The sequence below is a fragment of the Stenella coeruleoalba genome, assembly GCF_951394435.1.
Source record: "Stenella coeruleoalba genome assembly, chromosome: 14".
NCBI classification, from domain to species: domain Eukaryota; kingdom Metazoa; phylum Chordata; class Mammalia; order Artiodactyla; family Delphinidae; genus Stenella; species Stenella coeruleoalba.
Window position 1 is genome coordinate 39,458,410 of NC_137160.1, and position 144,179 is coordinate 39,602,588.

The 144,179-nt window shown below is 38.0% G+C and overlaps 3 protein-coding genes across 6 annotated transcripts; 2 read left to right on the plus strand and 1 right to left on the minus strand.

Moving 5' to 3' along the window:
* The first annotated feature begins 9,930 nt into the window (after window positions 1–9,930).
* On the plus strand, window positions 9,931–10,305 carry LOC307197435 (large ribosomal subunit protein eL37). The gene has a single exon (XM_079943315.1). It carries the CDS (start codon window positions 9,968–9,970, stop codon window positions 10,259–10,261), a length of 294 nt encoding a protein of 97 aa, XP_079799441.1. The 5' UTR covers window positions 9,931–9,967; the 3' UTR covers window positions 10,262–10,305.
* Window positions 10,306–18,743: 8,438 nt separating this feature from the next.
* On the plus strand, window positions 18,744–91,764 carry RPRD1A (regulation of nuclear pre-mRNA domain containing 1A). Of its 2 annotated transcripts, none has more exons than XM_079941722.1 (7): window positions 18,744–18,962; window positions 50,200–50,329; window positions 53,131–53,237; window positions 53,317–53,414; window positions 56,312–56,438; window positions 56,548–56,723; window positions 87,943–91,764. In XM_079941722.1, exons 1-7 carry the CDS (start codon window positions 18,812–18,814, stop codon window positions 88,090–88,092), a joined length of 939 nt encoding a protein of 312 aa, XP_079797848.1. In that variant the 5' UTR covers window positions 18,744–18,811; the 3' UTR covers window positions 88,093–91,764. The 2 variants fall into 2 exon arrangements, with proteins under 2 accessions (XP_079797848.1, XP_079797849.1); XM_079941723.1 differs by lacking the exon at window positions 87,943–91,764 and adding an exon at window positions 58,051–59,410.
* Window positions 91,765–111,871: 20,107 nt separating this feature from the next.
* Window positions 111,872–119,583, minus strand: RMP24 (ribonuclease MRP subunit p24). Of its 3 annotated transcripts, none has more exons than XM_079942992.1 (5): window positions 119,167–119,583; window positions 119,060–119,100; window positions 116,581–116,780; window positions 114,799–114,998; window positions 111,872–112,448 (listed from the first exon to the last, which is right to left on the minus strand). In XM_079942992.1, the coding sequence occupies exons 1-5, from the start codon at window positions 119,241–119,243 to the stop codon at window positions 112,298–112,300; spliced, it is 669 nt and encodes a 222-aa protein (XP_079799118.1). In that variant the 5' UTR covers window positions 119,244–119,583; the 3' UTR covers window positions 111,872–112,297. The 3 variants fall into 3 exon arrangements, with proteins under 3 accessions (XP_079799118.1, XP_079799117.1, XP_079799119.1); XM_079942991.1 differs by having other exon boundaries at window positions 111,872–112,451; window positions 119,167–119,506; XM_079942993.1 differs by having other exon boundaries at window positions 111,872–112,451; window positions 119,060–119,082; window positions 119,167–119,502.
* Window positions 119,584–144,179: the final 24,596 nt, after the last annotated feature.

Consider the following 144,179-nt stretch of genomic DNA (forward strand, 5'->3'; position numbering starts at 1 on the left):
GTATTTCTGCAGTCTCTGTTGTTACTTCTCCTTTTTCGTTTCTAATTATATGATTTGAGTCTTCTCCCTTTTTTTCTTGATGAGTCTGGCTAATGGTTTATTAATTATGTTGATCTTCTCAAAGAACCAGCTTTTAGTTTTATTAATCTTTGCTGTCGTTTCCTTCATTTCTTTTTCATTTATTTCTGATCTGATCTTTATGATTTCTTTCCTTCTCCTAACGTTGGGGTGTTTTTGTTCTTCTTTCTCTAATTGCTTTAGGTGCAAGGTTAGGTTGTTTATTCAAGATGTTTCCTGTTTCTTAAGGTAGGATTGTATTGCTATAAACTTCCCTCTTAGAACTACTTTTGCTGCATCCCATAGGTTTTGGGTCGTTGTGTCTCCATTGTCATTTGTTTCTAAGTATTTTTTGATTTCCTTTTTGATTTCTTCAGTGATCACTTCGTTATTAAGTAGTGTATTATTTAGCCTCCATGTGTTTGTATTTTTTACAGATCTTTTCCTGTAATTGATATCTAGTCTCAAAGCATTGTGGTTGGAAAAGATACTTGATACGATTTCAATTTTCTTAAATTTACCAAGGCTTGATTTGTGACCCAAGATATGATCTATCCTGGAGAATGTTCCATGAGCACTTGAGAAAAATGTGTATTCTGTTGTTTTTGGATGGAACGTCCTATAAATATCAATTAAGTCCATCTTGTTTAATGTATCATTTAAAGTTTGTGTTTCCTTATTTTTTTTCATTTTGGATGATCTGTCCATTGGTGAAAGTGGGGTGTTAAAGTGGGGTGTTAATTAGGGTGTTACCCTAATTAAAACTTACATTTACACAAAAACTTGTATAAAAGTTCTATACATAATTGCCAGAAACTGGAAACTACCCAAATATCCTCAACAGTTGGATACATCATACTCTGGTGTATTTGCTCAATACAATACTATTCAGTATTAAAAGGAATGGACAACTGATATATATAGCAACTTCCATCAATATCAAAGGCATTGTGCTTAGTGGAAAAAGAGATACAAAATGTTACATATTAGATGTTTCCATTTATACGACATTCTGGAGGAGATAATATGAGAGGGAGGGACTTCCCTGGTGGCGCAATGGTTAAGAATCGGCCTGCCAATGTAGGGGACATGGGTTCAAGCCCTGGTCTGGGAAGACCCCACATGCCATGGAGCAACTAAGCCCGTGCACCACAACTACTGAGCCTGTGCTCTAGAGCCCACACGCCACAAGTACTGAGCCTGTGTGCCACAACTACTGAAGCCCATGTGCCTAGAGCCCGTGCTCCACAACAAGAGAAGCCACCTCAATGAGAAGCCCATGCACCGCAACAAGGAGTAGCCCCCGCTCGCTGCAACTAGAGAAACCCCGCACGCAGCAACGAAGACCAAACACAGCCAAAAAAAAAAAAAAAAAAAAGAGGGAGAACAGGCCAGTAGTCCCAGGGTTCGTGTTGTGGGGAGGGTGTGACCATAAAGTGTTAACACACGGAGTTTTTTTTGAGGAGATGGAACCAGTCTGTATCCTGATTCTGATGATGATTACACAAGTCTATACGTGTAATAAAAGTTATAGAACTCTACTGAAAATTTAAAAAGTAATTTTCCTGTAAAACTTTTGTTGATTTAGTTATACAGTGAATAATATCAAGTTATTTATTTATACAAGATTGTGGATGTGTGCTTATAGATTTTGGAAGTATATATAGTAAAGTGGGAGAGTTTAGTATTCTTTTTTTTTTTTTTTTTTTTTTTGGCCACGCAGGGAACTCCCATTTCGTATTCTTTATAAATTTTCTCTACTTTAATTTTATTTTCTTTACCATGCCTTATTTTTGGGGTAAAATATACATCTCATAAATGGTACTGTTCAACCATTTTTAAGTGGACAGTTCACTGACATTAAATACATTTATATTGTTGTGAAAGCATCATCACCACCCATCTCCAAAACCTTTTCAGCATCCTATTCTGGGGAAATCTGTACCCATTAAAGAATAATTCCCTATTCTCCCTACCCCCAGCCCTTGGAAACCATGGTCCTACTTTCTGTTTCCATGTATTTAACTATTCTAGGTACACCATATAAATGGAATCATACAATATCTGTCCTTTTGAGTCTGGCTTATTTTACTTGTTTTAATGTTTTAAGGTTCATCCATGTTGTAGCATGTGTCAGAATGTCCTTCCTTTTTAAGGCTGAATAATGTCCACTATATCTATGTACCATACTTTATTTATCCATTCATCCAGTGATGTAGGATTGCTTCCACGTTTTGGCTATTGTGAACAATGCTGCTATGAACATAGGTGCACAAACATTGATATCTGTTTGAGTCTCTGCTTCCATTCTTTGGGGTATATGCCCAGAAGTGGAATTGCTGAATCATAATTATATGTTTAATATTTTGAGGACCTGCCATACCATTTTCCACAGCAAACCATACAATTTTAAACTTCCAATGCCATGTTTCTTTGTGTGGTTTTTTTTTATTTTTATTTTTTAGAGGAAAGGTAAATCTAAGGGTCCTTTTTTTAAAACTTTTATATTGGAGTATAGTTGATTTACAATATTGCGTTAGTTTCAGGTGTACAGCAAAGGGATTCCGTTACATAAACATATATCTATTCTTTTTTCAGATTCTTTTCCCGTTTAGGTTATTACAGAATATTGAGTAGAGTTCCCTGTGCTATACAATAGAACTGCCATGTTTTTATTTTAAGCCAAGAATAAGTATATTTGCATTGGGGCAAGAATTATATAATTAAATTATTTTTAAGTTTAAGTGTAAAATTCTATGATTCTTTTACAACTAATTTAATGGTAAGATTTGTGAACTGACTTACAAAATTAACCATCATTTGTAAAGTTGTTTCTGGGAGAAAATGCCTTCATAGATTCCTTGTGTTGGCTTAGAAAGTTTTTTTATACTTGGGGATGCCAAGTATAAATATCTAGACTGTATTTAAATCAGTGCAGTAAACCTGATTTAATGGAACCAGTCTGCCGCCTTGTGGAATTTTAATGCAACTTCCAATTTTACAAATTGAGAGGATGGCTGTAATTTAGAAGCGATGCCACTTGTGTTCAACCATTAGGTTTTTTCCAGCGTCAATTTAAAGAACCAGTTTTATTTAACATATCTATGCAAGATCTATATGAGGATAACTTAAAAGTGTTGCTAATGGACACAAGTATTTGAATAAATGTAAAGGTATTTTATGTTCTTGTCTAGGAGGAATACACAAAACACATGCATTGAGTGGTCATGGAAAAAGATTCAAATCGCTTTTCACCATATAAAAGATTGCATATTGCAAAACTTCTCACTCTTAAGAAAAAATGCAATTTAAAAATAAAATTGTTTACAACGTGTATGAACCTTGAAAACATTATGCTAAAGTGAAATAAGCCAGCCACTAAAGGACAAATATTATATTTGTCCTTTTTTATTGTATGGAGTTACCATTACAAAATAAGCTCTTAGGCTTCCCTGGTGGCACAGTGGTTAAGAATCCGTCTGCCAATGCAGGGGACACGGGTTCGAGCCCTGGTCTGGGAAGATCCCACGTGCCGCGGAGCAACTAAGCCCGTGCGCCACAACTACTGAGCCTGAGCTCTATAGCCCAGGAGCCACAACTACTGAAGCCCGCGCACCTAGAGCCCGTGCTCCGCAACAAGAGAAGCTACCGCAATGAAAAGCCTGCGCACCGCAACGAAGAGTAGCCCCTGCTCGCCGCAACTAGAGAAAACCCGCACAGAGCAACGAAGACGGAACGCAGCCAAAAATAAATAAATAAATAAAAATTTAAAAAATAAATAAATAAGCTCTTTACTTCCACTTTATCTTAGCTGAAAGCATTTAGCAAATGGGAAGGAGTTATGAAGTAAGAATAATAGCATTTATTAAAGTCTGTTGTAGGCCTGAACATAATTCTCTCAATCCTCATAACAACCCTGCAATATAGACCTGATTAGTTACATATTGCAGATGAGGAAAATGAAGCTCAGTAAAATTCATTGGTGTGTCAAAAGTCTCAGCACCACTTCATGCCACAGAAAGGGCTTAAAGTCCTGTCAGTTTCCAAAGCTGAAACACTGGGGAGTTCCCATTGGGCACCCCACCTTAAAAGGGATTTCCCGATCTGTTGTCTGATGTCCTTTTTCTCCATATCCTTTGAAACACATGGTTCCACATTAGAGATGTGGCTCATATCCCAAGCTCTGCGGGGCTGGCTCTTTGTGGATTATTTTCCCCAGTTCACAAGAAAGTATATGGTGCTGAACAGGGAGGCGTGATGTAGCAGGGCGGCTGCCTGCCAAACAGGCTGAGCTTGCTGGGCTGCACCATAAAATGCCAGGCTTTGAACAAAGGGGAACCATCCTAGTATTCCAGGACTTGGCTAGAACATACTCTAATAGTTTTAGAGAAACATTGCCAAATGGGCATGTTCATAGATGTCAGGCCAACATAGTTATGGATTGGAAAACCATACAGTCAACAAATACTTACTGAGTTCCTACTATGACTGTTCTATGTAATATTTTTTTTTCTATGTAATATTTTGTTAAGTATCAGAACAGACAAAAATCCCTGCCCTAATAGAGCTTTCATTCTAGTAAGAATAGGCTGACAATAAGATAAATAGGTAAATTATGGCATGCATTGGAAAGTGATATTTTAAAAAAAGGATTACAGAATCAGATGTTTCTCCTGAAAAGAAAAGGCTAAAGGAAAATGTTGCTAAATCTTGCTAGTCAATATAACAAAATTGCTAGTCAATTCTCATCCTCATGTTGGTCAATTAGCAGCATTTGACATAGTTGATCATTCCCTTCTTCAAATGCATTCTGGGTTCCAGGATTCCACACTGCTGCTTTCCTCCTATCTTAGTGGCTAATATCCTTTGGCTGTTTTTAGGTTATTTCTTCTCATTTCCCCAACCTCTAAACATAGTAGTGCCCTGAGACCTTCTCTGTCAGTCTGCACTCCCTTGCTTGGTGATCTCATCCAGTCCCATGATTTAAATACTGTATATTGCCAAACTCCAAAATTATAACTACAGCCCAGACCCCTCCTCTGAATTGAAAGCTATTCAATTGCTTACCCAATGTCCCCACTTGTAATTACAAATTTAATATGAATTTCTGTTCTTTCCTCCTAAGAAACCTGCCCTCCCCACTGTCTTCCCACAGTTAATGGCAACTGTCAGCCTTCCAGTTTCAGCTTGGGCTGCAAACCCTAATGTCTTCCTTGACTTTCCTCTTTCACCCCTGTCTTCTTACCAGTAAATTTGGCCTGTTGTACTTGCCAAATATATCCAGAATGTGCCAGCTTCTCACCTTCGATATTTCCAGCCTAGTTCAAATTATCATCATCTCTTACTGCATTATCACAAGTACGGTTTTCCTCTGCTTTTCAAAAAGTTCGAGTTTTGCCACTTCACTTCTTGGAAAAACCTACATTAGTGCCTACTTTCTCTAACTGATAAAAGTCCAAAGAGGATTTTCGCTTTCATAAAAAAAAAAAAAAACGAAAATAGTGTTCAAGTTTGTTTTGCAGTTAGCTGGTTATAGAGGCTGCACCCGAAGCTCGGAGAATGACACCGCCAAGCTCCTTCCCCTGGAAATACACTCAGCATCTCAGCATCAAGCCGCCAGAGCTTTGCACTGTGTCTGTGATCATCTGCACTTTATCTCGATTTATTTTGTTCATCTGTTAGCAAGATGTGTCCTAAGGCAATTGCTTTTTCGCCTTCCGCCATTTCGGCTTAGAAAAAGTTTCATAGGATCGCTCTGCTTTCGGAGAGCAGGGCAAACCTGTACCTGGTCTCCCTCCTAACACCTTCGTCCCCGCTCCCTCAATCTTTTCTTAGAATGGCAGCTAGAGTGTTGGCTTTTTTAATTAAAATGTAAATAAGATCATGTCCTTTTTCTGTTCAACGCTTCTCAACAACTTTCCATCTCAGAGTAAAAGCCAAGCCCAAGTCCTCGCAGTGGTCCGTAAGGCTCTATATGATCATTCTTCCCTCCCTGGCCCTGTCTTACTCTCTGTCTCCTATTTCTCTCCTCTCTGATCACCCCACTCCAGCCACATGAGTCCTCCTTGCTGTTTCTTGAGCCACAACAGACACACTCCTGTCTTAGGACCTTTGCATTTGCTCTTCCCTCTGCTTGGTTCACCCTGAAATAACCGCTTGACTCAGGCTTCCCCTACTTCAGATTCTAAAGTGTCATCTCGGTGAGGCTTTCCCTGGCTAACGAATTTAAAACTTCCAAGTCACATCACCTCCCCCCCTCCCGCCCTTTACTTTTCCAGATGGCGCTTAATCTAACACCATATAACATTTACATACATGATTCATTCTTCACCTCTCTGGAAGTTCTATGAGGGGCAGGGATTTTTGTCCACTTTATTCATTGCTGTATCCCTAGGGCCTGGCTCATATTAGGTGTTCAGTATGTCAACGTCCACCAGCCAGACCACCAGTCACACACCCACTGGTGAACAGTTGGGTTGTTGGCTTGTTGCAATGAGGGAGAACGCACACCAGAGGGAACCATGGAGTGACTCAGCAGATGTTAGCACTGACTTAGAGCAGTAAGGCTTGTGTATATTAGGTGATTTGCGGGGAGGTTTCAAGGAAGTGGGACTTTGCTCTGGATTGGATGCTGTCAGGAAACAGTAATAATTCCCTGGTTGGGTATCTTAATGAATTTTCTGGATAGAGGGAAGAGTGCAAGGCTGAAAACTGTCGGTAAAGCAGCAGCAGTTATATTAGCGGGGAGAGGGGGATGTTCAGTATTTTTGTGGTTTACACAGTGACCTCGTTTTTTATCTCTACTTAGATAAGATTTATGAAGTGGTTTTGTTTTTGCTTTGTTTTATCCTACTTTATCAAGGTCATAGAGTGGTCTTGATTGATGTAGGTGTTCTGTGAAATTGTTTATGTCCAGTAGGGAAAATACATGTCTATCTGTGAATGCCAGGCTAGAGGCTAATGCCACTTAGACCTGCCTAATAGGACCAGGCTAGTTCCCAAGGTCAGTGGTTGCTTTTCTCTTGTTCAAGTATATATTTTTTAATGATTTAATGAATGAATATAATGGTGGTCTTCATATACCTGAAGGGCTGTCCCATGAAATAGGCTCATTTTATAAGAATTCAGAGGGTAGAGTTGGGACAATGGGGAAAGTCACAGAGTGAGCAAGCTTCCACTCACTGTAAAAGCTTTAACAAAATGAGCCCCTCAACAGGAAGATGAATTCCAATGATTCGACTTCTCAGTGGTGACTGGAGAGTTAATGGATTGGGATATTATAGACGTGACTAAGGCACTGAATGGAAGGCTGGACTAATAGCCTCAGATTTTTGTGCAGTTCTGTGAAGATCTCCCCAAACCTGCTTGGCCTTCCAGCATTCTTCTTATGGAGTTCCCAGTAAGAATCAGACACTGGCTCCGCTAAGATGAAGAAAAACTGTCTAGGGCCTTTTAGGATTTCACAGTCTAGAAGTGGAGACAGACATGGAAGCAAACATCTGCAGTGTAGTTCTTAAGGGCAGTTCTGAAAAATAGTTCTCCCTGGAGGCAATTTCACCCCCCATGGGACATCTGGGAATGTCTGGAGACATTTCTGATTGTCACCAAGGTGGGGGGGTGGAGCGGTACTACTTACATCTAGTTGGTAGAGGCCATGCATGTTGCCAAGCATCCTACAGAGCACAGGTCAGCCCCACATCAAAGGATCTGTCATTCATCTCAGAATGTCAACAGTGCCAGTGTTGAGAAACCCTGTTCCAGAGGGAGGGGGAAAAAGTGAAAGATACATAGAGGGAGGAATGGGTCATGCTAGCTCTAGGGAACATCAGGAAAGGTTTTACAGAGGAGGTCATAACTGAGCTGGGTTTTGAAGGTGGGATAGGAATTCCCTGGTTTAAAAAAAAGTGCCTAATTATTTTAGAGAAACAATCTGAAATATTTATTGATAAATGATATGACGTCTGGGAATTCCCTGGCAGTCCAGTGGTTAGGACTCCACGCTTTCACTGCTGAGGGCCTGGGTTCAATCCCTGGTTGGGGAACTAAGATCCTGCAAGCAGCTTGGCAAAAAAAAAAAAAAAAAAAAAGCGTAATTCACTGCAAATAATTTAGTGTGGGTGTAGGGGTGGTGTGAGAAAGAGTCGAAGTTTGGCCAGGAGTTGAAAATTGTTGAAACTGTGGATGGATACGTGGAGGTTCATAATATTCTTCATTTTTTTATGTTCTTGAAATTTTCCGTAACAAAAATTCCAATCAAGTTTTTTCTTTTTATATTATGGTAAAATATACATAGCATAAGATTTACCATTTGAACCATTTTTTTAAGTGTACAATTCAGTGGCATTAAATACATTCACGGTGTTGAACAACCATCACCACTATCTATTTCCAGAACTTTCTCACCATCCCAAACAGAAATTCTGTACGCATTAAACAATAACTCCCCACTCCCTACTCCCCACAACTCCGGTAACCTCTGTTCTACTTTGTGTCTCTATGGATTTGCCTATTCTAGGTACTTCATATAGTTGAAATCATATATTTGTCCTTTTGTGTCAGGCTTATTTCACTAAGCGTGTTTTCAAAGTTTACCCATGTTGTAACATGTATCAGAATTTTATGGCTGAACAATATCACATTGTTTGCATATAGTACATTTTGTTTGTCCATTCATCTGTTGATTCAAACCAATTTTAAAAGGAAATTCTTTATTTGGGGGAGGTGGGGGCAGGTGGTTGCAGGAAGGATAGTGTTTGCATGTTTAAATGGATAGAAAGCAGTGGAGGGACTTACCTGGTGGTCCAGTAGTAAAGAATCCACCTCCAAATGCAGGGGACGCAGGTTCGATCCCTGGTCAGGGAACTACGATCCCACATGCCGCAGGGCAACTAAGCCCACGCGCCACAACTACTGAGCTCATGCGCTGCAAACTACAGAGCCCACGTGCCCTGGAGCCCACTCACTACAACTAGAGAAAGAAAACCTACATGCCACAGCTAGAGAGAAGACTGAGTGCTGCAGTGAAAGATCCCACATGCCTCAACGACGATCCCTCATGCTGCACCTAAGACCCGACACAGCCAAAAATAAATAAATAAATAAGTAAAGAAAATAAATAAATTTTTTTTAAAAAGCAGTGGAAAGTGGAATTGTATAGGATTGGGGAAATAGAGAAGTTTGTCACTGCTGGGGGCTCAAGAGCACAGAGGGGAACTGTGGCTGATGGGGCTGCTGAGAATGCTAGAACTGAGTTAATATGAGTCTTGTATGCCATACTAAGGCTATGATATTTTACTTATAGGCAAGGGAGAATCAGTGGAGGTCCCTCCCCTGCCCCAATCAAAATATATTTATTATTTTTTCTCATTATACAACTAATACATGCTTGTAGTCAAAAATTCAAACCATACTGAAATATAAGCAGTGGAAAGAAGAAATCACTATTTTCTTATCCATACAGCTAACCACTATTAAAAGTTTGATGTATATTCCATATCAGAACTCACCAGCTGGGCTTCCCTGGTGGCGCAGTGGTTGAGAGTCCGCCTGCCGATGTAGGGGACACGGGTTCGTGCCCCGGTCCGGGAGGATCCCACATGCCGCGGAGCGGCTGGGCTCATGCGCCATGGCCGCTGAGCCTGCGCGTCCGGAGCCTGTGCTCCGCAACGGGAGAGGCCACAACAGTGAGAGGCCCGCGTACCGCAAAAAAAAAAAAAAAAAAAAAAACTCACCAGCTGAAGACCACAAGAACCACCTGAAGTTAAAGTTAGATTTATTTAGCTTGCTGCAGCAAGGAAGAGCACACGCCAGAGAAACTGTGGGGATGGATCATTAAGAAGGAATTGGGGGAGCGCGATATAGCGGAAGTGCCTTCGAATTTGCTCTCTTTGGTCTCGACGGCAGAAGCGAGATGACGAAGGGAACGTCCTCGTTTGGAAAGCGTCGGAATAAGACGCACACGTTGTGCCGCCGCTGTGGCTCTAAGGCCTACCACCTTCAGAAGTCGACCTGTGGTAAATGTGGCTATCCTGCCAAGAGGAAGAGGAAGTATAACTGGAGTGCTAAAGCTAAAAGACGAAATACCACCGGGACTGGTCGAATGAGGCACCTAAAAATTGTATACCGCAGATTCAGGCATGGATTCCGTGAAGGAACAACACCCAAACCCAAGAGGGCAGCTGTTGCAGCATCCAGTTCATCTTAAGGATTTCAATCATTAGTCACGCAATAAATGTTCTGGCTTTGGAAAAAAAAAAAAAAAAAAAAAAAAAAAGAAGGAATTGGGGGAATTCCCTGGCAGTTTTACTGCCATGGGGCCCGGGTTCAATCCCTGGTTTGGGAACTAAGATCCTGCAAGCCTCGTGGCATGGCCAAAAAAAAATTAAAAAAGGAATTAGGAAGGGTTTATTACAAGATTTGATCTTGTGCTGATTTTAAGGAGGTTTTAGGGAAAGCAGGATCCTGTTCTGGGTTGGGCACTGCAGGAAGCAGGGGCAGTTGGGTGACTGAGTAGATCTTTGGAAATTTTTAACTGAAATGCCAAAGGATTAAGATTGAGCTAGAGATACCACTGGGAAAGGAGTTGTAATTATTTATGTATTTACAATATAAGAAAAAGGTAGTAGCCATTTTCATGGTTTCAGGGTGGCCTTGACTCTGTGTTGTTCCACAACAGTCTCAGAATAGCCTTTTCTGATTATTGTTTATATCTTGTGAGGCCTAGCTGATGTTTTGTTAGGAACATTATAGCTTAGTGTGAAAATTAATGAAGGGAAAAGTCACCAAAATGGAGTCGGGAGGTCAAAAGGGGGAGCTCTCACACACTTACCACTAGACCTCAATACAGATCCCAAAAGGAAGAGACAAACCCCATCACTCCAGCAGAAGTGACACTACTACCACCAGCAGGAGGAAAAAAAATAATTTCTTCTTGCCTGGCAACAGCCCAGCCAATGAAAAATCCACTATACTTCAAACTCCCAGTTTCCTCCAATGGACCTCTTGTTTCTAACAGCCCCTCCCAACTCCTCCTCCTCTATAAAAGAGTTTTCTCTCTTGTTTTACTGGGCTTGCCTGTGGTTTGCCATAGTCGCATGTCCTGAATTGTATTTCTTTGCTGTTCCCACATAAACTCATTTTGCCACTAAAAATAACTGGATGTTTTATAGTTTTAGGTTAACACTAGCTATCAGCTTCCAGGATTATCTTTTTACTTTCTCAGTTCCCTGTTTTAATCAAGGGTGGATGAAGTCAGCCTGCAGGATATTTTATTCTGTGAAATTCAGATCCACTGTCAAGATTCCATTCATCAAAATGTTGTTTAGAGGACACTATCTGTTGTTGAATTAAAGTCAGTACTTCATATTTTGTTAGAAGATGAGCTGTTGAATCATCTGAGGTGACAATGGCTGCATGGCAGCATCTACATATAGGGGAAAATCAGCCAAAGTACCTGACCTAATTTCTTGTTTCCTGAAACATTTTGGTAGTACTAAAGATTCCAGAGGGCTTCCCTGGTGGCACAGTGGTTGGAAGTCCGCCTGCCGATGCAGGGGACGCGGGTTCGTGCCCCGGTCTGGGAGGATCCCACATGCTGCGGAGCGGCTGGGCCCGTGAGCCATGGCCGCTGAGCCTGCGTGTCCGGAGCCTGTGCTCTGCAACGGGAGAGGCCACAACAGTGAGAGGCCCGCGTACTGCAAAAAAAAAAAAAAAAGATTCCAGAGAAGTCTGTAGGAATCTAAGTACATTTTTCTTTTAAGATAACATATATTCCACCTTGAGGGGTCAATATTATATCTAGAGCAACTCTATTTTGATCACTGCCTATCCAAGCTTATGAAATTTTGAAAGAGGGGTTCTATGACTGGTGGTATTCATTTACCTTTCCTGTTACTTCCCTTCCCTAACACATAGCATCCCCCCTCTTACTTTTTGGTGGAGACAAAAACATCCCTTCCTAGGTGTGAAATGATAGGGATTTTAGACTTTTGAATGTCTTGACTGTTGTGGTGTAAGCCATATAAAAAGTTGTTAATGGGGCATTGCCTGGTGGTCCAGTGGTTAGGACTCCACCCTTCCACTGCAGGGGGCATGGGTTCAGTCCCTCCTTGGGGAATTTACATCCTGCAAGCCACAAGGCGCAGCCAAAAAAAGTTGTTAGTAATTGAATCTAATTAACCAGGGAATCAACTGATTTTTTACAAGGGAAATATACTAGAGGGAACTGGGTAGCACTCAAAGGAAAATGGATACAAACCCAACAGTTAGTTTTATTATATGTTTTAGCTAAATCACAAGAAAATCACATTAGGTATTAGACTCATACCAAGGACTAACTGAAGATAAAAAGAGCAATATTAAGAATGGGGCCTTACAAGTATTGTGGTCAAGAGGTACCCAGAGTCTTAAACCAAAAGAGAAGAAGAAAAATAACTAGAAAAATAAAGAACAAGAGCATATATATTAAAGCATGATAATCTGTGATTCTTGGTATTTGGGTCTAGTTCTGTGGGTCTTGAGTAGGAGTTGTTTACTTTATGCAGTTTTTAACTTGATCTGAAGGGCTTGGGTGGATGTTTCTCCTATCTGGAGTTTTCTACTTCTGCGGATTCCTAAGACTCCTCAGATGAAGGTTTTTTCCTGTAACAGTCTTCCAGTGTGGTGGTTCCAAAACATGTCTGTGAGTTGTTGACGCTCCTTCCATCAAGAGGTGGAGTCTATGTCCCTACACCCATGAACTGGGGTGGGCTTTGACTACCTTGTCTAATAAAATAAGATAGAAGCAACGTTGTATGACTTCCAGTTGCCCCTGGGGCACTCACTCTAGGAGGCTTCTGCAGTTCTCTAAGGGATCTGCTTATCCTGGGGCTGCCATGCAAAGAGATCATGTGAAGATGAGAGGGAGGAAGGAGGGGAGGAGAGAGACAGATGAGGAAAAGAAGAAGAAGGAGGAGGAGGAGGAGGAGGAGAAAAAGAAGAAGGAGAAGAAGAATGGGAGGGGGAGGAGGGGGAGAGATGAGAGGGGAAGGAAAGAAAGGGGAGGGGAGGGGAGGACAGGGAAGGGAAGGGGAGAAGAGATGGGTCTGAAGGTCCTAGCTCTTTCAACTCCCAGTTGTTTGAGTCTTCCCAGCCCAGGGACCAAACATGAGTGAAGAAGCCTTTGAGATGACACTAGCCACAATCTGGCTGTAACCGCATATGAGACTTTAAATGCTAACTGCCTAGATGAGCTCAGTTAATTCCCCAGATTTTAAAAAGATTTTATTTATTTATTTTTGGCTGCATTGGGTCTTCACTGTTGTGCGCAGGCTTCCTCTAGTTGCAGCGAGCAGTGGCTACTCTTCATTGTGGTGCGCGGGCTTCTCATTGCAGTGGCTTCTCTTGTTGCAGAGCGCAGGCTCTAGGTGCGCAGGCTTCAGTAGTTGTGGTGTGCAGGCTCAGTAGTTATGGCACATGGGCTTCATTGCTCTGTGGCATGTGGGATCTTCCTGGACCAGGGCTCGAACCCATGTCCCATGCACTGGCAGGCGGATTCTTAACCACTGTTTCGCCAGGGAAGCCCAATTCCCCAGAGTTTTGAGCAAAATAAAATGGTTGTTATTGTTTGAAGTTGCTCTTTTTGGGTGGTTAGTTATGCTCCAAGAGACAACCAGAACACAATGAATTGATGATGGCTTGTGTCCCTCTAATTGAGAGACTTGAATCCAGGGATCAGTACCTTGGAATTTTATTGTCATGTAACTTGATAACAGCACTTGCTAAGGTCCTTTCTATTGAAATTGTTCTCTGATCTTCTTCATAATCTAAAAGCTCCTGGTCTAAGATTATGTAGAAGCTGATTAGGTGACTGGTGAGGACAATGGCCATGCATACCTTTTGGTAGCAAGACTAAACAGCTTTCCCTAATTTATTATATTTAGTACCATTATCAGAGTAGAGGAGAGTAGTATACTCTATTGAGGATTAATTCATAATTATCCTGAGAGCATCGAAAAAACTCCATAGTCTTTAATTTAGTTCATAAAATGTATTACACACACTATCAGTGGACAAGAACATTTAAACCTGAAATCTGTAAGTAAAATCTTTTGTAGACTGTTATAGTACAGTCTTTGTATATGAACATTAGTATGCTTTTTTTAAACCTGAGAAATACATTATTGAAACATATGTAGGGACTTCCCTGGTGGCCCAGTAGGTAAGGCTCCATTCTCCCAATGCAGGGGGCCCAGGTTCAATCCCTGGTCAGGGAACTAGATCCTGTATGCATGCCGTAACCAAGCATTCTCATGCCACAACTAAGAAGCCCGCATGTCGCAACAAAGATCCTGTGAGCGGCAACAAAGACCCAGTGCAGCCAAAATAAATAAATATTTTAAAAAAGAAACATATGTATATTAATAACTTACTTATACATAGCACAGGGAATTATAGTTATCATCTTCTAATAACTTATAAAGGAGTATAATCTGCAAAACTGCTGAGTCACTATGCTGTACATCTGAAACTAATATAATACTGTAAATCACTTATACTTAAAATTTAAAAAATTTTAAAGTAAAAAAATAACTTACACAAAGTTTAACTTAGAAAGACTGAAATTTTTTAGCTTGTAAATTTTCTTTTATCCTAAGTTTGGTAAACATAAGAGCTCTCATAGCAGTTTTGGGTCCATTACAAAGTGGAGAATGTGAAATAAACTTAATTATTTCTATTAGGTTTCCTTTTTTTTTTTTGTACTGAAATAAGATGCATAGAATTAACATCTTAATTACATAGAATTAACCATTTGAAAATGTACAATTTAATGGTATTTAGTACATCTGCAATGTGTTGCAGCCACCACTTCTGTCTTGTTCCAAAACATTTTTATCACCCCAAAAGAAAATCCACATTAAACACTCACTCCCATCCCCCACCTCCCATGCACCCTAGCAACCACTTTCTGTCTCTGGATTTACCTATTCTGGATATTTACATATAAATGGAATCATAAATATGTGATCTTTTGTGTCTGGCTTCTTTCACTTAGCATAATGTTTTTGAGGTTCATCTATCTTCTACCATGCATTACTATTTCATTCATTTTTATGGCTGCATAACATGCTACACTGTTTTTATTATTGTAGCTTTGTAGGAAGTTTTGAAATCAGAAACTGTGAACTCTCCAACTTTGCTTTCCTTTTTCAAGATTGTTTTGGTCATTCAGTGTCCCTTGCAATTCCATATGAATTTTAGGATCAGCTTTTCTATTTCTGCGCAAAAGACCATTGGGATTTTAATGAATTGCACTGAACCTGAAAATTGCTTTGGGTAGTATTTCCATATTAACAATATGTCTTCCTATCTATAAATAAGATTTGTCTTTCTACTTATTTACGTCTTTAATTTATTTCAACAGTATTTTATAGTTTTCAGTGTATACCTGAAAATCCTCTTGGTTAAATGCATTCCTAGGTATTTTATTATTTTTGATGTTACTATAAATGGGACTGTTTTCCTAAATTAATTGTCAAATTTTTCATTGCTGGTGTATAGAAATACAACTGATTTTTTTGTGTTCATCTGGTATCCTGTAATTTTGCTGAATTAATTTATTAGTTCTAATTATTTTTTATGGATTCCTTATATATACAATTTTCTATATATAAGATCATATCTTCTGCAATAGGATATACATTTACCTCCTCCTTTCCAATTCCGATACCTTGTATTTCTTTTTCCTTGCCTAATTTCTATGGCTAGAACTTCCAGTATAATGTTGAAAAGAAGGGGCAAAAATAGGTATCCTTGTCTTTCCTGATCCTAGGGGGAAAGCTTTCAGTCTTTCACCATTAAATATAGTGTTAGCTGTGGGTTTTTCCATACATATTCTTTATTATGTTGAGAATAAAAATATTCCTACTTTGATGAGCATTTTTTTTTCTTATCATATAGGGATGCTGGATTTTGTCATATGCTTTTTTTTCCCCACTAATTGAAATGATCATGTGTTTCTTCTTCATTCTATTTATATGGTGTATCATATTGATTGATTTTTGTATTTGAACCACCCTTGCATTCTTGGGATAAATCCCACTTGGTCTTCATGTATAATCTTTCAATATGATGCTGGATTTGGTTTGCTAGTATTTTGTTAAGGATTTTATATTCCTTGTATACCACATATTCATAAGTGATATTTGTCTACAGTGTCTTCTTGTGATAGTCTTCCTTTTTTAAGTTGAAGGGGCATATCTTCTTGTTACTTGGTGGCCATTCCAAGAAAGCCAAAGATAGTTTATGGAAAAAAATGCATTGTTCTAAATTTGAGGCCTGTATTTGGGAAGACAAATTGAGAAATATGGTCAGAGGACCCAAGATATGAAAATAAGTCATAATTATCTAAGGGCATAAACAGTTACAATCACTATTTTGAAAACACAGCAATAATTAACAATGTCAATAAATACAGATCTAACTGCATGTTGTGGAAAGCCATGGTACACTTGTTAGGGGAACCACTGACTAAAACCGCCCACCTTAGCCAGGCCTGATAGTAAACACTTGCATGAGTTATCTTACAGCAGGAGGTCCTACTAAGGAACGCAGAACTAACAAGCTACCACCAGCTGGAAGAATTTGGGAAAGGTCAAAAGGAGAGAGGAGACGTCAGTCCATATGTCCTAACAGCCTCCCAGAATCCTTCTTGCTGGAATCCATCTTGGCAGAGTGATGCACAAACCATTAGGAAGGACCCTGAGTCAGAATGATTGGCCAGAGACAACCTGGAAACTAACTCCATTACCATAAAGCCTGAGACTGTGAGCCACGTGGCAGAGCAGTTCTCCTGGGTTCCCTTACCCTGCTGCTCTCCACCCGGGCACCCGTTCCCAATAAAGTGGACATATGAATTATATATATTCTCTCCGCAGCTAGATTTTGCTCTCAGTGACATATATGTAGATATGTATAATTATAAATAACATAGACTAGTGGTGTAAGTACTAAATAAGTCATTCAAGTCAGTTAATGACATAGAAAGGAAATTCTCACATGTATTGGACTGGTTGGGAAAGAAAAGAAGGTAGAATTCAAGGTGGTCTTTAAAGTTAAGGTAGACTTGGGGCTTCCCTGGTGGCGCAGTGGTTAAGAATCTGCTTGCCAATGCAGGGGACATGGGTTCGAACCCTGGTCCAGGAGGATTCCACATGCCGCAGAGTGGCTGGGCCCGTGTGCCACAACTACGGAGCCTGCACACCACAACTGCTGAAGCCTGTGTGCCACAACTACTGAAGCCCGTGTGCCACAGCTGCTGGGGCCCACGCACCTGGAGCCCATGCTCTGAAACAGAGAGAGGCCACCACAGTGAGAAGCCCATGCACCACAACAGAGAGTAGCCTCCACTTGCTGCAACTAGAGAAAGCCCACACACAGCAACAGAGACCCAGTGCAGCCAAAAATAAAATAAATTAATTTAAAAAATAAAGTTAATGTAGAATAGATAGAGAAGGAGGGAGTGGGAAGAGTTGGAATCTCAGGTGAAGACAATTTGGGAGAAGATATGAAGCCATTTTGGTGGCTTCAAGGCTCAGGGAATAGTGTTGAAGATACTCTTAGGTCTTGGGAGACAGGTTAAAGTTGGATTAAGTTAAGGCTTAGAACTAGACTAAGCAGATAGGATAAAGAAAAGGATGTAAAATGAGGGAAAGAGAAGAATGTAGAGATAGGAATTAATATTGGAGTGAGAGGAAGAGGAAGGAGAGTTACCTCACCTCTTGAGGTATCTCTGAACCTCAAGCTGTAGTGACATTAAAAATGGGAAAGAGAAGCTATACTTATAATCAAACAAACAAATAAATAGGCAAAGTTCTTGAACAGTGTTTCCCAAAAGATGGCTTAGGAATTCCTGTGGTTTCTTATATACCTTTCTTGAAATTTCTTGTATTAATATTTAGAATATGACAGCATCTGTCTTCTGTTTCTTTTGTGAATTATCATAGTTAAGACAAGTGCTATGTCCAAATGTGCTGAATTAATTATGAGATTTCTGAAATTAATTTTTAACTATGTAATATATGAATATGTTCTTGTAAAAAATGAAAACAATTCAGACACAGCTTAAGGGCACCAATTCTTATCCTCTCTTATTTGCATACTTATGAATTCTTATAAAATATATACTTTTATAAAACAAACATTATACTGTACTTATTTTTTGTAACTTAAAAACAATCCACCATTGGATTTATGAATCTTTTAAGCTGCTGCATGTATTCTGTAAGATGAAGTATCACAATTGATTTAGCCATTTACATGAAGAAAGTCCCAACTCTTCACTGTTACTGAGCTGGACCACACAACTAGCATTTGGCGCCTTGTGCAAACACGCTGGTGTTTAAGAGATTTTTAATTAACCCTTGGTAAATACAGTTTCTCCCAGGAGGAGGGTTCTAAGCCTGGCAAACACCGCCCCGCCTCCGGCCCAGACCCAGGCGGCACGCCCCCCGACCGCCTCTCCAGGGCGCGTCTCTTCCCCGCCCCTTCCGCTCGGCCTCGGCAGAGCCTGTTCGGTGGGCGGGGCGGGGGTAGGCCGTGACGTCACTGCCGGCTGGTCGCCATCTTGCTGGTTTGCGGCCGATCTTGGAAGTGGCGGCAGCGGTGGTGAGGGCGTGGGGAAGGGTGGGGTGAGGGGGCGAGGCCGCGGCGGGGGCGGCGAAACTCTCCTCCCCCTCAGCCTCACCGCGTGGGACGGCGTGAGCACGGTATCGGAGTGATGTCCGCTTTCTCTGAGGCGGCGCTGGAGAAGAAGCTGTCGGAGTTGAGCAACTCGCAGCAGAGCGTGCAGACCCTGTCCCTGTGGCTAATCCACCACCGCAAGCACTCGCGGCCCATCGTCACAGTGTGGGAGCGGGAGCTGCGGAAAGGTGAGTCGGCCGCGCCTCTCGGCCTCTCCCCGCCGCTCCCTGCCGCTCCCCGCCACCCGGCCAGTTCCCTGGCATCCCCGGGACCACCCCCCTCCTTAGGAGCCCCATTCCCCTAGCGACCCCAACTCCCGACTGCCCCGCACGCCGCCTCCCCAGGGCCCCGGGCTTCCTGGCGTCGGTGGTCTGCGGGCCAGGAGGAGCGGCGTGTACTGCGTTTCCTGCAAAGTCTACGTTTAGTAGGTGTTGTTGAAGAAGGTATTGTATAAAGGATTAACATTTCTATTGGTTTAACGTGGAAACAGTAGCCAGGGGCTCAGCACTCCGCACCTAATTACAGTCAGAAATTTAGGCAGTCAGGTTTTTTCATTGGGTACATTATAATGGAGGATAGAGGAGGGGAAAGATTGGTATGGGGAGATACTTCCATTATTTCTATAACACATCAACTCAAACTTGTGAAATTAAGGGGAAACATAGTTTTAGAGCTGGGGAGTGTAAAATAAGATGCGTGATGCAATGGAAAGAACTCTGAATTTGTAGATTTCAGAGGAGATGGATTAGGGAGATTTCTTAATTTCTGGATTGCAAGTGCCTCACCTGAAAATGAGGGAATTAGATTAAGTTGATCTAAGGTCCTTTCTTGCTCTATGATTACATGCCTCTGGGGCAGCGTCTTTATTTTGCAAAGCATTCTATAGTGCTCCTGTAAATGAAGTTAACTTTTTTTCAGCTGTAGTCTGCTGTCACTAAAATATCTAGAAGAATCATTTCACTACTGCAGAGCAGATTTATCCGTAAGAACTGATTGTATGATGGTACGACTGAAAATTAAAATATTTCATTTGCTTAGTCTGAATTTGTACCTTAATTCTTATTTCATTCTGTAAAGAGAATGGGCACTCTTAATTGTTGTTTCAGACATCCTAATGTACCTGATACGATGGTTATTATTAATTGTTTTAACAAGCCATTGTTAATCAAGTAGATGCTTGTGTACTGATCCATATGAAAGCCACATGATGATTAATATCAGAGCCAAAATGTGGCATTGGCTATATAGAGTGGAGACATTCTGTATGTTTTCTTGTGTATTTGCTTGTGGTTAATCCCTTAGAACAGTGGTCTCCAACCTTTTTGACACCAGAGACTGGTTTCATGGAAGACAATTTTTCCACGGACCTGGGGGGGAGCAGGATGGTTTGGGGATGATTCAAGAGCATTACATTTATTGTGCACTTTATTTCTATTATTATTACGTTGTAATACATAATGAAATAATTGTACAACTCACTATAATGCAGAATCAGTGGGAGCCCTGAGCTTGTTTTCCTGCAACTAGATGGTCCCATGTGGGGGTGATGGGAGACAGTGATACCCTAAGTGTGTTGCTTATGTCCAGTCTACTCCGTAAGATGCAGCTTAATTGTCACTTGCCACTCACTGATAGGGTTTTGATATGAGTCTGCAAGCAGTTGATTTATTATGGTCTCTGTGCAGTCAAACCTCTCTGCTAATGATAATCTGCATTTGCAGCCGCTCCCCAGCGCTAGCATCACCGCCTCAGCTCCACCTCAGATCACCAGGCATTAGATTCTCATAAGGAGCATGCAACCTAGATCCCTGGCATGCGCAGTTCACAGTAGGGTTCGTGCTCCTATGAGAATTTAATGCTGCTGCTGATCTGACACGAGGTGGAGCTCAGGTGGTAATGCGAGTGACGGGGAGCAGCTGTAAACACAGATGAAGCTTCGCTCACTTGCCCACTGCTCACCTTCTGCTGTGCAGCCCAGTTCCTAACATGCCATGGACCAGTACCGGTCTGTGGCCCAGCAGTTGGGGACCCCTGCCTTAGAATAAGTTGATGTAGAGCCCTGTTTTTCACTTCATATGTAAGTGTATGTGTATTGGCTGTCATGGAGGAATTCACCTGTGAGTGGCCGAAAAGGTTTGAGAAACACAGATATAAATGTCTGGCAAATAGCTGTGAACTTTGAGAAGGCAGGAATTGTCTTTGCTTTTCTACCTTACTAGATATGAAAATCAACAACAGGTTTATATTTGGGGGTGGGGTGGGGAGGGAAGAAAGAGCATAAGGATTGGTACCCAAATTGTTCTTAAGAACTACCACAAATCAGTAGAAAAATGGCCATACTGTTAAAAGGCATTTTACGTAAGCGGAAACCTGAAAGGCCTATAAATGATACTCAATCTTACTAATCAAGAAAAAATAAATCAATGAAGTACCACTTTAGACCCTTTGGTTTGCAAAATTAAAATTATGATAGGAAATGCCCTGCCAGTCCAGTGGTTAGGACCCGGCGTTTTCACTGCCTGGGACCCCAGTTCGATTTCTGGTTGGAGAAGTAAGCTCCCGTGGGGTACAGCCAAAAAAAAAGAAAAGAAAAACAGGTGTGACAGTACCTAGGATTGGTGAGGATGACAGGAAACAAGAACTCTCTCACACTGCTGACTGTAGTGTAAAAAAGGAGATGTGTTTCCATTTGTTTCCAACTCTAAAGAAGTTGAAGGTATATGTCCTTTGGCCTACCAGTTCCATGAATATATCCTGGAAACTCAAGAAATTATGTTTATTGTAGCCTCTTAATAACAAAATTAGATAAACACTTTAAACATCTCATTAGTTAGAGTATGGACAAATATATTTTGTCTTTCATACAGTATAATATAATACTGTCCAACAGTTTTTGTGAATGAACTAGAGCTGCATGAAACAACATGACATGAATATTGGGCTAAGAAAGCAAGGTGCAGACCAATATGGTATATAGTGAAAGTTTGAAAACATGCAGAACAATACTCTATATTGTTTACAGGTATCTGTAGCTAGAACATGCATAGAAATGATTAACACCATAGTCCTAGATAGTGGCTACCATAAGGAAGAGAGGGAATGAAAATGGATCTGTGTTAGCTTATAGTACATATATATGAAACATTTTTTGAAACAAATGGAAAATGATAAGATGTTCTATTAGCTGAGTTTGGGGATGTTTTCATATGTTAAAATGTTTCATAAATAGAGTTAAAGGCATATAAATAGATGCTTTAGGAGGAGAATAGTGTTGGGTGATGATGGTGATGATAGAAATGGTAGTAATAGTGGAGGTGATGATCATGCTGCTGCTGCTGCTGCTGCTGCAGCTGCAGTTCTCAGTGTGCTCTGGGCTTTTCTGCCAAGGGTTTCCTTTCCTTGACACACGATTGTGCCTTTGTAGGGTGTAGCCATTATGTCCTCCCCATTCTCTGCAGTTTTGCTCATCAACTTTAGGATCCTCTCTTTCCTTTAGCATAATGATAGTGACAGTAATTTACTGAGTACAAGGCATTGTTTTAGACATCTTACTGTGATATCTTGACTCCTCACATTATCTCTGCAAAGTAAGTATTTTTGAAAGGAATTGATCAAATTTGAAATGTCAAGAAATTAAGGAAAATTAGTTGAACATTTTGTATTAAGCTAGGCATTCTTTAGTTTCTTGAAGTGTTTAAAGAAGACAAAAATGTGACATCGGTAGGAAAAATTACTGCTCAAAATATGAGAATGAGTAGGTATAATGATACGTCAGATATAGTAATCATGCAGTTGTAAAGATTTCCCCTTTGTCCACTTTTCTTATTTTTGTCTCCTTTAAAGAAAGATAATTTATTTTTGGAGGAATATACCCCGTGGCCCTTATGAAGACCAAAGTAGCTATAATTTCCCTGATAAATGCAATAGAGTGTAACCAAAAACATAAGTGACCATTTTGTTGTTTTGTAACAGCTCTATTGAGTTATAATTAAGATACCATACAATTTACCCATTTGGTTTTTAGTATATCATATATTGTAAAACCATCACCACAATAAATTTTAGAACATTTTCATAACCCATGCCTTTTAGCTGTCATTCCCGCTTCCCCACCTCTAGGCAACCACTAATTTACTTTGTTTCTATAGATTTACCTTAAATGGAATCATATGATATATAGTCTTTTGTGACTAGGCTTCCTTTGCTTAGGATAATATCCTCTAGGCTCATTCTTGTTGTAGCATGTATTTAGTACTTCATCCCTTTTTATGGCCAAATAATAATCCATTGTATGCATTTATCCATTCATCAGTTGATAGACATTTGGGTTGATTCCACTTTTTGGCTATTATGAACAATACTGCTATGAATATTTGTGTACAAGTTTTTGTGTGGATGTGTTTTAATTTTTCTTGGATATATACCTAGGAATAGAATTGCTAGGTCATATATGAACTCTACATTTAATGTTTTGGGGAGTTGCCAGACTGTTTTCCACAGTGACTGCATCATTATACATTCCTGCCTGCAGTGTATGAGGGTCCAATTTCTCCACATCTTTAACAACACTTATTATTATCTGTCTTTTTGATTATAGACACCCTGTTGGGTGTAAAGTGTCTTGTGGTTTTGATTTGTGTTTCCCTGATGACTAATGCTGTTGAGCATATTTTCATTTGCTTATTGGCCATTTGTATGTCATCTTTGGAGAACTGTCTATTCAGATCCTTGCCCATTTTAAAATTGCATTGTCTTTTTTTTTTAATTTTAGAATTTCATTTTTTTTATACAGCAGGTTCTTATTAGTTGTCTTTTATTATTAAGTGTTCTTTATTTTATTTTTTAAATTTATTTTTTAAAATTTATTTTTACATCTTTATTGAAGTATAATTGCTTTACAATGGTGTTAGTTTCTGCTTTATAACAAAGTGAATCAGCTATACATATACATATATCTTTATGTATTTTACATACAAGTCTGTTATCAGATCCATGACTTGCAAATATTTTCTCCCATTCATTGGGTTGTCTTTTCACTTTCTTAATACTGTCTTTTGAAGGTGATTGTTTTAAACTCTGAACTTCTCAGTAGTGGGCTAAATTATAAATTAGCCCACTAATTAAATTATATGTTGCATTAATTGCTGTAGAAATATCATCCATGAATGTACCAGAATTTACGAAACAACACTGACAGGCTCTTTCCTACATGCAAACACTAGGCTCTTTCCTACATGCAAGTACAAGAACAACAAGTCTCTGCAAGAGTTGTAGAAAGAGAATAGATAGGAGGAAGTTCTTTGTAGTTGATTAGAGTTGCTGCTTTCAGTAGTCTAGTTGATTGAGTCGTTTACACTTGCCTCTTGTATGTTATTCATATTTGAGTCTTAACAAAATCATAATTGTCTCAGCCCTTTAGAGTATGTTAATTCACCCTGTATTTATTATCTTATATATGTCTAGCATTGGATATATTCCAGTCATAAAACAACGTGTTTTTTTGGTTTTGTTTTGGCCATGCCGCGTGGCTTGCGGGATCTTAGTTCCCTGACCAGGGATTGAACCCGGGCCACAGCAGTGAAAGTGCCAGGTCCTAACCACTGGACCGGCAGGGATATATTTATATGTCAAATATATTTCAATTAAAAAAATAAATAAAAAGAAAGAACGTTGGTCCCTGCCCTCATAGAATTTGTAGTCTCATGGGGAGGGCAAACAACGAACAAGAAAATTGTAAATATAAGTTTTGTATTAAGTGCATTTAAGGGAGGAGAACCTTAAGTAGTTAGATGGTGAGGGAAATGATCTCTGTAAGGTGACCTTCAATTAAAGACCTCTCTGAACCAGCTATGCCATAAATGGGGAGGAGGTATTCAGCTACTGGGATATGTGAAGATGCTGAGGCAAGAAATAGCTTGGAATGCAAAGAGCCAAACCTGGGAATGTTCAGCCCTTGAGTGCTCTTTACTGTTTTTCCCCCACTGGCAACAATTAAAATATTAAAATGCCTAAAGTTTAGATTTTCCTTCTATTTGTAATCACTTGTTAAAATCAGTACTTTGTTATCAATAAACTGTATTAGACATCTTTCAGGGAACTAATTATCACTTTATATTGTATTATAGACTGGGGGATTATGTGTTGGTTATGAAGTAGATAGTGGGTTCCTATAGGTGGTTGTTTTCCAAGTTTTAGCCTGCATAATCTCAACATATTGCCTTTGATAAAGGTTCTTAAATATGTCGAATTAACATTTATATTCATGAATATGGCTTTAGGTTTGTAAGTGGTGCTAAAATAAGTATATTCTTAGATACTCTATTTGGTTTTAGAAAAATACAAAAGGTTAAAGAACATTTTTCATCCTCTTTAAAAACATGTAGCCATATAAATCCTTAAAACGAAGAGATTCTGTTTTTGAATTGACAATTCAATGGCTTTTATATTGTCTAATACTGTTATTTTGGAAATACTATACTTTTTTGTAGTTAGCATTAAACAAGTAAGTTAGACAGTGTTTATATTTTGTTAATTACACTAAGAATTTGTTTTTCTCAAATCTGTATGACTTTTATGCACCTCAGTGTAGTCATCATCCAGCTGTAACAGTTATATTCTTTGTTAACAACTTTAAAAAAGTTAATTTCTTAAAATACCATCAAATATCCAGCTAGTATTTGTTTCCTTGATTGTCTCACATTTTTTAAATTTTAGCCAGTTATTTGAATCAGGATGCAAGTAAAGTTTCTTCATTGCATTTGATTATTATATTTAAGTTCCTTTACATCTATGGATTCCCTCTTTTATTTTAAATTTATTGTTTGAAAAAATCACATTGGTTGTTACATAGATATTCTCAGGGTCTAGACCAGGGATTATCGACTGTATGATTAAAGGATCCCTTTATTTTTGTAAAAATTATTAAAGGCCCCTGATCTTTCATTTATGTGGTTTATATTTACTGGGAGTTATATTAGAAAGTGAAACCTTGAAAAATATTTATTTAATAATTATTATTTTAAAACTGTGGTACTAAATTGATTTTATGTTAACATAAAATGACATTTTTAATGAAAAATAACTTAAAAATATTAGAGAAAGGAGTGATTGTTTTACATTTTTGCAAATCTTTGTCTGTCTTAATTAAAGACAGCTGAATTCTCATGTCAGCTTTTCCATTCAGTCTTCTTGTGATGTATATCACATAACTGCAGGAATATAACACTGTACACAGGTGAGAGGATGAGAGCGAAAAAGACAAATAATGTCTTAGTATTATTGTGAAAATAGTTTTGAGTTCATGGACTCCATGAAAGGGTTTTGAGGACCCGCCAACAATTCACAAACCAGATACTAAGAGCTAGGCCATTTCCTATTATTGGTAGTTAGATCAAGAGGCTAGCACCCATTGCTTTGCCTTAAGCAGACATATTCCCTCCAAAATGTTAATTCCTACTCAGTGTGAACTTAAACCAAATTTATGAAATTTCCCTTTGGGTTATAATATAATTTTCTTTAGGTTCTCTTTCCTATAACATACACCTTTTTTAAAAATCGATGATTTGATGTTGTTTTTACGGCTCCAAAATTTAAGGAAATTATCCTTAAATTTCTAATAAAAATAAAGGTGTGCGCCTGCATTAAACAAACATAATTATAGTTCATAATTTTACAAGTGTATTTTTGAATAAAATGAAATTTTCATTTGATATGTAAAAGTTTCTCCTGTTGGTTTCCTTTAATCATCAAATACCTATTGAGCTCCTGCTCTGTTGCTAGACCAAGGATGATTCAGTGGATAAGGGAGACATAGCTTACATATCAGTCAGGGCAACAGACTCTGCTAAATTAGTAACTTCATAGTGATACAAAGAGAAATATCAATATAATTGGGAAACTAGCTTAGTTTAGGCAATTGATTTGAGATTTGAATTTACTAGGAGCTGTACAAAGTATGTAGACATAGTTTTTACTGTTGCTTTAATCGTTTGAATGTCGTTTTATGTCAAACAAAGGTTATTTGACATTTTAAATGTAACATTTCAGTTCACAACTCCTTTTTGGAACTAGACAGGATAATAAAGTAAATATTTTAGGTAGACTTTTAATGTTTTATGTCTGCAAAGAACTTTAAGTGATTTAAGATTTTTAAAATCCTTTTGTTTGTAAAAATGTATGAAGAGGATTATAATAATGAATTATTTATGTAGTCACCTTGCAGTCATCTAGGTTATTTGGTCATTTTTGGTTCTCTTGGCTTTTATCAGGTACCTGTTAGTCTTGTTCTTCTTCTTTTTTTTTTTTTTTTTTTTTGCGGTACGCAGGCCTCTCCCTGTTGTGGCCTCTCCCGTTGCGGAGCACAGGCTCTGGACGCGCAGGCTCAGCGGCCATGGCTCACTGGGGCACGAACCCGTGTCCCCTGCATCGGCAGGCAGACTCTCAACCACTGCGCCACCAGGGAAGCCCTCTTGTTCTTCTTTTTATAGCTTTTCCTTAGTCCCTTTTATATCTATAATAACTGAGAAACTAAGAAAAAAATTACCATTCTATATACTTTCCAGGTGTATTTTTTAAAATACAGTATATTTTAGTAGGTAGTAACATGCATGTAATACGAAATTTAAAAGTCACAAAGCCTCCTTTCCACTCTTCTCCCCCTGCCACCCATTTTCCTTACCCAGAATCAATCTGTTAAGTTTATTCTTCCAGAATTTTCTGTGCATATATAGTCATCTACATATGTTACAGTTTCTTTCTCTCTTTCATGTTTAGACAAATGGTTGGATATTATATAGATTTCTCTGTGCTTTTGCTTTTCTTTTTAATACATCTTTCAGATTATGATGTATTTATGTATATGATGTTGCCTCAATTAAAAAAATGACTGCACTGTATTCCATTTTATGGATGCACCAAAATTTATATAACTGTTACTCTATTGATGAACATTTAGGATGTGTCAGTTTATCTTATAGTTTATAAGTATTAATTTATGTTACTAAATATTCTTATTTTCTTAACGGTTTCAGCTGATAGAAGTGGTAGGCATTGGTTTATCACACCATTTTTTTTTAAGTTCTTTTTACCTCCACCCATTTGAAATGCCTCCTTTAACATACACTCAGTTTTCATATATATATTTGGCATATTTGTAGACTGTCATTCTGCTCCATTCATCGGACTACTCATGTATCACTGTCACACTCTTTATTATGTTTTCACATCTAGTAGGACATCCCACTCCAACCCCCCGCCAGCCTGCAAATTGCTCTTCTTTTTTTTTTTTCCCCAGAGTTTTCTTGTGTCTTCTTGTTTTGTTTTTCCATATAAACGCTAGAATCAACTTGTCATTTGCAAGAAAAAAATTATTTTGGTATTTTATTAGCTCAAAGAGAATTCACATCTTTTTTTTTTTTTTTTTTTCTTTCTTCATGGCATGTGGGATCTTAGTTCCCTGACCAGGGATTGAACCCGTGCCCCCTGCAGTGGAAGCTCAGAGTCTTAACCACTGGACTGCCAGGAAATTCCCGAGAATTTACATCTTTATGATGGCTAATCTTCTTAGGCTGAGAACCGTGCAGTCTTATTCTAAATGTATTTGTTGTAATTGTTTAAGTAAGTGGTTCTCAAACTTGTTCAGGTATTTGTTCATGATGCCTTGTAAAGCCCTGTGAAGACCATCACAAAATGCACATTTAAGTTTACAGTAACTGTATAACTTTGCACTAAATGTATCTCATTTAATTCTAGTACAGGCTAATAGAAGAAAGTGTCAGAGGATTGTCACGTTATGCGAAAGCACTTAAAACTGAAAACATTTACATTCATTAAGGTTTTGTTTTTTGTTTTTTTCTTTGTAAATTGGGAAAATGGTTTGCATTGGTTGATTTTTGTGATGACATTTTGGTCCAGTTCAAAGAATATTCTTCTTCAAGAGCATGGTTTAAAAACCTTATCTATTTATGAATGGATGAACAAGATGTACGTATATGCAATGGAATACTACTCAGCCATAAAAAAGAATGAAATAATGCCATTTGCAGCAACATGGATGGACTTAGAGATTGTCATACTAAGTGAAGTAAGTCAGAGAGAGAATGAAAAATGCCATATGATATCACTTGTATGTGGAATCTAAAACATAACACAAATGAACCAATCTATGAAACAGACTCACAGACCTAGAGAATAGACTTGTGGTTGCTAAGGGGGGCGGGGGAGGGATGGACTGGGAGTTGAGGGTTAGTAGATGCAAACTATTATATATGGAATGGATAAACAACAAGGTCCTACTGTATGGCACAGGGAACTATATGTGATAAACCATAATGGCAAAGAATATAAAAAAGAATGTATATATATGTGTAACTGAATCACCTTGCTGTATAGCAAAAATTAACACAACATTGCAAATCAACTACACAACAATTAAAAAAAACCTTTGTCTATTTAATTCAACATGCTGTTTTCATCTCTTTAGTATTGGAATAAATCATAATGTGTATGGTATTCTATTTTATAGATTATTCTTTTAAACAAGGAGGTTTGGGTAGGTAAGGACCATGTTTTTCCTGAACTATCAAAAAATTCAGTTTTCTTAGTAGAAAATCATGAGTTATCTTGAAGAGCACTTGTGATGGTTAATTTTATGTGTCAAATTGACTGGGCCACAGGTGGCTTTAGATATTTGGTCAAACAGTATTTTGGGTATGTCTGTGAAGATGTTTCTGGCTGAGATAAAACATTTTAATCTGTAGAGTGAGTAAAGCAGGTTGTTCTTAATGTTGATGGGCCTCTTTCAGTCAGTTGAGGGCTGGAATAGAACAAAAAGGCTGATGCTTCTGTGAGTAAGAGGGAAACTTGTCCGGCCTGACTGCCTTCTTTCCTTCCTTTGGACTTAAAGTGAAACATGGGCTCTTCCCAGATCTTGAGTCTGCTTTCTGACAAGTGCTATGCCATCAGCTCTCCTGGGTCTCCAGTTTGCTGACTGCAGATCTTGGGACTTGACAGCCTCTATAATCACATGAACCAGTTCCTTATAATTTCTTTCTGTGTATGCACACACACCTTATTAGTTCTGTTTCTCTGGAAAACCCTGAGTAATGTATACATAATCCAGATTTACAACAATTTAATTAGTAAATCAACTAATACTTAATGTGGATTTAATCAAGTTTATTGTTTTAGAATTTTAAAAATGCAGTTGATGTGCTATAACTAGCACATAAAAACGCTTAATGATTAAGAATAATTTCACTTTATTTATTTTTAAAATTTTTTTAAATTTATTTTTATTTATTTTTTTGGCTGCGTTGGGTTTTCATTGCTGTGCACGGGCTTTCTCTAGTTGCAGCGAGTGGGGGCTACTCTTCGTTGCAGTGCACAGGCTTCTCATTGCAGTGGCTTCTCTTGTTGAGGAGCACGGGCTCTAGGCGCGTGGGCTTCAGTAGTTGTGGCACGCGGGCTTCAGTAGTTGTGGCTCACAGGCTCAGTAGTTGTGGCACATGGGCTTGGTTGCTCTGCAGCATGTGGGATCTTCCCGGATCAGGGATTGAACCCATGTCCCCAGCATTGGCAGGTGGATTCTTTTTTTTTTTAAAGAATATTTTTTTTAATTAATTAATTAATTTATTTATTTTTGGCTGTGTTGGGTCTTAGTTTCTGTGCGAGGGCTTTCTCTAGTTGCTGCAAGCAGGGGCCACTCTTCATCGCAGTGCTCGGGCCTCTCACTGTTGCGGCCTCTCTTGTTGCGGAGCACAGGCTCCAGAGGCGCAGGCTCGGTAGTTGTAGCTCACGGACCTAGTTGCTCCACGGCATGTGGGATCTTCCCAGACCAGGGCTCGAACCCGTGTCCCCTGCATTGGCAGGCCGATTCTCAACCACTGCGCCACCAGGGAAGCCCTGGCAGGTGGATTCTTAACCACTGTGCCGCCAGGGAAGTCCCACTTTATATATTTATAATTGACACTTTAGGTGTAATTTTTGCTTTCTTCCATCAATATGCTGATGATTCAATATTCTTTTTTTTTTTTTTTAGCAGTCTCAATGTCACTGTATTTCTTGAGCACCTCAAACTCAGCATGTACAATGCAACACTTTGTCATCTTTCCCCACTCTTGTCCCACTTCCCTGTTACTCTTCCTGTATTTCCTATTTGAGTGAAAGGGATTACCGTCTACCAGTTGCCTAATTTCAGAACTTCAAGATTATCTTGACAACTCTCTTTATACATACCTCACCTGCAGCTTTTTATTGCTATTTTAGCAGTATTCTGTTTGTCTCTGCTATCCCATCCCACTGCCCAGCTCCTCATCTTTTACTAGCACTCTTGCAGTAATCCTACTCCTAGGTATATATTCAGAAGAATTGAAAGTAGGTATTCAAGCAAATACTATACAAGAATGCTCATAGCAGTGTTATTCACAGTACTCAAAAGGTGGAAACAACCTGAACGTCCATTAGTGGATGAATAGATTTATGTGGTATATCCATGCAATGAAATATTATTCAGCCATAGAAAGGAATGAAATACTGATTCATGGTACAATGTGGATGAATCTCAAAAACATATGAAGTGAGGACTTACCTGGTGGTCCAGTGGTTAAGAATCCTCCTGCCAGTGCAGGAGACATGGGTTCGATCCCTGCTCCAGGAAGATCCCATGTGCTGCGGGACAGCTAATCCAGTGTGCCACAACTACTGAGCCCATGCTCTAGAGCCCATGAGCTGTAACTACTGAGCCCACGCGCCACAACTACTGAAGCCTGCACGCCTAGAGCCTGTGCTCTGCAACAAGAGAAGCCAATGCAATGAGGAGCCTGAGCACCACAACGAAGAGTAGCCCCTGCTTGCTGTAACTAGAGGAAGCCTGTGTGCAGCAACGAAGGCCCAACAGCAGCCAAAAAACAAAAAAACAGAAAAGAAAGGAAAAATGAAGAGAAAGAAGCCAGACACAAAAGGTCGCATATCGTAGGATTTCATTTTATATGAAATATCTGTTGAATACCAATAGAATATATGATTCCACAAAGGGAGAAAGTCGTTGCCAGAGACTGGGGGGGGAGAAGAGTAATGGGAAATGAATGACTGTTTAATGGGTATGAGGTTGTCTTTGGGGGTGACAAACGTGTTTTGGAAATAGATGTAGGTGATAGTTGCACAACTATATGGTAAATGCTCCTGGATTATACACTTTAACATGGTTAATTTAATGTAATGTGAACTTTCTCTCAATTAAAAAAAAGATGATATAGGGAATTACCCAGCGGTCCAGTGGTTGAGAATCCGGGCTTTCATTGCCAAGGGCACAGGTTCGATCCCTCGTTGGGGAACTAAAATACCACAAGCATTACAGTGTGGCCAAAAAAATAAATAAATAAAAATATAAAAATAAAAAAAGGTGGGGCTTCCCTGGTGGCGCAGTGGTTGAGAATCCACCTGCCGATGCAGGGGACACGGGTTCGTGCCCCGGTCCGGGAAGATCCTACATGCCGCGGAGCGGCTGGGCCCGTGAGCCATGGCTGCTGAGCCTGCGCCTCGGGAGCCTGTGTGCCGCAACGGGAGAGGCCACAGCAGTGGGAGGCCCGCGTGCTGCCAAAAAAAAAAAAAAAAAAAAGTGATATAAACACATTGCACTTTCATGTGTCTTTTTTGTTGTCACAAACTACATTTTTTTTTTTTTTTTTTGGCTGCGCAGTACACCATGTGCGGTATGCAGCATGCGGGGTCTTAGTTCCCTGACCAGAGATTGAACCTGGGCCTCCTGCATTGGGATCATGGAGTCTTAACCACTGGACCACCAGGGAAGTCCCACAAACTGCATCTTATATATGTTGTGTGCCCATCATCAGACTTATTATTATTTTATACATTTCTATTTTAATTCACATAGGAAACAAAAAGAGAAGTTACCAACCAAAAAATAAAGTAATACTGGCTTTTATATTTACTTATGTAGATACTTTACTGATGTTCGTTATTTCTTTATATGGCTTCTAGTTATGATCTAGTGTCCTTTCATGTCAGTCTGAAGGACTCTCTTTAGCATTTCTTGTAGGAGACATCTACTACCAATAAAGTCCTTCAGGTTTTGTTTACCTTGAAATGTCTTAATTTCTTCTTCAGTATTGAAGGGTAGTTTTGCCAGATTTAAAATTCTTGGTCGACATTCCCCACCTCACCCCCACCCCCAGGGGTTTAAATATGACATCTCATAGCCTTCTGGCCTCCACAGTTTGATGAGAAATTGTTAATTTTATTGAGGCTCCCTTGTGTTTACATGACAATGAGTCGCTAATTGCTGCTTTCAAAAATTCTTTGTCTTTGTCTTTGGACAGTTTGATTATAGTGTTTCTCAGTGTGGGTCTCTGAGTTATTCCTACCTGGAGTTCATTGAGCTTATTAGATTCGTAGATTCATGCCTTTTTTAAAATTTGTGGAGTTGGGGGCCATTATTTCTCCATATATTCTTTATGCACCCTCTTCTCTTTCTCAGACTCCTATAATGTGTGTTTGTTAGCTTGGTGGTGTCCCACAGGTACATTTCACTCTGTTCTCTTGCCTTTATTCTTTTTCTTTCTGCTCCCCAGACTCCATTTCAATGGTCTTATCTTCATATTTGTCAGTTCTTTTTATTCTTGACATTTTCTCTGGTGTCACCTCCATGTACTTTTTATTGCTATTATTATAGCATTTAACATATAGTATTTTAGTGGTTCTGTGTTGAGTTTCTTATTACTGGAGGACTGAGCCTATTCCTTTGTTTCCTCAACGTAGCATACAGTAGATACACAGTAAGTATGTGTTGCGTGAGCTACTGAATGAATGTTGCAAAGTATATAGAATGAGACTTTTAGAGCTAGAAGGAGTATTACAGAATGTTTTGCTGTTTTTTTTAAAGAGTAGTGCCTGAATTTGGAACTTCTGACATCTTAAGGCAAATATTGAACTCCATTTATAAACATTTACCTGATTGAGAGAAAGACTTGAAAAATTTCCAGCTTTTTCAGTCTATCATATTGTTCTGCTCTTGCCATATTTATCCATCTTTAGAGAAGTGGTTCTTAAAGTGTGGTAACTGGATCCCCCTTGGTGGATCACCAAGACCCTTTTAAGAGGCATATGGGACAAGGTAAAAAATGTTTTCATAGTACTACTGAGATGTTCCTCTCCCCTGGCCCTTTTCACTGTGTTGGCATGTTCTGTGGTGGTGTAAAAGCAAAGGTGGGTGAAAACTGGTAGTGTCTAATCAGTAGTCAAGGCAGAGACACCAGACTGTACCAGTAATCATTGTATTTTTCACACCACACGTTCACAGCTTAAAAAATATATCAGTTACCTGACAGTGCTCATCAGCGTAGCTCAGATTACTAATTTGGTTAAATCTTGACCCTTGAGTGCATGTGTCTCTGTGCGTGTGTGTGCGTGTGCACTTTTTTCGTTGTGTAAAATATACATAACATAAAATTTAACGTTTTAACCTTTTTTTCTTTCTCTTTATTGTGGTAAAATATACATAATATAAATTTACTATTTTAACCATTTTTTAAGTGTACAGTTCAGTGCAGTTAAGTCCATTCACATTGTTTTGCAGCTGTCATCACCATCCACCTCCAGAACTTTTTTCATTTTCCCAAACTGAAACTCCATTCCCATTAAACAATAATTCCCTTTTCTCTCCCAGCACCTGGCAACCACCCGTCTACTTCCTGTCAGTTTGAATTCAGCTACTCTAGTTGCCTCATTTAAGTGAAATCATACAGTTTATTCTTTTGTGACTGGCTTATTTAACTTAGCATAATATCTTCAAGGTTCATCCATGCTGTAGCATGTGTCAGAACTTCTTTCCTTTTAAACGGCTGAATAATACTCTTGTATGTATATACCACATTTTATTTATTTGTTGATGACATTAGGGTTGCTTCCACTTTTTGGCTATTGTGAATAATGCTGGTATGAACATGGTTGTACAAATATCTGTTTGAGTCCCTTCTTATTTTGAGTATGTACCGAGAAGTGGAGTTGGTAAATCATATGGTAATTCGATGCTAATTTTTTAAAAAATAAATTTATTTTACTTATTTATTTTTGGCTGCATTGGGTCTTTCGTTGCTGCACGCAGGCTTTCTCTAGTTGCAGCGAACGGGGGCTACTCTTCGTTGTGGTGCTCGTGCTCCTCATTGTAGTGGCTTCTCTTGTTGCAGAGCACGGGCTCTAGGTGCGTGGGCTTCAGTAGTTGCTACACATGGGCTCAGTAGTTGTGGCTCACAGGCTCTAGAACACAGGCAGGCTTAGTAGTTGTGGCGCATGGGCTTAGTTGCTCTGCGGCATGTGGGATCTTCCTGGACCAGGGCTCGAACCCATGTCCCCTGCATAGGCGGGAAGATTCTTAACCACTTTGCCACCAGGAAAGCTCTCTGTGTTTAATTTTTTGAGGAACAACTGTGCTGTTTTCCATACTAGCTGTGCCATTTTACATTCCTACTTGCAGTGCACCAGGATTCCAATTTCTGCACGTTTTCATCAGTGCCTGTTATTTTCTGTTTTTTTCTTTTTTGTTTTGAAAAAAGACATTCTAATCGGAATGGAGTGGTATCTGTGGTTTTAATTTGCGGTTCCATAATGACTAGTGATGACTATATATGCAAGAGTTTTTTGCTATGCTCGCTCTTCCATTTTATTGGTCTATATGTCTGTCCTTATGCCTATACTACACTATTCTGATTACGATAGTTTTCTAGTAAGTATTGAAATCAGTTAGTATGAGTCTTTCAATTTTAATTTTCTTTTAAAATATTGTTTTGACTATTTGGGATCATTTGGGAATCTATATGAATTTTAAGATGAGTTTTTTGATTTCTACCAAAATGCCATTGGGAGTTTGATAAGGATTGCATTTAATTTGTAGGTTGCTTTGAGCAGTGTTATCTTAGCAATATTAAGTCTTCCAATCCGTGAAAATGGGATGTATTTCAATTTATTTGTATCTTCTTTTATTTCTTATTATAGGTTTCAGTGTACAAATCTTACACCTCTTTGGTTAAACTTATTCCTAAGTATTTTATTCTTTTTGATATAATGGTAAGTAGAATTCTTAATTTCTTTTTTGGATCATTCATTGTTAATCTATAGAAATGCAATTCATTTTTGAACGTTTTGTATTCTGCAACTTTGCTGAATTCATTTATTAGCTCTAACAGTTTTTTTGGACTCATTAGGGTTTTATACAAGTAACATCTGTGAACAGAGATAATTTTACCTCTTCCTTTCTAATTTGGATGTCTTATTTCTTACCTAATTGCTATGGCTAGAAGTTCCAATACTGTGTTGAATTAAAGTGGTAAAAGTGAACATCCTTCTCTTTTTCCTGATCTTAGGGGAAAAGCTGTCAGTCTTTGACTATTGAGTATTGCATTAGAGGTGATTAAATATCTTTTTAATAATCTGTGTGACAAAATGGGAAGTCTACATAAAGTACCGTATACTGAACATTCTGGAGGAAATATGCCTGTGTGATTGAGTTGTGAGCTAAACCAGATGCTTTTTTCATGGAGCACCATTTTATTTGAAAAAATGACAAGAGAAACTGTGATTATTCAGACACGGATATTTGGCAGATGTTTTCTCAAAAAAATGAATACAATGAACCTGTTCATCAAGGAAGACAACTGACAGTATTTGTTGCCCATTAGAAAATTCAAGTTTTCAAGCAAAAATTAGAATTTTGAAAAACTCAAATGTGCCATCATGAGCCTGACAACTTCCCAATGCTTTTAAACACTTTTCCAGTGAAATCAATAGTGATACTTACAAATGTGATTTTTTTATATTGCCTAATAAAATGTTTCAGCAGTTGGAATGTTTGTGTAACTCAGCAAACCAGTATTTTTCAAAAGACTTATGCATGATGTTACAAAATTATACAGGAGTCAAAGATCCATTCAAAGAGCATGGTAGCTTAAAGTATTTTAATGTAAGAGGGTTTTAGCCGTTCATTGATATGTTTTCAGATTCCATATTACAATTTAGAATCTTCTTAAAAACTACAACTTGTTGGATTTTGGTGTAGTTTCAAAGAATATCCACAATTATCTGTAAAGACTGTTAAAACATTTTTCTCTTACCAAGTTTATATTTGGATGCGGTCTGCTTTTTTTTTAACTTTACTTTTACTAAAACAATATATTGTGGTATGTTTAATAGGAAGCACATATGAGAATCCAGCTGTATTCTGTTGAACTGGAGATTTGCAAAAACGTAAAACAATATGATTCTTCTCACTTAAAATTTTTTTTGGTGGAAATATATTTTTTAAACAAATGTTATTTATGTTAACATATAATTTTAAAAATTGTTTTTAAATGAACTAGCACATGTCTTAAGAATTCCTCTGTTTTAATTTTTAATAAGGTAAGTATTGGTGGATAAACAAAAGTTTTTTGGGGTTCTCAAGAATTTGTAAGAGTATGAAGGGGTCCTGAAACCAGAAAGTTTGAGAGTTGTTCTCAGATTAACAGAGACCATGGGTGCTTTGCATTAATTTTCTTTTAGTTCATCTCTATCTTGCCTAGTTTAATGTAGTAATTGTTTTCGTTTTTAAAGCTTTAGCTTTCAGATTCTTTTGGAGTTAAGTCACTGAAATTGATATTAATGTTTATAAATAAATATGTAGAGTGAACACTGGATTTTGTTTCAACCACCCTCTTCTGGGAGTGCTTTTGTAGTGATTTTTTAGCTTCAAAACTAGAGGACTTAAAATGAAATTTTTGAAAATACTGTTTATTTTTCTGTAACTACAGATTCACATTCATTTGTAAGAAATAATACAGAGGGGTCCTGTTTACCCATTTCCAGCTTCCCCCAATGATAGCATCATGGAAAACTAGTTTAAAATAAAATCTCTATAGATATTGAAAAACATCATAACTGTAATATTGACATTGATATAGTCAAAATATGGAACATTTCCATCACCACGAGGAACCCTCATGTTGCCTTTTAATAGCCACATCCACCTCAATCCCGGCACACCCTTATTTAACCCTAGTTTATTGAATTTTTCTTTTATGCGTTATGCTTTTAGTGTCAAGTTTAAGAACTCTGCTTAGCCCTGGATTCCAAAGATTTTTTTCCCTGTGTTTTGTTCTAAAATACTTATAGTTTTGCATTTAAGTCCATGATCCATTTTGAGTTAATTTTTATATAATGCGTGAAATTTAGGTCAAGGTTCAAATGCTCCAGCACCGTTTGTTGAAAAGGCAGGCTGTCTTTCCTTTATTGAATTGCTTTGCTCCCTTGTCAAAATTGACTTGAGTGTATTTGTGTGAGTCTGTTTCTGGGTTCTCTGTCCTATTCCATTGATCCATGTGTGTCTCCCTCCACCAATGCCACAGGTAATCTTGATAGCTATATGATAAGTCTTGAAATTGGGTAGATTGATGCCTTCCACTGTATTCCTTTGCAGAACTGTTTTAGCTACTCTGGTTCTTTTGCCTTTGTCTATAGACTTTAGAATATAATCTGGTCTATATCAATAAAAATTATTTTGCTGGGATTTTGATAAGAGTTGCATTAATCCTGCATATCAGTTTAGGGGAAATTGACCTCTTTATTATGTAACATCTTCTAATCCATGAACATGGTATATTTCTCTATTTATTTTGATCTTCTTTGACTTTTTTTTATCAGTATTATGTAGCTTTCAGCATACAAGTCCTGTACTTGTTTTGTTTTATTTACACTTAAGTATTTCAATTATTTTGAGCAATTTAAAGGGATATTTTATTTTTAATTTTATTTTTCTCATATTTATTCCTAATATATTGAAATACAACTGATATAATAGCCAAGACATGGAAACAACCTGAGTGTCTATCAAGAGATGAATGGATAAAGAAGTTGTGAGATATGCGCGCACACACACACACACACACACACCACACACCGCAGAATATCATTCAGCCTTAAAGAAGTGAGGAAATGCTGCCATTTTTAACAATGTGGATGGACCTTGAGGATGTAATGCTATGTGAAATAAATCAGAGAAGGAGATACTGTACAATCTCACTTATATGTTGAATCTTAAAAAAAAAAAAAAAAAGCCACAAACCCAAACTCAGAAAAAGAAATCAGATTTGTGGTTGCCAGAGGTCGAGGTGTAGGAGGGGGAATTGGAAGAAGGTGGTCAAAAGGTACAAACTAACAGTTCTAAGATAAATAAGTAGTAGGGATGTAACGTACAACAGGATGACTATAATTAACACTGTTGTATGAAAGAAAATAAAGCCTAAGAGGTGTCATCGCAAGGAGAAAAAAATTTTTTTATCTTTTTGTTTTTGCGTCTATACGAGATGATAGTTAACTTATTGTGGTAATCAGTTCACAGTATATGTAAACCAAACCGTTATGCTGTACACCTTAAACTGATATAGTGCTGTATGTCAATTATATCTCAAAAAACTGGGGTGGGGGAAGCAGCTTTTTCTTTATTTTTATGTGTCAGTTTCATTTTTTCTTTTTTTTTACTTTTATTATTTCCTCATGCTTCCTTGTGTTTATTTTGTTCTTCTTATTCTAGGTTTTTGAGGTGGGAGCTTAGATTATTGATTTTAGACTTGTTCATCTTTTCTAGTGTGTGCATTTAGTGCTGCAAGTTTCTCTCAGCACTGCTTCAGCTTCATCCCACAAATTTTGTATTTTCAACATATTTGCATATGCTAGTTGAAGCATTTTTATGATGGCTGCCTTAAAATCTTTGTCAATAATTCTCAAATCTCTGTCATCTTAGTGTTGGCATCTACTGACTGACTTTTTTCGTTCAGCTTGAGAGCCTCCTGGTACTTGGTATGATGGAAATTTTGCTGATCCATAGATTTTTTTGTATTATATTATGTTATGATACTCTGGACCTTACTTAATCCTGTTTAAGCTGGGTTTCTCTGACACTACCCCATCAGGGGAAGGAGGTGTTCTTTGTTACTGTTGGGTGTGAGTGGGAGTTCTGGCTCCCCACGAGACTTCCGCTGATACCACAGAGTTGCTGGGCCACGGTGGAGGTGCTGACTTTCCACTAGGCCTGCTGTGACACCACCCCAGTGAGTGCCTCCTTACTGCTGAGTGGGGTGGAAGTCCAGGCTCCCTCCTTTGCCTTCTCTGACACTACTCTGGAGAGGTGTTGGGCTTCCACATTACAGCCTTTGCTGGTGTGGATGTGAGTGGGGTCACAGATTTTTCTTTTTTCTCTTTTCTTTTCCTTTCTGCGGTGTGTTTGGTTGGAGTAGATAGGGTATTTTCTAAAAGTTTTTCTGTCTTGCTAGGCTGCCCTTTTCCTGCTCCTTTGACGAGAGTGAGAAGGCTTTTGTTGGAACTTTTTATATCTGCACCTGTTAGGATTTCTGGGGTGCTGGCCTCTTCAACTTTGAATCTGAGATATATGAGGCAAAGTGAAAACTCTGGGAACTCACCTTGTGTTGAACTCCCAAGTTCCCTAGCCAGTCTGCTGCCTTTTCTTTTCCTATGTTTGGTTTATTTATAATGTCTAGGATTTGTAGTTGTGCTTTGCAGGAGGAATAGGGAAAAGTATGTCTGCTCTATCTTCTCAGAAGCAGAAGTCCTCTACAAATTGGGCTTTCTATTGGAATTGGTACACATCATTTGGAACTCTGAGACTAGTGTGTTCTACCAGTATTTTCTTGTCTTTGATATTATAGGATATTTTCGGGCTTGCCTGTTGTGTTAGTATTTTAACAAGCTTATTTTAATGTAACTGTATGCTAAACACTAAATTTTACTTTTTATCGGTTTAAAACATACATTTGTTGTATGTGTTTTAAAGTACAGTAGTATGTAAAATTGCTAAGTAAAAATTGATTGCAGAGAGGTCAGATATTCCCAGACTAATCTGTAAATTCAGGGCAGTCTGTAAGAAATGTAAAACTAATTCTATAGATCATTGGGAAATGTGAATGTGGAGGAAGAGCCAAGGCAATCTTTGTCTTGTGAATTTTGACAGTTTTGAAGGGAAAACAATAATGAAAGTAGTGTGCCCTTTTAGGTATCCACGTAGACTGTAAAGACATTGAAATTAGGAGAGTATGATGTCGGTAGAGGAAGAGAAATATATATATATGAAAGGAACAGAGTAGAGATTTGTGAGAAGACCTATTTTATGTGGGCATTTGGTAAATTAGACACTTGAAACTCATGTGATAAGAGATGGAATATTAATAAATGATTCTTAGATTCCTAACTAATATCATATGAAATTAATCCAGTTGAATTAAAGATATAACATTGAAAAGAATCAACTATAGAGTCATGTAAGAAAAATACATATTTATAATCATTTCTAGTTTTGGATCATGAAAGGACTTTCTAAATACAATATAGGCCATGAGTCATATAGGAAATAGATTTGGCTACATAAAGTTATAAAATCCCTGAATGCAGAAAATATCAAATTTTAATTTAAGCAACAGATTTGGAGAAAATATTTGCACTACCTAAAACAGGAAAAAGCTAATATGCATAACATATAAAATGCTCCTGTGAGTTGATAAAAAAACAAACAGCTCAGTAGGAAAATAGGGAAAATGATGTGAGTGGGGAACTTGAATTGAATTCCTTCAATTTACAAAAGAAGGAATATAAATGACTGAGAAATCAGCTTTAGTAATATATAGGGAATTGCAAATAAAAACAGGATCACTTTACTCCTGAGAGATTGGCAAAGATCTTAAATATTAATAGTATTATGTTGATGTTGGGAAATGAGCATTTTCACGTGGGAGGAGTTCAAACAGTTGGCCTTTTTGATGGGCAACTTGACAATATCTGTCCAAATTTAAACTGCATACCTTTTAACCTATCACCTCTGCCTGTCAAAATCTATCCTATAGAAATACTTGCTCAGGTTTACAAACATAAAAGATATTAAAGATTTGAAACAACATATATATATATATATATATATCATGTGACTAAGTAGTTATTAAAAGGAATGAGGCTCTTAAAGAGAGTTTGTAACAGATCTGTTTATGAACACAAAAATGCTTTGGATATATGAAGTGTGAAGAAAACTGTAAAGCATTATGTGTAACATGATCTTACTGAAGAAAAAATTCTGTGTATGTGGGTATCTGTGAATAAGTATATAGTATTTGCAAAGGCACATTAAATGGTATGAAAAGGATACACATACTAAATAATTAACTCATTCATGGTGAGGGTGTGGAGATGAAAGGAGATTTCACTTTTTATGCTCAATTTTTATTTAATTTTTAAATTAACTGTTTATCATAGACTTAAAATTATATACAAAAGTAAGTAAAGACAATAAGATTTTGAACTTCCATGAACCCATCACCCAGCTGCATTGTTACTAACGTTATACCTTTCTGGTTTCATCTACCTAAATCTTTCCTACCCTGATACCTACTTATTTTCCTGTTTTTTTGTTTTTTTAAAGCAAAACCCAGACTTCAAACCATTTAAAACACATATGTCAGGATATATTTATAATAGATAAATTAAGCCTTATATTAAAATTTTAATGTAATTGTAAGAGCTCTGTCACACCTAACGAAGTTAACTTTGATTTTTGTTGAACCTAGTCCATGTTCAGTATCCTAGATTCCTTGAAAAATGTCTCTTTATAGTTAATGTTCAAAGTAGAATCCAAAAAGTTCCACTCATAACATTTGGTTAACAGTTCTCTTTAATTTGTGTCCCCTTTCCCCCTACATTTTTTTCATGCAGTTTACTTGTTGAGGAGACTGTGTCACATGGACTATAGAATTTCCCTCCTTAGGCATTTGGGTAATTCCGTCCTTATGGTGTCATTCCCAAAGAATACTGCATTACCTGTGTTATGCACTTCCTGCTGCATCACATTAAGAGATACCTAATGTCAAGTTGTTCTATATTTAGGGATGAGATTGATCAGTGGATTCAGTTGTTATCATTATGAATCCATTATGAAGTTCCTCATCACCTTTCACCCAGTGGTTTTAGCAGCTTCTGATGGTGGTTGGTTAGACTCCTTATTTTATCAGGAGTTGCGAAATTATGAATTTCTAGTTCTTTTATTCTTTCTGTGTTTATTATGCAGAATTCTTTTCTAACAGTGCCTCTCAAAAAGTGTAGGCCTCTGCAGCATCAGTATCACCTGGGAATTTGTTGGAAATGCAAATTCTTGGGTCCTATCCCAGACCTACATCAGAAACTATTGGTAGGAACCAGTTATCTGTGTATTAACAAGCCCTCTAAGTGGTTCTGAGGCATGCTGCAGTTTGAGCATTTGTTGCATAAGAACTTTCTTCATCAGCCATTGTTGACTCTGAAATTCAGTTCATCCAGGAAAAGGAGGATAAATGGCTTATTTTTTCCCCCTTGTCAGCTAAATTAGTTCTTTAGCAACCTTTTTTTTTTAAGTATTTTTAATGAACTTATGGATTTTTAGCTATTTGTGTTTCAGACCATTGTAGTCGTTCTTTTTGATACTCTTTTGCCAGTGGCAGCATCTTGGGGCATTGCTTGTGTCCTTTGGATACAACCTTGGTAGTTTTTAAAATAATTTTCTTACTTTCTATCACGACGAGATGTTACAGGCTCATCTTATGTAGTTCCTGCTTTTATTAACAAAATGTTATTTAGGGACCATAGTATGTGTTGATTGATTTCAGTGCATTTCTTTTAGTGCGTTTAATTACTTTAATACTTCTTTCATTGGTAAATGGGGATAATAACTTATTCTGTAGGGTTGTTTTGAAGACTAAATGAGATACGTAATAAACTTTTAGAACAGTGCCTAGGTCATAAGAAACTAGTCAGTATTATTTTAAAGATATTCTTAATAGGCCAAAAAAGTTTTAGTTTCAGTTCCACTCTATAAGCATAATGTGAATATACAATGTGATGTGTATTCTTTAGAACTCTTCCAGTTCACAGTGTCTTTTATAGTGGTGTAATGGTCCAGGATGAAGTTTGTGCTTTTCAAGATTTTAAGAATTCATTTGTTGTGTATACCAAAATGAAGGTTTTTAAAATTTCAGGAAGCAGAATTGCCTTGGGCCTTTTAGAATGGGAAAGATGTCCATTTGTCTGGGCCTAGGTGGAGTTTTTTTTTAAACCAGACATTGAGACAGGAGAGATCATGTGTAAATGCCCTTGCAGGACAAAGTCAGTTGGTGGAGCACCAAGTCAGTACTACCCAGAAGCCCTTTTCAGCATGGAGGCTCAAGTTAATCATTTAATATATAGCTCATGTTTCCATGTTATGACTTCTTTGTTGGTAACTCTTGATCCCCCTCAAATTCTTTCTTGATCTTCCCCCAGAGTAAAGCTATCTACTATGTGTGTGTTTGTTTGGATGTGTGTAATTCAATACTGTTAGATATCTTTCTATATTTGTATATAAATCTATCTCATTTTTTAACAGCTATAGAGTATTGGATTGTATGAATGTACCATGATTTAATTAGTTCTATCTTTTGTGTTTTATCATTAATATGCTTAGTGATTTCTTTGTGCATTTATGAGAAGATACCCATAGGATAAATTCCTGGAAGTGAAATTTGCAGGGTCAAGGGATTTGTGCATTACATTTTTCATAGATATTGCCAAATTATTTTTCTAAGAAGTCACACTAATTTATATTTTAATTACAATGTCTGAAGGTATCTAAAGGTGATAATCTTACCCATATTCTTGCCAACTTTAGTTAGTGTCAGACATTCATCTTGATCAGTCTAACAGGTAGAAAATGATAGTTGGTTTTAATTGCTTAACATTTGTACTTTTTGACCTTCCCCTTCACACTACTTACATATTTTTCAATGGGGTTATGATTTGTGAGAACTCTAGAATGGAGGAGGGGAAAAGAAGATATTTGAACTCAATACACTGAAAATAAGAAAGAGTGCTAGATCTGTAAGAAAGTAAAGTTTGTCTTCCATAATCAGAATTTGAAGTTGAGGTTTCTGAAAGTAGTGTAATTTTACATGTGTTCCCCTTTCAGCTGCTGGGTGAGGTTAAGACCAGAAGCTAAGCTAGTAGAACAAATAATTAAAGACATAAGTTTAGGCCAAAATTGATTGATTTAGTAAATGTTGAGCAAATTATGAATCAGCTGCTAGCCTTGATTCCATAGATTGGTAGATGAGACTGACAATTGTTGCTTTAGATGGAATTTAGTTGGGAAGCACCAGATTAAATTAAAACAATTATAGTTGGAGTAAATGCTCCATAGGAAAAGTATGAGGTGGTATGAGAGCATATCAGGGCTGCCTAACCTGTGTGTAGTGGGTGGTCAGGGAAAAATTAGAGGAAACCATTTAACTGAGGTCTAAAGCATGGGTAGGAGTTGGGGAAATTGGAGGAGGAGTAGTGTTGGGCATGAAGAGAGAGTAGTGTAGAGGTGGAGACAGACCTTTTTGGGCCTTTGGTTCATGTTAAGGATTTAAAATGTTATCTGGAGAACAGTAGAAAATCTTTGAAGGATTTTAAGCAAGGGATGGGCTACCAAAAGTGTGAGGCATCCTGGCAGTGATACAGGAGTATGCCAGCTCTATCCATTTTTCACCCACCTCAGCCATTAAGAAGCAGCCATCTGTGTCTGACTGAACTGTTTGTCCTGTCTGGGATCGATAGGATCCATTCAAGAACCATCTGTTGACTATGCGTTTTCTGTGGCAAAGAATATTACTAAGTTAAAGCAGTTTCTGCCTTACAGCCACCTATCCATCCATATGAACATGTTTTCTAGTCTGTGATTCAGTTTATCAGGGAAATAAATAAATAGGGCTGTCCAACAGTTGTTAATAAATCCTTAATAGATTTTTGTTTCAAGGCTTTTCTTCTGATGTCCTTCTATAAGAACTGCAGTAATGCTCATTGGTGCGTGTGTGTACATGCATGTGTGTATATACATATATATATTTGTTTATTAAATTTTTTTGCTGCTTCTCTATATAGAATGCTTCCCTTGGAAAGAAGGTTCCTGTATTTACAGATAAAACAACGTTTTTTTAGCTATTTGTTGTGTTTATGAGCATTATCATCTACTGTGGTTATAAATTTCAATCTACATAAAAACACAGTGATTAAATTAGATTATGATATTCTGTATCATATCAAAACAAGTAGGCATATGGTCTGAACAGTGTAAGAAAATAAGTAATGATCCTATCACTTTCTGATTATGAAGAAATAAAACTAGATTATGAACTCAGTATGAATTAGTGAGACTAGATGGCATTTCTGTAATCCTTTGAATAAGTTTGTTTCCTATTGTTTACTAGTCTGGATTCTTCTTTCTGAAGCTTTGTAATTGATCCTTATTTGAATTGTTTGTGAATTATTGTGAATCCATTTCTTACTTGTGTGATGAACTAAACTTGTATCGCCCTTTTTGGGGAGTATGCTCAACTTTTTAGGTAATACTATGTTCTCTTATATTAGCCAGCCAGACTTTATTATTATTATTATTTGTTTTGATGTACCTATTCATATACAAGGTCCCTGGAAAAGGGCTATACTTAGTACCTACAGGAGCTTAAGATTTAGTTCAGTGAGGTGAAATATAAGAAAATGGTTTCTCACAATACGTTGACTAGTCCTTACTTGGCTTATATTGGTACAAACATAGCAGTATACACACAGACTAACGGGGATATAATATTGAATTTATGGTTGCTTTCTCTGGTGGTGTCATATATTAGTGAAGACAAAGAATTAAAAAAAGAGAACTAACATACTTAGTCATGTTACCTATCATGTGCCAGTTTGTATGGTGCTTGCAAACTCCTGATTGAACAGGAAAGGTTATTTTTGGTCTGTGCCCAGCATGGTCCCTGGCACATAGCAAACATTAAATAAACGCTAGTTAAATTGAATGGAAGATTGAGAAAATATGTGTCTTTATAAGGAAACTGTGAACTGTAAAAACGTAGAAGTTGATTACATCAGACCCATTATTTAGCCTTATATTCTGTTGCCAATAGAGTTATTTCTTTAAGAAATTATGAAATGTCTTGTTTGCCCTTTCTGTTAACTTTGCATGTCTTTGTAACAATTTATGGCTCTGTTATATATAACTTATAAAAATTTATTTGAAAATCATTTTTGTGATTTTCTTCTGGAATTGCTTGTTGTGATTTGTTGCATTAGTTTATTATTTGTTCTACATAAAGTTTTAAATGGAAGTAAACTTTTCTCTGAAAATTTGGAGAAGGGTATAATTTATGGCAATTTCTAGTTTTTCTCATATTTTAGCCTGGGTTCCACAAGGAAAGAAATGAAAATTATGTTTTGGTATTTGGATTCCATACTAAAGCCATGCTCCTGGTACAGAGTTCATTCTTTGGAATATACTGGGAAATGTGTGTTGAAATCTTGAAAATTTTTACTTTAGTGTACATTGCAGAAATGATTCTGAATTATTTTCAAGAGATTAGTAGCTCACAAATTTTAAAAAACAGTGTAAAATGTATACTTTTAAATGTTTGTGGTAAAATAAACATAACAAAAAATTGACCGCTTTAATCATTTTTAGGTGTGAAGTTTAATGGTATTAAGTACATTTATCCTGTTATGCAACTATCATTAGCATCCATCTCCAGAACTCTTTTCCTATTATAAAACTGGAACTCTATACCCATTAAACAGTAACTCTCCATATCTCCCTCACCTAGCCCCTGGCAATCACCATTCTACTTTTTCTTTGAATTTGACTATTCTAGGCACCTGGTATAAATGGAATCACACAGTATATGTCTTTCTATGACTGGCTTGTTTCATTTAACTTGATGTCCTCTGGGTTCATTCATATTGTAGCATGTGTCAGAATGTCCTTTTTAAGGCTGAGTAGTATTCTATTTGTATGTATATACCACCTTTTGCTTATCCATTCATCTTTCGACAGACACTGGATTGCTTCCACTTTTTGGCTGTTGTGAATAATACTGCTAACGTAAAATATTTTGATTGAGTTGCTACTAAATCTTCTCTAAAGGTAGTATCCTCTTTCATTTATGACAGTAGGCATAGTCCAGTTGTAAAGAGGGAATGCTTTGGAGTTGGACTTTTAAGATTCAAATCATGGCTGATCCCTTCCTGTCTGTTTCACTGTGGGCAGATAACCTTTTTGATGTCTATTTTTATTCAACTGCCAAATGCAGATAATAATGGTACCTTACATTATATGGATAAATTAGGTTTTATATATATATTTATCTATATATATATAAAGTGCTTAGAACAGATTTGAGTATTTAAACTCATTTTGATGCTAAGAAGGCAAATACTTGGATTAAATAATACTTCTAATACTTGGATTAAATAAGGCCTTTTCTTTGTGTGAGGTGTTTTGTGGGCAGAGGCAGAGGTAGGTACAAAAAAAAAAAGGGTTGAATACTGGGAAAGTTACCATTATTATTTTCATGGGAAAGGGTCCTGGTATCTTAACCAGTTATACTCTATGGCTTGACTAACCAGACAAGCCGGAAGAATCAGAAATTGGTCTCTGTATTGCCATCTCTCCCTTATCTTTATTCTATGCCAGCAACTTTCAAAAGCATGAAAATTGGTGGGCTGCAACTTTAGACAGGCAAACCAGGTTATGCAGTGGGTGGCACAGGTTTGTAAGGTCCGATCAGTTGTGACTCAGTATTTTACAGTTTCTTATGAGAAGGTTGGGATGCTAGTTTCCCCTAAAAGAAAAATGTGAACTCAAAAGTGGGTTAAATTTTAAATTGAATACTCAAATCTTGAGGACCAAGTGCACCTGGCCCAAATATTTGTCTTAAATCCAATAAACTGGCCCACATGAATAGTGCACTGGATTATCAGCCCTGATCATAAGTCCCCTACACCATCGTAATGTGGATGCCACAAAGTATGTTGTTTCTGAATATAATTGTACAACTTTGAATGATTCAATTTTAATTCTAGTAAAATTGAATTATGAAAATAGTCAATATAAAAGATTGTGTTCAACTAATAGGTTTTCCTTTTATATATGAATCTTAAGTCATATTTAATACTACTATGCCACTTAACATTGTAACCAGTAAAAAATGGATTCTGGTCAGCAATTAGTGAAATCTTATCTGCTCTTTTGGGAGGATGACTATACCCACAGAATATAGTGAGTAGGGGCATATTTTTGTCAAGATGAATCAGTTATTTAAGGCCATGTAATCCAAAGGGGGGAAAAAATCTAAACTTTGTCCATTTGGTTTCCCTAACATTTACTCTATTAGCTTGGCAAATATTTCTTTCATAAACAAAAAATATGTAATTGATTGAAGTGATATCTCTTTCAACCTATTTTACATTTTGTATTCTTTTATTTGACAATAATATTGAGTTTTAAATCAACATGGGTATTAAAATAGTCATAAATTCAGTTAAGATTTAGGGTACCATTTTAATAACATGACCAGTCATCATCTTAAGTGGCTGTATTTCATGTAGTGTTTAATAGTTTTAATAAAATTTAGTACAGGATAGTCAGAGGTGAGGATTTCTGTGTATAAAACTATTAGTTTGGAAATAATTATGACTAGCAATCAAGGATCGCTCAGCCAAGATGGATTCCAGTGAGAAGGATTCTGGGAGGTTGGCAGGATGTATGGACTGGCATCTCCTCTCTCTTTTGACCTTTCCCAAATTCTTCTGGTTTGTGGTAACTTGTTAGTTCCACGTTCTGAACCAGGACCTTCTGTTGTAAGATAACTCATGCAAGTGGTTACTATCTTGCCTGAACAGGGCGGGCGGTTTTGGTCAGTGTTACCCTTAACAGTCTCTTCGTCTCACACTGGCTCTGCCAGACACAGGCGAGGAGGGGCCAGGGCCTTCCTCAAGCTGCGGCCTTGGCTTCCTCCCCGCCCGCCTGCCCACCTGACAGCTGGTCCATCCCTGGCCCTATGGTGCTCGTGTCCACGACACGAGGTGGTAGTATTTTTATTTTTAAGGTTTGATTTTTTTTTTAATATAGAATTAGGCTTTTTATCTTGTGTCATGTAACAGTCTATTTCCTTACCACCAATATCTTTTTAATTTTGGATTAAATAAATAATTTGGAATAAATAAATAATTTTGTTTTGGGAAAAAAAAGACTAATCAAGGATAAGTGGTTTGGGCAACTTAGAACTGTAAGGAAACAGATATTTCATTGACTATCTCTGCCTCTTTAGTTCTCTTTTTTCCTCACGTGAGTGACCTTCAGAAACCAGAGTAGTTATCTTTTAAAGAATAATGACTTGCTAAGTTTGGTAGTAGAATGAGAAGTTAGGGTTGAACATAATACAAAAAGGTTAGTAAGTTTGTCGTAGTTCTCAAACTGCTTAATTCAGGTATTGAGAAAGTTTGTCTAAATTAAGTGAGGATATTTTAATTAGGTTAAATTTTTTTTTTTTTTTTTTCCAGCCAAACCAAACAGGAAGCTTACTTTTCTCTACCTAGCTAATGATGTCATTCAGAACAGCAAAAGGAAGGGGCCAGAGTTTACAAAAGATTTTGCACCAGTTATAGTGGAGGCTTTTAAGCATGTTTCAAGGTATGATAATTGTTTTGGGTACTAGGTAACCTGTTGTAAATGCCTAATGTGTCCTTTTGCTAAAACTTGCCTTAAGACATTAAAATAAAACAAAGTATATATTTCTTTGAAGTTTTCACTTGAAAAGACTTACCTGTAATGGCATTTGTAAATGTGTTAAATACTTGCTGTGAAGGAAACATTTTTTGAGCTGTTACTAAGGTGGGCATTTGGAGTACCTGAATTTCACCTTTTCCTTAAGTAACCAAAAGCAACTGCCATTTTGGAATGAAATTCATTGAGAATGAATGAATGTGTTGAATTGAAAATTTGTGTGCTTATAAAACTATCAATCTTCCAACTAATATTTCTGGAAAAACTTAGTACCCCTTTCATGTTGCTTATAATGATTTTAAGGTTTTCTAGTGTGTGGGTGTATGTCATAACATTTTTTAATGCTTTGGAAATATAGAATATTTAAAATAATCATAAGCCTGTTGAAAATTTTGCTACAGAAAAATTCTGAAGGTAGAAATCTGTACTTTTAAAATGCTTATTTCCAAACATTATATGCAAATATTTGGTAGATTACTGGGTAAACATTATTGGGGTAGGCGATTAAATCAATCTAAAGTATAGAATTCAGTGGTGAATGATGATCTGTATTGAATGATTTAAGGATGAAAATATACTTACCACATGCCCTGCAGGTTCAGTCACAGTAGAAGCATTTTTTAAACAAATTATAGAGTGTGGAAAGAAAAATTACAGAGTGTGAAACACTACAGTATGTTGCTTTCTTAAATTAATATTATTTATCCTTCAATTTAGATACTCTTACCATCTTTTCAGGTGCTGGTATTTCTTAGAGTTTAGTCCTGGGCCTTCTTCTGGTGTCATATTCTTTACTAGCCCTCTGGGTGATTTCATACATTACATGTATTTATTTATTATCCATACCATAAAAACTGGCAATCTTATGCTTCAGTCCAGATGTTTTTCCTTTTAGTCCTGTATATCCAATTGCCTTTTGATTTCTAGTTGTATGCCTCCAAACATCTCAGACTCACTGTGTCTGTTATTGAACTCACTATGTCCTTCCTCCCTGTCAAACTTGCTTCCTCTCTGGGTTCACTCTGTTGATGAATGGCAACTCCATCTATCCAGATGCCCATGTGAGAAACTAGGTGTTATCTTGAACTCTCTATGATATAGTGATTTATAATATATCAACTGTCCTTTCTCCTTCACGCCCCTTATCCCTTATAGTACATATAGTTCCCTCGGTTCTTTAGATTTCTTTCCATTCCAATTACCATAATGTCATTTCTGTATAATTACAGTAGCCTCCAGTATTGTTTAATCCACTTAGGAAACTGTAGCCAGAGTTGCAGAGCTGATACAACACTCTCTTGCCTTTGAGTGGTTCTCGTTTGTCCTAGACATCAAGTCTCAGGTCCTGAGTAAGACTTCAGGTGTTCCTTCATGGCCCAGGCTACCTGTTCAGTCTCCTGTCTCACATTCCCCCTGGCCATCTCCCCACCACCACACTCTCTCACACACACTCTATACACTATACAGTTTAAGCTAACTGAATCTCTTTTAGTTCTTTCTGCCTTAGGCCTTTTAATATATGTTGCTTCTCCCTAGAATTCAATAAAATATTTATTGACCACCTACTATGTGCTAGTCAGTGAGGATACAGTAGTGAAAGACAAAGTTCTGTTCTAATAGAGCTTACATTTTAGTGGATGACAAAGTAATAGACAAGTGAATATATATTAAAATGTCAAAAGATAAGTACTGTGAAGAAACTTAAAGCAGGGAAGGAGCTAGAGAGTGTGATGGTGCTCAGTTGTTTTATGAGATAAAGATTGACTGTTTTGGGGAGGTAGCATTTGAACAGAGACTAAAGGGAGGGATGAAACGAGCCATTTGACTCTAGGAGGAAAGGATCCTAGGTAGAGAAAAAACTTGGCAGAAACAGTGAGATAGCCATGTGCTGGGCATGTTTGAAGATCAGCAAGGAGATTTATATTTAGGAAATGTGGACTGATAGGTAGCCAGGAAGCAGAATATGTCCACTTTGTGGCCCAGGATAAGAATTTCGCTTTTATTCTTGGTATGATTGGTGGTTCTTAGAGAACTGAGAGCAGTATGATATGATTTACTTTAGTAGGGAATAGAATGAAGGAGATAATTGTGGCTCATTCTATAGTGGTAGTGATGAAGGCGGTGAGAAGTGGTTGGAAGTAGTCTGCTTCCCACTTCCCTGTATATCCAGTCTTTAGAACTCAGATTAAATACATCATTTCCTCAAATACCCCTCCTCACATATCCTTCCTGATCTCTCTTGAAGTGGACTGTGTCTCTCTGTTAAGCCTGTTTTTAACACCCTGTTCTCTTTTGTGGCACTTATAAAAATACAGCTGCCATAAAGCTCCATTTGTATCTCCAGTGTCAGAGATAGTACCTTGATCAATAAATATTTGTTAAATAAGTTTAAAAATCACCCATTAGAAATCTTCCTTAGCTTTATGTTCATCCCCCATTAGGTTAGGGGTATCTTCTTGATAACCCCTAGTCACCAGTACTAACACTTTCATCATTTTTTGTTTAATAATATGTCTCTAAGCTCTTAAAGGGAAGCAGGGAATATGTCTATCTTAGTCACTTCACCCCTAAACTGCTGGTCACATAGTGGAACTCAGTAAACATTTGGGCAGCTTTTTTCAGGGAATGAGTGTCATTGTATTTAAAATCACCATTTTCTTTGCAATAGCACTATGCATTTTACTGTTAATATTTTTATCTTTCTTTAGTGAAACTGATGAAAGTTGTAAGAAGCACCTTGGAAGAGTGTTATCTATTTGGGAAGAAAGGTCTGTTTATGAAAATGATGTATTAGAACAACTTAAGCAAGCTCTGTGTAAGTATATAATCTTTTATCATTATCTCTTCATTAAAATGTATTCTCTGATTAAAACTTAAATGTTCTTTCAATTCAGATGGCGATAAGAAGCCTAGGAAGCGAACATATGAACAGATAAAGGTGGATGAGAATGAAAACTGTTCCTCTCTAGGATCTCCAAGTGAACCACCACAGGTAGTGGCTTTTCTCTGTTAAGGGAGTTAATTGCTAGTACTTCATGTAGCCATCAAGCTTTACTAATTTCAGTGTTTTACTTCTGTAAATTGACTTTTATTATAATTCTGGGTACAGGAAAGAAGCTATGTGAATAAGTCTTATTTTCTGATTAATACATTGCTTATGTTTAATGTAGTGTGCTGTATATTGTATATTAGGCGCTTACATTTTGCGTAGAAAGAGTATTTGATTGCTAAGTATAATTAGGTCTGATGAGATATCTACCATTTAAACAGTTTCCTTTTAAATAAATAAAACATTATATGATAAGACTATTTTGTTGTTTGATTTAAGTATGCTAAAAATTCCATGCCTAGAGATAAGCACCACTCTTTTAAGTATTTTTGCTTTTAAACATGTAAGAATGCATGTTAGAGTTAACGAGTATGTATTCATACAGTTCTATGTAACTATATAAAACCATGTAGTTCCATGGTAATAAAATAAGATGAATCAGAATCATTATCTTAATACTCCATGTCCTCCCAGGTTGATACAATATAGCATTTTCTAACCATCAGATGATTCCAAAAAGACATTTTTACCTTAATTATGTGGGCATTGAGTCTTAAAGCTTCCTGCTTCTATGTTTCAAACATATAGGAGGGATAGATAAAATTTTAAAGGAGAAAATGAAGACATAGCCATAGTCTTAAAACAAGGTAAATATTGCCATGGGCTACAAATGGTACAGAAACATAACTCAAAATGTGAGCCAGAGTATGGTTCCTGCTGAGCTTGTGTCTGGAAGCAGACATGGTTTGCATAAATTAGTATCCTGTAGAGTAACAAGAACTTAAGGAGTTGGAGACCTGGACCAGAACTCACTGCGTGAAACCTGAAGGTGGATGGAGCTCTTTCCGCCATGAAAAGAGCTTGAAATAAAGATACAACCAATTACTGCCTGGAATTGTGGATTTATATCAGTGTTAGTACTTAGGAGGCAGAAAGAATTTGACTGAGGGTCTCAGCTAGTACCTGAGTCAAGCCCCTGTTGGGGCTTAATGACAGGAATGCTGAAGCCCATATGGTCACCATGGATAAGAGCTTGAATAGAAATGTAATAGGAACATAACGTTTGGAACAACCAAACGCTAAGGCTTATATTTCTCTCTGTTTGGTAATAATTCAAGACAAGCACCGTAATGACTCCATGAACAGTATTTTACCCCAGTTCTAAATATAGGGTCTTACCCTCTCGTATTCTACCTCATGAAAGAGTAACCTAAGTTGTACTTCCTGGAGTTTCTGAGTAACCACCTGACTCTTCTCTAGTACTTGTTGTGTAAAATGCTGTCGCGTTTTGTTTTATAATGACCATTTTCAGATTAGTTGTACTGCTTAATTCTCAGTGGTTCAGCTTTATAGTTACCATTTTATATATGTCATTCTTTATAAGAATGGCTAAAATTTCTCTTTATAGAATGTAGTTGAACTCATTTCATTCTCCTCTATCAGGAAGTCCTAGGCTAGTGTTGTTTCAGACAACTTTGCTTTCTTATCTGGATCCTTGACTGAGCGTTGGGAGAATTAGCTCATGTAGGAGTGTGAAGGTGCGATGAGAGTAGGTTGTAATTAAAGCATGCGTACATCGTCAAAACCGTAAAGCCAGGTTTCTTCTTAGAACTCCAGAAAATTTTAGAGCTTTCTAAGACTGATTAAAAAATAAAAATATATAAGTTGTTTGGGATACCATGAGAAACAAGCTTCCCGGTAATTGTCATTGCTCTTAAGCTCACTTTCATTGTAGAGGGGAAATATAACAAAATTATTTTTTTAAATTTTGGGATTTTAAACATGTAGTGGTGAATTAAAAGCACACTTGGGATAGTATATTTCTTATTAGGTTCCACTCATTCTTATCATGTTTGATCATTTGCTATGTACTAGACCCCAGTGATAGCATTTTTTTATAAGGGAATAACTTAAAGAAAAATCAGTTACTGGCTGTCGGTGTCATCTAAATATATACACAGAATTTGAATATCCTATGTTTCCTATATCCTATCATGTATGTGTGTAATTTCCTAGTGTTCTAGAATCTAGGCTTAGAGATGAAAAAAAGAAGGAAAAAAGAAAAAGGGAGGTGGGATGGGAATGGAGACTAGCAAAAAGAAAATTTACTCCATTTTCTTTGGAATAACTTTAGATATATTATGAATTGTGAAATCATCAGCAGAGACTTGCCCTTCCCTCCTAATTATAGCTGGTATGAAAACAGTGCAACTAAAATATTCTGATGATAAAATACTGGTTAAGCATTATATAAATATTAGTCACCAGATGTATGGAACTTTGTAATATTTTAATGATCTTAGTAATAAACCATAGGATAGTTAAGGTGCCATATTTGAACATACATATTCCAAAATTACATTTCTCTTATGCTTTAACTACTTTATTGAGAAATGGAATTTGGGGGGCTCTTGTATGTTGTGGTAGATGATGATTTGTATCCCCCATCCCCCAAAATCAAATTTAATACAAAAAATTCTTATGTATAATGATAATACAGTGACTATAGCATATATAAAACTTGTATTCTCCAGGTTGAAATTATAGCCTACCTTTTACCACTGTATATATTTGGCTTATAAATGAATCACATTTTAATAGATAATTATTTTTACACTATCTGTCTCCACCACTAGAAATATCTATATGTTCCCAATTTATATATTTCCAATACCTAATATAGTGTAGCTTTTTTCTTAATATGTGAAAGAAATGGACTCTGAAAGCAGTTTAAACTAATAAATAGCCCATAAGGATTAAGGAATATGAAATAAATTTCAAGTCTTTTATATTTGTTTAAGCTTCACTAATTTTGGTTCTAAAGTTGTATAACTTTTTAGACTCTAGATCTCGTTAGAGCATTACAAGATCTAGAAAATGCAGCTTCTGGTGATGCAGCAGTTCATCAAAGGATAGCTTCTTTGCCTGTTGAAGTTCAAGAAGTATCCCTACTAGATAAAATAACAGGTAAGAAAAGAAAATGTGATCTGGAACTTTTTTGGGAGTTGGAGTAAGGAAACCACATATGGCATTGTTTTTGTTGTGTAATAATTTTGTTATTCTGTGCCTTTCTTAGATAAAGAATCTGGAGAAAGACTTTCTAAAATGGTAGAGGACGCTTGTATGTTGCTGGCAGATTACAATGGAAGATTGGCAGCTGAAATAGATGATAGGAAGCAACTCACTCGAATGTTAGCAGATTTTCTTCGTTGTCAAAAGGAAGCCCTTGCAGAGAAAGAGCATAAATTGGAAGTGCGTAACCTTTTCCTTATTTAGTGCTTATTTATTTAATTTATTTTTGGTAGGAATTTTAAAATAGCTTAATATTCCTGAACATTTTGCATTTTTTGGACATAGATCTTTTTAAACAATGGCCCAGGTAAGCTACTCCTTGCATTAATTGGTTTCTTTTTATTTGAACCAAATCAATCTGCCTAAGTAAATTTAGAAATTTGGAATTCGCAAAATTGGTTGCATTTTAAAATTATTCACGTGAAATTCCAGTAATAGTATTTCATCTTCTGAGCTTAAACCTTTATCTTCAAGAACAAAAATAATGGGAAAATAACAGTTGGTATAAAGTCTGGTGTCAACTACAGTAAATTATGGTTGGACTTAATTTCTGTCTGACTACATGCAGTCTTTTGGGTATACAGTTATGAAATAAAGACTTTTTGCTATGAGTATCCCCAGTCTCCCTGTTCCTGAACATCATTTTTGTTTGGGAAGGTAGTCTTCAAGTTACTCCTTTATTCCTATCCCTGATTCTGATGCTTAACATATTCCTACCCGACTCTTGGCTCAGACACACCCTTAGGTAGAAAGTTATTATTGTTTCTTTAAATTGAATGATGATTGATACTGTTGATGAGAAGTCTGGACACCCCTGGAAGGTGCAGGGGTTAAAAGAAGAAACACTCAAATTTCCTTTGAGCAGAGTAGCCATTGTCAGGGGTGGATGAACCAGATTGGTTTTATTTAAAAGAATCTTTCATTTGATTAGTTCTTGTTTAAATTGTTTGCTGCTGTAGCAATTTCTTTTTCAAATAATATGTAGGAGAATTTCTCATATGTCCAGATCCCTTTTTTAAGACAGTTCTCTTTAAATTTGTAGGTATGTTATGATGCTGCCTCTGTTAAGTTGCTTTTATTTATTAGAGTTTAGTTCTTGTTTCAGCAGTCTCTAATTGTGCCAAAGATGATTGCCATCTCTACCTGTGAAAGCAGTTAATTAGTATCAGCAGCAGAGCTCTCCCACCCCAAATTGTAGCACTGTTTAGCATTGCACCTTTTCAGTCTGCCCCTCCTCCGCTCACATATACACACTCATAGTTGTTGGCATTGTACTCTACCTTCAGAGAGGCTGCCCAATTTTACATAGAAAGGAAAAGATAGAATTTTTCAAAAAAGTACATTTCATAGTTAACTTGCCAGTTTTTGATCTTGTGATGGAACTTCAATCCTAAACATACTGTTACTTGTTTTATTGTTAGCAGAATTAAGGGTAAGTAATGTCATACAATTTTTGTCTTTAGTCTTTGGTATGGTTTCTTTAACTTCTATTGAGCTTCTGTTGCAGGTATTGGACATGGGCGTATCTTCTAACGATGTCATCATCATTAGCATATTCTTCCTGCTAAAAATAAATATCAAAATCCAAAGCCTGAATTGTCTCATGTTTTTGAAAATTGAAGACTGAAGCTTTGTTATTCTACTGCATACTGCTTTCTCACTTAAACTGGTTATATATCACTCGTTACAAAAATAGCATTTATGTTTGAAACGTGTAGAAGAAAGACCAGATACCATCCCACTTTAACTCCCTCTTTTCCCAGTGCCTTCCAGCCAGAGTTCATGATTGATAATTATAGGTGGTGAGGCTGATGATAATAATGGCAGTAAAATTTACCATGTGTCAGGTACCAGCTGGATTTCATGATTGATAATTATAGGTGGTGAGGCTGATGATAATAATGGCAGTAAAATTTACCATGTGTCAGGTACTTTTCTAAGCACTTCACATGTATCAACTCATTTAATCCTATGTAGCAGGAAATGTTATTATCCAGATTTTACAGATAAAGGAAACTGAGGTACTGGGAGATTAAATAACTTGCTAAAGGTCACAAAGAGGTAGTGAGTTGTTTAGAACCTAGGGAGTCTGCCTGCAAAATGACAATTTTGCTTTCAGTTTTTGCTTAAATGTACGATTACAGCAACAGCTAAAGCCCTCTCTCCAACTGTTTCCTCCCTCCTCGGAGGTAATCACTTTCTTAAAATAAAGTGTTCTAGGAACTTTTTTGTTGTTTTTTAGCATGACTGGATTTTCATATTATAAATAAACCACCTAAATTATGTCAAACGTTTCTTACAAGTAAAAAAAATTTAGATTTCTAATAAACTAGGAAGTTATTCCATATAACTCTTTGTAAATTATCATTTATAACTATGTGATTCTTGTGTCAGAAGATGTGAAAATGAGTTGAGTTATTTAGATACTTTTTTGTACCAAGTAGGTGGTATCCCTTTGAAGTTGAGGCTGAGAGGTCAGGATTTATACTTACCATATCAGCTGTGATAGCATCACATAGTTTTCACTTATCAGGCATCTTTGAACATCAACTGTGATTGACTAGGTATTGACATGTCATTAATTGCTCTTTAAAAAAAAAGACATAAATTTAAAGTATCAGCTCAGGAATTGGCTATTTCATATTTCTTAAGGAAGCCACTGTTAAAGCATTTGTAATGAATGAAAACATGAAGTGTTTTCAAAATTTTTGAAAATTATGAATCATTTTTTAAACTTGTAACTACCTTCAGCTGGTTATTAAAGCAGTTAACTTAGACTAATAAACCTAATTAATAAACCTAATTTATGTTTAAAAATCTATTTCATAGATTGCTATGGGAATCATTCACCATGATAACATCTTTGTTGCTCAATTTTTAATACTTTTTTCATGATTCAATTGGTATAAGAAAACATGCTTTTATAAAATCCCAATTTAGACTTCCATAGAAAATTGGAAATCAAAGTTTGATGGCTCTTAAAAGGGGAAATCAAATCATAGTTCCAAGTTCTAGAAGTCAGGATGGGAAAGCTGTCAGAAAGGATAGTGTTTATCTTTTGTAGTCTTACATCAGTATATTCAGAGTTACCTCATTTAAAAAAAAATGAGGGGGGCTTCCCTGGTGGCGCAGTGGTTGAGAGTCCACCTGCCGATGCAGGGGACACGGGTTCGTACCCCGGTCCGGGAGGATCCCATATGCCGCAGAGCGGCTAGGCCCATGAGCCATGGCCGCTGAGCCTGCGCATCCGGAGCCTGTGCTCTGCAATGGGAGAGGCCACAGCAGTGAGAGGCCCGCGCACCGCAAAAAAAACCCAAACAAAAAAAATGAGGGCATAATCATTTTATGAATGTTGTTTATGTCAGTCCCTTCTCATGGTGTCAGATTGCATCCATTGAGTTGCTTTAAGTTTTGTGCATTATAGGTAGTACCAGAGAGAACATCCTGGTGATGCAGGTTTGTACAGCTGTGCTAGTATATCTGTTGGATTGATTCTCAGAAGTAGAATAAAATAGGTGGGTCAAAAAGAATGTCTGTTTAAATGTTGATAATGTACTCAAGCCCTCCAAAAGGTTTTGCCTTTTTAAACTCCTTGAAGTATAAGTGCATCTTTTCCTGCACAACCTCACCCAGCACTGAATGTCAGTGATCTTTAAAATTTTTGCATATCTGATAGGTTAAAAAAAATTTTTTTTTATTCACTCAGATTGGTCATTTAAAAATATTTATTAGCCTTTTTATTTCTGCTGCAAATTTCCTATATCCTTTGGCTACTTTTCTGTTTGGTTCTAAGTTTATGGTTCTAAGACAAATTAATATTTGTCTTTGCCTTTATAGATTCTAGGTTTTTTGGATATAGTTAAGATCGCCTTCTCAATTCATAAATACAAGTTTTCTATAGTTTTTTTCCTCATAATTTTATCCATTAGGTTTTTTTGTTCATGGTATATATGATGTAGGGATATAACTAATTGTCTGAAAGTGATAGTAAATGTCCCGTCATTTATTGATTAAAGATTAGTCAATTAATGACAGTCTATATTTTACTATATTGTAAAATGCCATTTCTGTCATTTATTTCTATATATACATGTGTATACATGAATGTGGTCAGTTTTCTGTTCTACTGGCTCATTTGATTTACCCACATTTAGCTGCTTGGTAGATTTTTGTTTTTATTTTCGGTATTTTTCATGTCTGTAATTTTAGCTAATCATTATTGTGCATATGAATTATATTTTCTTCCCACTTATTATCATATATATTTGCCTTCATAATTAATATTTTAAATGACATTTTGCTAAGTAGACTTTTTTTTTTTTTTTTTTTTTTTTTTTTTGCGGTACACGGGCCTCTCACTGTTGTGGCCTCTCCCGTTGCGGAGCACAGGCTCCGGACGCGCAGGCTCAGCGGCCATGGCTCACGGGCCCAGCCACTCCGCGGTATGTGGGATCTTCCCGGACCGGAGCACGAACCCGCATCCCCTGCATCGGCAGGCAGACTCTCAACCACTGCGCCACCAGGGAAGCCCAGTAGACATTTCTTAATTGGTCTTTTTAAGAGGGCTTGCTTTTATAAAATTTTGTTTTCCAAAATGTTCAATTTCCATTTTTTTAAGATGCTTAAAGATCAATTTTGTTTTGCCTGAGACATTTAGTGATTAGAAATGCTTAATGTCATCTCCCAATATAGGATATAAGAATGTTTGAAATATATAGCACTGAAAATGCAAATTTAAAAGTCTGTTGCTGAAGGTGTTGTTTTCATGTAGCTTTTTTGATGGTTATTGATTTATCAAATTACAAATACCATTCAAGGGGATAGTAGGAAGAATATGGAGAACTGCTTATGGAATCTTTCATCTGTGGTTCAGTTATTTCTTTATATTTTACTTTGTTTTTCCATTGAAATCATATTGATTTCATTTAAATTTAAAATTAATTTGATAAGATGGAGCTATATGGATTTTTTAAAGGAGCAAATGTTACTATTTTCTTAATGATTTCTTAGATAATTTTTCGAGATCGAAATATCATTAAGTCTAAAAACTTTTTATGGTTAATTTATCCATTAGTCAAGAATCATGTAATCTTTTAATTATTTTTATTAATTATGCAAATAAGCTATTTTCATCATAGAAAAAAGCTACATACGCAAAAGGCTTAGCGCCATGTATTGGGTCCATGTATTATTTTGCATATTGTCCTTTTCATGTAATATTTTATGTTCATCTTATCATGTCAGTGCTTTCCTTTTTAATGTATGGATATATCATAGCTATCTGTTCTTTATGACCAATTGCTTTCATTGGTTTGATATTATAAACAGTATTGCAGTGAACATCTTTTTTTTTTTTTTTTTTTTGGCCATACCACGCGGCTTGTGGGATCTTAGTTCCCCGACCGGGGATTGAACCCAGGCCCTCAGCAGTGAAAGCACCGAGTCCTAACCACTGGACCGCCAGGGAATTCCCAGTGAACGTCTCTTTTATTAACCCTTTACTCACTTATTTTTTTTAAATAAATAAATTCATTTATTTATGCCTGTATTGGGTCTTCATTGCTGAGCGCAGGCTTTCTCTAGTTGTGGCGAGTGGAGGCTTCTCGTCGTGGCTTCTGTTGTTGCGGAGCATGGGCTTTAGGCTTGCAGGCTTCACTAGTTGTGGCACGTGGGCTCATTAGTTGTGGCTTGTGGGCTCTAGAGCTCAGGCTCAATAGTTGTGGCGCACAGGCTTAGTTGCTCCGTGGCATGTGGGATCTTCCCGGGCCAGGGATCGAACCTGTGTCCCTTGCATTGGCGGGCAGATTCTTAACCACTGTGTCACCAGGGAAGCCTGCTTTACTCACTTATATCATCTCTTGTGATAAACCCCTAAAGGTGAAATTGCTGATTCATGTTAAAGACTTTCAGTAAGATTATACTAGATCATTGTCTTCAGTGATTCCCGGATAATCATTATCTATATAGGTCTTCTCTTCTGAGCCATTCCTTTTCTCTAGAGAAAATGTTTTAAGTTTGCTGGGTAGCTAACATAGGGCATCTGTATTCAGAACCTCTTATCTGTGTGATTTGGATCTCCAAATGCAGATCTTTGGCTTAGTTTCTTATCCCTCATTTTTTGGCTCTATGGGATGAGTTTGAACAGATTGATGTAAAGATATCTATTTGATCTTCATTGTCAACCTTAAGACTCACCGTTATATTTCAAGGAGGTTGATGCCCCAAAGTCCTGAGACTTTCAAAATTACTCAGGGTGAATTACATTATTTTTGGTCATTATCCCTGTTTCAGTTTTTTCCGTCTTTCAAAAATTTCAGAACATTTGTGTACTGTGGTTCCCTCTTCTCTGTCTCTGTGGGTTTCTGCCCTTATAAATTGTTTTATTATTTTAGTGACTTTTTGGGAGGAGTGGAGATAAACATGAGTTCACTTTGTTATATAAATGGAAGACCTTTTGTGTCTAATTAAATAGAACTAATAATATGTTTCATAACTCCTGCCAAATTACTCTTGTCTGTTGCCTGGATAACAACTGATATTCCTATTCCCTCTCTTAACTGTCTACATCACTGCAGCCAGATTGATCTTTTAAGAAAACAGGTCTCATCATTCCCCTATGTAAAACTCTCCAGTGCTTCCCATTTCACTTCTGGATATTAAACTCCATATAAGGCCTATGAGATCACTAGTCTTGAGTCTCCATTTAACCTCATCTTGTAACCATCTCAAAGGCATCCATTTTGCTCTTTAAGCAGATGAAGCAAGTTCTCATACCAGAGCTTTTGCTTTGCTGATTGCTAACAAGGTGGCTGGAGTGCTGTCTCCTAATCTTTACTTAGCTGGTTCCTTTTTTCATTCAGGTTTAAGTTCCTCTGTCACCTCTTTAGAGCCCTTCTGTATCCATTTCATTTGATTCCACCTACTCTTCTCCTGTATTACATTACTGATTCATGCCAATACATTGCTCCCTACCACTGTATTACATTGTCATTTTTGTTTTTTTAATTTTTTTCTTCATGGAACTTACACTGCTTGAAATTTAAAACTTTGTATACTTAGTTATCATCTGTACCTGCCTGGAATGTGAGCACCATGAGAAGAAGAACTTTGTTTTGTTTTTCATGTTTATTGCTATATCCTAAGTGCTCAGAGCAGTCCTTTTCCCCTGGTAGGCAGTCAGGTGTTTTTGTTGAGTGAGTAAATGATAGTTGGCCATCGAATGATGAATGAATGAATGAATGCTAGTACAAATGTAGTTTGCAAGGAGTATGTAATGTTTATATTTTAAATTGGTGATTTCTTTTGTAAATTACAAAAGAATGATGCTTTGATAAAATGATTAAAGATACTTGATGTTTTTGAAGAAAGTCGTATCCAGCACAAAATAGGTTAACTAATTTTTTTTTTTTTTTTTTTTTTTTTTTGTGGTACACGGGCCTCTCACTGTTGGGGCCTCTCCCGTTGCTGAGCACAGGCTCCGGACGCGCAGGCTCTGTGGCCATGGCTCACGGACCCAGTCGCTCCGCGGCATGTGGGATCCTCCCGGACCAGGGCACGAACCCGTGTCCCCTGCATCGGCAGGCGGACTCTCAACCACTGCGCCACCAGGGAAGCCCGGTTAACTAATTTTAAGTCATGTTAGTATAGCCCAGTACTTTAAAAAAAAGTGGTTGTGTGTTCAAGGACTGTGAATTCTAGAACTGCAGCTGAGCATTTTGAACTAAAGAATGAATGACCATTTTGAAATTTTAAAATTATTTTACCAGTTTGCCTTTTTTTTCCTTTAGTAGAGTAACACATTAACAACATGTTGGAAAACATGAATGACAAATGAACAGTAGTACTCATGAGTCCATAAGTGCAGAATTTGTAAGCATCACAGTGCTACCTGGTGGAAGAACTGGAGCTACAAATGAAATCAGACCTTAATCCTGTGTTTGTTCATTAGGCTCTAATTGCTCTCTGCTTGTTAACTCCTTCGTGGAATAGAACTCATAATAGTAATATCCTTCAAGAGGGGCATTGCTCTCTCAGCTTGCTGTAGCAGCTGAGAATTACTAGGAATGAGATGAGATTGATAAGTAGGTTGGAACCAAATTGTGAAGGGAGTGAATGGCTGGCCGAGCAGATGGTTATAGTAGTCCAGAGGACAGAGAGGACTGGTAGTAGTAGTGTTTGGAGACCTGGTTATAGTTGCTAAGTGGATTAGAATGGCGAGAGATTTACAATAGGGAGACCAAGATATGACTTGATTGGAAATTTTTATATTGTGGGTAATGAAGGCCTGAACCATAGTTGATGATAGCAGTGAGAAAATAAAGGAATGGGCAGGTATGGGGAACAATTAAATCACCATAATTTGTTAATTGGGTCTGAGAAGTAGGAGGAATCAGTGATAAATGAGATATTGAAAATGATGGGGCACATAATTCTGGCACTGACTAAGAGGATATTGAACTAGGGAGCTAGTTTGGGGGGGGGGAAGGATGATTTTGGTTTTAAGTAGATCAATAAATTTTAGTTCTTTAAAAGAAATTATAGAAGTAGTATGTGCTCCTCATGGTTTAGAAACCATTGGTAAGCACAGAGGCCCCCTAAAGTCTCATTACCCCTTAAATAACCCTTGACAAGATTTGGAAGATGGAATCGATTATTACATTAGCATCTAATGACATTTTTACACATTGTCGTTTTTACACATTTACTGTAAACGTTTTCCCATGATTACAGATATTCTCATTTTAATAGCTAGATCATATTCTGCTTTAAAGAAGTATTTCTTTAGCCAGCTACCTGTTTAGCATTTGTATTTTCCAGTTTCTTGCCATTGAAAAACATTGTTTTGAATCACCTTTTAGCTAAAAATCTTTGCTTATCTGTGATAATTTTCTCAAATTCCTAGTAGGGGAAAACAAGAAAAAGTAATAAGCAATGTGATTTTCATGCTCAAGTCAGGTAGTTTAAGAAAATGAAATGAACGTCCTCTGCAATGGCAAGGGAAGGTGGAAGTGGGGACTATTACTACATTGTGGATATAAATTCGTATATCACCCATTCTATGTGAAGGACAGTTGGCAATAAGTACCAGAGCCCTTATTTTACATGATTTTTTCCTGCTTTTGGCCTTCTGCCAGATCATTTTAGATTGCACAGTACTCTAAAAGTAGTTAGTGGGACAAATTCTGGGAGCACTTAAAGTGATGGTATAGTTTTTTTTTCTTTTACATGAAAAAAAATTGTAGTTAAGATAGACATACAATTGATCATATTAACCATTTTTAAACGTGTACAGTTCAGTTGTGTTAAGTATATTCATGTTCTTGTGTAACCAGTCTCCAGAACTCTTTTCATGTTGCAAAACTGAAACTATACCCATTAATCAACTCCCCATTCCCTACTGCCCCGGCTACCTGTCTCTATGAATTTGTCTATGCTAGGTATCTAATAAATGTGGAATCATACAGTATTTGTCCTTTTGTGACTGGCTTATTTCACTTAGCATTATGTTCTCTAGGTTCGTCCATGTCATACCATCTGCCAGAATTTTCTTTTTTAAGGCTGAATAATATTTCATAATATGTATAATACCACATTTTGTTTTCCCAATTATCCATCAGTGGACACTTGAGTAGCTTCCACCTTTTGGCTATTGTGAATAATGCTGCTGTGAACATGGGTTCATAGCAGATATCTCTTTGAGTCCTTGCTTCACATCTTTTGGGTGTATACCCAAAGGGATTGTTGGATCATATGGTAATTCTGTTTTTCATTTTTCTGGGAAAATGTTATTACCATACTATACCATCTGTAATGACAACTATTTTAGATTCCCACCAACAATGCACAGGGTTCCAATTTCTCCACATCCTTGCCAACACTTGTTTCTGTTTTTGTTGGTCAGTAGCCATCCTAATGGATGTGAGGTGGTATCTCACTGTGGTTTTGCTTTGCATTTTCCTAATAGTGATATTGAGCATCTTTTCATATACTTGTTGGCCATTTGTTTACCGCCTTTGGAGAAATCCTTTGTCCATTTTTTAAATGAGTGTTTTGTTTTTTCATTGAAAAGTGATGGTTATAGTCTTAGATTGATATTTGTTACTCGAAATAGTTTGGAGATCATCTAACCTACCCAGTGCTGGAAATTATTTTAGCACACTTCCTGAAAGATAGATTAATCTTTCTTCCCAAAAGATAGATTAATCTATCTGCTTGAATGTTTCTGATGTGAAGGGAGCATACGGTTCTGAGAGTAGTCTTCTCCATTTTCTGGGCAGTTGCTAGAAATTTATTATATACTTTTATTTATGAAATTTCACAAAAGTATTTGTTCACCTATATGTGTGTGTGTGTGTGTGTGTGTGTGTACATTCACATTTATTCGTTGGGGAAAACGTGGAATATACCAGAAATCCAGAATGGTAGATAAAAACCACAACCTACTATTGATATTGAAATTGCATAATTTGAAATAGTAGCCCTCTTTTAGTTTCTCCCTCTCTTCTCTTTCTTCCTTACCGACCAGTTTTATTTATAGAATCCTAGATCCTTTTAGTGGTCTGTAGAGAATCATATTTTTCTTATTTTTAGATTTTATTACATTATTCATATATTATTTGTCATTAAAAAATTTACTTGAGGGCTTCCCTGGTGGCGCAGTGGTTGAGAATCCGCCTGCCGATGCAGGGGACACTGGTTTGTGCCCCGGTCCGGGAAGATCCCACATGCCACGGAGCGGCTGGGCCCGTGAGCCGTGGCCGCTGAGCCTGCACGTCTGAAGCCTGTGCTCTGCAATGGGAGAGGCCACAACAGAGAGGCCTGCGTACCACACACACACACAAAAATTTACTTGTAAAGTTATTCCAGTCAACTATGTCAAAATAAAGGACAGAGATGTGGAAGTCATGAAGAATAACAAAATAGTGCAAGTCCTGGTGTGTCTGAGAGTGCCTTTCCTTTCTGCTCACCTGTGAATGTCTGCTTGGCTGAATATAGAATTCTTGGGTCACTTTTTTCTTTTGGCCTAATTACTGTATTTTTTCCTTTCTCATACACATTTAACAGTTTGACTATCATATGTCTAGGATATTGGCCTTTCATTAATTTGGCTTGACATTGATATGCCCTTTTATCGGAAAAATGCATGTTGCCTTTTATTTTTGTTAATTTTTTATAGTTTCTCTTTAAATTCCTATTACATATATATTGAATCTTTTGAATCTTTATTCCACATTGCTTATCTTTTTTCATCATTTTTTCTCCTTTCTGTTATTTTCCTTCAGTTTTTCCCATGAGTTTTTGTTGATGTTGCTGTTTTTGTTGTAGTTGTCCTTCCTCGCAGCATGCTTGTCTAATGGTGGGAGTGGAGAGTTTTGTCAGTTTTTTATCAGTCTCTATTGAAAAAAAGAGATTTATTACAGCTTTTACTTGGCCAGTTCACAGATTCTGCGACTCTGAGGCAAGTGCATAGGAAATCAGAGTCAGAGGAGGTGTTAGGGCCAGAGTTTTGTGAGTTTGCCCAGTCAGCCCAGACCTCACTGGAGCTTTGCCTCTCTTTTGCCAGCCCACCAGCCACACCATACAGTACTCCTTTAGTCATTGTGGTGCTTGGACCCTCTCCGTGCTGCTGGGAGTCCCCACGGGCGCAGGTTGCTTTGTTAAAGTGACACATACGAGAGTCTGCAGTATAAATATCTGTAACGACTGTAAAATAGTCCTGCATCCAGAGCTTGGTGAAGTCTACAGGAGTGTTGGGACCTATTCAATGTAAATGTAAAATACTGCTTAATTTGCTACTGTCTACTTTTTATAAACCTTAATATATGTTTCTTTGTAGGATAGCTTCTTATATTTTTTATTACTAGCAATGAGTGCTTAAAGCATTTTCTCTCCTTTTATTTTTGTAGCAAAATTCATTTTTTATTTGAATTTATTTATTTATTTTAAAATTTATTTATTTTTGGCTGCGTTGGGTCTTCGTTGCCGCGCACAGGATTTCTCTGGTTGCGGTGAGTGGGGGCTACTCTTCGTTGTGGTGTGTGGGCTTCTCATTGCGGTAGCTTCTCTTGTTGCGGAGCATGGACTCTAGGTGCGCGGGCTTCAGTACTTGTGGCTCGCGGGCTCTAGAGTGCAGGCTCAGTAGTGGCTCACTGAGCCACCAGTGGCTCACGGGCCCAGTTGCTCCGCGGCATGTGGGATCGTCCCAGACCAGGGCTGGAACCTGTGTCCCTTGCATTGGCAGGTGGATTCTTAACCACTGTGCCACCAGGGGAGTCCCTATTTATTTATTTTTTTATAGCAGCTTCTTATTAGTTATCTATTTTATACATATTAGTGTATATATGTCAATCCCAATCTCCCAATTCATCCCACCACCACTGGCCCCTCACTGTTCTCCTGTGGTGTCCATACGTTTGTTCTTTACATCTGTGTCTCTATTTCTGCCCTGCAAACCAGTTCATCTGTACCATTTTTCTAGATTCCACATATATGTGTTAATATACGATATTTGTTTTTCTCTTTCTGACTTACTTATATGACAGTCTCTAGGTCCATCCACGTCTCTACAAATGACCCAATTTCATTCCTTTTTATGGCTGAGTAATACTTCATTGTATATATGTACCACATCTTCTTTATCCATTCGTCTGTTGATGGGTATTTAAGTTGCTTTCATGACCTTGCTATTGTAAATAGTGCTGCAGTGAACATTGGGGTGCATGTGTCTTTTTGAATTATGGTTTCCTCTGGGTATATGCCCAGTAGTGAGGTTGCTGGGTCGTATGGTAATTCTATTTTTAGTTTTTTTTTTTTTTTTTTTTTTTGGCGGTACACGGGCCTCCCACTGTTGTGGCCTCTCCCGTTGCAGAGAACAGGCTCTGGACGCGCAGGCTCAGTGACCATGGCTCACGGGCTTAGCCGCTCCGCGGCATGTGGGATCTTCCCAGACTGGGGCACGAACCTGTGTCCCCTGCATCGGCAGGCGGACTCTCAACCACTGCGCCACCAGGGAAGCCCTAGTTTTAGTTTTTTAAGGCACCTCCATACTGTTCTCCATAGTGGCTGTATCAATTTACATTCCCAGCACAGTGCAGGAGGGTTCCCTTTTCTCCACACCCTCTCCAGCATTTGTTGTTTGTAGATTTCTGATGATGCTCATTCTAACCAGTGTGAGGTGATACCTGATTGTAGTTTTGATTTGCATTTCTCTAATAATCAGTAATGTTGAGCAGCTTTTTACGTGCCTCTTGGCCATCTGTATGTCTTCTTTGGAGAAAAGTCTGTTTAGGTCTTCTGCCCATCTTTTGATTGGGTTGTTTTTTTAATATTGAGCTGCATGAGCTGTTTATATATTTTGGAGATTAATCCTTTGTCCGTTGATTTGTTTGCAAATGTTTTCTCCCATTCTGAGGGTTGTGTTTTCGTCGTTCATAGTTTCCTTTGCTGTGCAAAAGCTTTTAAATTTCATTGGGTCCCATTTGTTTATTTTTGTTTTTATTTCCGTTATTCTAGGAGGTGGGTCAATCTCTCCCGGCTTTTAGATTACTTTTCCTAATCCATGGGTTTAGGAAATGTGCAAGTAAATAGGTATTTGAAAGTATATGTTTGGTGAAAATAATGGGCTCTGAGAAAGGATCTTAAGGATCATTTCAGTAAGCAAAGTAAATATATAATGAGTCTTTATACTTTTTATTCTTTAAGTAAAGAATATTTAAATTATTTCCTGTAAATAAAATATTTATTACAACATAAATAATGTAGAGCTTTTTTGGCTGCATATAAACTTTTTTCTAGGCTCTGAGGGGTCTTTTTTTTTTTTTTGGTGGCGTATATTTTTGACAATGTAGCACTGGCATTTTTTTGCTCATGCTAATTTTGGGACTACCTCTAACTTTTTAAACGTCAGCCATTCTTTTTTATTTTTTTTAAATTTTTTTAAAAAATTAATTAATTTATTTTGGGCTGCATTGGGACTTCGTTGCTGAGCGCCGGCCGGCTTTCTCTAGTTGCGGCAAGCAAGGGCTGCTCTTTGTTGTGGTGCACGGGCTTCTCATTGTGGTAGCTTTTTTTGTTGTGGAGCACAGGCTCTAGGCCCGTGGGCCTCAGTAGTTGTGGCCCACGGGGTCAGTGGTTGTGACCCGCAGGCTCTAGAGCATAGGCTCAGTAGTTGTGGCCCACGGGCTTAGTTGCTCCACAGCATGTGGGATCTTCCTGGAGCAGGGCTCAAACCCGTGTCCCCTGCATTGGCAGGCGGATTCTTAACCAACTGCGCCACCAGGGAAGTCCATGTCAGCCATTCTTAATCTTGGAGTTGTTTGTCAGATTCTTATGTAATTAGTTTTTAAAATATATATATGTCTATGTTAATTAATTGAGTCAATGTTTAAGCCTGTAGAGTTTTTTTGAAAACTTGACTTTTGTTATTTCTTGTTTTGGTTCTCTTGGCTTTGTTTCTTCTTCAGATTTCTTAAGGATATATTCTAAATTATAGATAAAAATCATTTTATGTGTTCAAGAGATAAGGCTAAAAATATGCCTGTGGTTAGAAATTTTTCTCCGTTAATTGACTTGGTCTTGGATTCGTGAACACATCGAGAGGCAGTTTTAGCCTTGTGCTGAGGAGTAGGGACTCTGGAACTGGATTACCTGAGATTAGATTCTGGCTTCACCACTTACTAGCTGAGTGACATTCGGCAAAGCATTTGACCTCTCTGTACCTCAGTTTCCTTGTCTGTAAAATAGAGATAATAATTACACCTGCTTTATATGGTTATTATGAGATTTAAATGATTTGGGTGCTAAACTGCCCAGCATATAGGAAGTACCTCAGAAGTTGCAGCCACAAACAAAAAGACTTGGAGGTTTTCTAACTAGTTTATATCTGTTCTCTCATTTAACCAGTGAATTTATGTTTTATTTATAGGGATACTCTAAAAAGAGTATAAGATATCTGCAATGTTTTTATATCTGTAGTCCTCTCAAAAAGCGTTTATAGTCCTCTCAAGAAGTGTTTACATTCCTAGTTATATTCTTAGCATCTCAGTGATTGCAGCTGGATTCCTAAGTTCTTTTAAACAATATGTTGAATCATTTTCTAAGATTCTGACTTAATCTGCACCAGGCCTACCTCTCTTGTTTATAGAGTCTACCTCTTTTCAGAATTAGGTACGGTATTTGCTGGTGTGTACCTTCTTGGTAGTTCTTCGTGACATCTGAGATGTAATTGTCTCAGGAATCAAGTTGGTCTGAAGTGTTTTTTACCTTTTACCCCAGCATTCTGGAATGTAATTGATTCTGTTAAGAGACTTGGACTTAATTAAAGTGTGGTGTTCACATTATTTCCTTGCCTGATTTAGATTTTCACTCTATTCTGTAGAGAAAACAAAAGCAGAATAGATTTCTTTTTACGATGTTAGACTGAGTGGCAGCTTTTCCCACCTCCTAGAACTTATAGAAAATTTAATATATATTAAAATAAATTATCAAACCTAGTGTAGTCTGTCTTTATCATATAATTATATAATAAAGATGTATACATCTTATGTTACATATATATTACCTAAATATAAAATATAAAGATATAATGAAGAGAGGGAGATGAAACAGGAAGAGAAATGAAATGGAAGGAGAGAGATGAAATGAGAGGGTTGAGGTGAAATGTAGAGAGATAAGGAGCTGCACTGTTCAATAGGTGGCCACTAGCCACAGTGATATTTAAATTAATTACAATTAAATAAAATTTAAATTATCAGCACTAGCCATATTTCAGATGCTTAGTAGCCACATGTGGCTCTTGGCTACTCTGTTGAATAGTGCAGATGTAGAACATTTCCATTGTCACAGAAAGTTCTATTCATAATGATTGATAAAGATTGCTTAAAAGATAGATGTAGATAAAGTGGGGAAATTATATTTATTACATATGAGGTATGTAATAACTCCACTCTAATAAGAGAAGGAATGCTGTAGGTGCCCCCCTCCCTCAAGTGGCAGTCTTCTTAGAAGGTGGATTACTGACAGGAATTGAATTGAAGAAATAAACCACATCCTGGCATGTGCCCTCTTAAAGGTGGGAGCATCTCATTTACACAAATGCTCTATGCTCAGAAGTGGAACACTGGGAAGGAGGTTGGAACAACACAGTAACTAAGGGTGTTGCAGTGGAAACAATCAGGAAGGTCGACTCCTGTGCATTACCCCCTTCCTGGGCCAGGTACCAGTGGTGAGGTATCTGTGTCTTTGTAGGAGCTTGGAACAGGGGAAACGGGTAGTGTCTCCTCCAGGCTGGTGAAACCCAGGAGTGATGGGGATCATCTGTATCTGGAAAACCATTCCCTGGGATAATTCATGTTGGATCTTGTCCACTTTACTGACATCCCAAGTAGGTTGTACATACAGTCTAATTACATAAAAATAGTAACATCACTGGAACCATCAAACATTTTTGAAAGGACAGTACGTAAGACAGCAGATTCAAGAGGGAAGAACTTTTCCCCTAGGAAATAGTTGATAGAGGATTCAGCACAGTAATGTAAACTACTGAAAATGCCTAAACACCTCGAGATCCTGTCCCATCCCTAATTAGTATTCATCAGAAAACAGGGTGTCCTCACAGCCATGTTATGAAAAGCTCTGTACTGTTTTGTTCTGATCAACAAAGGAATGTTTGGGAATTCTAGGCAAGTAAGCAAGGAAACAGTGTAAGCAATGACATAAAAACCTCAATGGCTATGAAATGAGAGTAGGTGAGAGTGGAACAGTCGAACAAGTGAGATACTTTGTGAGATTTTGCAAAACTAAAATTGTGCTGATGAAGTTTAAACATAGTGTAGTAAGTCAGTGCTCCATTGTTGGCATATGATGCATTCCTAAAAATGTGAATAAAAATAAATTATACTAAATTTTAGCAACAAAAGCATATATTAAGAGGGACAATTTTTGCCCAGAGAGATTTTTTTAAATTACAAACTTCCTTGCTGTAGTTATTGATGTTTTTTAAGCCCCCATGTATTATTTGAGATATAAAGTTAGTAAGGACGTAAATTAATTATTAAATATAGACAATGCAATTTAAAAATAATATAGTCAGGAAGAACTGATCTTCAAGTTGAAGGATTTAGTTTTTATTGAACTGGATATTGCAGTGCTGATTTTGACATTTTGACAGCAGTCTCATCAACTTCTATCTGTCAAGCAGAAGATGTGTAACAATTTGTCATCTTCTCTTGCTTTCTTATGAAATGTAAAGAAGCATTATCGTCCTCTCTTTGGATTTGTGAAATTCCCTTTACTTTTGGATTACTGGAGTTTTTGATGTTGAATCCCAATTCAGAATAGTAAAATTCTGTTTTCATTATCTTTTAGCATGGAACACACAGCAAGCCAGCCAAAGTCCAGGGAGTATCTGTGTGGCAAGTATTCGCCACTCTTAGCATGTCTGACTTCTATCCTTGTATTTTTGTTGTTGTTTGTTTGTTTGTTTTTATCACAAGTATCAGCACCCACGTACCTCCTCAGACTTCTGTACAAAGCTGAAATGTTGACAGTAGTATCATGATAGGGTAGCTTTGACCTGTTTGCTAACGAATGTGTGAAAATCTGAATTTGGTGTCACAAAAGCTGTTTAGGATTATCTGTATATAGTGTATATACGTAGGGAGTATTAGGTATACTGGTATATAGTATATATACATTTCACACAAAATGAACTTCGTGTTGTAAATGATAACAGAGTTAAGAGTTTCCTTTGACAGTAGAACTCAGCATGAGGCAAAGGAACAAAAACAGAGGAGAGAAAAAAAGATGGAAAGAAGGAAAACTGGGAGAAAGAAAGAAGATAGGAACAAAGAGTACAGCTTTCTTCACACCTGCCAGAATTTAATGTTGGTTCCTATCCAGCAGCTGCTATTGCCAGATGACTCTTTTTCTTCAGCTCGCTACCTAGACCTGTCTGAGAATTTATCTGTAGGAAGGAGTGGAGCATCTGGATGACTAGTGCTAGTGAGGTAGATTGACTTTTAGGACGTCAGCTCGGGCTCTGCCTGCTAGATTTCATTCTCTCTGCAATCCCATGTTGTTACTCCTTCCTGACTCATCAGTGAGCACCATTTTCCGTCATTTTGAGTGTCTACACTCATAATGAAAACAACAAAAACTCCTATTCATCAAGAAACCCTGCTCTTGGAGCCTCTAAGAGATTATTAGTTTTTAGATTCCCAGAATTCTTTGGCCTCTTGAATGCAATATCCCAATCCTGCATAAGGGAAACATTTCCATACATTATGTGGGTGAAAAATTACCAGTGCCTAACCTGATACCTGCTATTGCACTTAAACTCCATTGTAAGGGAGATCATTTAAATTTTTATCATAAAATAATAACTGATACTTAGCATTTACTCTGTGTGAAGGTACCATTCTAGGTACTGATCGTATTTTTATTTGTGACTATATGAGGTGGATTACTATTATTATACCTGTTTTATGAATGAGAACACTGAGGCACAGAAGTATTAACATTATCTTCAAAGGAAATTTGAAAAATACATTAATTACATTAAAATGAATACATTAAAACCACTTAGCTCCTGATAACACTTCAATGTATTTCCTTAATCTTATAAAAATCATAGATTAAAAACACCATTGTAAGCATAATTATAAAAATGTTAAACAGTTGTAACCATACTGTGTACAAATTTGCATCCAACTCAGGTATTTATCTTGGTTAGTCTTCAGTGAGTATGGAGTATGGATTAGAGTAATGAACTGAGAGTTATGAGTTTTAGAACTTACTGTGTGAACTTGAAGAAATTGTGCAATATCAAGCCCTTTTTTTCAAAATGTAGATATCAAACCTAATGATTTGTGAGATCTATTTAAGTTCTAAAATTCAGTGCTTTTGACTTTTCTCCTATTCCCTTCTTATAGTTAGAAACTTCTGAATACTTTAGAAATTCATCTCTTGAAAGCAATATGCAGAGTTTAAACTTTTTTCCTTGCCTTTTATTCCTAAAACACTTTCCCATCATAAAAACCGTACATGCTTATTATAGAAAATTTGGAAAATACTGAAAAAAAAAACCAACTCAAAAGTCTACACGAACCTCTGAAAACACTTATTAATATTTTAATGTGTTTCACTCCACTCTGGGTTTTTTGTTTGTTTTAAATAATTGTGTATATTCAGTCTCATCTTTTAAAAAATGTTTGTGAAAGTGATTTTTTAAAAACATTATAGGTGGCTAGCATTTATTGTATCTTTTGTTTCCTTTATTTCAAACAGGGGTGGAACTTTAAAAAAGGTCCATTTATCCACATCAGGATAAATAAGTTGTACTTACTGGATTTACTGAAAGAACTAGGTCCATGTGACAGATTGGGGTGGGGGGGGATATTTACTATCAAGAATATTGGAAGTTATCTGTTTACTACAAGTCATTTCTTCTCTAAGTTCAGTCCTTGAGTACACCATTGTAATTTATTGGGGGAGTGGTATTTTTGTTAGCTATACCTTCTAATTTATTCACTCCTTACTTTTGAAGTAAGATTCATGTTAGAACTAGAATTTATCTTGTAATTTTCATATCATTGCACACATAAGATTTGATAAAGTAAAATGTGAACCTCTTAGATAGTTAAATCAATCAAAATTTTACGGAGAGCCTTATGTCATTCACACTAACAGTCTCACAGAAAGAATTCTGTCAGGCATAACTTCCTAAAGCAAAAATTCTTTGTAAAGCATCTGCCAAATTTGGTCATGCTTAGATCAGGTTATGGAGAAAAGCACTGCTTCAAAGTAAAGTCAGTCCCATTCTTGGGATCTTTCTAATATCAGTGATCTTATTCCAATATAAAGTAATAGTCTTGGGTGTTTTTTAGGATTAATAAACTTAGTACATTTTAAAAGTGAGGTAATTTGCATACAATGAAAATGTACATATATTAACTAGGCAGGTCATTATCAGTAAATTTGATAAATTCTGATAACTTATTAGATGCTAAACACATTTTGCTACAGTAATGTGCTTTATATTCTAATTCCAAATGAGATTGTAGTTACCTTTTGACTTTCGGGACCATAGCTAAATGTGTTCAGTTTTCTTTGATTAAAAAGGTGTATTCATGAAACACCAGAAAGATTGCAGAAATATGAGAACATGGCCCTTTTTAACCTTTTTTGAGTTGCCAACAGGTTTGAAAAATGAACACGCGCACAAATTTGCTTACAACTTCAGTTGAATTAGGGCTGCCCCTAATATGCATCTTTGGCTCACAGTTTAATAACCATTGGTCCATAACTAGTGCAAATTGAATGGGAATCGATGTGAATCTTGCATTGCTTTCATTATCACTTTTCGCTGCTTAAAAATTTCTACTGTCAGTTCCTACATTTAGATTCCTCTAAGCTAACTGCATCAACATGATCAGGACCTGGCTTGGCATCACTTCATGGAAGAAAGCAGCGGTCATGTAGCTGTTAGTCAGCATGGTGATATAGCTATGGTAACATAAACAGTGTTAAGCTACACTAAGTGTTCAGAATATGGAAAGTACGTTCTGTTTTATTGGATGCTGGTTAAACAACAGCCGGATTTATGTATTGAACTCAGGCTGAATTCTGCGTTAGCAAAGGGAATTAACTTAGCACAGTGTTTATTCAGAGGCAGAGGCCAGGATGGCAGAGGAAATGGAAACAAAATACATTGGAGAACAGTTGAACAAATGGGGATATCAGAGATCAGACTTGAGGACAGGCATAATTTATGTGCTACCTGTCTTCAGATGCTTTGAAAGCTATCAGAAGAGAAGAGTTGGGTTTACATAAGAAGGCAGAACCTAGGACCAGTGGATATGTTCCAGGTGACAAGACCATTCTGGCAATTAGAACTGTCCTACTGTGAAAGGATTACTTAATAAATGTTTCAGCCTCAGCTATCTACATCTACAGCAAACCTTAAATACTGCACCAATCCTGGCCAGATTAATGTAAAACCTCTCAATAAAGATTTATTTACCTCAGTTTTTATTGCCTGGTAATCACGTTCAGCTTTTGAAAAAATTACAAAGCATGCCAAAAGGCAAGAAACAGCCTGAAGAGACAAAACAAGGATCAGCAACAAATTCTTGTATGACACAAATTCTGGAATCACCAGTTCAGGAATTTAAAATAGCTGATTAATATGTTAACAGCTCTAATGAAAAGTAGACACCATTCAAGAACAGATCTAAGTAGAGGTGAACATGCTTAAGAAAGAATCAAAAGCAAATTTTAAATGTTAGAAATAAACACTGACAAATGAAAAGTGCCTTTGATGATCACCTCAGTAGACTGGACACTGCTGAGGAAAAAATCAGTGAGCTTGATAGTGGAAACTTTCCAAACTGAAATGCAAAAAGAAAATAGAACAAGCAACAACCTCCCCTCCCAAACAAAACAAAAACCAAACACAGAGCATTCAAGAATTGTGGGACAGTTTGGAAAAGTGTAACATACATGTGCTTGGAATACCAGAAGAACAAATGAAGCAGAAGAAATATTTGAAGTAATAATGGCCAAGAAATTCCAGAGTTAATGACAGACATCAAACCACTGACCCAGGAAACGCAGAACAAACACCCGACAGGATATCAGAAAATCTAGTCTGCACTTAGGTGTGTCATATTCAAACTGCAGAAAATGAAAGGCAAAGAGAAAACCTTGAAAAAAGCCAGAGGGAAAAAACATCTTACTTGTAGGCTAAGAATTACAGTGCACTTCTCAGTAGAATCACGCAAGAAGGGAGTGGGGTGAAAACTGTTCAAGGAAAAACAACCTAAAATTCTATATCCAGTGAAACTGTTCTTTAAAAGTGAAGGATAAAGTATTGTTTGCTGTTACTGAAGGTGGTCAAGAAGAGGTTGAATGACAAGGACAAGAGAAATGTTGGGTCTAATGTTTGCCTCACTGTATTCTATATATAAACAACTGGCTCTGGGAGATGGTAGTATATATTCAGCAAACATGTATTTCAGGTTTTTGAGGAATGTTACAAACCAGATTCCCTTCTTGGAGCTTCACTCTGGACATGAGCATATTGGAGATTGGAGCAGGGATGTAGCAGAGAAACTATGTGTGCTCCCAAACAGCCCAGAACCTCTGATTTGTGGCCTGCCTGTTAAAGCCTTGTGTAACAGTGTTCCATGGGACGCCCAATTTGGGAAATATCAAATTGGCTGACCTCCATGACCCTGAAATAGTGTGATTCTTTAGAAACTGGGTAATACATACTAAGGGAGTGAGACCAGAAGGTCACACAGAAAATGAAAATAATTTAGGCTAAAAGGTCACACAACATGAAAATTTATAGAAAGCATAATTAAATCTACTTCCTAACTTAAATATCAGACAAGTAGAAAAATTAGTTATATCTCACTTCCTTAAATTCCTTCTTCCCACTTGATTTTGAAGTTGCTTACAAATAAATGACCTCAGTTATATGCTGCCTATCAGCTCCTGGCTCCCCCTCCCCCTCCAAGGTCAAAACTGATGATTAGTGATAGGTTCAACTTTCCTGGAATATTGGTCATCGTTCCTGATTGGACTAGCCCCTTGCCTTTTCTTGTTTCTTTTCCCTTGTGTCTTCTGTATGTTGCTGCTATTATTAGTCCTTCTTTTGTTTTGTTTTGTTTTTTTAAGTCTCTAGGCCCATATGCTGTTATTCATGAGAAAATGACAGCTCCTCTCCATTACTGGGGATTCCAGAGATGTTTTAATGGCAGAATTAGACTACCTAATACAAGTCACAGTTTGTTTCCTAAACATGTTGGATTTTGAGTTTTAGGGACATAACTGTTAGTCCTGTGATTGTGGTGATCCTATATTTCATGTAAGGTAGATTTCAGTTGGATAACACACTTCTAAAGAATACCCATCCCAATAACAATTCCAAGATACGAGAGGCAGGATAGCATAATGGTTAAGCATGAGGACTCTGAAGCCAGACTGTCTGGGTTTCAAGCTTTTTTGACCTTGTCTGTTGACTTAAGAGGAAGTTTCTTAATTAGTGGTTAATTGTGCTTTAATTTTATTATCTGTAATGCATGGATAATAAGAGTCTCTACCTATGAAGATTAAATGGACCACTTAGAACAGCATTTGGCATTTAGTAAGCACATCAAAATCTTGGTTAGGGTCACACTCAATCTAGAAATTTATAAAGCTTATTTATAACAGTATCTACCCTCATTACAATTTAGCATTTTTGATTTTTTAAAACCCAGTCAATAGCCAGGTAGGCATTGGGTTCCTTGCAGAAAACTAATTCCCTGAGAAAATATTAAATCTTTTTTCTACTTGTTAATCCAGAAGGCTAATGAGCCTTCATGGTAATAGAATTATAATTTACTAACAGGTGGGAATTACCTATTCCAAGAATATTTTAGAAGTAAAATCTGCTTTTATTGTAGAATACTTATTTAAGAGAATGATAGTAAGCCCTCAAAGGAACTGCAAGATATAAGACAGTCTGTTAGATGACGTTCATTTACACTAAAGTATTTCCCACTAAAAGGTAACTTTTCTGCAGTTGGTCAAGGAAAAATGGTTCCATCAGAGATGTGTGGGATAATGTGAAAAGAAATGAGAAAGGATTTGATATTTTACTTTTAAAATACTTTAATTATATATACAATAGTTTTTAACAATTGCAGGACTAGATCCCAAGCTAAGTTTGGGTATTTGTTTTCTAGAAGACAAGTTAGGGCAAATCACTGAGATCTTTACCTGCTTTACACTCTGTTACCTGGAGATGGCAACAGACTTGACTAATCTCCCTGACATCATGGAATTTCTTGGCCGCCTTTAAGAAAATAAGTGGTATTTTTAAAATATTGATTGATACTTCAATTAACTTTTCCTGTCTAATCTAGCAAAGAGCCCCAACCCCAGGGTAAGCAAAATGAAGTAAATTATGGTGGATCCTGAAAAATGAGAATCAGAGCTTCTAAATAGTTACATTGAAGAAAGTCACTTAAGGAAGACTTGTTAACATTTAAAGAGAGGCAGAAGACATAATGAAATACATATCAAAGAACAAAACCATTTAGGGGTCTGCAGAAGAACAAATAAAATGAACCAGGATTATGAAGATTACCATCAACCTAAGGGGTTCTATAATATGTTCTGAAGATTATGTCTTGATAACTATTTTGAATGAAGATAACTAGCTCCACCTTCAACGTTAATTTGTGCTTTTGTGACCCAAGGACCAACTTATTTTATTCTCAAACATGTAGTTACTATGACGACTGATTAAAAATGATGTAACAGGTAAATTTTAAGTAGCCAAAACTGAATCAACCAGATTTCAGACTAAGAATACATATAGTGAGATATAAAGGGAGAAATTAAATTGCTTAGGTGTTTGCATAGATACAGCTTGTGGAATACTATGGAAATAAGATGTCGTATGGAAATACTACATCACTCCATCTTTAAGAAATGCTATTGTGGAGAAAGTCTTTATTTTATTTTATTTTATTTATTTTTTTTTGTGCGGTACGCGGGCCTCTCACTGTTGTGGCCTCTCCCTTTGCGGAGCACAGGCTCCAGACGCGCAGGTTCAGCGGCCATGACTCACGGGCCCAGCCGCTCCGCGGCATGTGGGATCTTCCCGGACCGGGGCACGAAGCCGTGTATCCTGCATCGGCAGGCAGACTATCAACCACTGCGCCACCAGGGAAGCCCGGAGAAAGTCTTTAATACTAGGATGTCCATGTTTTTTTGGCTGAAAAAAATATCCTCATATGTCTTTTAAAACGGGGGGTTGTCCAGCCCATATTGTTATACTTGAAAGGCACCCTAAACATTGATTTCACAAATGAAAAGTGAGAGAGAATGCATTATCAAAGCCTTGTTTTCAGAGCATTCCGGAATCTGGATTACACTCAAACTTGATTCCTACAAAAGCTACACAGCTTGCTCACTAGAATCAGGATTGGGCTTCCTAACTTGATATATTCCTCTTTCTGCTGCAGCAGCTGTCTCTCAGGAAGTGGGTAGGAAGGAAGGGGCAGTAATATGGTAGGCATGATGCTTGAAATTGTTGACCATAGCCCTTAATGGCCACTAAAGATGCACATGTGGGTATAGTTGAATTTCTCCCAGTTTTTTTTTTTAATTCAGAGTCATAGAGAAGAGAGCAGAATTATTAGTAGCATGTGCTAGGTAATGGCAGCCCCTATATATATATATATATATATATATATATTTATTTAAATTCAGAAATAGTTAAGGTATTTAAGCAACTGAAATATTAGAACAACTGTATCTGGATCAGCCCTAAAATGAATAAGAACTCCAAATTTTAGGAAATTTATCCTCTTAGCTGTTTTTGGTGCAAGATGGTTCTGATACCATCCCCGAATGATAACTGCAGTTCTGTGGCACTTCATAATTTGAAAACTTCCACATTAACTTATTTAAGCCTCACAGCCCAATAAAATAGATACCCATATTTTACAAAGGAAGCAACTGAGGCTTAGATAATCTTAGGGTGCCCTTGCCTAAGATTACAGGTAGTAAATTGAGGAGGTGGTACTTGTATCCAGATCTTTTGACCTAATGCCCAGGAGAATCGACTGGGGACCTCTTCACACCCAGTGTTCTGCTGAACACTGTAAGGAATATAGATACACACAAAGTGTGTTTCCCCCTAATTATGAAAACTAGAAAACAGTATAGTAGTATTTAAGTTCAGAAATAACTTGAATAGTAGCAGATCATAGGAAGTTAGTGTGAAACTAAAGTAGGAAAAGTTTCTGTGGCAAAGTTTGGTCTTAAAATAGGTCTTGTAAAATGGAGATTTGGACACAATGTATACTCAACATTAGCTGTAAAGAAAAGCATTTCTAGTGGTGGTTCAGATTTCAACCTAGCTCTAACCCACTCTAACTGCACACAAGAGAGATAACACCTCCTGATTCATTAATGTTGAAATATAGTCAGACGAGGATTTGCAGTTTTAGGGTGGTGGTGGTGGTGATACTGGCAAGTAAATTAAGAACAAAAATACAGACCTTGTTGAATGAGGGGAGAATAGTGAGGGAGAAGTAAAATGACTCATGTAAACAGTCAACAGGAAATGAGGTGAAGCATTGGTTCCCAAAGTGGCAGCTGATCTTTCAGCAGAAATTCCGCAGGCCAGAAAGGAGTGGCATGATGCATTTAAAGTGACAAAAGGGAAGAACCTACAACCAAGAATACGCTACCCAGCAAGACTCTCATTCAGATTTGATGGAGAAATCGAAAGCTTTACAGACAAGTAACAGGTAAAAGATTTCAGCACCAGCTTTACGGCTGTTAATGGAACTCTCTGGGTAAAAAAGAAAAGGCCACAACTAGAAACAAAATTACAGAATGAAAAAGCTCACAGATAAAGGCGAACATACAGTAAAGGTAGGAAATCATCCATACACAAAGCTAGTAGGGAAGTTAGACAAAAGTAGTAAAATTATCCGTCCACAATAAGGAGGTAAGGGATGCACAAAACAAGATGTAAAATATATCAAAAACAGTAATTGTGAGGGGAGGAGAGTACAAATGCAGGGTATTTTTAAATGCATTTGAAATTAAAAGATCAGCAACTTAGAGCAATCACGTATATATATAGACTTCTATTACAAAACCTCAAGGTAACCACAAACCAGAAAATCTATAATACATATAAACACGAAAAAGAAGGGATCCAAACAACACTAAAAATAGTCATCAGATCACAGGAGAAGAGAACAAAAGAAGAAAGAGACCAAAGGGGACAGGGCGGGAGGGATAAATTTGGAATTCGAGATTAACAGATACAGACTACTATATATAAAATAGATAACAAGGACCTACTCTATGGCACAGGGAACTATATTCAATATCTTGTAATAACCTATAATGGAAAAGAATCTAAAAGAATATATATAGATATATTCTTTAAATATATATTATATATAACTGAACCACTTTTCCTGTACATCTGAAACATTGTAAATCAACTATACTTCAATTAAAAAATTAAAATTAAAAAAAGACTTTTAAATACACAGACTAGTCAGAGCACGATACCTTTGCAGTAAAAGCAGTTCAGTATTGCTGAGGGAAGGGGCTTAATTTTTTAATGCTTTGGCTTTTCAGCAGTTTTTTTTAAAAACTTAAGATTAGGTCCTTCCCCTTCTTTGGGACTGGAACAGAGCTAAATTCTTTTAGGAAAAAAAAAAGGTTATTTAGGTTAAAACACAAAATAAGTCTTTTGAAAGCTGTTTTTGCAAAATGCAGGTTTAGTTAGAAAAGAATGAGAACACTGAAAGAGACTTACGTAGTGGCCTTACCTATTGATGTGTTTATCAGATTAGACTATCACACCTTTGACTTTCCCTGATACATGCATGCCACTGGGTCCACGTTTGTGTTTTCTCTTTCATGCTTAGGGTAATTTTTCTGGTTTACTGAGAATAAAAAGAGATATTTCTTTTCTCCCACTCCAGCTTTATTGAAGTAAAATTGGCACATAAAATTGTATATATTTAAAGTCTACGATGGGATGATTTAACACATGTATTTGTGAAATGATTACCACAACCAGGTTAATTAATATATTCATCACATGGCTACTTTGGTGATGAGAACACAAAGTCTACTCTCTTAGCAGTGTATCAAGTGTACAAGTGTACAACACAGTATTATTAACTATAATCACCATCTGTACATTAGATCCCCAGAGCATATTCATTTTATAACTGAAGGCTTGTACCTTTTGACCAGTATCTCCCCATCTCCCACCCCCGCTCCACCCCAGTCCCTGGTCACCATCATTTTCTGTTTCTGTGAGTTCATCTTTTTTTTAAGGGTCCACATATAAGTGAGATTATATAGTATTTGTCTTTCTCTGTCTGGCTAATTTCAGTTAACATAATGTCTTATAGGTTTGTGCAGGTTGTTGCAAATGACAGAATTTCCTCATTCTCATAGCTGAATGTTCCATTGTATATATGTACCATGTCTTTATCCATTCACCTGTTGACAAAGAGTTGGGTTTCTTCCATATCTTGGCTATTGTGAATAATGCTGCGATGAACATGGGAGTGCAGGTATCTCTTCCAGACACTGATTTTGTTTTGAGGTCAGTGTTAGATATTTGTTCTGACACCAGGAGGGCGCTATCTGTTTTATTACATGTTTCTCATGCAAAATCTTTGAGTCAGGTCTGTGGAACTAGGAGTGGGACAATGGCAAGCTTTTCTTTAAGTGATGCCCCTGCTATAGGAGCTGAGCCGTTGGTGAAGGGAGGGGGTGCAGGAGCCTGTGTTCCTCTTGGCTTGCCTCTTCTCGTGAAGACCACCACCTCCTGAATTGGGGGCAAGGGTTATCCGTGCTCCAGTATTCTCAGCTTCTGCATCTAAGGTAGAGCCTGTGTTTCACGGAGTGGGGCTGAGCAGAAGGGCGCCCTCAGGCTCTTAAACTTAAAATTTTTGAACCCTTAATCCTCTCTTTTTTTTGTTTACTTGTAAAGTAGCCTTGACTTCCCCGCCCCCCCCCCCACATGGCTGTATTTTATTCTCCTATTGCTCAACTTTATTTTCTTCATTTATACCTGAAATAATATTGATATTTATGTTTTTTTATGCCTCCTTCCCCCTGAAATGTTAGCTTTGTAAAGGCAAGAGACCTCATCTGTTTTGTTTAACACTTATCTCCAGCGCTTAATAAATATATACTAGCCATATGCTGGGGACTGCCATCACAACACTCCCAGTCTTGTAGGGCAGAGAGGAGGATTGTAAATAGACAGTCAACAACATTTTTCTAAAGGTGTGCATTCATGGTGCTGTGATGATTCTGACCTAAGAGAATTACTATCGTTATTGTACATCAGAATCAAAACAATATACATATCTTATTGTAAGCATTGTTGCCATAGGAAGCCAACTTGTGGAATCTTGGAGCCTCTTTCTAGACCACCAGTGAGGCAATTGAAAAGTTTTGGGACTATGGCCTGGATCATAGAATTGGGTAGTTCGTCAGGTTTCATCTGGTTTTTTCTTCAGGCTAACATCAAATAGTTAACCAGGGCTACTTAAATCTTTTGTCTTTCAGATGAAAGTCTGCCTGTGACAGTAGCAGAAAGCTTTAGATTACTACTTTTGTTCCTAATATAGTAAAGCACGATTTTACTCGCTTATGAAGGATAATCACTCTTCTCACAGGATTATTGAAAGGATTAAATGAGTTCGTATTTTAATGTGTGGCATATTATGGGCATTCAATAAATGGCAGCTTTTGATTATGTTTACCAAATTTCTTGTATGCAGTGTTGCCAATTGGTAGAAGGCTTTTATCAATAATTGCCACAGATCCTTTGAATCAAAGGATTAATATAAACCTTAATAATTGAAGTACAGCCTATCTGGATGCTAGAAACTAGAAATTAGGGTGAGCAGTAATGACCACTAAAGGCACATAAGACATTTCTCAAAACATCTAGCCTCGAGAGGAGCAGAGAGTAATTACTTCTGAGCATGTTTGAACAGCATCTGGCTATGTCATGCTGACCCCAGAGTACTTTAGGTGTTACTTATTAGAGAATGATTTAGTAAGAACAGAGGGACAGATGGAGATGTGTGTTTGCCCCCCTATCAGCATGTGCTGAGGAAGACACGTATGCTAAATGAGATGTGTGTGGAGATCCGACTGAAGAGTATGCATCTAGAATGAAATACTCTGGTGCTTCTCTTTTGTTTGCCACTCCGAGCTGTTATGCTGAAACCTACCTGATGTTCCAGTGTGTCACTGGCAAAGGGGAAAAGGGAACAGGAAAATCTTACCTTGAGGTTATAGATCCCAATTAAACTCTCTTTTACTCAACCTTGATCTTCATGATGGATTAGAAATTCAGGAACAGGCAGACATGGCAAAGATTGACCCCTCTGTTGTGTGCCCAAAGCTCTCCTAGAACATGTCCAGCTTTCAACCTTGTCTGCTTTGTCTGCCATTGTGCCCAGTTCCCCATGCTTCAGAAATCTTCTCCTTTCCCTTAGAGCAGTTGCGATATAGTAATTCTGACAAACTCCTTTCCCCAGGTGTAGTTATTCTTTAAAAGAGGAGGCTCAGTAACACAAAGTTTGCTAACTGATTTCATTTTAGACAGAAAAACCGTGGAGAAGTAGCTCACAAGTTGGCTGTGTATTAGCATCCTTTGGGGGAGCTTTTACAAAATTTGAGAGCTCTGGATCCACTGCCAGAGATTCTCATTTAATTGATAGATAGTGAGGCTGGAGTTCTCTTGAAAATTCTGAGTTTCTTCAAAAATTTCCTAGGTGATTCAGTCAGAGTTGAGAAACAGCTAAAGAAGAAGGGCTCTTGGTGGAGAGACCCTCGACCCCAGATGAAAGCTTATCACTCACCTGGTCTGTCTTGAGATCACCCTCGGTCAGAGGGAAGGAGAGGGCTGTAGGCTTTATAGAGGGAATAATACCCACTTTCTAGGTTCCCCTCTTCACATCCCACCTCTGCTAGGTGATGGAGTAAAGAAGGGTCCTCTCTCCTTGTTGAAGTCTGGAAACTTCAGTTAAAAGATATTTCCACTACAGAGAATGGGCTGTTTCCCCCTAAGCCAAACATGATCTTAATTAGTTTCCAGTCTCTGACTCCTTAGGCTGCTGTTTGCAGGGTTGCCTAACCTTCTTTTTGTGGCATTGTAATCCTTTGGTGAGCTGGCAAAGCCTTGGACCCCTTCTCAAGTTAAATATTTTAAATATAGAAAATAAAATGCATAGCATTACAATGGAAGCAAGTTATATTGAAGTAGAGCTTATTGAAATAATAAAAGTACAATAATATATGCTTCTTTACTGATACATTAAATTACATGTAGCAGTTGGTCTAATAATTTCAAAGTAGTCATAAATGTAAACAATATTTTAAGATAGATGTGAAAAACTGTAAAGTAATATTGAAGCAACTGGTTTCTGTTAAACTCACAGATACTGATAATGCTCCTGTGGTCTGCTGCCAACATTCAGAATTGAAAACAGTGCTAAATTTCAGTTTAAGTTTGTGAAAATAAATATATACTTTTTCTTATCCAAGCTCCTGTATACCTGAAAATCTTATATGCTGTGGTTAAGTATATTAATATTTTAGTCTTCTCTTTACAAGTGTGAAACAAGAGCTTACGATTGTGATTTTTCATAATAATGAGTTTACCTACTTATTTCCGAAGTCCCTCTTTTAATCCTAAAGCTCACATTATAATCTCGTTATTCAGCATAAACTGAATGTTTTACCAGATTTAATGTAGAGCATTAGCTAGATAAGCTAGATAGCCCTTCTCTGAACTCCCAGAAGTGCTAATGAGAGTGGTTTGATGTTACAGGAATACAAGCGCAAGTTAGCCAGAGTTTCCCTGGTGCGAAAAGAACTCAGGTCCCGGATCCAGAGCCTGCCGGACTTATCTCGATTGCCCAATGTTACTGGCAGCCACATGCACCTGCCCTTTGCGGGGGACATCTACAGTGAAGATTGATGACCAGTCTCTTTCCAGGGCCCAGGACTTTGCAAGAGATGGAGACAGGTTAGGTGGATAGTCCTGTAGTGTTATTTTTGTATATTGTTGAGAGAGTGACATTAACAAAAAGAAATAAGTAATTTATAAAATTGTTTAAAATGTTGGTTTGTTTACTATTTTATTGGTAAGTTAACATGACTTAGTTTAAACAACGTGAATCTCTGTGTATTAATAAGCTCACAAATAGTGATTATTTTCAAAAGATCTTTTTGTAAATTTTTTTGATTCAGGGCCTTGTGAGAAATTCCATGTTTCTATTTCTTCATGTATTTTCAAATGATTTTCTTTATTTTCTTCAGTATCTAATCACTGTATAGTATGTAATTCCTAAAGAGTAAGAACTAATGAGGAGTTTGTTGAGAATTTATTATGGTATAGTTAGGACTTGATTGTAGAAGGGACTAAGTGTTCCAACTTAATTTTCACCCTTCTCCCCAACCAAAATATCAGTTCTGTGCCTCTCAATGCCTTTGATTCCTATTTCCTAGAGGTCAGTAATTTAACAGTAAATATGGATGTCATTTTGAGAGTCAGATCAGAAGCTAGAGAACTTTTCCACTATAGTACTATAGGGGTTCCATTCCAACTGCCACAGTGTAGAATAAAAGGAGTGTTAAACAGGGACCCCCTTGAATAAACTGTTTATTATTATTTGGATAGATTAATATGAAAATGCTTTGGAAATGTTATGAATTTTGACATTGTACCAAGAGAACAACTCTGATTCTAGAACTGATTTCTAGTTGTCAAATCAGGCTCCTTTTAACATAATTGATCCCTTTAACACAAAGCCATCTGTGGGATTAAAAGAAGTGTAAAATAATGATACTTTATTATTCTCTTAGCCATTTAACTTTAAAAACAATAGTATTTTTAGCTTTAATATCTCAAGAACACAATATTCATTAATGTTCAGTAAAGTAGCCTGGAACATTATTAATGTTTCCTTAAGGTTTTTGAATGACTGTATATTTGGAAATTAAGCAGTGCTACACTACAGGGTAGATCTGGTAAATATTATATTTGTATATTTAGAATTACCAAAACAAATGTACTTTTTTTTTATCTTTTATTTCTAACCCTGTGTGTTAGAGCAGTTGCATGCTCTCCTGCTTTCTCTTTAAATCACATTGTTAAGCTGTGGATTTTGTACTCAGTGATGACTTAGGATGAACTTTTTTTCATTCATTACTTTACATATTAGAAATTTTTCTTTTCGTTGTAAGAAGATTCAATTGAGATAGTCAATAAAACATCTTTTAGATCCCACAAGCCAGTTATGTCTCACTAGTCTGAATGGCTTCACTCTTTCTCAGTATTAGAGATTATAGCTAAAATGAATTTCTATGTGAAGGAGAAGACAAATATTTATTTTTAGTAGCCAGTAGTTTTGGGAACAGTGCTTTTAACAGTTTGACCTCTCAGAAACAGACACACAGAGAAGTAGTTCCCACATATGGCTTATATTCCAAAGTTTTTTAGTCAACTTTTGGGACTCGGGGCACATTTTTTCACAGGAACGGTAGTAATTAGATTCCCTGTGAACACTACCACAGAAAGCTCACCCAGGAATCTAATCCACTTAACCATGAATGTACTTAACTTGTAATGTGGTTGACAAATTACTGGTAGTAGATCCTGACCAACATTTGTAACGTCACTAAGAAAATGGTGTGTAGCAGCCAGACTTACACATTGGGGTGTATGTCTGTCTTGTGTACTTCTGTCCCTAGGTGTAGGATATGTAAGAAAAAGATTCAGCATGGTGGTGGAGGGTGTAACCAATGCACAATTATTAAAACCTGGTTATACCTGTTGTAAAAGTATGCCACATAAGTTAATTTTTGTTAAAGTGAAAGCAAAAGCTTGTGTATTAATTTATTTTCAGCATCTTGACCTTATTTATGATCTGCTGAAGTGTTGATTTATCTATTCAAAATGCATTTTTTCCATTTAAAACTAATTTATAAACTATGTACTCCTGGGAAGATTTGAAACCTATTAGAAGTTTGTTGAAATATTTTCACCATTTAAGACAGACTTCTGACATAGATACTGATTTTAATGCCAGTATCTGCTCTAAATATTTATGATAAAAATGCATTATTTTTTAAAGAGCTTGATGCGATTTGTGATAAGTGATAGTACTCAACCTGAATCCTACTCCCAATTTCACCCTTTGACCAATCCTCCACAAACCTTCAGTTGTTGGTTGATTTACTGACTGTAAACACAAATGATATGGTCTGGTTTAGAAGTTATGTTTTCAGCCTTATGATAATTAACATGGTAAGCCTTAGCAGTAAATAGCTTTCCTTTCTAAAAGGGAGACTACATTTTCTCAAGAAATGGGGCTAGCTGGGGGTACTATAATACCAGATTCTGAATCATGAGCATTTTCTTCACTGTGTACGTGAGGCAAATCATGCATTTTTGAGTGCAGCTTGGCCTGGCCCCTCAGGAGAAAAGCATGTCACCACACTTGCAGTAGGGGTATTTTGGTTTGAATGGATACCATCACTCTTTTCTCCACAAACAGTGCAGAGAGCTGTCTGGAGTGGCAGTTTGAACAGATTCCCTGGCGTTCCCTCTGCTCCTTCCATCATTACAGTAAGTAAAAGAACCACATGGGGGAACCCGGGAGTCTGAGAAAAAGAGCTGTGCTTAATAGCCAACCTCCCTTTCTGTGAAAACCAGTCCAGGTGCAGCTATTTTGGTACCTCTTCTCACATGCACTCTGCGTCAGGGTTTTTCTGTAAGAACTCCTTCAGGGTCAGCAACAGCCGGGATGACCTTGTCATCTTGACTTGCAAAATTAAAATAACAAACCTAGGTTGTCAATTGTCACTGTAGATGAGCAACTCATCTATTATCATTATTGAACAGGTTCTGAGAAATCTTTAGAAAGAAAACACTCAAAAGTACAAATTAATAAGGAAAGTTAGAATGTCCTTTCTGAATTTTCCATTCAAAAAATTTATATTATATGAAATAACATAAAGCTCTATACTGCTTTGATTTCTATTAAGAAGTAGCTCCTAAGATGTAGTCTTGTTTAATAGTTGTTGCACTGTATCAAAGCTTTTTAAAGTGTAAATCCAATTCTTCTCTGTATAGAAAGGGAGCATTGTGTTACTTACTGAATTTATTTATACAGAGCATTTGTTGCCATCTGCAATTCCAGCCATCCACACATGAGTCTGTTCTGAGGTGGCAGTAGCACACGGGAAGATGAAGTTTCCCTATTTCTTTACCCCTTTTTCTTTGGTGGTATCTGATGAAAATATAAGATGTTCTTAATAAAGTTTTACGTTCTTTTTGAGATGTGTAGATTATTTTTGTGAATTTGTTTAATTGGATATGGGGTGGGGAGGGAGACATTGATGGACTGGGAGGGAAACAAAGTACTGGAAGTGTCCAGCAATATTACCGTGGAGAAACTGCCAAAGGAGATTCTATTTGCATGGTCAATGGGAACCAAACTTGAGCGAACATCCGAATCACCTGGAGGGCTTATTAAACTATAGGTTGCTGGGCCCCACCCCCAGAGGTTCTGGGATAAGGCCTGATAGTTTACATTTCTAACAATTTGATGCTAATGCCACTGAGTTTAGGGACCACATTTTGACAACCGCTGCTCTAGAGTAACTTTCAAGTCCGTGACTTGCTTCATGATTTAAAATTCCAGGTAATTTCAGGCAATTCCAAGTAATAAGATAATAAAGTATGGGTTTTACAGTTCCGTATATAGCAGGTTCCTTTGGGCAGAGAACGAGACCATATCTTGTTTTGTGACCTACTGCACAGAAATAAATAGTGCTTTTTTTCTTTCTTTTTTTTTTTTTTTTTTTTTTTTGCGGTACGCGGGCCTCTCACTGTTGGGGCCTCTCCCGTTGCAGAGCACAGGCTCCGGACGCACAGGCTCAGCAGCCATGGCTCACGGGCCCAGCTGCTCCGCGTCATGTGGGATCTTCCTGGACCGGGGCACGAACCCGTGTCCTCTGCATCGGCAGGCGGACTCTCAACCACTGCGCCACCAGGGAAGCCCAGTAGTGCTTTTGAGTGAACAGATTCACTTGGTACCTTGAAATCCCTGGAGTACAGGTCCTCTCACCACATCTTGAATTTAAAGCAGAATTGGAAAATACTAGAAATCTGAGGGAATCTCTAGGGCAGTGTTTGCCAAACTCCTTTTATAAGACTCACTTGGGACGTTTGCAAAAAGGGCACATACCTCCTGAATCAGAATTCTCTGTGATTCTTATCTAGAAAGTCTGGGAGGTCTAGTCCTTAGGCTAGTGCCCCTGGTTTTCCATTCTGGATGGCCTCTGGTCACTTTATCTGTATCCGGGTGCTTCCCATTCCCATTCCCATTCCAATCTTCCCCCCTTGCAGCAGTAGGTTTTATACAGTGGGACCTGCATCCAGAGATTCTGTTTCTGAAGATTTGGGATAGATTTGGAAATCTGCATTTTAAACAAGCTACCAAGATGATTCTGATGCAGGTAATTCTTGACTGTACTTTGAGAAACAATGCCCTGCAAAGCAAATTATGGTCTATAACATACAATGATGGTAGGTCACGCATTTATGGTACTTCCTGTACACCAGGGCTGCTCTAAGCACTTCACATATCCTTTGCGATAGATGCTCTGATTATTCTAGTTTTACATATGGGGAAGCTAAGACACAGTGTAAATTCTGTGTGACCTTGAGCAAGTCAGATGGTGAAGCTGGGATTCAGACCCAGCTCCAAGTCTGACTCTGAGCCTGTGCTTCTGAACTACTACATAGTGCTGCCTGTTATACTGATATGTTGTGTAGCAGCTCCATCATCACCATATCCACATTTTGCATAACGTGAAGTTATAGTGAAATTATAACATGCAAATATTCAAATTAAAAAGTAACATCTTAGCTAGAAGTGTGGTGAAGGAGGGGGGCTTTTGAAAAGATATTATATGCAGTTGTCTTGTGTGTTGTTTTTATTGAGGTAAAATGTATGTAACATAAAATTCACCATTTTAAAGTGTACTCTGGCATTCAATACATTGATGATTAACACTGTTGTGCAACCATCACCACCATTCATCTTTAGAACATTTTCATCTTCCCCATTTAAAACTCTGCCCATTAAACTATAACTCCCTATCTCTCCAGCCCCTTGCAACCATTTTACTTTCTGTCTCTATGAATTTGACTTCTCCAGGTACCTCATATAAGTGGAATTATAAAATATTTGTTCTTTTGTGTTTGGCTTATTAAACTTAGCATAATCTCCTCTAGGTTCGTTCATGTTGTATCATGTGTCAGGATGTCCTTTTTTTTTTTTTTTTTTTTTTTGTGCGGTACGCGGGCCTCATTGTTGTGGCCTCCCCGGTTGCGGAGCACAGGCTCCAGACGCGCAGGCTCAGCGGCCATGGCTCACGGGCCCAGCCGCTCCGCGGTATGTGGGATCTTCCCGGACCGGGGCACGAACTCGTGTCCCCTGCATCGGCAGGCGGACTCTCAACCACTGCGCCACCAGGGAAGCCCAGGATTTCCTTTTTTTTTTTTTTTTATAAAGTTACTCACCACAGACATTCTTTTAAAATTAATTTATTTATTTTTGGCTGCGTTGGGTCTTTGTTGCTGTTCGGGCTTTCTTTAGCTGCATCGAGCGGGGCTACTCTTCGTGGCAGTGCGCGGGCCTCTCATTGAGGTGGCTTCTCTTGTTGCGGAGCACGGGCTCTAGGTGCACGGGCTTCAGTAGTTGAGACACACGGGCTCAGTAGTTGTGGCACGTGGGCTCTAGAGCGCAGACTCAGTAGTTGTGACTCACGGGCTTAGTTGCTCCGCGGCATGTGGGATCTTCCCAGACCAGGGCTTGAACCCGTGTCCCCTGCATTGGCAGGCGGATTCTTAACCACTGCGCCACCAAGGAAGCCCTTGAATTTCCCTTTTTAAGGCTCAGTAGTATTCCATTGTATAGATATAGAATGGAATATTTTGTTTATCCAATGGATATTTTGTTTATCCACATTTTGTTTATCCATTCGTCTGTTGATGGACCCTGGATTGCTTCCACCTTTTGACTATTGTGAATAATACGACTATAAACATGGGTGTACAAATACCTGTGCAAGTCCCTGCTTTGATTTCCAATTGGTTTTTTCAAAGCAATTATTTATATTAGTATCAATGAAGTAGAGTTAGAATGAACTATTGATAGGGATAGTCTAGACAACATTTTAATGAATACCTATGTTTAAGGCATGGTGTTAAATCTTGTGAGATATACAGAGATTATTCAACTGCATGGCTGCTCTCAAAAAACTTACAATCTAGTGGGAATGGATACAGTAACAATTTTTAGAATTGACCAAAGCTTGCTTTTATTTTTAAACTAGCATATTTTTTCCAAGCCAGTGGTTCCATAGGCCAGCATTAGCCTCAGCTGGGAACTTCTTTGAAGGGCTGAAGTCTCAGGCTCCAGACCTACTGAATTGGAAAATCTAAGGCTGGGGACCAGCAATGTATCTTTTAAACAAGCCCTCTAGGTAATTCTAATGCACACTCAAGTTCCAGGTTTGTTTTGTGTACCACTGTTCTAGGCATCCAACACCTTACCTCAACACTTCATTCTCAAGTATGGGAAAACTTTAGAGGGAATAAAAGGACTTGGTCCAACAAAAGCAATTGTAAAAAAGTGTGCTTTTCCTGACAAGCCAAGGAATGCTTTTTATCTGCCTTTTTATCTGCCTATTTCTTTATCTGCCTATTTCTACTCTTAGGAACCCCACTCTGTCTGCCCTGGCAAATTTCTCCATATTTTCTTATTTCATTTCTCTGTCTAGTGCATCTCTTGTCATTCTTCTGAGGCGGGTAGAGTGAAGGAGAAACAGTAATGCAGTCTGGGCTCTGACCATTATCTGCCTTATCTAAAAGACTGATTAGCCCTTGGTATAATTACACCACCACAGGTTTAGCCATTTTAATTGCTGAAGTCCCTGTGATTTTATTTCCAACTTGTTGGATGCCATCAAAAATGAAAACTGTATTTTACTGCCCTTTTTGTAAATGAATCACTGACTAAAATGGAATGACTGAAGTGAATTTTAGAATTACACATTTCACATTTGAATTCTATGCATCATGGAAAAGGTAAAAAATCGAAATTTTGAATTAATTTAAGTGAAATTGTTATGCAGAGCCATTAGCTGATTCAGATGTATCTAGAAAAAATCAGTTGTATCGGTATTGTTTAGTTTGGTTTATTGTCTTAAAGTCATATTTCAAATATACAAAGAAATATTTTTAAAAAATAAAACGTGTTTATTTATGGAAATACAAGTTAAACAAGAAATTCTGAGGTTTAAATCATATATTAATACATTATTACATTAGTATTTAGTGTCTCCTTTTTCCAGCTCTTGATATTTATGTTATAAAATCTTGTAATACTCTTATGGGATTGAGTTACTAGCAGAGAGCTCACAATGCTATTTGATTCTTAAGGGTCTTTGCATAATTTAGTGATAACTGCCATAAGGTGCTTGTGGTTTTGGTTGTAGTTTTGTGATTTGAACTGTTAGACTGCTTAACAGAGGGAAATTCAGTTTTCATTCTTCTTTTTGAGCTGGTATTTGAGCTCTGCAGGACCTCGGGCACACTTCATGTCCATGTCCAGTTCCTTGTGCCTTTATCTAATTGATAGTTCTTGATACCCTATCCTAGTCATTAGTGCTTAGCATTCTCCCTGTTAGAGTTGCTAGTCCCTCCCTACCTTGGCTAGCATGAGGAAGAAAGACTAACTTCTTTCTATTTCCTTTGTCTTTTCTTCCTTGCTTTTATGTCCATTGATGGACAGAGCAATTACAATTGTGGTAAAGTTTTACATCAACAGAATAAAGCTCTTTTACTAGTTGGGTGTAATTTTCCCACCAGGAACCAATAAAAAGCAAACTACTAATGATGGAGCTTATTGATTGGTTAAAATATAATTTTTCCTTAACCAGCAGGTTTTGCAACATGGCTTAGAGCTTTTTTTTAAGGCTAGTATGTTTTTCAAAATGTATGACTTAGAAATAATATTTAAACAGAAAACCTAATTATTTTAATATAGTGGAAGTGTTTTAGAAATAATATGTAAACAGAAAACCTAATTATTTTAATATAGTGGAAGTGTTTTTAAGGGCGTTTTGTTTTGTTTTGTTTTGTTTGCGGTACATGGGCCTCTCACTGTTGTGGCCTCTTCCATTGCGGAGCACAGGCTCCAGACACGCAGACTCAGCGGCCATGGCTCACGGGTCCAGCCGCTCCGCGGCATGTGGGATCTTCCGGGACCGGGGCACGAACCCATGTCCCCTGCATCGGCAGGCGGACTCTCAACCACTGCGCCACCAGAGAAGCCCCTAGGGCGTTTTTAAAAAGCTCCATATTATTTAAATTAGTTTTAAAATCCTTGTAGTTATACAATGTAATAATTGGTAATTCAAATAACCCAGGGCAATAGGTATGCAATTTTATTTTTAGCTGTTACTTAATCATAGTCATATATGAAATTTAATCTTTACTAGATATATATTTTGCAGCTTAATAATTACCTTTGAATACTTTGATGAGGTTAGATATAATGAAGAGATTTCCCAAGTGCTTGTTTGCTGTCATTTTAGAAATTCTAAACAGTTACTTTCATCATAAAAAGTTAGAGGCAGTGTTAAGCATCATTTGGTTAAAATATTCCTCTATTTCATATTTGTTTTTGAACATTGATTTGGTTTCCATTTTTGTTATATTACTGAGTGTATTACATGGATATGATAGCATTCTGTAGGCACTTTATAATTTCTTGGTACTGTAGTAGAAATCTCATTTGTTTTTAAAGTATAGTATTAAGGATATATAGACTTGTTTCATTGTATGCCACTTAGTGAAATTGTAATTTGTATTTTATGTCCTCTAAGAATGCACAGTGTACTTTTCTAAAGGATGAAAACTGTCAATAATTGTTTGCAGAGGTCTTCAGATTAAAAAAATTAAGCAGTCTTCTATTTCAAAAGACATACTATCAAGAGCCAACAAAATTCAGCTGGAGTTGGAACAGCAATTGAAATACATTTCTTTGCTGTCTAGGAAGAAGTTTAATGAGTTCTTTACAGTTTCAAAAATGGCGCCAACTAAACTGTAGTGACTAGTAAGAGGAAGATGGTCTCAGAGTTTGTAGATTCCCAAGAAAACTGTAGTTTCCCAGTCCAAAATTCCCAGTCCAGCTTTTCAAGATTTCATTGACCTAAGTTGTCAGAAGCCCAATTAGTAGGGATGTATAGTGTCTAAATAAATCCCTCCTTTCCATTTAATACAGCAAATGTAGTTTCTATGGTTTTTGAATGAATGTGTTGAGCCTTTAATATATGGAAGTTACCATACCAGAAGCTGAGAGAATTCAAACATGAGTAAGATGCAGCTCTGCCCTTACAGAGCTCAGAATCTAATGTGGGAAACAGATACTGACTATATTATAATGTCTTAAGTTCTACACAAGTGGTATGAAAAATGTGGAACACTGAGAAAAGAATGGTTGATGTCTATGGGGAACCGCTGCCTAGAGCTTTATAGAAAAGATGAAGGACATTTGAATTCATCTCTGTTAACTAACCATGGGTCAAATAAGCAATGAAAAAGATTTTTTAAAATGTGTTCTGTACCTGAACACAACAATACTGATGAATTAAATGAAAATTAAGCTAAATGAAATAGTATATATAAACATACCTTTTGCTCAGTGGAAATCTGAAGGCATTAGATCTTACTCATGTTGAATAACATGGCTAGGTTTAGGATAAGTCTACTGGAAAGAAGGGTAAGATTTTAAGGAAGAACGTAGTTACCTGATTTCAACCATGTGCTGCATGGGCCAAACGACAGAAGCTGTCTTCAGGATTGTTCCTTGCCCCCCCAGCCCCTACCCCAAGCCACAGCTATATGTGTAAGTACACGTATGTGTGTATGTATATATACACACACACATTTCTCTGTGGCTAAAAAGCTGATGCAGTTTTTTTATTCTATTCATGTTGTTGGAAATTCTGTGATAGATAGAACATGATGTTTAGTTTCATAAAACCCAACTCTGTGTCTGAACTGTATTGCAAAAATTGTTAAAGTATAGGCCAGTAAAATAAAGACTCTAGCATATAGAAATGAAACATGATGTGCAGTCTGATTTCTTTCACTATATTATCATGACTGGGATTGACTATCTGACAGGGAGAGTGGAACAGATTGCAGCTATCTGTCTGAACTGTAGACCAAGGAGCATGCCACTTGTTCTTGCTGCTAACTAGCTAGATTTACTCTTGGGTAAATGCAGCAGCTCATTTGTTTAACCACATAATTTGAGGAATGCCGTTTCTGACTGTGTAAAGGATCTGAGGCAACAGCCAGGACTACGTACTGGCTGAGGTAAAATATTTGAATTCTCCTTGGAGGAGCATCCCTCACCCAGCTTTGGCTGTGTCGCTCAGACCTGGACCTTTAAGTTCAAGACTCAAGTGAGGGTTCTGTTCACCGATTAATCTAAGGACTGATTTGTTGGAATCTGCTATATTTTCCTGCTTTTATTGAATTAATAATTCCCCTGCATGAGCCTAAAGGCTTACATATTTAATTGAGGTTATGAAACTCCCCCAGGTTTCATAGCCTCAGGTTTCATTAGGCTTACTGATCTGAGTAAGTAAGTGTTTTTCTCTTGTCAGAATTTAGGTACTATAGTTTTCAAGGAAGTGCCTAGAGAGAGTATTATCATATTTGATGTGTGTATATAAGACTGTGGTAAGAAAGTTTGTAAATTCTTTAGAATAGAATTGGTATGCCAGAAATAGTTTAGGTAGACCATTCTCTCTGAGCACTTTTATCCTAGACAAGATGCTGTACCTTAGAGAGAGATACTTGAAGCTCAGGGGAATAGTGAAATTCTTACTGAATTGATGTGAGGGAGCAACACAGCACTGATTGGAATCTTAGCGGTGGAGTGTGCTCTCCCCAAAACCCAAAAGTCAAGTTAGATTTTTATTTTTATTTTTTGGCCACACTGTACGACTTGCAGGATCCCAGTTCCCCGACCAGGGATTGAACCCAGGCCACAGCAGTGAAAGCCTGGAATCCCAACCACTAGGCCACCAGGAACTCCCCCAAGTTAGATTTTTAAACAGAAGTTTGAAGTCAGCCACCCAACTGCTCCTTTATATTCCATTTGTCAAACAGTCGTGTCTTTCATCAAGACAACAGCAGAAGTTTAGGAGATATTTAAAATTCAGAAGCATTGCCTGTATTGACTTGGGAGTTCAACAAAAACTGCTTTAAACCTCCCCAAAACTGTCACTATTAAATAAATAGTCCTGCTTTTGGCCACAAAATTAAGAAGTTAAATTTTACCTACCTAAAAAACTTTTGTCTCTTTTCATTAATCATATAATTATCAATTATATTTAAATACCAGGTATCCTGCCTGGTGTGCCCCTGAGGGTATACGAAAAAAAGTAGCTGGTACTATAGCTAGCTAGTAATACAGGGAGAATTATTTAGAGCTATACACTGTAAATGTAATTCCAAGATACTGAAACGAAAATCCCAAATACAGATATTTAAGACCACTACCCAATCTTTGTGCAAAGTTTCCCTAAATTCAGAGTGAAATTTTGGAATAACTAATCTGAAATGAGTTAGATCTAATGCTATGACTGGTGATTTTACATTTTTAAAAGTTAAGGATTCAAAGACATACTTTAAATAGTGTAAATCATATGTATATTTGATGTGTGTGTGTGATTGCATATTAAAATTAGTAAGAAAATATTCTCTAAAAAGCTAATAGTTCTAAAAAGATAAATTTTAAATATTTCATATCAAGAAAAGGTTAAAAAGACTTAGGTTGAATTGAATATATCAAAAACTATATACTTTAAACACCTGTACCACTGCGTTCTCTTTTGTCTGTTAACTTTAATGACAATTGATAATTGACCTCAAGATTTATAACCAACATTTTGGGGTGCACAATATATAAGAGAATATGTTGATTCCACAAGTGTTGCTACAACTTCTGTCCTTGAGAAAAGTAAAAGATGATTTGGAATTATTCTAAGCAGACATGTATATAAATCTTGTATTTACAACTCGTAGAGCCATTACAGGAAGACCCAGTTGAGGCTGTAAGGGCCTCTTGTCCATAATTCTGGAGGTTGAACCACTTGGAGTTTCTGCATTTCATGAAATGAATTCATAGGTCAGACTTCCATTAACCTCCACTACCTACATGCCACCTCAAGAAAGCAGTCACAAAAGTAAATCTGTCACTTGTTAGAACACCAAATTGCCTTGAATTGAACCTGAACTTAGACTGAAGATATATTAGACAAGTGTTGATATTGTTAAAGAAAAAAACAATCTAACACTTGTTAAAAGACTTTATTCAGGACCTTTGTGATAGGTATCAAGACTATTCCAATAGGGGAGAAAGTTTGAGCTCAACTCTGTGCTAAAGACAGCTGGGGATTTATGGCCAAGGAGCAGAGTAAGAGGATCGGTGGATGGAAAATTACTAAAAGGAGATGTTGAGGGTGGGGAAATTCTTGCTAAACTGACTTAGCAGGATTTTTGCTATAACTGGGCTAGGCAGGCCAAATACAAAGCCCAAGGATGAGGCCTAGTCAAAAAGAGGGCTCAGAGAAGCTTGTCTAAAGTTTGGTCAAGAAGAGGGTCTTTGTCCATATAATTAAAACCAAAAAATGTTTACAAATACCTCAAAACAATTTGCCTACATCATTAACAAGATGCTTTCAAAGGACAACCACCACAGGGCAATGCTAGATCTTGTTATTCATCTAGTGATTTTATTGTTGGTGTTCATAGTTTTTCAATTTTTTTGATCAATTATGATAATACCACAAATTTCTTGAGCACTTTCAACATGCCATCCACTCTTTTAGATGTTTTTCACGTACCATCTCATGGAGTCCTCACAGCACTTTTCTGTGGTAAGTACTATCGTTACCCTCATTTTACATATTAGGAAACAGACTCAGAGAAATTAAGAATTTGCCAAAGATTACACAGTTAATAAATGGCACAGCCAGGTTCTGCAAGGCAGGACCACAAAGACTACAGTCTTAACCAGAAGGTTGTACTTGTTTTTAAGAACAAACAAGTAATTCGTAGAATTAATTTTATTTAAATGAACAATATATGGCTTATCAGATTATAAAAGAAAAGATACTTATATTTGGTTGCAGGGTTAAAACATTCAGATAGGCATTTGGTAATATTAGAATTAAATTTTAAGTATAAGAACTCAGGATTTTTAAGAATTTATCTTTTCCAGCTCTGCCTCTGCAGTGGTCTAGGTACTATTACTATTCCTCAGTAGAAGTATAACCAACATCCTATTTCTGGCATCACTACTAATTTGTGCTCAAAAGTAGTAGGGTTTCTTGGAGAGGGGCTGCTTCCACATCTTATGACTGAGAGAATGAAGATAGTCTGGAACTTTTCTTTGCGAGAAAGCAAGGCAGATGCTTTCAAAGTTCTGATGGGGCTGAAAGAAAAAAGAAGGCAGCTTAAAAGGGCCTCTCATTGGTCAAGATGTAACAATTTAAACATCAAAATACAAAATAGAGACTAAATTAAAACAAGCAGTCTATAGAAAAATTGGGATTTTCTTTTCAAATAACTAGTATTATATGCAATTGATTTTTATTCAGAAAAATTCCTATTTATATTTAATTGTACGTTTAGTCCCAGGACAGATGGAAGCATACTGAACACTTTCTGGCTGAGTTACACCCAGGGGTTACAGCCCGCACAGCTCAGACTGGGAGGCACACAGGCACAAGTCTCACCAGGCTCCTGTGTGGGAAGAGCTGTGCAAAGGCTTGTGATCAGGGCTTTGAGCATTTCTCTGTGTGTTATACATCAATAAATGGCTTACTAAAAGCAAATTAAAAAGGCTGAGAGTAAGGATCCAGTAGAGGGAGAAGATGAAGAAGGCAGGGCTATTCCACTGGCCAACTGCCCTGGGTCAGAGAAGGGGTGAAATCCAGGATCGATGGCCAGACTGGCCTTGCTGGGGAGGAGGAAGGCTGCCTCTTCTGGAACAGGAGGGAAGCAAGAGAGGCACTGGTGAGAAAGTGAGAGAACTCAGCTTAAAAGTAGAGCAGTGTGGGCTTCCCTGGTGGCGCAGTGGTTGAGAGTCCGCCTGCCGATGCAGGGGACTCGGGTTCGTGCCCCAGTCCGGGAGGATCCCACATGCCGCGGAGCGGCTGGGCCCGTGCGCCATGGCCGCTGAGCCTGCGCATCCGAGCCCTCCACAACGGGAGAGGCCACAACAGTGAGAGGCCCGCGTACCGCAAAAAAAAAAAAAAAAAAAAGTAGAGCAATGTCTCAAATGTGCAATTGTACTTTGACTGACCCACCTAGGAACATTACTCAGAGTCCTAAAATCTGAGTAGGGATCACATTAAAAGTCACCATTGTGCTTTTGCAGTTGCGGCCCAGGGGCTGTGCTGAGGGAGACAATAGTGGACAGCATGGAACCAGGGTATATTGAAGATGATTTTCGTCTACAGATTGTCAACTATCTGGTGCCAAAGTTCTTTGTGGACACAAATGAGGCAATATTAGATCTTTGTCTCCCCTTGCCCCTTTCCCACCCATTCCTGTTGGTTTGATTTTCCCTCTCAGGGTTCTGCCCACCCCATCCCTCTCTGGCTGGTGAGGGCCTCCAATTAGGCTTGCTGCAGTCCACAGGATCAGTGGTTCTCTGGTCACATGTGCCAGTCTCCACATCCAATGACTAGACAAGTAGCCCAGAGCTAAGTGAGCTGTGTTCAGGAAGCACTGTGGTAGCTGGGAGGATTCATCAGCATATGAACAAGTGCCATGGCAACGAGATGGAGGTCCAGGAATCAGGACTGCTCGTAGTCTGAGCCCTGCACATGTGCTGCTTCTCTTTATAAGACTATCATTTTCACTTAACTATCTACACTGTAATATTTAAAATATTTTATTGAAGTATACTTGATTTACAATATTGTGGTAGTTTCAGATGTACAGCATAGTGATTCAGTATTTTTGCAGATTACACTCCATTATAGGTTATTACAAGACTCATGGTATAATTCCCTGTGCTGTACAGTATATCCTTGTTTCTTATCTATTTTATATAGAGTAATTTGTGTCTGTTAATCCCATACCCCTAATTTGTCCCTTTCCCCTTTCCTCTCCCCTTTGGTAAGCACAAGTTTGTTTTCTGTATCTGTGAGTCTGTTTTGCATATACATTCATTTATATTATTTTTTAGATTCTACATATAAGTGATATCATACATTATTTGTCTTTCTGTGACTTATTTTACAAAGCATAATATTCTCTAGGTCTAGCCACATTGCTGTAAATAGCAGTATTTCATTCTTTTTATGACTAATATTCCATTGTATGTATATGTATGTGTATATATGTCTTATTAATCCAGTCATCTGTTGATGGGCACTTGGATTACTTCCATGTCTTGGCTATTGTAAATAGTGCTGCTATGAGCATTGGGATGCATGTATCTTCTCGAATTAGTGTTTTCATTTTTTCCAGAAGATACCCAGGAGTGGAATTGCTGGATCATATGGTAGCTCTGTTTTTAGGTTTTTAAGGAACCTACATACCCTTTTCTATACTGGCTGCACCAATTTACATTGCCGTCAACATACGCTGTAATATTTTTAGGTAATTTTTAATTTTCATTTTTAAAATAACAGCTTTACCACATCTTTTTTTATCTTCATCTGTTGATGGGCACTTAGGTTGTTTCCATATCTTGGCTATTGTAAATAATGCTGCGATGAACATGGGATACAGGTATCTTTTCAGATCAGTGTTTTTGTATTCTTTGGATAAATACCAAGAAGTGGGATAGGTAGATCTTGTGGTAATTCTATTCTTAATTTTTGGAGAAATCTCTATACTGTCTTCCACAGTGTCTACACCAATTTACATTCCTACTAACAAACAGCGTACAAGTCTTTCCTTTTCTCCACATCCTTGCCAACACTTTGTTGCCTTTTTTGATACTCACATTTCTGACAGGTGTGAAGTGATATCTCATTGTGGTTTTGATTTGCATTTCCCTAATAATTAGTGATATTGAACATCTTTTCATGTGTCTGTTGACCATCTGTATGTCTTCTTTGGAAAAATGTCTATTCAGCTTCTCTGCCCATTTTTTAACAGGTTATTTTTGCTGTTGTTGTTGAGTTATATGAGTCTTTTATAAATTAATCCCTTATCAGATATATCATTTGCAAATATCTTCTCCCATTCAGGTTTTTTCATTTTATTGATGGTTTCCCTTGCTGTGTAGAAGCTTCTTAGTTTGATGTAATCCCATTTATTTTTGCTTTTGTTTCCTTTGCCTGAGGAGACATATCTAGAAAGATAATGCTAAGACTGATGTCAAAGAGCATATTGCCTATGATTTCTTCTAGGAGTTTTGTGGTTTCAGGTCTTAACATTCAAGTCTTTAATCCATTTTGAGTTCTTTTTTTTTCTTATTTTTTGGCGGTAGGCGGGCCTCTCGCTGTTGTGGCCTCTCCCATTGTGGACCACAGGCTCCGGACGCGCAGGCTCAGCGGCCATGGCTCACAGGCCTAGCCGCTCCGTGGCATCTGGGATCTTCCCAGACCGGGGCACAAACCAGTGTCCCCAGCATTGGCAGGCGGACTCTCAACCACTGCGCCACCAGGGAAGCCCTTGAGTTCATTTTTATGTATGGTGTGATAGTGGTAGTTTCATTTTTTTGCATGTGGTTGTCCAGTTTTCCTAGCACTATTTATTGAAGAAACTAACCTTTCTTCATTGTATGTTCTTAAGAAAATTTAAGTTTTAAACTTTTGAGCAGCAAAGAGGCTTGGAAACGTATTATAAAGTATCTAAATTGTTTATTTAAAGAGGTTTTAAAAGGTTGAATACAGTCCTAGCCTATCATTTAAAGAATGTTTATCTATGTTCCAGGAAAGACTTATGATAAACTGTTACTATGTTATTTTTTTTAAAAAATTGCAGTATAATTGCTTTACAATGTTGTGTTAGTTTCTGCTGTACAATGAAGTGAGTCAGCTATATGTATACATACCTCCCTCTTGGACCTCCCTCCCACCCCACCCCCTATCCCACCCATCTAGGTCATCACAGAGCTGAGCTTCCTGTGCTTTATAGCAGGTTCCCACTAGCTAGCTATTTTACACATGGTAGTGTATATATGTCAATCCTAATCTCCACCCTCCCCTTCCCTGACTGCATCCACATGTTTGTTCTCTACATCTGCGTCTCTATTACTGCCCTGGAAATAGGTTCATCTGTATCATTTTTCTAGATTCCATATATATGCGTTAATATACGATATTTGTTTTTCTCTTTCTGACTTACTTCACTCTGTATGACAGATTCTATGTCCATCCACATCTCTACAAATGACCCAATTTCGTTCCTTTTTATGGCCGAGTAATATTGCATTGTATATATGTACCACCTCTTCTTTTTCCATTCATCTGTCATTGGACATTTAGGTTGTTTCCATATCCTGGCTATTGTAAATAGTGCTGCAATGAACACTGGGGCACATGTCCTTTTGAATTTCGGTTTTCTCAGGGTATATGCCCAGGAGTGGGATTGCTGGGTCATATGGTAGTTCTATCTTTAGTTTTTCAAGGAACCTCCATACTGTTCTCCACAGTGGCTGTATCAATTTATATTGCCACCAAGAGTGCAAGAGGGTTCCCTTTCTCCACACCCTCTCCAGCATTTATTGTTTATAGATATTTTGATGATGGCCATTCTGACCAGTGTGAGGTGATACCTTGTTGTAGTTTTTTTGTGTGTGTGTGTGGTACGCGGGCCTCTCACTGTTGTGGCCTCTCCCGTTGCGGAGCACAGGCTCCGGATGTGCAGGCTCAGCGGCCATGGCTCACGGGCCCAGCTGCTCCACAGCTTGTGGGATCTTCCTGGACCAGGGCACGAACCCATGTCCCCTGCATCAGCAGGCGGACTCTCAACCACTGCGCCACCAGGGAAGCCCTTGTTGTAGTTTTGATTTCATTTCTCTAATTAGTGATGTTGAGCATCTTTTCATGTCCCTCTTGGCCCTCTGTATGTCTTCTTTAGAGAAATGTCTATTTAGGTCTTTTGCCCATTTTTTGATTGGGTTTTTTGTTTTTTTGATATTGAGCTCCATGAGCTGTTTGTATATTTTGGAGATTAATCCTTTGTCCGTTGCTTTCTTTGCAAATATTTTCTCCCATTCTGAGGACTGTCTTTTTGTCTTGTTTATGGTTTCCTTCTCTGTGCAAAAGCTTTTAAGTTTAAGTCCCATTTGTTTATTTTTGTTTTTATTTTCATTACTCTAGGAGGTGGGTCAAAAAAGATCTTGCACTGGTTTATGTCAGAGTGTTTTTCCTATGTTTTCCTCTAAGAGTTTTATAGTGTCTGGTCTTACATTTAGGTCTTTAATCCATTTTATTTTTGTGTATGGTGTTAGGGAGTGTTCTAATTTCATTCTTTCACATGTAGCTGTCCAGTTTTCCCAGCACCACTTACCGAAGAGGCTGTCTTTTCTCCATTGTGTGTTCTTGCCTCCTTTGTCATAGATTTGGTGACCATAGGTATGTGGGTTTATCTCTGGACTTTCTATCCTGTACCATTGATCTGTATTTCTGTTTTTTGTCAGTACATACTGTCTTGATTACTGTAGCTTTGTGTAATAGTTTGAAGTTGGGGAGCCTGATTTCTCGAGTTCCATTTTTCTTTCCCAAATTTGCTTTGGCTATTTGGGGTCTTTTGTGTCTCCATACAAATTGTAAAACTTTTTGTTCTAATTCTGTGAAGAATGCCATGGGTAATTTGATAGGGATTGCACTGAATCTGTAGATTGCTTTGGGTAGTATAGTCATTTTCAAAATATTGATTCCTCCAGTCCAAGAACATGGTATATTTTTCCATCTGTTTGTGTCATCTTTGACTTCTTTCATTGGTATTTTATAATTTTCTTTTTTTTAATTGGAGCATAGTTGCTTTACAATACTGTGTTAGTTTATAATGTACAGCAAAGAGAATCAGCTAAACATATATATATATCCCCTCCTTTTTGGTTTTCCTTCTCATTTAGGTCACCACAGAGCACTGAGTAGGGTTCCCTGTGCTATACAGTATATAGTTTTCTGAGTATGGGGTTTTTTGCCTCCTTAGGTAGGTTTATTTCTAGGTATTTTATTCTTTTTGTTGCAATGGTAAATGGGATTGTTTCCTTAATTTCTCTTTCTGATCTTTCATTGTTAGTGTATAGGAATGCAAGAGATTTCTGTGCATTAATTTTGTATCCTGCAACTTTACCAAACTCATTGATTAGCTCTAGTAGTTTTCTGGTGGCATCTTTAGGATTTTCTATGTATAGTGTCATGTCATCTACAAACAGTGAGTTTTACTTCTTTTCCAATTTGGATTCCTTTTATTTCTTTTTCTTCTCTGATTGCCATGGCTAGGACTTCCAAAACTATGTTGAGTAATAGTGGAGGGTAGACACCCTTGTCTTATTCCTGATCTTAGAGGAAATGCTTTCAGGTTTTCACCATTGAGAATGTTTGCTGTGGGTTTGTCATATATGGCCTTTATCATGTTGAGGTAGGTTTCCTCTATGCTGACTATCTGGAGAGTTTTTATCATAAATGGGTGTTGAATTTTGTTAAAAACTTTTTCTGCATCTATTGAGATGATCATATGGGTTTTATTCTTCAATTTGTTAATATGCTGTATCATATTAATTGATTTGTGTGTATTGAAGAATCCTTGCATCCCTGGGATAAATCCCACTTGATCATGATGTATGATCCTTTTAATGTGTTGTTGGATTCTGTTTGCTAGTATTTTGTTGATTATTTTTGCGTCTATGTTCATCAGTGTTATTGGTCTGTAATTTTCTTTTTCTGTGATATCTTTCTATGGTTTTGGTATCAGGTTGATGGTGGCCTCGTAAAATGAAAGTGGGAGTGTTCCTCCCTCTGCAATTTTTGGGAAGAGTTTCAGAAGGATAGGTGTTAGCTCTTCTCTAAATGTTTGATAGAATTCTCCTGTAAAGCCATCTGGTCCTAGACTTTTGTTTGTTGGAAGATTTTTAATCACAGTTTCAATTTCATTACTTGTGATTTGTCCGTTTATATTTTCTAATTCTTCCTGATTCAGTCTTGGAAAGTTGTACTTTTCTAAGAATTTGTCAATTTCTTCCAGGTTGTCCATTTTATTGCCACGTAGTTGCCTGTAGTAGTTTCTTATGATCCTTTCTATTTCTGCATTGTCAGTTGTAATTTCTCCTTTCTCATTTCTAATTTTATTGATTTGCGTCCTCTCCTGTTTTTTCTTGATGAGTCTGGCCTAAGGTTTACCAATTTTGTTTATCTTCTCAAAGAACCAGCTTTTAGTTTTATTGATCTTTGCTATTTTTTTCTCCATTTCTATTTCATTTATTTCTGCTCTGATCTTTATGATTTCTTTCCTTTTACTGACTTTGGGGTTTTTTGTTTTTGTTCTTTTTCTAGGTGCTTTAGGTGTAAGATTAGATTGTTTTGAGATTTTTCTTGTTTCTTGAGGTGAGATTGAATTGCTATAAACTTCCCTCTTAGAACTGCTTTTGCTGCATGCCACAGGTCTTGGGTTGTCGTGTTTTCACTGTCATTTGTTTCTAGGTATTTTTTTATTTCCTCTTTGATTTCTTCAGTGATCTCTTGGTTATTTAGCAGCACATTGTCTAGCCTCCATGTGTTTGTGGGGGTTTTTACAGTTTTTTTTCCTGTAATTGATTTCTAATCTCATAGCGTTGTGGTCAGAAAAGATACTTGATACGATTTCAATTTTCTTAAATTTTCCGAGGATTGATTTGTGACCCAAGATGTGATCTATCCTGGAGAATGTGCTGTGTGCACTTGAGGAGAAAATGTATTCTACCACTTTTGGGTGGAATGTCTTATAAATATCAATTAAATCTATCTGGTCTATTGTGTCATTTCAAGCTTGTGTTTCCTTACTAGTTTTCTGTCTGGATGATCTGTCTGTTGGTGTAAGTGGGATGTTAAGGTCCCCCACTATTATTGTGTTACTGTCGATTTCCCCTTTTATAGCTGTTAGCACTTTCCTTATGTATTGAGGTGCTCCTATTTTGGGTGCATAAATATTTATAATTGTTATATCTTCTTTTGGATTGATCCCTTGATCATTAGGTAGTGTCCTTCCTTATCTCTTGTAACAGGCTTTATTTTAAAGTTTATTTTATCTGATATGAGTATTGCTACTCCAGCTTTCTTGTGATTCCCGTTTGCATAGAATATCTTTTTCCATCCCCTGACTTTCAGTCTGTATGTGTCCCTAGGTCTGGTCTCTTGTACACAGCATATATATGGGTCTTATTTTTGTATGCATTTAGCCAGTCTGTGTCTTTTGGTTGGAGCATTTAAGTTATTTACATTTGAGGTAATTATCGATATGTATGTTCCTATTACCATTTTCGTAATTGTCTTGGGTTTGTTTTTGTAGGTCTTTTTCTTCTCTTGTATTTCCTGCCTAGAGAAGTTCCTTTAGCATTTGTTGTAAAGTTGGTTTGGTGGTGCTGAATTCTCTTAGCTTTTGCCTATCTGTAAAGCTTTCGATTTCTCTATCAAATCTGAATGAGATCCTTGCTGGGAAGACTAATCTTGGTTGTAGGTTTTTCCCTTTCATCACTTTAAATATGCCCTGCCCCTCCCTCTTGGCTTGCAGAGTTTCTACTGAAAAATCAGCTGATAACCTTATGGGGATTCCCTTATATGTTATTTTTTGCTTTTCCCTTGCTGCTTTTAAAATATTTTTTCTTTGAATTTAATTTTTGTTAGTTTGGTTAATATGTGTCTTGGTGTGTTTCTCCTAGGGTTTATCCTGTATGAGACTCTCTGTGCTTCCTGGACTTGGGTGGCTATTTCCTTTCCCAATTTAGGGAAGTTTTCAACTATAATCTCTTTGAATATTTCCTCAGACTCTTTCTATTTCTCTTCTTCTTCTGGGACCCCTGTTATTTGAATGTTGGTGAGTTTAGTGTTGTCCCAGAGGTCTCTGAGACTGTTTTCCATTCTTTTCATTCTTTTTTCTTTACTCTGCTCCTTGGCAGTTACTTCCACCATTCTATCTTCCAGCTCACTTATTTGTTCTTCTGCCTGTTATAATCCTGTTGATTCCTTCTAGTGTGTTTTTCATTTCAGTTATTGTGTTGTTCATCTCTGTTTGTTCTTTAGTTCTTCTAGGTCTTTGTTAAACATTTCTTGTATTTTCTCAGTCTGTGCCTCCATTCTATTTCCGAGATTTTGGATCATCTTTCCTATCATTACTCTGAACTCTTTTTCAGGTAGTTTGCCTATTTCCTCTTCATTTATTTGGTCTTGTAGGTTTTTAACCTTGCTCCTTCATCTGTAGTATATTTTTTTGTCATCTCATTTTTTTTGATGGGTGAGACTGTGTTCCTGTCTTACTGGTTGTTTGGAATGAGGCTTCCAGCACTGGAGTTTGCAGGCAGTTGGGTAAAGCTGGGTCTTGGTGCACAGATGAGGAACTCTGGGAGACCTGACTCCAAGGAATATTCCCTGGGGTCTGAGGTTGTCTGTTAGTCCAGAGGTTCAGACTCAGTGCTCCCACCACAGGAGCTCAGGCCTGACCCCTGACCTGTGAATCAAGATCCCACAAGTCACGCAGCAAAAAAAAAAAAAAAAAAAAAAAACCAACATGGCGCATAACAATAACAAAGAATAAGAAATAAAATTAGAAAACTAATAGATATATTAGAAACAATAAAGGTATAAATGAAACAACAACTGGAAGAGAAAACAGAACCAAAATAGCAAAAAAAAAAAAAAAAAAGGCCAGAAAAGGCCTTGGCTTAGGCAGGGTGTGGGGCTTAGGCAAGGGTGGGGTTTAGGCAGGGGGCTGGGGCCTATGCTCAGGTCCCACGGGGCCAGAAAAGGCCCAAGTGGGGGGCGGGGCTTAGGCTCAGCGCAGCTGGATGGGGCCCTGGAGTGCTGCCGGCCTCAGAGTGCAGAGTATCAGGGCCAGGACCTCAGCAGGCTCGCCAGGGCCCAAGTGGGTGCGGGAAATGATAGCTACATTCCCCCCCAATCCTCATACCCCCAAGGGTCCGTCCCCATTCACCTCTACTCTTCCTCCCCCATCCTCCAATGCCCCCACACAGCCAGAGGGGGCCCTGGAGGGTGGAAGACAAGGCCCATGACCCCAGCAGGTTCCCTGGGGCCCAAGTGGGCAGGGGAAATGCTAGCTGTGCTCCCCTCCGATCCTCTGAATCCCCGAGGGTCTCTCCGCATCCCTGTTGATCCCCTCACAGTGAGTGGGCCTCTTGAGGCGTGGGAACCCCTCCCCTACCGCCACCCCTCAGGGGTGCCAGTCCCATTCCACCTCCACCTCTCCTCCCCCCTCGCTCCCCCGCCCATGTTCTGCCTTATCTTTTGGGGGTTCCTCCCATACCCTTGGGTGTCGAGGTCCCCCACCAGCATCTGGTAGGTGCCCTAGTTGTGAGGAGACACGGACTCTGCGTCCTCCTACTCCACCATCTTGACTCTGTCTTCCCATGTTATGTTCTGATATAAATTTTAGACCTAAAAATAAGTCTTCACCAGAGCAAATGAAATGCCACTTATGGTGAAATATTATACTTTATTGTTTTTCTGAATTATCAATAAGGTTACAGACACCTAGAAAGGAGTAAGCACACCTCTCATAAAGATCTCAATTTCCTTATGAAATAAAATGACATAATGAAAACTTAAGGGAGGAGAAAATAATAATATAACCACTCAATTCCATATATATCTTTACTACTTACAAGGACCTTTCATATATTTTTGATCCTCACAATCACCTGGTGAGGTAGGCAGGTTTCAGTTTTTCATTCTAATGAGGTATTTTCTCCATAAACACTGAAGAATGCCAAGAAAAGTTTGCTCTTGAACCCTAGTTTCCATGTATTTTAAGAATAAATAAGTTCTTTAAAAGTAGGTTTTCTGACTAACTTTAGTTTCAGAAATTACATTAAACATTTCTTATTTTCATAGTCCATCCTTTACAAAGAAGACAAGAAATTTCTGAAGTCCACCTTTGGATTCTTTTCGGATTCACTCTGACTAAGCAACATTTTTAGTTGAGAGAAGTGTTTCTTTGTTTTGCTCACATTCTTTGAGGAGCAAATGGGTGTTGACTGTCCAGATTTAGCTCTTCTGAAAAGAAACATAAAGCCACACTTAGGTATACTGACAAACAACAGTTCTTCCTTCTTGGCCTAGATACCTGCTACTAGAATCGTTTTCTACTCTTCCATAATTATGGCCATATATGAGCAGTGGCTGTACCCAGCAAAGTCATTCCAATTTTATTTAAAAATCTCCTCACTAAACAGGCTACAGGCAACACTTAGGAGGTATAATGAGGGTTCTGGAAGCTTCTTTCACCACCTGAAAGAGAAAGCTAAAGGCAAAGTGTCATCAGGTCTGAGTTCCTTGTAAGTCTGACACCAAGATTCATGACAGTTCTAAGCAAGGACTTTAAAAACATATTTTTTCTTCACAGCTCAAGACCATTTCTTTCTCAAAAGTGAAGAATATCAACCTACACATATAGGTACCATTCCATTGTATTTTCGCCCCTACAATATAAGCTCCATGGGGCAGACACTTTGTACAACTAACTGTATATTCCAGTGCTTTTTAACAGTGCCAAGCACAGAGGACGCCCTCTAAAAATATCCACTGAATAGATGATTCCCCATCTGGTATGTGTGTATTTATGCCTCGTTCTATTTCCTTCCTTCTAATTGTGTTCATCCCCCCAAACAATATTTGGGGTTTGTCAGTCTCATCCCTTTTCTGACTTCCCATCCATGATAAATGTGAAATAGCTTTCTCTTTCCTGCATATATCTAAGAAGGAGTCTGGTCTAAATGCAATTGAATTATTTTAAATATGCAAAATGTTCTTTTATCTGCACATGTCCAATAAAGTAGAAACTTCCATGATGAATTCCTATTGTACCAAACATCAAAATAACTAGGAATATAGAGAAAACTGGACTTGAAATTTTAAATGTCAAACCCAATATAAAAAAACCTCAATTCAGTAAAAACAAATAATCCAGTTCCTGCTGAATTTTGTTATTGATTTTCAAGAAACTACCAGACTCTTTTGTAACAAAATGTTTAAAAATTCCTTTCACAGTTTCTATGGAGCTAAATTTATTGATTAGCATAGTGAAGAGTGTATTGAGGATTATTAAAAATAAAACATGTGCCCAGTCACACAGTTAACTTAGTATCATTTCACAAATCCCTATTCAGTTAGATTGCCACAGGAATTTCTGATACAGGAACAGCAAGAACAAAGGTTTAGAGCAGGAAAGTAAACTGAGTGCTTCAGTTTTGCTGACACATAAGATGAATTAAGGCAAGTAAGAGAGGCAGACAGATTGGTGCCAGGTAGTGGGGGCTGGAAATCCATGCTGGAGTATTTGTTCCATATGCTACAGAGTGAGGTGCTAAAGCTTCTAATCAGAACTGTGCTTTTGGACTTCCTGGTGGCACGGTGGTTAAGAATCCGCCTGTCGGGGCTTCCCTGGTGGCGCAATGGTTGAGAGTCTGCCTGCCGATGCAGGGGACACGAGTTCGTGCCCTGGTCTAGGAAGATCCCACATGCCGTGGAGCAACTAAGCCCGTGTGCCACAACTACGGAGCCTGCGCTCTAGAGCCCACGTGCCACAACTATTGAGCCCACATGCCACAACTACTGAGCCTGCACTCTACAGCCCATGAGCCACAACTACTGAGCCCATGTGCCACAACTACTGAAGGCCTCATGCCCAGCACCCGTGCTCCGCAACAAGAGGAGCAACCCCGTGAGCCTAGAGCCCATGCTCCAGAACAAGAGAAGCCACTGCAAGGAGAAGCCCACACACCACAACGAAGAGTAGCCCCTGCTCGCCACAACTAGAGAAAGCCTGCATGCAGCAACGAAGACCCAACACGGTGAAAGATAAGTAAACAAATAAATATATAAAAAATAAAAATAAAAAATATCAGACTAAAAGGGCTTGAAACTAGGAGCAGGAAGACTCAGGGAATTATTGTAGTAGTCCTGGCAAAGAGTGAATAATGACCTGAACAGATAGCAGCAGCAGGGAGAAAAAGGAAAGAATAGCTGCAGACACCTTGGAAGCAGGATGGGTAGAAACTGGCGACTAACTGGACCAAGACTGAGCAAGTAGGATTGTCAACTATACTCACCATTTCAGGTCAGAATGTCTAGAAGGGCATGTTCATTTACAGAATAAAGAACTTAGGAGGATGGGCAGGTTTGAGTAGTTACCTGTGGGGACATGTAGGGGTGGGAAATGGATATATTTAATAGGCAGCTGGGAACAGGTCCAGGGAGAGACTGGAACTAGAGGAATACACCTGGAAGTCAGTGCAGTGATGACTTCCTCAACTGCATGGCAATTTCAGGGAGTGTATTAACAGAGAAATTAGAACTCATGGGTTAACACTGGTAATTTAAATAGCTTAATGGATTAATATACCTGAAAATCAATGCTGGGCTCTTGGCTTTGGAACCAGACATATCATGATTTAGTTTTGCAGAACTTAGAGTCTTTCTCTCTGGGGTCTTTAGGCTGAGTTTACTTGCAGGAGTGGTAGGATTGCTCTTCAATGTTGACAGAAAGCTTCTAGTTTTACCATGATGTTTAACTGTTCTGTTGCATGTTTTACAAGTAATCACCTGCCATAAAAAGAAGAAATAGTGGGTCTGATTTCTCTTATAATTTAATCCAATAAACTGCATGCTCATTAAATTCATATACATAAGGGACTAAACCAGGTGCTACAGGGTGAGTAACAAAGGCTGCCCTCAGCAAGCTTGTAAACTAGCAGCAGGAATCAGACAAGACACAAACTTAAAAGAAAATCTTCAATAAAAAGTTAATGGCTAAACATTTGTATATAATTTAAAACACCTTTTTAAAGATGATAAAGTCTTTACTTTCTCAGTTTAAAACCGTGTTCGGCAGGGAATGGAGGAGACTGGGAATGATACCCTTTAACATCTGGAAAGTTGTTCTTTATAACAATAGTAGACATTTAGCATTTTTTTGCAGACAAACTCCAAGCCTTTTCCCAATACAACATGGCAAAATATCACTGAAAATTTAATTGACTCCTTCAAACCTTTATTCTGTAAATACAGGTCTAAAGCAATTTATAAAACCAATCAAATGAATCCTCACATTCTCATACTTCTTCACTTCATTAGCGATAGAGGTTGACTTTCTTTTCAGGATTCATTTTTCAACACATGGTTCATTTTATAGCTAAATGCCTTTCTTCTACATATCTGACTCACAAGGCACAGGATTCAGCCCAGGCCTCAACAAAATTAACATAAACTAGTTTAGCTGAGAAGTACTCTGATGTTCATGAGCAGGTAAAAATGCATTTATAGAGGTCTATTTAGGTTACTTTATGCTTTCTATAAACAATCAATTTTATGACATAGCAAAATTCATTTACCTGTCCAATTATGGTAAACTCCTAAATATGGCAGTTCCAATCTAAGTTATTACCAACTGTAGTCTTGGGCCAGACATAATCTGTCATAATGTCCAGAATGCCCAGCACAGTGCCTGGTAGTAAGCAAGCACTCGAATAGTTGATGAATGTTAACACAAAACATGCAGATAAAGTGTATCTGATACTGGTCTCTATACAGTAAACCAGAGTAATTTGCTTTTGGTTGTTTTATTGCACTTAACATCCCCAATACACAGCATTGTCTGGCATAAGATAGATCCTCAATAAATGTTTGATGAATGAACATAAGATGCACTTACCTTTGTTGGGCATAAACTTAAATACATACTCTGACATGGAGCGGAGGTGACTGAAGAAGTAACACTGGTACCTAATACATAAGGCAAGAGCTTTATGTATACCTAATACATACTGTTGTTCGAAGAAAGGAACCATTAGCTGAAAAAATAATTTAGTGGTAACTGCAGTTCAGGTGAAGTCACACTGGTGAGCTCAAGAAATCCTCAACTTTGTGAAAATAATTGTGCTCAGCAATAAGATCTGGGCAACTGAGAGTTCACGATGTTTGGTTTTAGGTAATTGTGAAAAACAAAAATAAGCTGTACTCTTGATGAAACAGTAATCACTAGAAAGAAGTCCTATGTATATATTTTGACAATCTAAATATACTACTACAAACCTCTGAGTTATATTCAGGCTAATTCTTAACCTCATCTTAAGTGAAAGAAAAGAAAATTCTGGTTTACTTATACATACTGGAATTGAAATCTTACCAATACACTTGTGGAGTCTTTGTACTTTTTCAAAATTTTTGCTTCTTTAAAACTAAGTGTATAATTTCTTGCTTCTCGATTAAGAAGTTTCTGTATTTTGGGTGTCAATTTGGGTTTGGGTTTGAGACGTACTCGAGACTTATCCTGAACCAGCAACTGGAAACAGTATGGACATGTTCCTTCAAAAGTGCTTTTATCATCTAAAATTATACAAATGAAACTCACGAGTCAGCAAACAGAATATTTTGTTACTGTAAACTATCAATATTATAAATGCAAAAGAGTATATTATTTAATACAAGCAAATATACATTTTCCTTAAGCACACTCAAAATATGAGAATTTACAAAAGCATAAATCAGCAATAATTTATTTTATAAAACACTATAATTCTATCCATTCACTCCTTTTAGCAACAGATAGGTAAGTCCCCACCCTTTGCTACATTGTTCATTACTTGCTACCAAGTAAAAAAGGCTGTATTTCTCATCAATTTTACAAACACATTTATCACAAAATAACAAATTATATTGTGACTTTTCTTTTTAAAACAATTAGCACAATTCTGTGGTTGTGAGCTGGGCTTTGTCTGCAGTACAAGGTAACAGGACAACAGACTTGCCCCAGGACCTTTGTGCAGTCAAGAAAGCATTCACTGACCATCTACCATGCTAGGCTGTGGAGACATAAACATGGAAGTAAAGGAGTTGCTACCTTTACAGAACTCACGCTCTTGGGGAGCCCTAAACAAATAAAGATAAGATTGGTAAAAACTGCAACAGAATATGATTAAAACGCCCTGAAAATTATTAAACTCTGCATAGACTAGCCAGAAACACTTCCAACAGGCTTGGAAAAAGTCATCACAGGTGACTGTAAACTCTTATCTGTATTTGGAAATGGCATCTATTATTGGTAACGGGCTTTCAGGTACAAGTACAGTGAAAAAGCAAGCATGGTTATTTCGGGAAAGGTGAGGTGTGAAGGTGATGCTGCTGAAAAGGAAGGTGGGCACACTATCTGTTATTCAATAAATATTTATTGGTGAGCCCTGTGTTAAGTGCTAGGGATAGACAGCACTACAAAAAGCCAAAGACCATGTTCGTAACTTAGCTCTGCCAAATGTAAAATTCATTCATATTTACTGAGTGACAGTTAAGTGCCAAGCACTGTTCTGGGTGTGGGAAATACCACAGAGAACAAAGGACAATTCATGCAGAGAGACAATGAATACAACAATGCCAAATGTTAAGTGCTGGGGAGAAAAAAGAAATACAGGAAAAGGAGAATGGGGCATAGCGATGGAGCTGCTATAATCTTAAATAGGGCAGCCAGTGAAGGCTTTGTGGGGTGACATTTGCAAGAGACCAGAAGGAAGTGAAGGAAGAATCCAAGGAGATATGTGAGGTAAGATTTCCAGGTAGAAGGAAGGGCAGGTGCAAAGGCTGTGAAACAGCACAGGGGCCTGGCAGTGGTTGGAGTTCAGTGAACAAAAGGGAGAGCAGGTCGGAGAGGTAATGCAGACCTATGAAATAGGGCCATGAAGTCCCTTTAAAAGATTTTCACTTTTACTCTGAGATGGGCAGTTATTTCAGAGTTGGTAGCAGAGAAGTGACATGATCTAGCTTAGGTTTCTATTAGGCTCACGTTGGCTGCTGGATTGAGAATGGACTGTAGAAATGCATGGGAGCTATTGCCAATAATCCAGGAGAGAAACTGATGGCTTGGACCACGGTGGTAAGTTGGATGTGGAGAGAAGTGGCTAGATATTGGATATATTTTAAAGCCAGTGGGATTTCTGGCGTACTGGCTTGGGGAGGAAGGCTGTTAGTGAGTCAAGAGTGGCTCCTAGGTTTGGGGGCTAATTCTTAAGGATGGGGTTACCATTTACTGAAATGGGAATAATTGGAGGAGGCGGGTTGTCGTGTTGGGGGATAAAGCTTGAATTTTCGCCTAGCATAATATTCAAAAAAAGTTGTCAACGTATCTGAATGAGTCTAGGATTCGCGGGAGTGGTCTGGACTGGGGATATAAATTTGTAAGTCCTCAGTATGCAGAATTTAAAGGCCATGAGAGTGGATGAAAAACTGTCACCAAGGAATTGAGTGTAGCTAGAAAAAACGTCCAAGGGATGAGTCCTGGGACACTCCAACATTTGTAAGTTGGGGAAATTAGAAGAAACCAGCAAAACAGAAGTACTGGCTAAAGAGGTAGGAGGTGAACTTTGTGATGGTCCGGAAGCCAAGTGAGGAAACTATTTCGAGTAGACTGATCAATGCGTCAAATGCCGCTAATAGGTCAGGCAAGATAAGGCACGTTAAGGAATTTGGATTTTTTTACGAAACTGAGAAGCCTCTCGAGGGGGTTTATTATGGCAGTGGGTCGATCTGATTCTTTTGGATCACCCTGAGCGTTGTGGGGAATGAAGGCGAGCGGGGCAACGACAGCCTGACCCACAACCAACGGGCGTCCTCCCTACCGTGTGACGAACTGTAGGCCCAGCTGCAAAAGAGAAAGAGACTCATAAGGGACAAGGAAACATCCCCTAGCGGCTAGCCTCCCGCTCCCCCTCCCTCCCTCTCTTACAGGAGATAGCGGGCCTGGCCCGGGCAGCTATCTTGTAGTTTCCGCGCCGCAGTCTCAAGGTAGTGCTTCTGCCTCATAGCCACCGCCACCTCTGCACCGCTGAGACCCGGTCACCAAAAGAGACTCCGGAAACCGGATTCCCAACGTGGCGGACTTTGACGTCGGGATAAGAGCTCCCTCCGGAAACAGGTGCCCTAGGCTGAAGGGTTCCGGTGCCTTCGCGTCCGGTCCGGCGCGCAGGCGACCCTCCCCCTGCCGTTGGCCCCGCCCCCCGGGTCCCACCCCGTCCCCGCGGGCGAGGTGGCGATCACCTCAGACGATAGTCTGGGTGGAGCAGCTTGACTGGGCAGGGGTGGCAGCGTCAGGAGCCGAGGGTGCCGCCCGCCTCTCCGTCTTTGTCTGGTAGCCTCCTTTACCATACCCCTGGTTGTCATTTCATCAGCCCCCGTCGCCCTCTAAATTTGCGGGCTGGGGTACAGACTTGGGCCGCGGCGGGCGGAAGCGCGGTCCGCGGGGGGCAGCTGGGAGAAGCGAGGCCTCGAGCTTCCTTCCTAACTTCCGTCAACTGAAATTCATGTGACATAACGTTAACCAATTTTAGGTGAACAACTCAGCGATGTTTAGTACAACGGCAGTGTTGTGCAAACACCACTGTTACTAGTTTGGAAACATTTCTGTCAGCCTACCGGTACCCCATTAGCAGTTACTCCCCATTCTTCCCTCCCTCCCAGCCCCTGGCAACCACTAGTCTGCTTTTTGTTTCTATGGATTTACCTATTCTGGACATATCATATAAATGGAATCATACATGGAATCTCTTGTGTGAGGCTTCTTCCATTTAGTATAATGTTTTTGAGGTTCATCCACTTTGCAGCCTATATCAGAACTTCATATCTTTTTATGGCCGAGTAATATTACGTTGTATGTATGTACCATGTATTGTTTATCCATTCATCCATTGATAGACATGTGAGTTGTTTCTACCTTTTGGCTATTGTGAATAATGCTGCTATGAACTAGAACATGTATTTGCTACTGTATCTGTTTTCTATTCTTTTGGATTTATACCTAGCAGTGAAATTGCTGGGTTATACTGTAATTCCATTTTTAACAAGGATTCCAGTTTCTCCACATCCTCACCAACACTCATTTTCTGGTTTTTTAATTCTAACCATCCTAGTAGTGTGAAGTAGCATCTCTTTGTGGTTTTGATTTGCATTTGTCTAATGGCTAATGATGTTAAGCATCTTTTCATGTGTTGTTGGCAATTTGTATATCTTTGAAGAAATGTCTGTTCCACTTCTTTGCCCATGTTTAAATTGGATTATTTGCCTTTTGTTGTTGAGTTGTTAGAGTTTTTAAAAAATATATTCTGAAAAAAAAAGGAAAAAACAATATATTCTGGATACTAAACCCTTATTTATCCTTCATTTTTAAGTTCAGGAAGGAGTCAAATGATGCAAAAATTTGTAAAGAGAAACTATATATTTACTCCTATATAGACATATTTTAATTTTTCAGAAGAAAAGTTATTACGTCTGCTCTTCCCACCTTTCCATCCTGCTTCTGTGAGGTGATCAACATTAGCAGTTGGGTCTCTTCTCCTTCTATGACCTTACACATGTAAGCACTTGTATGAATGTATAAATATCCCCAATCGCCATCACCACACAAACAACAACAAAAAACCAAGACATACACAAAAACCAAAAACCAAAAATAGAATGTTAGTCCTTTACGATATAACTTGCCTTTTCCCTTAACAACAGGCCACAAACATCTCTCCAGTACACACAGTTCTCACATGTACTTTTTAATAGCTGACAATATTACAAAATGTAATGAACCATAATTTATTTTCCTATTGATGAACATTCAATTTTTTTTCAGTTCTTTGCTAGTTCAACTAGTATACCAGCAAATATCTTGTATATGCTAATGCTTTTTATTTCTTTTGTCTGAATTCCTAAAAGAGAAATCACTGAGTGGAATGATATCCATATTTTAATTTGCTAGAGCATTCAAAAAAGGTTGTAGCAATTCACACTCCCAGCATCAATATGTGAGAGAACTGGGTCAAACTGGATGAGTGAAAAGGCGAAGGTCTTTAGTTCACTTAAATACCAGTGAGATAAAGCCTCTATTCATTTATTTCTTGATGGTTTGCATTTTCTTTTGTGAAAAGAAATCGTCACTGGGCTGTTTATCAATTTCTAGGAATCTTTGTATTTTGGTGAAATTCATCCTCTGCTTGTCATTTATGATGCAATGTTTCCTCACTTAACTCTTATCCTTGGCAAGGTTTATAGCATTTTTGCCACACAAGATTTTGTATGTGGTCAAAATGGGCACGATTGGGTCTGGGTTTTCTGTATAGTGTTAAAGGGCCTCGTTTATGCTGAAGCTAGACAACTGACTATTCATCCAAATGTTTTTCTCATACTTTTCTAGTTTGGTTTCTTCCATATACATCTCTTTTTTTTTAAATAAATTTATTTATTTATTTTTGGCTGCGCTGGGTCTTCGTTACTGCGTGTGGGCTTTCTCTAGTTGCGGCGAGCAGGGGCTACTCTTCGTTGCAGTGCACGGTCTTCTCAGTGTGGTGGCATCTCTTGTTGCCGAGCACAGGTTCTAGGTGCACGGACCTCAGTAGTTGTGGCATGTGGGCTCAGTAGTTGTGGCTCATGGCCTCTAGAGCGCAGGCTCAGTAGTCGTGGGGCTTAGTTGCTCCATGACTGTGGTATCCTCCTGGACCAGGGCTTGAACCCATGTACCCTACATTGGCAGATGGATTCTCAACCACTGCGCCTCCAGGGAAATCTCTCTTCCATGTACATCTTTAAACCGTATGAAATGTATTTTCACTTAAGTATGAGGTAGAACATATAACTGGAATTTTTTCCAGATGCACAGCAAGTTATGCAAAGATCCCTTACTAGCTAAACTAGTCTTTTTCTACTGGAATTGAAGTTTAAAAAAATATGCACTGAACACTGCATATGTGCCAGGCACTTTTTAAAGTGTCTTGTATTAATTCACGTCATCCTCACAACCCCGTGGCATAGGTGAAATGTCAGCTTATCTATATAAGTTTTTTTAAAATAAAGTTGCATCTGCTTCTAGATTTTTTTTGTTTCACTAGCCGGTAAAGCAGAAGAGGAGAAACGCACTGTATACACATGTGTACATACTCCCCTGGCCCCCAGCACACTTTCCTTCAGCTATTTCCTTCTATCTGCTCTGAACACCGCACTCCTATAACCAGATGCCTCGTCAGCACCACTACTTGCATCACAACTTATTTTCTCAGATGCCGTGGGGCCCAGATAGCACCCTTGGCTTCCCCCACCAAAGAGCCATTGCTGCTGCTGCTTCCCACCCCTTGTAGCCACTCCACCCACAAGCTCTGCGGGCTCCCAATCAGAGGCAGATCACGACTCTGCCCACTTCTCCTCACACCTTGGCCATCCTCTCTTCTTTTGCCTGCATCCCTACCTTGGCTCCTACATTCTTTTCCTGCTTCCTTTCTCCCAGTCCATTCTTCACAGGGCAGACAAAGTGACATTCTTAAAATGTAAATCATTTGGGGGGACATGGAGTGTCCTCTGCAAGCTCCTCGTTGCACTTGGAACACAAGCTCCTTGCCCTGCTCTCCAGGGCCCCATGTGGCTGGTCACTGCCCCACCGCAGACCTCACCTTGTCTCACCTACCTATACTCATACTGCTCCTGTCTTGCCAGCCTTCTCTCTGTCACTCAACATATCCTGCTCAGACCCACCCCAGGGCCTTGGCTTTGAATGAGGATCCTTTCCATGGCTACTTTTCCTCCTCATTCATCTTGGCTCAAATATCACTCTCTCAGAGAGGCGTTCCTTGACCACCCAATAAAGAACTGCTCCTGGCCCACCCACCAAGTCACTCTCTGCCATAACTAGTTTTTATTGTCATAGTAACCTCACTATCTGAAATTGCCTTATTCATTCATGGTTTGCCTGTTCTCCTCCTGTTATCCTCCTGAATGCCTTGGCAACAGGACGTGGTCTGTCCTTTTTGTTGCTCTTTACGTGGACCCCAGCCCAGGGCCTGGCAACAGAGCAGGGGCTCAATAAGGAGTTGCAAAATCATACTGGAAGGAAAGGAAGTTGAAGGGGTTGAAAATAAAACTAGATTGGCCATGAGTTGACAGTTGTTGGCAGTGAGTTTGTTATGTTTATTTATTTATTTTAAACTTTTTATTATGAAAAATCTCAAACATATACAAAATAATCACCATAATGTAATGAACCTTCATATATACACCACACAGCAACTCTCAGCATCCTGGCATTCTTGTTTCATCTCTAACTCTCCCTAATCCCCTTCAATTATAATAACAATTGTAAACATTTTTAAGGAAAAATGTACCTATGTTGAAATGTACAAATCTTAAATGTACAATTTAAAAAGTGACTATACTCCTATCAAGATATAGAACATTTCCAACCCCCTGGAAGAGGAACTACACTCTATCAAGATTTTCCTCATCCCGTAAGTCCCTGTAGTGATCTTTCCCAGTCACCTGCCCCTCAAAGAGGCACCACTTTTCTTCTCCTTCTCTTCCTCCTCTTCCTCCTCTTCCCCCTCCTTCTTCTTCTTCTTCTCCTTCTCCTTCTCCTTCTCCTTCTTCTTCTTCTTTCTTCTTCTCCTCCTTCTTCTTTTTCTTCTATCATATATTAGTTTCACCTGTCCAGAATTTCATACAAGTGGAATCATATGATATACACTTTTCACATAAATTAGTTATGACTTTCTAGAAGTTCACATTAATGGATTGAAATAGTATGTACTTCTTTTACTGTTTTTATTGCTGGGTGGCATTCCATTTTATGGTTATACTACATTTTGTTTATTCATTCACCTGTTGAACATTTGGACTGTTTCCAGTTTCTGTCTATTTTAAATAGAGCTGTGATTAACATTGTTACACAAGTCTTTTTGTAACCTATATTTTCACTTTTCTTGAGTAAATAATAGTAGAATTTCTTGGTCAAATGAGCATGTTTAACTTTATAAGAAATGGGCAAATATTTTTCCAAGGTATTTGGATCACTTTGGATTCTCATCAAGAATGTATGAGAGTTCCAGTTGCTCCACATTTTTGCTAATATTTGGTGTTGTCAGTCTTTTAACTTTTGAACAATTGTAATGGTATGGAGTGATATCTCTTTGTGGTTTCAGTATTCACTTGACTGGTGAATAATGATATTGAGCACTTTTTCGTGTGCTTATTGGCCATTTGTGTGACTTCCATTGTGAAGTGTCTATTCAAGTCTTTTGCCCATTTAAAAAATTGTGTTTGTTTTTATTATCAAATTGTAGGAGTTTATTTTATTTTATTTTATTTCATTTCATTTCATTTTGCCACACCACGTGGCTTATGGAATCTTAGTTCCCTGACCAGGGATTAAACCTGGGCCCTTGGCAGTGAGTGTGTGGAGTCCTAACCACTGGACCACCAGGGAATTTCCCATTATATATTCTTTTTTTTTTTTTAATTATTTATTTATTTATTTTTGGCTGTGTTGGGTCTTCGTTTCTGTGCAAGGGCTTTCTCTAGTTGCGGCAAGCGGGGGCCACTCTTAATCGTGGTGCGTGGGCCTCTCACTGTCGCGGCCTCTCTTGTTGCAGAGCACAGGCTCCAGATGTGCAGGCTCAGTAGTTATGGCTCACGGGCCCAGTTGCTCCGTGGCATGTGGGATCTTCCCAGACCAGGGATCGAACACATGTCCCCTGCATTGGCAGGCAGATTCTCAACCACTGCGCCACCAGGGAAGTCCCCCCCATTATATATTTTTAATAAAAGTCTTGACTACCCATTTTCTTAATGGTGTCTTTTGATGAGCAGAAGTTTTAATTTTGATGAAATCTAATTTGTTAATTTTTGTTATTTTTCTTGTATGGTTATTGCTCATCTAGCCTCAGATTGTAAGATATTCTCCTATATTGTCTTCTAAAAGCTTGGTAATTTTGTTTTTATGTTTAGGTCAATGAGATATCTCAAATTAATTTTTGTGTGGTGTGAGGGCAGGGTGTTAGTAGTTCCAGCAACATTTGTTGTAGAGACTAGCTTTTCGCCATTGAATTTATCTAACACCTTTGTCAAAACCAGTTGATCACTTAACTGTGGGTCTATTTCTGGACTTTCTAGTCTGTTGTATGGATCTATTTGTCTACCCTTATGTAGATACCATACTGTCTTAATTACTATGATTTTGTAATAAACCTTGAAGTCAGGTAGTGTAAGTGCTCCAGCTTTGTTCTACTTTCCCAAGATTGCTTTGGCTATTCCAGATCCTTTGCCTTTACATATGCATTTTAGAATTTTCCTGCCAATTTCTAAAAGGAGCCTATTGACATTGAATTGTAGGGAGACCACTGTGGGGAGAATTGACAGCTAAAAAATGTTGAATTTAAATCCATAAATGTAGTATATATCTCCATTTATTTAGGTCTTCATTAATTTATCTTTGCAATGTTCTGTTGTTTTCATAAAAGACATGTAAGCCCTGTAGAGTATAGGGCTTACATGTCTTTTATGAAATTTATTCCAAATACTTTATGCTTTTGATGGTATTGTAAATGAGATTATTTATTTATTTACTCATTTATTTGGCTGCACAGGGTCTTAGTTGCAGCATGCTGGATCTTCATTGCAGCATGTGGGATCTTCATTGTGACATGTGGGATCTTTAGTTGCAGCATGTGGGATCTAGTTCCCTGACCAGGGATCGAACCCGGGCCCCCTGCATTGGGAGCACCGAATCTTAGCCACTGGACCACCAGGGAAGTCCCCAAGATTATTGTTTAATTCCACTTTCCCAATATAGACATACTATTGATTTTAATATATTGACTTAGTTAATCTCACACGTTAGTTTACGAGTAACCTAGTTAAACTCATGTATTAGATCTAGAAGGTTTGTTCCTATAGTTGATTCCTTAGGATTTTCTATACAAATGATCATGCCACGTGCAAATAGGGGTATATATAGTTCTTCTTTTTCAGTCTATGCGCCTTCTGTTTCTTTTTCTTCCCGTATTGAACTGGCAAAGACCTCCAATACAATAGAATTGGCAAGAGCAGAAAACCTTACTTTCTTTCTATTATTAGGGAAAATGTGTTTAGTGTTTCACCATTAAGAATTAATTAGTTGTAGGTTTTTCACAGATATCTGCAATCGAATTAAACAAACTCTCTTTTGTTCCCAGTTTACTGAGAGTTAAAAACATTTTTTTCATAATGAATAGGTATTGAATTTTGTCAGATGCTTTCTTTGCATCAGTTGAGATAGTCATATGTTTTTCTTTATTGCCTAAATATGGTGGGTTACACTGATTGGTCTCTGAATGCTAAAGAAACTTTGTATTCCTAGGATTAAACCCTACTTTTTCATGATGGATTTATGTATTGTTATGTTTGATTTACTGATATTTTGTGAATAATTTTTGTATTCATATCTTATAAGGTCTTTGGTATCAGGGTTATGTTGATCTCATAAAACAAGTTGGAAAATGTGCCTTTATCCTTTGCGTTCTGAAAGAGTTTAAGATTGATGTTATTTCTTCCTTAAATGTTTGATAGAATTTACTAGTGAAACCATCTTAGGCTTAGGTTTTCTTGAGAGTTTTTGGTAATATATTAAATTTCATTGATAAATATAAAGTTACTCAGATATTCACTTTTTGTATTAGTTTTGGTAAGTTGCATTTTTAAGCTATTTGTTAAATGGTCTTCTTTAAGTAAAAAAGAAAAGGCCATAAGTAGAAATAAGAAAATATATGAATTATATTCCAATAAAGATGTTAAAAAAGAAAGAAAATATATGAAAGAAAAACTCTCACTGGTAAAGGCAAGTATACAGTAAAGGGAATGGACCAGCCACTTAAAAAGCTAGTTTGAAGGTTAAATGACAAAAGTACTAAAATCAACTATAACTACAGTAAGTAGTTAAGGGATACTCAAAATTAAAAGATATAAAATAAGACATCAAAAACAAAACATTGTGGTGGTGATGGAGTAAAACTTTAGGTGCTTTTAGAATGCATTCAAAGTTAAGGACTATCAGCTTAAAATAAACAACTGTACATATAAGTCAATATTTAGGAACTTCATGGTAACCACAAACCAAAAACCTACAATAGATACACAAAAATGAAGAGACAGGAACCCAAAAATAACAATAAAGAAAATCATCAAATAGAAAGGGAAGAGACCAAGAGAAGAAAATAACAGGGAAGAACTATGAAAACTACCAGAAAACAGTTAACAAGATGGCAAAAAGTACACGCCTATCAATAATTACTTTAAATGTAAATGGACTGAATATTCCAATCAAAAGATGTAGGGTGGCTGAATGAATAAAAAAAGAAGACCCATCTGTATACTGCCTACAAGAGACTCTCTTCACATTTAAAGACACACAGAGACTGAAAGTGAGGAGTTGGAAAAAGATATTCCATGCAAATGGAAATGAACAGAAAGTTGGGGTAGCAATACTCATTTCAGACAAGGTAGACTTTAAAACAAAGTCTACAATAAAAGACAAAGAAGGACATTATATAATAATAAAGGATCAATACAAGAAGGGGATATAATATTTGTAAACATATATGCACCTAATACAGGAGCACCTAAATATATACAGCAGATATTAACAAACGTAAAGAGAGAAATTGACAATAATACAATAATAGTAGGGGAGTTTTAACACCCCACTTACATCAATGGAGAGATCATCTACTTATCCAATAAGGAAAATTGTCCTTAAATGACACATTATACTAGATGGAATATACAGAACATTCCATCCCCAAACTGCTGAATACACATTCTTTTCAAGTGCACATGATATGTTCTCCAGGATAGAACATGTTAGGCCCACAAAACAAGTCTCTAAAAATTTAAGAAGATTGAAATCATATCAAGCATCTTTTCTGACCACAATGATATCAAACTGGAAATCACTTACAAGAAGAAAACTGTAAACCCCACAAATACATGGAGACTAAATAACATGCTGCTAAACAACCAATGAATCAATGAAGAAATCAAAGTGGAAATTAAAAAATACCTTGCGATAAATAAAAGTGGAAACACACTTTTCCAAAGTCTATGGGACACAGCAAAAGCAGTTCTCAGATGGAAGTTCCTACTGATACAGACCTACCTCAAGAAACAAGAAAAATCTCGAATAAACAACTGGACTTTACACCTAAAGGAATAGAAAAAGAAGAAACAAAGCTGCAAAATTAATAGAATGAAGGCAATAATAAAGATCAGAAATAGAGACTAAGAAATAATAGAAAAGATATATGAAACTAAGACCTGGTTCTTTGAAAAGATGAAAAAATAAACTTTTAGCCACACTTATCGAGAGAGAGAGAGGGATTAAATAGATTCAGAACTGAAAGGAGAAATTACAACTGATACTACAGAAATACAAAGAATCATGGGACTACTGTAAGCAATTACATGCCAACAAGTTGGACAGTCCAGAAGAAAGCTAAATTCCTAGAAACATACGATCTTCCAAGACTGAATCAGGAAGAAATTGAAAATCTGAACAGAGCAATTACAAGTAATGAAATTGGGGCTTCCCTGGTGGTGCAGTGGTTAAGAGTCTGCCTGTCAGTGCAGGGGACATGGGTTCGAGCCCTGGTCGGGGAAGATCCCACACGCCACAGAGCAACTAAGCCCATGCACCACAACTACTGAGCCTGCACTCTAGATCCCACGAGCCACAACTACTGAGCCCACGAGCCACAACTACTGAGCCTGTGAGCCACAACTACTGAAACCTGTGCACCTAGAGCCTGTGCTCTGCAACAAGAGAAGCCACCACAATAAGAAGCCCGCACACCACAATGAAGAGTAGCCCCCACTCTCTGCAACTAGAGAAAGCCCGTGCCCAGCAATGAAGACCCAATGCAGCCAAAAATAAATAAATTAAAAACAAACAAACAAAAAACAAGTAATGAAATTGAATCAGTAATCCAAAAGCTCCCAACAAAAAAAAGCCCAGGATCAGATGGCTTCACAAGTGAATTCTACTAAACATTTAAAGAAGAGTCAACATTTATCTTTCTCAAACTACTACAAAAAATTGAAGAGAAAGGAATGCTTCTGAACTCATTCTACAAGGCCAGCATTGCCAAAGCCAGACAAAAACACTACAAAAAAAAGAAAATTACAGGGCAATATCCCTAATGAACATAGATGCAAAAATCCTTAACAAAATATTAGCAAATTGAATTCAATAATACATTAAAAGGATCATACTCCATGACCAAGTGGAATTTATTCCAGGAATGCAAGGATGGTTCAGTATCTGCAAATCAATCAGTGTGATACACCACATTAACAAGATGATAAAAATCATATGATCATTTCAATAGATGCAGAAAAATCATTTGACAAAATTCAACATCCACTTATGGTAAAAACTCTCAACAAAGTGGGCATAGAGGGAACATATCTCAAAATAATAGAGGCCATTTATGACAAAACCACAGCACACATCATACTCAATGGTCAAAAATGGAAATCATTTCCTCTAAGATCAGGAACAAGACAAGGAAGCCCACTCTTGACACTTTTATTCAACATAGGATTGGAAGTCCCGGTCACAGCAATCAGAGAAGAAAAAGAAATAAAAACCATCCAAATAAGAAAGGAAGAAGTAAAATTGTCACTGTTTGCAGATGATGATCCGATATATAGAAACCCTAAAGACTCCACCAAAAGACTATTAGAAATAATAAATTAATTCAGTAAAATTGCAACCTACAAAGTTAACATACAGAAATCTGTTGCATTTCTATACACTAATAACAAAATATCAGAAGGAGAAATTAGAAAACAGTCCCCTTTACAACTGCAGCAAAAAGAACAAAACACCTACCTAAGGAGGTAAAGATGTGTACTCAGAAAACTATAAGACATTGATGAAAGAATTTGAAGATGATGCAAACAGATGGAAAGATACACCAGGCTCATGCATTGGAAGCATGAATATTGTTAAAATGATCATATTACCCAAGGCATCTACAGATTCAGTGCAATCCCTATTGAAATACCAAAGGCATTTTTCAACAGATCTGGACCAAACAATCCTAAAATTTATATGAAACCAAAACAGACCCCAAATAGCCAAAGCAATTTTGAGAAAGAAGAACAAAGCTGGAGGTATTATGCTCCCTGATTTCAAACTATATTGCCAAGCTTTAATAATCAAAACAGTATGGTATGGCAAAAAAACAGACACAGATGTGTCTTTCACACAAGGAAACAGAATAGAGAGCCCAAAGTGAACCCATGCTTATATTAATCTATGACAACCTACTTAATGGGAGAAGATATTTGCAAATGATATGTCTGATAAGGGGTTAATATCCAAAGTATATAAAGAACTCATTCAACTCAACAACAACAACCTAAAAAAACCCAAGCAAATTTAAAAAATGGGCAGAGGATCTGAATAGACATATTTCCGAAGGAGACATACAGATGGCTAACAGGTATATGAAAAGAGGCTCAACATCACTAGTCATCAGGCAAATGCAAATAAAAAACAGTGAGGTATCATCTCACACCTGTCAGAATGGCTACTATCTAAAAGATAAGTAACAAATGTTGGTGAGGATGTGGAGAAAAGGGAACCCTTGTGCACTGTTGGTAGAAATGTAATTTGGTATGTCCACTATGGAAAAAAATACGGAGTTTCCTCAAAAAATTAAAAATAGAACTACTATATGATCCAGCAATTCCGTTTATGGGTATTTATCCAAAGAAAACAAAAACACTGATTGGAAAAAAATAAATGCACCCCAATGTTCATTGTAGCATTATTTACAATAGCCAAGATATGTAAGCAGACTAAGTGTCTATCACTAGATTAATGGATAAAGAAGATATGGTACACACACACACACACACACACACACACACACACACACACAGTAGAACATTATTGAGCCATAAAAAGAATGAAATCTTGCCATTTGTGACAACATGGATGGACCTAGAGGGTATTATGCTAAATGAAATGTCAGACAGAGAAAGACAAATACCTTATGATTTCACTTATATGGAATCTAAAACACAACAATTGAACAAAGATAAAACAGAAACAGACTCATAGATACAGAGAACAAACTGGTGGTTGCTAGAGGGGAAGGAATGGGGAGATGGGTGAAATAGGGCAAGGGTTCTAAGAGAGTTACAGACTTCTAGTTATAAAATAAATAAATCATGGGCACATAATGTACAGCATAAGGAATATAGTTCATAATATTGTGACAACTTTGGTAACATATGGTAATTAGACTTATAGTGGTGAACATTTAGTAAGCATAAAAATATCGAATCACTATGTTGTATACCTGAAACTAATATAATATTGGAAATTAATTTTACTTTAATAAAAAATATATATAAGGCTATTCAGATATTCCATTTCTTTTTGTGTTATTTTTGGTAAGTTTTATTTTTTATTTATTTATTTATTTTTTGTGGTACACGGGCCTCTCACTGTTTTGGCCTCTCCCGTTGCGGAGCACAGGCTCTGGACGCAAACGCTCAACGACCATGGCTCACGGGCCCAGCCACTCTGCGGCATGTGGGATCTTCCCGGACCGGGGCACGAACCCGTGTCCCCTGCATTGGCAGGCAGACTCTCAACCACTGCGCCACCAGGGAAGCCCGGTAAGTTTTATTTTAAGCAATTTGTCTGTTTCATCTAAACTGTCAACTTTATTGGCATAAAATTATTTATAATACTAACTTATTATCTTTTTCATGTCTGTAAAATCTGTAGTGATATCCTCGCTTTAATCTTTGATATTGTGGTTCTGGGTAAGGATTGAGTGAACACACTCCATTCTGTCCTTCCACTGAATGTAACTGTAAAACCTGGACAGAATGCATAGGGCACCTACAGGAAGACTGAAAAGTGAATAGTAGCAGGCTAAATGGGAAGACAACTTGAAGTACCAGTGAGCTAGATGTGAGTTTATCATTTTTGTTCATTTGGTGGCAATGTAGCCTGGGATGCATGTAGAGGGAGCTCCAGGGGAGGCCCTTTAGTTCTGGCTGATTATCAGGAAACTCCTAACACTCAGAGAGAGTGTGTGTTGAATTCTCCATGTTTTTTCTTCTCCCAATTTTCTGTAGCCCCAGCCCCTAAGCCTTCCTGTGGTGACAGCAGCAAAGGCCACAACAAGAACCAGCAGGAGCCAAAACTCTGAGGAAGGGGAACATTCCTCCCCAATTTGATCAATCCCTATTGCTCCTTTTTAAAAATTTTTTAATTAATTAATTTATTTTTGGCTGTGTTGGGTCTTCATTTCTGTGTGGGGGCTTTCTCCAGTTGCGGAGAGCGGGGGCCACTCTTCATCGTGGTGCGTGGGCCTCTCACTGTCGCGGCCTCTCCCATTGCGGAACACGGGCTCCAGACGCGCAAGCTCAGTAGTTGTGGCTCACGGGCTTAGTTGCTCCGCGGCATGTGGGATCTTCCCAGACCAGGGCTCGAACCCGTATCCCCTGCATTGGCAGGCAGACTCCCAACCACTGTGCCACCAGGGAAGCCCCATATTCTTTTTATCCTCTTTCTGTCTTCTGCCACTTGGCCAAAGATGGCAGCAGTCACAGGAGTACACAGAGTGAAGTAATTTTCTGGCCATAGGATCCAAAGGGGGAATTGTAGAAAACTGCACAGTACTGGGGAGATTGTGTAGAAAGAGGTGCTCTTTCTTAATTTTATAGGAAAATCTCATAAAGTTGTACATGAATTTCTGGACTCACCACTAGGCTCTGCACACATGGGTCTGATCAGGATAGCTGTGACTTTGAAAACTGAACTAACAGACAATCGACCAGGTTCCAGATGACTGAGTGTCACATGTTCAGGGTCTATCCAAATGGTACTGCAAGGGCTTTGAAAACTGAATTTACATTTGCCACAACCCACAGAAGGCAGGGTGAACTTGTAGCCCAAACCTAAGCAAGTCTATTGCCTAAGACAAAAATATGTCCATTCTCCATAGAATTTAAACAAGACCTAGAGTCATTACACAGTATTAAATTTTTCCAGGAGACAGTAAAAAATTTCTTGGTACATTAAAAAAAACGAGGAAATTCTCAACTCACATGGCCAAAAAATCAACAGACATCAAAGCTGAGATTGACACAGATGTTGGAATTATCTGACAAAGACTTTAAAGTACCTATAGTACAAATGCTCCAATAAGAACACTCTTGAAAAGTAGAAAGACAGCAAAATTTCCCATGAAGGGCTAGGTAGTAAATATTATTGGGCTTTGCAAACAATTTGGATCTGATTCATCTGCTCAGTCCTATGAAAACAGCCATAGATAGCCATAAACAGTACATAAACAAATGGATGTAGCTATTTTCCAATAACACTATATTCATGGGATTTGGTCAGAGACCATAGTTCACCAATCCCTGGACTATAGTGTTTTGAAGATATTCTATATATTTACTGAGTTTTTGTGTCTAATTCAATCAATTATCAAAAGCAGGGTCTTAAAGTCTTTCACTGTGAATGTGGGTTTGCTTATTTCTCCCTTCAGTTCTGTTAGTTTTGCTTAAGGTTATTTTGAAGCTCTGACATTAGGTGCATAAAAACTTATAATTGTTAAGTTTTCCTGATGGATTAACCCCTTTTTAAACTGGAAGTTTAGTTGATGTACAATATTATATGTTACAAGTATACAATATAGTGATTCACAATTTTTAAAGGTTATACTCCATTTATAGTTATTATAAAATATTGGCTATATTCCCTGTGTTGTACAATATATCCTTGTAGCTTATTTTATACATAATTGTTTGTTATCTCTTAATTTCCTATATTGCCCCTCCCCCTTCCCTCTCCCTACTAGTTTGTTCTCTGTATCTGTGAATCTGTTTATTTTTTGTTATATTCAGTATGTATTTTCTAGATTCCACATATAAGTGATATCATACAGTATTTGTCTTTCTCTGTCTGGATTGACCTTTTACAATTATGAAATTTCCCTTTTTATCTCTAATAATATTCTGTCTTAAAGTCTATTTTGTCAAATATTAATATAGCCACTTCTGATTTCTTTTTTTTGTGGGGGGGTTGTAAAAACACATAACGTTAAATTTATCATCTTAACAACTTGCCTCTCACTGTTGTGGGCTCTCCCGTTGCGGAGCACAGGCTCTGGACGCGCAGGCTCAGTGGCCATGGCTCATGGGCCTAGCCACTCCACGGCATGTGGGATCTTCCTGGACCGGGGCACGAACCCGCATCCCCTGCATCGGCAGGCGGACTCTCAACCCCTGTGCCACCAGGGAAGTCCCACCTTAACAACTTTTAAATTCAGTAGTGTTAAGTATATTCATATTGTTCTACAGATCTCTAGGACAGTTTCATCTTGCAAAACTGAAACTCTATAGCCGTTAAACACTAATTTCCCCTCCCTCTCTCCTCAGCCCTTGGAAACCACTTATCTACTTTCTGTTTCTATGAGTTTTGACTGCTTTAGATATTTTGTATGAGTGCAATTATACAGTATTTTGCCCTTTTGTGACTGGCTTATTTCAGTTAGCATAATGTCCTTGAGTTTCATCCATGTGACAGCATGTTACAGGATTTCCTTATTTTTAAAGGCTGCATAATATTCCACCATATGTATATATCAGGTTTTCTTTAACCATTTGTCTGTCGATGGACACTTGGGTTTCTTCCACCTCTTGGCTACTTTAAATAATCCTGCAGTGAACATGGGTGTGCAAATATCTCTTTGAGATCCTGCTTTGAATTCTTTTGCATATATACCAAGAAGTGAGATTGCTGGATCATATGGTAATTCTACTTTTAGTTTTCTGAGATTGCCGGATCATATGGTAATTCTACTTTTAATTTTTTTAATGTTTTGCTCTACCTCCACACTGTTTTCCATACAGTTGCACCATTTTATAGTCCTACAAAGAGTACGCAAGGGTTCCAATTTCTCCACATCTTTACCAACACTTGTCATTGTCTGTTTTTGTTTGTTTGTTTGTTTTTTAATAGTGACCATCTTAATGGATATGAGATGATATCTCATTGCAGTTTTGACTTTCATTTCTCTTATTATTAGTGATATAGAGCATCATTTCATGTATGTGCTCGTTGGCCATTTCAGATTTCTTATTCTTTCTGTTTGCATGGCATATCTCTTTCCATCCTTTTACTTTCCACTTCAGATTTCTTATTCTTTCTGTTTACATGGTGTATCTCTTTCCATCCTTTTACTTTCAATCTATTTGTGTCTTTGTAGTTAAAGTCCTTTTTTTTGGTAGATAGTATACAATTGGGTCTTGTCTTCTTTAGTTTTTAATCCAGTCTTACAATCTCTGTGATTTAATTGGCATGCCTAGTGTATTTATATTTAATGTAATTATTGATATTAAGATGTGACATCTTTGAGGGATCAGAGGGCAGACTGTCATAGACAGCGTAATGGCCCCTTGAAGATGTCCATGCCCTAATCCCCAGAACATGTCCATATGTTACTTTACATGGCAAGAGGGATTTCACGGATGGGATTAAGTTTACTGACCTTGAAATGGGAAGATTATCCTGCATAATCTGGGTGTGCCCAATCTAATTACATTATTCTTTTAGAAGCAGAGAAACTTTCTGGGCTGGGTCAGAGAGATGAGACAGTGAAGAGTGTGAAAGGGATTGAACCTACAGTTGTAGGCTTTGAAGATGGAAGAAGGAGGCCTCAAGTCAAGGAATGTGGCAGAGGCCTGTAGGAACTGGGAATGACCCTCAGCTGACAGCCAGCAACAAGGCAGGAAACTCAGTCCTACAACTGCAAGGAACTGAATTCTGTCAAAAACCTGAATGATCCAGAAACGGATTCTCCCCTACATCCTCTAGAAAGTAGTATAGCCTGTCAACACATTGATTTTGGTCAAGTGAGATCTGCACAGGACTTCTGACCTCCGGGACTGTAAGATAATAAATCTGTGTTGTTTTTAAGTCACTAAACTTGTGGTAATTTGTTGTGGCAGCAATAGAAAACTAACACAACACATATTTTGGAGTTCATCCTCTCCATAGATTCCTCCGTGCATTTTCCCGCTAACTTTCCCATTCTTCTACTGGCCTTATGTCTCCTTCAAGCCAGTCAGGCTGTGGCTCTCTTCAGCTGGAGCTGCTCATGGATTGGGGGTTGCCCTCAGATAAAAATCCACAACCTCACAAATTTCAACAATTTCCATTCATCTTTCAAGGATGCTTTCCTCTCCACCTTCTACCTTCTTTTGGTCAACCTCCAAGGCCTTCAAATATTTTTTTTAAATGTTTTGCTCAGATTTTAGAAATCTTATCTGCATGAAGATTAGTCCACCATCACCAAAAGCTAAAATCTATTATACTCTTCTGCATACTTTTATTCTGCAATTTTCTTTTTTTAAAAAATAAATTTATTTAATTTATTTATTTTTGGCTGCATTGGGTCTTTGTTGCTGTGCACGGGCTTTCTCTAGTTATGGCGAGTGGGGGCTACTCTCTGTTGAGGTGCATGGGCTTCTCATTGCGGTGGCTTCTCTTGTTGCAGAGCACAGGCTCTAGGTGCGCAGGCTTCAGTAGTTTTGGCGCAGGGCCTTAGTTGGGCATGTGGGATCTTCCCTCCCCAGGGCTCGAACCTCTGTCCCCTGAATTGGCAGGCGGATTCTTAACCACTGGACCACCAGGGAAGCCCACCAATTTTCTATAATTACAAAAAGAAATAAAAATGGATTGCACAGGATTTTGTCTTAATTTTTTTGGTCTTAATTGTCTTAAATTTTCTAATTCGAAAGCTAAAAATGAGTTGCCTTCCCTTAATATGGCACTTAAAATACAGTAAAATGAATAAAAAAGAAAGTTTTCAAAAGTTTGATATGGCAGGCGTGGGGGTGGGCAAGAACCCTAATCTTAACTGCTAGGAGGTTAGGAAGCCTTGTTTGCGGGTTTAATCCACCACATGCAGTTCCTTACAGTCACCAGCAGGGGGAAAAGGTAGTTTTCTGTTTCCGATGGATCCCGGCGCCTCGCAGCTAATTCCCTAACCAAAGGGAAAGAAGGGAAGAGTGCCGGGGAGATCTCGGTCAGTGTACAGAGGTAAGTGGCCTAGAGCGGTCACTCGGAACGCAAGGACCCGCGAAACAGAATATACATAGTCCCAGCAGCCCTGTCTTTCCAGGCACACGGGATAAGTTGGCTGGAACTCCCTGCTGACCGCTCAGCCCTGCATGCAGGGCTGCAGCAGCGCAATGCCTGCTCCAGAGCGGCCGCAGAGGCGCGGGCAGGAGGGGGACCCAGGTGGGGCCGCGCGCCGCTCCGCGGGTGACCAGGTGAGCCCACGCCCGAGTCCGAGTGGGAGCCAGGTGAGCGTACGCCCGTGTCCGCCGGTGACCAGGTGAGCCCGCGTCCAGCGACTCTAGGGTCCCGGTCAGAGTCGGGTCATAGGACTCAAGCAGTCAGAGAGCAAAATGGTTTGAAGCGGACAGCGAAGCCGGCTGGTGCTTCAAGATACCGGCCTGCACAGTTGTGTCTTCCAGGGCGGGGATCAGGAGATTGGAAAGGACATTCTCCTGCCAAGTGTGTTCACAGTATTAGCCTTAAAAATAAACCATGCTCCTGAGATGCTGTGTGTGGAAGGGGAAGGAGAGTGGTTATTTTATTAGCGCTGAATGTTAACTATTCCCTCCAGGATCTTGGCTAAACTCTGTATCTGGTGACCAGTCGTAGAGCCTGGGTCTGTGCCCCAGAGTAAATGCGTGGGCAAATGATGAGCTGCGGCTGGAAAGAAACAGCCACCACTTTCGAGATCTTTAACATGGAAAGTCAGTGGGTGCTGAAGCAGCGAGAGAGATTGGAGACGGAAAGCAAAGAACAGAAAGATAAGAAGCAAAGATATGGGAAGTCAAGGAAAGGAACCGCGTGGAAACAGCCGGGTGGACCCCGCAGCTCGGTGAGGCGCGCAGGTTAGCAGCAGGAGTGCGTCCGGGTTGACGTCTGTCTGTCGAGAGCCAGACCCTAGGCAGATTGTTGGAGTCAGAGGAAGGAGGTCATTGTTTCAGAACCCACTGGTTATCGCTGGTATTTTAAGGTTATCATGGTAGGGATAGAAACGTGTGCACCATGTCAGCAAGTTTTCTTCTGACAAATGGTCAAATGATAAGATGTACACATTTAATTGGATTAGGAGATAAATTGCCAGATGCTTTGTTTTTCTGCACCCTGATGAACATTCAAAGAGGAATCTCTGGAAAAGCCTTTCGTGTATAATTAGACTTTAGGATTAAAGGGTTGCAAAACAGCACAACAAATTTTTTAATTACTCTAGGTCTTAATAATACTGCATGTAGCAGCAGTAGTACTCTAATTATGTTTAAAAAATATTTCAACAATGTGTCCTTTTTTTTTTTAACATCTTTATTGGGGTACAATTGCTTTACAATGGTGTGTTAGTTTCTGCTCCATAACAAAGTGCATCAGTCATACATAAACATATGTTCCCATATGTCTTCCCTAATGTGTCCTTTTTTAAGATAGCTAATTACTAGTTTTAAATAGACAGGAATCTAAAATATTCCAATCATTTGAAATATATGCAAAACATCAAATAAAACATTTGCCAAACACTACACGAAAATGAGTGAAATAATAACATAGCCAACTTCAGCTACTATTCAGAAGAGATGTATTAGGCTACAATGCAGCCATTTCCCCTGTCTTTGTATTTGAGCACTGGGGGCTATTTGTTACTGCAGATTTGGTCTGTGTGCCCCAGTTAGGCCTGTAAAGTTACTTGACTGTCCTTCCCACTTCTCAATTTACCGGTCCTAGGGTCCTCCTATGCACATCTGTTAAAAAAAAAAAAAATCCCATTCTTGTGTTTTAAAACTTGCCTGTTTGCTTGACATTTAAGAAAATTTGGAATGGGGAGGAAAGGCTCATAAATCAGCCTCAATTGTTGGAGAAGGGATCATCTGACTGCGTGGAAAATGAGAAATTAGGGGTTTGGGGTAGGATATGGTGACCCCATTTGAACTTTACATACTGTTTCTTCCTAAATGGGGAGGAGTTTAGAATAGGCACTCAAGCTTCGTTTTGGCTGAAAGACATTAAAAATATTTTTCTCAGGCACGGTTTACATGGAAGTATTAAGGAATCTCTTTACATTTTCTCATAAGCCCCCAGGGACTGATGCCTAGTACCTTAGAGGCACAAGTTACTTGCCACTAAACATTTACCTTTGCTTTAGTATATTTTATATGGCTCTAACGGAACTTAATGATTAATCAGGATATGTGCTATTAGTTATATATATATATGTACATATATATATATTTTTAATAAGAAATGTTGTGTTGTGGGCTATGTGATTCCTTCTGTTGGCTGTTCACATTTGAGCTGCTGCCCACTGCAAAATCCAAATAATCATAACTTAGGTAAGATAGAGGTCTATCTTTTTTATTGATTTATTTTTGGCTGCATTGTGTCTTAGTTGTGGTGCGAGGGGCTTAGTTGCCCCACAGCATGTGGGATCTTAGTTCCCCCACCAGGGATCGAACTCTCATCCCCTGAATTTGAAGGTGGATTCTTTACCACTGGACCACCAGGGAAGTCCCAGAGGTCTGTCTTTTTTAAATGTGTAAATACTCTGGAAGTAGGCAGTCCTTGGCTGGTGTAGCAGCTCCTGTATCTCACCAGGAACCTTCTTCCTTTCTGTTATCCTCAGTGTGTAGCGTCCATCTTCCAGGTTGCCTCATGGTTGCAAGGTGACTGCTGAAGTTCCAGTCATCATACCCACATTCTAGGTGGGAGCAAAGAAGAAAGGGAGAAGGGCAGAGGGCACCTGGTAGCTGAGTAAGATTTAACAACTTCCACTATTTAGTGATGAGTACCTTGCCTTGATATATTTTGTGGTATATTGGCCACATCGATGGCTGCCAATCATTCTTGTATGCTCATGTCACTTTTCCCATCAAGGAGTGGAGTCTCTTTCTTTTCTCATTGTGTGGGGGCTGGCCCTGTGACTTGCTTTGACCAATAGAATGCATTGGAAGGCCTTACTAGGCCTTGTTGTTTCTGTTTTTACCCTCTTGGGATCTAGCTACCATGTAAAGAGACTTGGACTAGACTACTTAATAATGAGCAACCATCTGAAGGGAGACTCAGCCAGTCCCCAGCTATTCCAGCTACCCCAGCTGAGGTATCAATCATGTACATTAAGTCATCTTGGTTGTACCAGCACCAGCTGAGCTCCAGCGGATACCACATGATACACAAGAACCACCCAGCTAAGCCTTGCCAACCTACAGAATTGTCAAAAATGATAATCATTGCTGAATTGTGTTGAAACACAATCAGTTGGCCCCCTGCCTCCAAATGCCAGGATGGCCAAGAAGTGAGGTTCATTATTTGGGTCCTTGACTGCATTGGAAGTGGTAGAAGTCTGTTATTATAGAGGAAGGGGATGGCTATCCCAGGTGGGGTTGGGGAGGGGTGAACAGTTGTACACAGCCGCCAGTTACCTGGTGGCAGCTTGAAACAGAAAAGGCACATATGGGACCTCAGGAGCAAGGTCCTATGGGATCATTACTCTCAGACTTTGGCACGTGGGCCGTGCTCCTGTGTTTGGCCTCGACCCTCTTCCTCTGTTCCAAAGCTTCTGTCCTGCGTGACCTCAGGCTGCCTCAACCCCCTCTCTGTGTGCATTGTGAGCTGGCAGCTCCTCACTGCTGTCAGGCTACCTGGCTCCTGTTCTCAGAGAGGAGGGCTGATCGAATCAGATCTCCATCCAGCCAGGCCACTGCACAGTCAGTGCTGTGCTCTGGATTGGCTGCACATCCCTTCCCCTGATCCCTCTATCCCTTATCCAGGAGAGGGCTGTGACCCTTGAGCTCTGGAAGAACTGGATCAAGTCCTGGATACACCCCTTTTCTGGCTGTGTGATCTTGAGCAGGCTTTATTGTTCTGCCTCAGTTTTCCCATCTGTGAAATGGGGTCAATGGTACCCACTTTATAGGGTTGTTGTGAAAATTAGAGAGAGTGCATGTGAATACTAGTGTGTGCTCAATAGATGGCAGCCATTACTGTTATTTTATTTTAACTTACATAAGCAACTGTGTGCTCCCTTTGTGGAATCGATGATCTTGAAAAGTTAGCTATTCATCAAATGATATCTTCCCATAGATGTCTGTCATAAAACAAGAATCCTTTCCCACTGAAAAGTTTATTTTCAACGCCATTACTACATTTAAAAGCTTCTTTTAAAATACTGCAAAACTTTTTTCAAAATCATGAATTGAGAGGAACAGTATCTAATTATATACCAAAGGTAACGCAAAGTTTCTCCATAATATATGTACCTGTTTTTGCTCTGTCGGGGGTAAGTGAGGAGGTTGGAAGTATGGGGTGTTTGTTCCTCTGTGTTACATGATCCCCCAATGCTGCTTTTGGGTGGGACTTAGACTGCTCCTTTGGGACAAAGGCAGCTTGAGAGAAAAACCAGTCACGTCTGGGTGCTCTTGAAGACATACTTTGAATTTGTTTTAGGCTGTGCCTTAACCAAAGGTTAAGTGTGATCTTCCATGTGGGGAGGGTTTTAAAAATATTGTAAAGTGAATTTTCTCATAATTGCTTATGTAATAGCTATAGGCAGGGATGTTACAGGTTGTTGATGTGTTTTTTGATATTTTTTGTGGCTGTTTACAGTGAGGACAGGCTTGCCATTCTGCTTGTGATAGACCTTTAAACTTACTGCTTGCATTATATATTACTTCCATAAAGACAAATTCCTCACGGAGAACTTTTTGCCTTTCCTAGATTGTGAAGCACTATATAAATGTAAGTGTCACTATAATTCTTTAAGCTGGACACACCTTTACTTGGTTATGACATGTCTTTTCATAATACCTGAGGGTCAGGTAGTACCACACGTAGAAACTGATGATTGACTTTGTGAGCTTGAGACTGACAAGGGCTCTGTAACAGGGTAGAGTATACACTTACATCTTAGTGCACTATATTGATATGAGGCAAGGAAGAAAAACTGCTTTTCCTAAAACAATTAGTTTCTAACTTATTTATAAGCTAATCTACTCATAAATTTCAGACAGCTCAGGAGGCTGTAAGACCTCCCTCCCATCCCCCATAGCTAGACAACCACTAAGAGTCTCTCATTCTCCAATTAGCAATTTTCTGTGCATACACACCCGAAGTTTGTAGTTTACACTAGGGTTCATTCTTGGAGTTGTACACTCTGTGGGTTTTGACAAATGTATAATGACATGTATCCACCACTATAGTATCATACAGAATAGTTTCACTGCCCTAAAAATGCTCTGTGCTCGACCTAGTCATTCCCCCCACCCTCCAATCCCTGGCCACCACTGATCTTTTTACTGTCTTCATAGTTTTTGCCTTTTCCAGAATGTCATATACAGCAGTTTCCCTTATCTGCAGGAAACAGCAGTTCCCCTTATCTGTAAGAGTTATGTTCCAAGATCCCCAGTGAATACCTGAAATCTTGAATAGTATCAAACCCTATATATACTAAATTTTCTCCAATACTGATGGACGGGTAGCATATGCAGCATGGATACACTGGTCCAAGGGATGATTCATGTCCCTGGAGGGACAGAGCAGGAAGGCACAAGATTTCATCACGCTACTCAGAACAGCACACAATTTAAATCTTCAATTCATTTGGGTAAAATACCAAGGAGTCCTACATCATTTGGTAAGGGTGTGTTTAGTTTTGTAAAAAACTGCCAGTGTCTTCCAAAGTGGCTGTACCGTTTTGCATTCCCACAAGCAATGAATGAGAGTTCCTGTTGCTCCACTCCCTTGCCAATATTTGCTGTTGTCAGTGTTTTGAATTTTGGCCATTCTAATGAGTATGTAGTGGTATCTTATTGTTGTTTTCATTTGCAATTCCCTAACAACAAATGAAGTTGAACATCTTTTCATAAGCTTAATTGCCATCTCAATAACTTTTTAGTGCGTTATCCGTCCACATGCTTTGCTTATTTTTAAACCAGGTTGTTTGTTTTCTTATTGTTGAGTTTTAAGTGTTCTCTAACAGTTCTATATCAGATATAGCTTTGGCAAATATTTTCTCCCAGTCTGTGGCTTGTCGTCTCATTTTCTTGACTAGAATTTTTTTAATTACTGAAAAAATCATATCCATTGTAGCAAGTGTTACAAAGCAGAGGTATTAAGAAAAACTCAATAATCATCTCTTTGCCTCTGATTGTATCCTTTGAGGTAACTGATCTAAAGAGCTTGATCTGTAACCTTCTGCATCTTTCTGCTCAAATGTGTTTGTGTGTGTGTGTGTGTGTGTGTGTGTGTGTGTGTTTATGGAAATGTACGTGGGCTTCTTCCTTATATTTTTGTTCAAGAATAAGTTTCTGTATACATTTCTCCATAATTTTATTTTATCCCCTCCCTCTAAACAATTCACCACTGGTATATGTCTAGCCAAATATGTATAAATGTGACGTTTTTCTTCATGGCTGTGCAATATTCCTTGGTATGGATATTATAATTTAGCCATTCCTCTAGTTTTAGGGTGGATATTTAGGATGTGTCCAGTTTTATTTTCCTTTTCCATTATAAACAATGCTGGTGCTTTTATTCTTATAGGATAAATTCCCTGCAGTGGGACTCTTGGGTCAAAGGTGGCATGAATTTCTAATTTTATTGGATATTGCCAGAGTATCTTCCAAAAGATTGTAAAAATTCATTCCCTCACCAGCAATGTATGAGAAATGCATTTCCCCACATCCTCATCAGTGCTGGATGTTAGCAGTCTTTAAAACATTTTCCCATCTGCTGGTATTGCTTTAATTTGCATTGTTTTTACAGCTAGTGGCCCTAGGTAGCTCATTATAGGCATGTGGGTTCGTTGTTCATATCCTTTGCCCGTG

Coding starts and splice junctions, on each gene's coding strand:
- RPRD1A (XM_079941722.1), top strand. CDS start 18,812: ATGTCCGCTTTCTCTGAGGCGGCGCTGGAGAAGAAGCTGTCGGAGTTG. Junction 18,963..50,199: donor GGAGCGGGAGCTGCGGAAAG/GTGAGTCGGCCG, acceptor TTTTTTTTCCAG/CCAAACCAAACAGGAAGCTT. Junction 56,724..87,942: donor AGAAAGAGCATAAATTGGAA/GTGCGTAACCTT, acceptor TTGATGTTACAG/GAATACAAGCGCAAGTTAGC.
- LOC307197435 (XM_079943315.1), top strand. CDS start 9,968: ATGACGAAGGGAACGTCCTCGTTTGGAAAGCGTCGGAATAAGACGCAC.
- RMP24 (XM_079942991.1), bottom strand. CDS start 119,243: ATGAGGCAGAAGCACTACCTTGAGACTGCGGCGCGGAAACTACAAGAT. Junction 119,101..119,166: donor GGCCAGGCCCGCTATCTCCT/GTAAGAGAGGGA, acceptor GTCCCTTATGAG/TCTCTTTCTCTTTTGCAGCT. Junction 116,781..119,059: donor GGCCTACAGTTCGTCACACG/GTAGGGAGGACG, acceptor GTATAATTTTAG/ATGATAAAAGCACTTTTGAA.